This window comes from Cryptomeria japonica, chromosome 10, assembly GCF_030272615.1.
Source record: "Cryptomeria japonica chromosome 10, Sugi_1.0, whole genome shotgun sequence".
Taxonomy (NCBI): domain Eukaryota; kingdom Viridiplantae; phylum Streptophyta; class Pinopsida; order Cupressales; family Cupressaceae; genus Cryptomeria; species Cryptomeria japonica.
The window spans coordinates 183648452-183792630 of NC_081414.1; the positions used below are offsets into that span (position 1 = coordinate 183648452).

A 144179-nucleotide genomic window follows, 5' to 3' on the forward strand; every position below is an offset into this window, starting at 1 on the left:
ATCCCTCATGTCCATTTTCCCTTTCCACCTTTGATCTTGACAAGGCTGAGCATTATCATGAGCATCATGCATCTTGTTTGCAGCTTTTAGTCCATCATAGCTTTTGGTCTTTATCCATTTGCTTATTATAACCTTTCATCCATATTCCCTAGCTTATTGTAACTTTCTGCCACTATACCTTAGCCTACCCCGACCTTTAGTCCATGTACCTTATCCATTCTTGGTCTTGCTTATCCTATCCATATCTTATCACTATCCATACACTCTTTTTTTTGTTCCTTGATCTTGATCTGACATAAGGACGCAAAATTTAAACATAGTTTCAAAAACCTCTTGACATGTCCCTCGTGCCATGTCACTACTTTACATTGTCACATCCAGTCTCTTGTCCCATCACGCAATAGCCCTTGAAAATTGCATCTGCATTGTCTCCATAATAAAAGGCCTTTGTCTTCCCTCTATCCACCATTATTTCAGAAAGCCTATTTATTCACCTGTCATATTCCTTGCCTTGCTAGACACTGGGGGCAAAATCATAAAAATCAAATAATGTCTTCAAAAAATAAAAAAATAAAAAAAATGTCCTGAAAGAAATCCAAAAAAATTGAAAAAATGTCCTGAAATAACCATAAAAATTGAATAATGTCCTGAAAAAATCTTTAAAAATAAAAAAAATGTCCTGAAAAAATCCCTAAACATCAAATAAAGTCTTGAAAAAATGAACAAAAAAATTGTAAAAACTCAAAAAGCAAAACAAAAAAAAAAATCCCCTTTGTGCATCGACAGATCGCTAAGCATCCCTCCAACGACACACAATCACACATTGTGCTTTAATGAAACCATGTGTTAATAGATGAACTTTTTCAATCAAACCAGACATTCAAACTGATCACAATTGTCATATCAATCAACCTCAAAATCATTTGTCCTTGTCACATTATCATGGGTCTTATACGGGGTGTGGTATACTCGAAACCAGATTGTGTCCTGTCTTAGACGGGGTACCGCATGTCTTGAAACCAGATAGCATGATCGTCCTATCAACACTTTCAACTTTTGACAATGAAGATCAAGATGTTTGTTTGACTTGTTGGAATTAGTGATTCTTATCTTTTTATTGATTTATCTTTGGCTTCGATCATGTTCCTATGTTGCTCGATGATGTCACTGAGTGATTTAGAGTGACCGGGATGGTTCATGGTCCCTTTCTTTTTTGTTGTGATTGTTGTTTGTGGAATGTTTGTCACAAACTGGGGCAACTATATCATTGGGTGTCTGTGATAAGTACGTTCGCTTTGTGAACGCCGCACATACCTCGACCCTTGATGTATGCACCCTAGGATGCTTCACTCATTCCTTGTGTGCGATGTGTCTGTTTTTTGCAAAAAGGGTTGCGTTTCAGCTCTAGCCTTCAATGCCATGATGCTCTGCATCTGTTTTGCTACATTAAATAAAGGTTCTCACCTACAAAGTGCATTGGTGAAAGCAAGTTTTCCTTCATCTCTAACTGTCCTCTGTCTAATTTCTGCTTACTAACATTTCTTCCATCAGTCTTGGCGATCTGTTCGAACCTATCATCTTTTGTCATTCTTATCGATCAATTGGCCTCTTTTCTGGATTTTTCCGGCCAATTCCTCGAAGGCGCATGCATATGTCATTGTTAGTGTCTCAGGCATTTTCATTATTGTTCTTTGAAACAACGCTTAAAATCGCATTGTCTCAAAGAGGGGCAAAATGTAGACGTCTAAAAATGGTCAATGCTTGCAGAATCATACTTTAACATTTACGCATTGCCTTATTTTAGGTTTTTTGCATCACATTAACATTTCTCCTATGTTACGCACTTGGTCTTTATCATTTGCGAGCATCGAGTCCTTCTTCTGCATTCCTCATTTTTCTCGCTTTCGAATTAGGTCTTGTCGATAGCAATCTTCAGTCATGATTTTGGTCGATCTTGTCAATCTCTTATCAACTTGTCAATCTCATCGTTTTACGATTGATTTGTCATCGATCCTTGTCCTCTTTAATCATGTCAATTGGCGCCTATCAATTTGGTCTCTTTATCAATGTTGGTCAATTTGTCAATCAATCTCAATTGTTTATCAATCAAATCACTTATCAGCATTGGTCCTTTGTTAATCAGAATCATGATCAAATCGACATCAATTATCTATTGTCAAGACCTAATTGTCATCCTTGCATTTCTAATTCATCTTCTAGGGTTTCATGATTTATTCATTTAATCTTGTTTGTCGTTTCTCCCTCTAGGTTAAATAATTTATTTATTTATCCTAAGTCTTCTTGTCACAATTAAATATTTATTTAATTGGCTAACTAATTCCTCCCTCTCTGTGAATTAATTAATAAATGAAAAATTGTTAATTAATTCACTTAATTCCTAATTTCCTCATTTTCTAATTTCCTAATTTCTAATTCATCTAATTTCAATTCTCTCCTAATTTTCTCCTAATTTCATGGGAATGACATAGCAAATTTGTCATAATCTGTCATAATTGACAATCAATCAATTTTGACATAGAAATTTGTCATAATTTTGTCATAATTGACAATCAATCAATTTTGCATAGAAAGTGCAAATTTGTCATAATTTGTCATGTTTGTCATTCTTAATTTGCAATTTCCATTTGAATCTAATTCATGCTAATTTTGTCTTTTCTCCAATTTGTCTATAAATTGGATGAATTTCTTCAATCAAGGTCCCTGACCCCTGATCCCTACTTGGTCGAATCAATCACGCTTCGAGTATTCTTGCGCTACAATCTTGTCCACTTGCTTTCACATCATGCTTATGCACTAGTGGGTGAGATCCACAATAAAGCTATTTGAAGGAGAAAGAAGGACAATGGAGCCACATGAAGGAGACATTCAAGTTTGCAATGGTTTGCGTTTGAATTGATGTCTTGTTTTCATGTCTTTATTGAGTGTTAATTAGGATTGTTATCATTGCAATTGAGTTTTCATGATTGAACTAGGCTAATATTGATTTGTTTTGATGATTTCCACATTTCCTAGTTACACTCATAAATAGTGAAAATGCAGTGCACTCTTATTCCACTCAACATGCTCTCTCAAATGCTTGCTTGAATGTTTTGAATGGAATGTAGATTGATGTTCAAACCAACATAATGTTGGCATAGTTGAAGAATTTTTATAGTAAAATGACAACATGAACTTTCTCACATATGTAGTGTTGAGAATGGGGAGTGATGACTTCTATTTATAGATTATTGGTATGAAGAATGGAGGGCTAAGATGCAATTCAAGGATCAAGTGCTCACCATTGATGAGAGTTGTCAAACAAGAGGGATTGGACGAGTGTTAAGAGGAGGTTTATTGGGAAGAGTGCCTAATGATGGGGATTGGACAAAGAAGAGAGATATTTTGGTAGGATTTCTAAAAGAGGCAAGACTCAACATTTTGGATATTCCAAGAGAGGTGGACAATTTAAAATTGAGATTTATAGAAAGAGGAAGATTGAACCATATGCTTTGTCAACATTTAAAGCACCATTTGTTTCAAGTAACCATATGCTTGGTCAACATTTAAAGCACCATTTGTTTCAAGTGGATATAAGGTGGAGAGTAATTGGAGGATTATGCATGCCCTTGCATGCGAGGAGAGATGACACATGTCACATGATGACAAATTTGAGGGTTGAAAGAATATTAAATTGAGAAAAAAGCCAATGCAAAATTAAGGTGGATTATCATGATTAGAAGAATTATTAAGTGAGGACTATGATTGAATTTATTAAATTAATCAAACTTAAAAAAGGTGAAATAAAATAATATAATTTTATTATTTATGGGGATGAATATCTCTAGGAACAACAAAATAGCTTAGATAGATTGGCCTTTTGGACAAGCGTTGTTTGATTCTTATAGTTTTTAGTTTGTTAGACTCACCTTACGAGTTTCAGTCTCTCTTTCTCCCCTTGGTTCTTTCTAGGCCTTATTTCCCTTTCATGGGTTCCTTTATGCCTCTTTCTCTTTTCTTCGTACTCCCACCTTAGTAGGGTCGAAGCTTCTCTTATTTTGACATGATTTAATATAAGGGAGTGGATCCTCATCCCATAGCTTATCGATCAAAAAAATTTATGGGGATAAATAATAACTAATTATAATAAATTATTTAATTAATTAAATGAAATATAAAAAAGACACTGAATTGTGGATAATAATTAATTAAATATTTTTTTAATTAGTTATATAATGGCATGTCAATTTTGAAATTTACACAAATATATACTCAAATTAGTAGTTAAAGCTTGAAATATAAAAATAATCCTTAATTGGCTCATTTTCTTCTTACTTGCATTACACGATGAGCATAAGATGTCTTATGCTTGATATTGCAGTGAAAGTATTTAATGAAGGCATTAGTCAAATCCAGAAAAATATATGGCAATATATAAAATTATGTGGCTAGATGCATTACATTCAATATTATAGTACGATGTTGGATGCATTTACAAACTCTTTCGGGGAGCTTGTTAAGCAAGGGCCATTTTCTTCTTAGTCCAACCCTCACGTGAACAAAGATCAAGGACGATAAACAATCATGTAATATGCTCATCTATTGCTATTATAGGTGTTGATGTAATCCTCTTTTAACAATATAGTATGTAACGAAGTTTTCTAAATTTAATCCATGTCCATAAAATGTGTAAAAAATGAATTTAAAGAATTATCAAGTTAATGACAACAATCAATAGAAAAATAAACCTAATTTAAAAAATTAAAAATTAAAATTTTAAAAAATTCATTATACCTCACAATTTTCATGTAAGATTGAAAGAATTTCTAAAAAATTCCTTGAAATGTGATGAATTGCATTCAAAACCCATAGAATTAGTAACTTTTATGCAAATATGCGACACATACGGTAATCAATTTATAAAAACATAGAGCCGTTATCAGTATTTTATTATTAGAATTAGGGTACAACTAGTCCCCAAAAAGACGTCACAGGGTCAAATCCCCTAAACACGGTCAGCGACACTGGAAAAGCGGTAGAGCAGTAGCAGTCTTAAGTTATCAAGAATAGAGTTAAGTTGTTCTTTTGAACTTTTTCTGCGCTCTGCAATAAGCTGAAAATTAAAGATTAACACCAGTACGTAGGGTGTAGAATTTAGGGTTTAGGGTTTATACTAAAAATGGCAAAACAGAAGAGTAAAACACCGAGTAAATCACAGCCACAGTCGAAGGTCAAAGGTAAGGGCAAACCGAAGCACAGTTTGGATGATAACAGACGTGATGGAGACTCAAATATGCGAAGCGCAGCCACTGTTAGGCGTCTTAACATGTACGGTACCCGTCCCAAGCGTAACAGCAAAGGACATATTCTGCATCACGAACTACAGTCCAAAGACTTGCCTTCTACAAGGATTCAGCCCGACCGTCGCTGGTTTGGTAAGTCTCCACACTTATTTAGATTGTTTTGAAGTTGTCAATCTTATAGAATGGTAATTATGATAAGTCTTCAACATTATTTCTGTTTGTTTTAATTTTATCAATCTTTCATGAAGATGTATTGCGAGCGATTTATCAATTGACAGTATAATTGCCGTATCAATTGAGGTACTTGTCGTTCTCTCCCTTTTCCTTCTACTCCGTCAGGGGCATTAATGCCTCGAAAACAGCTTGACTTTGTAGAGGTCCTCTGCTCTTGGTCCGATTGTCATAATAATTTTGAATTGAGTGTATTAGTTTAAACGATTATGTTATAACTATAAAAGGTTATATACATTTCCAAATTTGTACAGTGCAATAAGGCTTGTACTTAGGAGGAATTGGAGCGTTGGATTTTTTTCCTATAATTTGAAATTTTGAAGGCAGTGAAGTACTGAAAAAGCATTGGTAAATGTAGATATTAAACTATGGGAAAGCGAAATTATGGAGTATTGAAAATGAGCTACATTTGATTTCAGCTGGCAATAACACTGACCCAGAAAATTAATGAAATTAGTGTTATTGATTTTTGGTGTCGTCTGGTGTCGTCTAAAAGTAGCCAATAAAGTATTACAAATTACTAAATAATATTATCTTGAAAAAATGGGTAGTAATTTTTAATTTCTGGGTTAGTACGCAGCAGTGATTGTGGAGTATTTACAACTCTCTCAATGCAGAGTACAATAGTTAGTATTTTCCTATGTTAGTTTATTTTTCAGCTTTAAGAGAATCCATAGCTGTAGGTAATTTTATATGCAACATTGCAGTCATGGTGTGGCAAACCAATGAATGAGAATATAAATAAGTTTCTGTCTTGAAAATAACCCTCAACTCTGCAGACATGGATTGGCAAATCAACGAAGGAGATTTTCCAGAGATATTTTTTGGTCAAGAAATTTTTGATAGTGACTATTGGACAAACATGGCAGTGAGTTTCTCTAGTAAGTTTTTGCAAAAGTGGCTTTCTGACTGTTCATTTGTGGCCTCACTAAAAACTTTTGGCACCTGGAGATCTGTTTGGACCGAATAAAAAGCTAGATGAGTACTTAGCCTTTAAACTTTATGATGTGCTATATTGACTTTATATCAAGCACTACAAATTGGTATCCTGCATTCCTGCACATCCACAAGAACATTCTGCTGAAGCCTAGTTGTGATGGGATGGGTCATCGGGTGATCCCTTTGAAGAAATCATGGATCTTACTATCTTTAAGAATATTTAACAGCTTATAGCCTTCAATTACTATTTTCAATTAGCTGTTGTTCTGAAAGCAGCTTGTAATAAAGGGAAACTTTAGCAAAATGTTGAGCTGGCACATCATTTTGAGAGATGGATTGATTTAGGGGTCTTAAGCTACTAAAATAGTCGAAGATGGCAACTGGTTATGGAGTGCCACAATTGGACAAAATTTGCTATAAGAAAATAGCACAATCTTCTACTTATTCCAGCCTGAACTTGATGGTGGAAGGGGGGAATATTTACCAATTGTTTGTGTGTATAGAGGAAAGCAGCATTTAAGGTTGAAACCACCATTTAACGTCTTTTTCTTCCCATTTTGAAGTCAATTTGTTTTCCTTGTGGGGTTTACTGAACAAGTATAGATTTTTTTTTATAGAAATTTTCTCTTCTTGTTTGTTTGCCTCCCAACATGGTTTTTCTGGGCATCAATCTTCAATCCTCAATTATCCCCAAGTCTGTATTACTAGCATTGAAGAGTTCAAACTGAATTCTTTCTTCTTTCTTCAGTCCTTAGGTTGGTAAACTTCTGCTGGTTGCCAAACACTTTGTCTTTGAGCATGTTGGTCATCCTACTTTTGATCTCTTTGATCTACTATTTAAAAAATGTCTCTTGCCTCTGTGCATTTATGATTTCTTTGATTTCAATCATAAGATGATGAATTTAACCTCTAACAAGCTGCAATAGTCTCTGATTAGCTGGTCAATATTGACCTTGGAACTGAGTTTAAAATTCAGAGAGCATGGATGATGATTGATTGGCAATATATACAGTGAAGGTTGTTGCATTCATAACTGTGAAATATTACGCTGCTTCAATTTCAATATCATAAAGTTCCTAATCTAAAAATTTATGCTATATGTCTAGAGTGCCTTGTACTGCCTTGAATTAGTGCTTCCAACCATTGTAATTGCTTTATCATAATTCATTTCTTTTCCCCTTCTTGCATACTATTTTTACTCTTGCTGTGGTCTACCTTGATGTTTCTTGTGAATCCTGGAGATGTGAGCCAGGGTCATTTGACATATGAGACTAGATCGTCAAGATGCTTACAAAATTGTTTAGATCCTTCTCATTCTTTCCCTTCCTGAAAATTTATATTTAACTCTGGATAGATAAACATTCAGAGGGATTTCCATGTATGAGATGATAGAAAGGTGTTTTTTTCTCTACATTTTATATTTCATCATGCTTAATTGTTTACTGGTATTCTGTTCTACCATCTTATAAATTCAGGGAATACAAGAGTTGTCAACCAAAAGGAGCTTGAAATTTTTCGAGAAGAGTTACAAAGTCGCCTATCCAATTCTTACAATGTGATTTTGAAGGAGAGAAAGCTTCCATTATCATTGTTAACTGATCACCAGAAGGTATTTATTTCAATTGGTCACCTATGGGAGTTTGGAAACAATTTGTTCAAGTAAGGGAATTTTTACTGTAATTTTATTTTAATATCTTATTTTAAAAATTTGTACATCTCCCCATATCCCTTAGTTCATTAGTCTGGGTCCAAATCTCAGATTTTTAAAATTTTGAACTTTGCACTAAGAATCTTGGTAATAATAGGTTGTTCATCTTCTTTTGCTTGGTAAGGTTGAAAAGATATTTAAGCTTTGTTTTTAACTATTGATGAATCAACATGTTCAATCATTTTACATTAGATATTTTTTCAATTACTGCATCTCAATTTCAAGCATTGGTATTAGTGTTAATCTCATCATTTGGATCAATAGTAGGGAGGCATACAGTATATTAGAATGTAATATGAATGTCTTGTATTATAAAGAGAATTATTGCATTACATTCAAAGGCTTTCACTGAAATATTCCCATTTCTGTTCTCCTATTTATGCACTATGATCTGGCAGTTACAAGGTAACCACATATTTGAGAGTAATAATTTTATTATCCAGACATCATATGCACATAGTTTTGACAAGTTACTTGTTGAAGGATACCCATCATCCATTGTTCTGATATGTACTAGAGGTGAGAGCCAAATTGTAAGCACAATAGTAGTTTTATAAAAGCCTATTAAAGCCACAAATGCTTCATTGAGAATACAGTGTGGTATTTCAAAACTGTGAACTCTTGTTGTACACAAGAGAATAACAGTCATTTATGTAGAGGAAGGACCTTCCCAAAATAATTAGTGCCTTACAAAGGAGTTATGAATTCTTTTGATGCTTAGTGTGGCATCATTTTTGGACACTTAACATAAATTCGCGTCATTCATGATATTCCAAGCAAATGTGTAATTCCTTTGTAAAAGAAATGCATCCATTTCAGCAGATTACCGTCATCTGTTAAAGGTTGAAATTTCTTTCAGAGTCAGTTCTACCTCCTGGTGAAACCTCATACCTATATAGAATTATTGGCAATGTGAATTACCTTATGCTGATAACCTTTTGCATTTGAATTGCTATTGATAGCAACTAGACAAACAAATTGCAGTGCATGTTATGGCCCATTCAGGTTCCATGAGCAGTCTGGGCTGAGTACTTGCTATATAATGTATATTTCCATTTATGTTGGACTGTTTGTTGTACTGCTGCTTGTTATCTATTCACCTGTTGGTAGCTTTGCCAGTAAAGTCCAGTTTTTCCTCAGTAGTCCCTTTATCATCAATTAAGCTACATACATCAATGGATCATGGTACATTAAAACTTTGCATGTTTTTTAGGTAAACTCAAATTTTCATGTTTTGTTTATATTTCTCTTAGGTGTTTCCTTGCAAATCAGTTGACTAATCTTTCTATTTATTTGGTTATACTGTATCTTTCTTTGTTGCTGGACTCACATGATGATGCAACCATACAGTTTGTGAAAATTACTCCTCTTCACTGGTATTTCTATTTTTGCTGAAAGTTTGTAACATGTATATATCTGTTATAAAAGTATTACAGTGCAACTAATGTGGTGTTTTATTAAAATTCCAAGCAGCCAAGTTTAAGGCACCTTCACAAACAGCAATTTTTTTGTGGCCCTCAATTCCAAGGGTTTAAAACAAGACATATATCTGTTATCTGATCAAATCTGTTTTACAAACAAATAAAAACCAGAGAAGTTACCTATCCAAAATGAAAAGCAGAGGACTGCAAAGAGCACATAGATTGGTTCTTTTGCGGAGACAAAGCCCTGGGAGAGGTTTCTGCAGAGGAACCCTTTGAGGTATAATGCTCCTTGATTAAGAAACAATGGACTAGGGCCAGATAATGCTGTCCAAAGTGCCCCTGCCATAGCTGAGAGCCAGAGGCTTGCAGCACTTATAGAAGGTTGTAATGAACTGTATATGCCAAACTGGTAGCTTGCTTGTCCATGACTTGAACAATAACATTTTCCTTTATTATTTTATCACCTCCTATATTCTTCTTTCAAATTGAGAGCCATAATAATGCATTTGTACGTTTCCGCACTACCTTCTTATATTTATTAATGTATTGTAATGTGCACCTTTTACTCAACCTGCTGTAATGTCCCCACCTTTTTAGCATCTCATTGGAGTTCTTAGCCTTTACATTCTCCGAACGCTAAGTGGAGAAATAAGGAGAAATTGATTAAATTAATTTCGTATTAAGTCATTAAATAAAATAAAATTAAAAAAGGTGACTTTATATTTAATTAATTTAATTAAAAGTGACTTAAGTGATTTATTTAAATATTTTAATGTTATTATAAAGTTATAAAGTAACTTTATAATAATAAAGTCACTTTAATATTATAATGTGTGAATATGTCTTTAATCCCACATTGGCCAAGAAAGTGTTCGAGCTCTCATAAGAAAGAATAAGAAGGGACTTAAGAGCTCATTTTATATTATCCATCCAGAGAATTGATATTTGTTTGTTATGAACTTGGGAGAAGAAGCCAAGGGTTTCTGATTCAGCCAGCCATTGGAGAGCGACAATTCTTCAGTGTTGCAACCATTTGAGGTGGTGAAATATCCACTAAATTTGGCATTTCAGGAGAGCTTCATTCTGGAGTTCTATTTGGGCTTTAAAAAGAAGGGAAGACATCTAGGGTATGCAGATTTTCGAATATATATTAATTGCAGACCTACAGTTTCATTTGGCAGCCATTAAAAATCAGAATTGAAGCAATCATTTCAAAATACAATTCTTCAGTGTTGCAACCATTTGAGGTGGTGAAATATCCACTAAATTTGGCATTTCAGGAGAGCTTCATTCTGGAGTTCTATTTGGGCTTTAAAAAGAAGGGAAGACATCTAGGGTATGCAGATTTTCAAATATATATTAATTGCAGACCTACAGTTTCATTTGGCAGCCATTAAAAATTAGAATTGAAGCAATCATTTCAAAATACAATTGCTGCTACAGTACCTGTGCTACAGTAAATGCTACAGTACCGCCGTACGGACTGCTACAGTGCCGCGTGAACAGTACTGCGTGAACAGTATTTTTTTCAAAAAAATTAAAATTTGCAGTTGGCAGATTTTTTTCAACTGCTGGGACAGCAAAAATCAGGTTTTTATCTTACATTGTAATGAATTTGTTTTCCAGGCATATTGGCCATAAAACAGAACAAACATTCCTTTGATAGTTTCGTAAATTAATTCCAGCAGTAATATTATTGTTCCAGTATTATTTTAAGCATAGGAGTTTATTCCAGTATTGTTTCATTGCTCATTATTACAAAAAAAAACACAAAAAAATCTATAAACATTCAAAAACCAAAACAAATTCAAATCTATTGCATTCAAAAGAAACAGTCAGCAGAGGAGAGCCAAGTTGGGTTCTTACATTGGTATCAGAGCTAAATCCTGCCATCCTGAGGGTTTAGCAATCACATGCAGCCGCCTGAGGTTGGCTCTCACAGTTATTACACTCGCAAGCGAGCTTTGTTTGACAGGGAACAAGAATTTGCAGGCAGCCAGGCACCATGGGTGACAGGCAAGGGGGTAGCCCACCCAGAGGCGATAGGAATGAGGAGCAAGAAACAAGGGAATTTTTCAGAGTAATGGCTACAGGACAGCAGCAGATGGCTCAGGCCTTGCAGGCACTCACCACCATGATTGAGCGCATGAACCCACAAGACAGACAGAGTCAGGAGCAAGGGGATAACAGGAGTGCAGTGGGGTCACCTAGAGCTCAGAGGACTCATTCCAGGACAGCAGACAGGCCTACACGTCCTACCTTCATTAGAGATGAGCCTGAGGTAGCACCTACAGGAGAACCAGGAGAGGAGATGTTCGCAGATATCCTCATGGCTGCGAATGACGAATGGGATTTATTAACTCCACAGGTGCGAGAGAGGATGACATTCGAGAGGTTTGTTAATCAGAGGAGAGAGCATTACAGGTCACTCAGACAGGATAGGAGGCCTAGAGGTCAAAATAGTGAGCTAAATAGGGTTACAGGCAAGCTTACTATGCCTACATTTGATGGGAGTGGTAAGATGACAGCTCAAGCTTGGATTCATAAGCTTGACACATTTTTGGCACTGAGGCCAATGACAGAGATTGAAGCTATCAAATACGCCACTTTGCATTTGGAGGGAGTAGCACATGACTGGTGGTACCATGGTATGGTAACACTTCAGCATAATCAGGTGACAGAGTACCAGGACTTCGTGGATAGGTTGGTTGAAAGATTTGACAAGAAAGATCCAGAGGTTTACTTCCGGGACTTAGCACAGCTAAAACAAACAGGCAACTTGGAGTATTTCATTGGTGAATTTCAGCGGTTGGCAGTCATGGTGCCAAACATTTCAGAGCGTAGATTGATAGTTCTTTTCATTGAGGGCCTATCCGAACCACTGAGAGGTTGGATAAAGGCATTTGATCCTATTTCTTTACAGGAAGCTATGAAAAAGGCAAGAAGTATGGAACATGCAGTCCCAACAAACAAATTTCAGTCCAAAGGAGCATCTTCTAGTAAGGATAACAAACCATTTTATAAAAAACCAGAGAGGACTGATTTTAAAAATGATTCTAAAGATAAAACTCCAGCACCTTTTGACAGGGAAACATTAAATGATTTGAGGAAGAAAAAATTATGTTTCTACTGTAAGGGACCCTATGATGCAAACCATGATTGTCCTCTTAGACCAAAGGGCAAAGCTAACAGAGTTATGTGGGCATACTATGAGGAATCAGAATCAGATAATTCAGATCAGCAGTCTGATATAGAGGAAATAGATGGTGAAAAAGAGGAAGACAAGGCTGAAAACTTGTCTAAAATGGAGTCCAAGGATGGGGAAGGAGATGGGCAACTTAGGGAAGCTCGTCTCACAAGTATTAGGCAAGAAGGGTCATTCCGGATGAGAGGAGTGCTTGCTGGACAGCGAGTCATAACTTTGGTTGATACAGGTGCCACTCATAATTTCATTGATGCTAGGATGGTGGAGAAGCATGGCATACAAACAGAGGAGTTTGGGGGAATTAGAGTGAGGGTAGCTGATGGCTATGTCCTCAAATGTGATTGTAAGATCACTGGACTCCCATTGAAAGTTAATAATTATGACTTTAAGGCAGATTTCTATGTTGTGCCTATGGGAGATACAGATATAGTCCTTGGGATGAGTTGGTTGCATGATATTGGGGAGTTCACTCTTAACCTCAAGGAGATGGAGATGAGGTTTAAAGTGAATGGGAAGACACATATTCTTAAGGCAATCAGGGACAGTGATCTCAGGATGGTTTCTTTCCGGAGGATGGCTAGATTGATTCGACATGATCAGGTAGAGTGGGCAGCAGAGTGCATGTTGATGCCATCACAGGAGGGACAGCAGAAGATTGAATATCCTCCTGATATTCGGGAGCTTAGAGTTAAACACTCTAAGGTGTTCAGTGACATTCCACCAGGTAGACCACCAGACGGGTATTGAGCACATCATTGAGTTAGAGGAGGGGGCTAAACCCATCATGATTACACCTTACAGGCATCCGAAGAGGTTGAAGGATGAAATTGAGAAAACCGTAAAGGAGTTACTTGCTATGGGCCACATTAGACCAAGTAAGTCTCCTTTCGCTTCTTCAGTGGTCTTAGTGAAGAAGAAGGATGGGACATTGAGGATGTGCATTGATTACAGGGTGCTTAATAGGAAGACAATTAAAAACAGGTACCCCATTCCTAGGATTGATGAGTTGATAGATGAGCTTCATGGAGCTTGCTTCTTCTCGAAGATAGATTTGAGATTAGGTTATCACCAGATCAGAGTTAGAGAGCAGGACATTGAGAAGACAGCCCTTAGATGTCATTGTGGCCATTTTGAGTTTGTAGTTATGCCATTTGGGCTAACTAATGCACCTGCTACTTTTCAGGCAACAACGAATCAGGTTTTCCATCCTCAGTTGAGGAAATTTGTACTTGTCTTCTTTGATGATATCTTGGTATACAGTAGATCTTGGGAGGAGCACTTGGTTCACCTTGACAAGGTGTTGGATATATTGAGCAGAGAGTCCTTGTATGCAAAGGAGTCGAAGTGTGATTTGGGCATGACAGAGTTGTTGTACTTGGGTCACATCATCAGTGCAGAGGGCGTACGCATGGATCCTGAAAAGATTTGTGCCATTGTGGAGTGGCCTTCACCGGTGAACCTTACACAGTTGAGGGGCTTTCTGGGATTATGTGGTTTCTACAGGAGGTTTGTGGATGGATATTCTAGGCATGCAGCACCCTTGACAGATTTGATGAGAAAGGGAGCTTTCTTGTGGACTCCTGAGGCACAGGAGTGTTTTGAGAAATTTAAGGAGTTGATGACTTCTTGTCCAGTGTTAGCATTACCAGATTTCAGCAAACCTTTTGAGCTACACTGTGATGCTTCCGGGGAGGGCATTGGAGCGGTGCTTATGCAGGAGAAGCACCCTATTGCTTATGAGAGCAGGAAATTGAGAGGGCCAGAGCGGAGCTTCAGCATTTATGATAAGGAGATGTTAGCCATTATGCATGCTTTGGCTAAATTCAGGCAATATTTGGTAGGTAGCAAATTTTGTATCAAAACCGACCATAATAGCCTAAAATACTTTTTGGGGCAGCGAGATCTCAATGATAGGCAGCAGAAGTGGGTGAGCAAGTTACAGTCCTATGACTTTGACATTACATATTTTAAGGGGACACAGAATGTAGTTGCTGATGCCTTATCACGTCGGCCCCATTTGAGCTTATTGACAGACATATCGGAGGATTGGAGACACTTGATCCTTGCAGAGTATGCAAAGGATACTTGGGCAGCTAGATTCATAGATGGGACTATTCAGGACAGCAGATACACCCTTGTGAATGAGCTCATCATTTACAAAGGGCGAATATTTTTGGTTCCAGGATCAGTAGTGAGGAGGATGGTTCTGAAATCTTTTCATGATTCACCTATGGCAGGACATCCTGGTTTCTACAAGACATATCGGCAGATTAGAGAGCTCTTCACATGGAAAGGGCTCAAAGCAGAGGTACTTTAGTATGTTAGGGAGTGTCCCACCTGCCAGCAGAATAAGCAAGAACACTCCTATCCAGCCGGTTTACTTCAGCCACTTCCGATTCCTGATAGGAAGTGGGAGTGTTTGTCTATGGACTTCATCACAGGACTGCCTAGAGCCCAAGGCAGGGACTGCATATATGTGGTTGTGGATCTCCTTACGAAGTTTGCACACTTCTTTCCAATCACTGCTACATACACTGCTACACAGGTGGCAGAGTTGTTCTTCAAGGAGATATTCAGATTACATGGCTTACCTCGGAGCATTGTGAGTGACAGGGACAGCAGGTTTATGAGTCACTTTTGGCAGGAGCTATTCAGGTTGTGTGCGATAGAGCTCACTCCGACTACTAGCTACCACCCTCAGACAGATGGTCAGACATAGATAGTGAACAAATGGGTGGAGGGATATCTCAGAAATTATATAGCAGGGCAACAGAAGGCATGGGTAAAGTGGATTTATCTCTGTGAGTATTGCTACAATACCACTTATCACATGTCTATTCAGATGTCACCCTTTATGGCCCTGTATGGGTATGAGGCACCCAATTTTATGGATCTGCTTTTGAGTGACAGTAGAGTGCCCAGTGCAGGTGATTTGTTACAGGAGAGTCAAGACATTGTTAAGACTCTCAAGGATAATATAACTAAGGCACAGAATCAGCAGAAGTAGTATGCAGATCAGAAGAGGACTGAGCGGACTTTTGAGGTTGGAGATATGGTGTATCTTATGTTGCAGCCTTACCGTCAATCCACTCTCAAGAAGAGTGGTGCCGAGAAACTTAAGCCACGATACTATGGTCCATTTAGGATTATCAGGAAAGTGGGAGAGGTGGCTTATGAGTTAGATTTACCGGCAGAGAGCAAGGTGCACAACGTTTTTCACGTGTCATGCCTCAAGAAGGCGCTAGGACATCATATTGTGCCTTCTACAGTACTACCACCCCTGGATGATGAGGGAAAACTTGTTTTGATACCGGAGGCTATCATTGATTTCAGAGAAAGGAACTTGAGGAGACGTAACATCCGGGAATATTTGGTGAAGTGGAAGGATTTGCCAGTAGAGGATGCTACTTGGGAGAATGAGGAGATTTTGCAGCATCCGGAGTTGAAGTTGCTTGAGGACAAGCAATTTCAGGAAGGGCGGACTGTAATGTCCCCACCTTTTTAGCATCTCATTGGAGTTCTTGGCCTTTACATTCTCCGAAGGCTAAGTGGAGAAATAAGGAGAAATTGATTAAATTAATTTCTTATTAAGTCATTAAATAAAATGAAATTAAAAAAGGTGACTTTATATTTAATTAATTTAATTAAAAGTGACTTAAGTGATTTATTTAAATATTTTAATGTTATTATAAAGTTATAAAGTAACTTTATAATAATAAAGTCACTTTAATATTATAATGTGTGAATATGTCTTTAATCCCACATTGGCCAAGAAAGTGTTCGAGCTCTCATAAGAAAGAATAAGAAGGGACTTAAGAGCTCATTTTATATTATCCATCCAGAGAATTGATATTTGTTTGTTATGAACTTGGGAGAAGAAGCCAAGGGTTTCTGATTCAGCCAGCCATTGGAGAGCGACAATTCTTCAGTGTTGCAACCATTTGAGGTGGTGAAATATCCACTAAATTTGGCATTTCAGGAGAGCTTCATTCTGGAGTTCTATTTGGGCTTTAAAAAGAAGGGAAGACATCTAGGGTATGCAGATTTTTGAATATATATTAATTGCAGACCTACAGTTTCATTTGGCAGCCATTAAAAATCAGAATTGAAGCAATCATTTCAAAATACAATTGCTGCTACAGTACCCGCGCTACAGTAAACACTACAGTACCGCTGTACGGACTGCTACAGTGCCGCGTGAACAGTACCGCGTGAATAGTGCTGCCGTACGGATTGATACAGTACCGCGTGAACAGTATTTTTTTCAAAAAAATTAAAATTTGCAGTTGGCAGATTTTTTTCAACTGCTGGGACAGCAAAAATCAGGTTTTTATCTTACATTGTAATGAATTTGTTTTCCAGGCATATTGGCCATAAAACAGAACAAACATTCCCTTGATAGTTTCGTAAATTAATTCCAGCAGTAATATTATTTTTCCAGTATTATTTTAAGCATAGGAGTTTATTCCAGTATTGTTTCATTGCTCATTATTACAAAAAAAAAACACAAAAAAATCTATAAACATTCATAAACCAAAACAAATTCAAATCTATTGCATTCAAAAGAAACAGTCAGCAGAGGAGAGCCAAGTTGGGTTCTTACACCTGCAATTTTATGGTTCTCTCTGCTCTTGTTTTCATGTCTTCACAATGCAACAATATCTGACTCTAATATGCTGTGTTATAATACCTGTCTTGGTTTTTTCATTTCTCTCTAATGTAGCTTTGCTTGGCATCATAAAATTGGGATGGACTTTACAAGTTGTTTTTATAGATCTGTTAGCAACCTTTTTTGATAGTTGTTTGTCATTTCTTCCTTTGGAATTTTATCAATGTAAGAAAGGGGCATACTTTTGTTGTTGATTTTCTACTAGTGAAAATGGGGGAAGTTAGTCCCAATGATAATTGTTATCCACCATGGTTATCTTTACATATTTTTCTTTCTGTACACTGTTTCACTATGATATGCCGGGGGATTTTTCCCTATATGCTGGAGAGTTCCATACTCAGGACATGGGGAAGAACTCCTGCATAGAAATTTGTTATTATTTCTAAGTGTGTACTGCTAACATTGTGTCATTTGCAGCAAACAAGGGTACATCTCCTGGACACAGAGGGTTTCCAGGATACATTTGGGCCAAAGCAGAAAAGGAAACGGCCAAAAATTTTGGTTGATGACTATGAAGCTTTGGTTCAAAGAGCTTCTGGATCACAAGGTGAGTTTAAAATTTTGAGTGCAAAGAAAATGGTCTGGGTATCTTATAAAGCTTATGTGAAAGAAATGCAAGATGAAGAATAATTCAGTTTCAGAAGTAACATATAGCTGCTCCTATATTTCGTTAAACATTATATTGCATGATGCCCCATTTGATGATGCGAAGATATCAATTTTTATTTGAATGCCAATTAATTAATAACATCTCAACTTTACCATAATGATCATGATGCCTCATGTTTGTTTTTGAGTTGGGTGCCCGTATGAAATCTTGTTAGTTTGAAATTTCATGTTTAGGATTTTCAAAATTTGTGAATTAAATTCACATGAAGGCATTGTAGAAGTGCATTATTTCAAGATCTTGATTCCCAGCTCGCTCCAAATGTGACAAAGTTGTAACCATTCCTATAGGTTTAGGTGATTTCTGATATTTTCAAGATCCCTTAACTACTATAGAAACACAGATGAATTTACTTAAAAAATCATTTAATATAGAAGATGATTGGAACTGTAGAAATTATTTTTGTTGGAAGCTCGTGAATAAGTAAATTTCTAATCTATGCAAATTTCTTAATGGGCAGATGACTTTGAAAACCAGGCAATTGATCAGACTAAGACAGAAGCAAGTGGTGAAGATGGTTTTAGGGATTTAGTTAGACATACTATGTTTGAAAAAGGACAGAGTAAACGTATTTGGGGTGAACTTTACAAAGTTGTGGACTCCTCAGATGTGGTTGTGCAGGTGAATATTTCCATAACAACTATTAAATCCCATTGCACGTCTCTTTTATCTTGCAGCTTGTTGGATAACATTCATTTCTCGTTAACTTTGTGAATGTCTTAGATGTGGAGTTCATGACATGTATTGATTGCAATGCATACTTTTATTTTGGAGCTAGAATCTTTAGAATTAATTACTTTTTCTTGCTTTTTATTGGAATGACAAAAAAAATTGCTTTCTTTGTTTATTGACTTAGGTATTTATATTGAACCATGAACTTATCCTGCTTCATGCATAACATAAAAATTTGAGGGGTGATCTCTGAAATATCAACTGCCCACAAGGCAAAGGAAAATTCTAGCATCACTGCTAGGTCACTTTTGTCTTAATAATCATATTATATATGATTATGCTGATTTTAAAAAAAGTTTTAGCATTTGTTTTTATGACTGACTGTAATTGAGAAGGTTCCTTTTCTGTATCCTGCTAGTCTGGATGATGAATCCCCATAAAATTCAGACCATGGTATCCTGATTCTGCACTCAAAGAATCGACCTAAACTGTCTAAGTGATTCTCCAATTAAAACTGCAACTCAAAGTACATTAATCTGCAGACACAAATCAGCCACAAGTGCAAAAAAATAAATAATACTGAAATCAGATAACTTGCAGTCTGACATTTTTTATTTTTATTTCTACAGTAAGTTACAAAATAATGAGTGCCTAGAGTCTCAAATAAACCTCCATCCTTAGCGATTCAAAAAACAAAGACAGTCTTATTTTTAGATGTCATTATTTTAAAGAAAACTCTTAAAGTATGTCTACTGTTCGCCCAGCAGAAAGCTAAAAATAGCTAAAAATAGCTAAAAATACTCTAGCGCTGCTCAGAATTAAACACTAAAAACCATAAATGAAGTGCCATCTAACACTAAATATTAAAGATATGTGCCTAGATTTAGGAATCCTCGCACTAAACATAAATGCCTGTTCTAGCAGCTTTAAACACTAAATAAAGGATTGAAATGTGCACCCAATTGAAGGAGATTTAATCCTCAAAATAAGACTCATTTATTTTTCTAATATTTACACCTAGCTGTAGGGGAACAACAGCTGAGCGACCAACAACAATGAAAGAAATTAAATCCTTCCAATCTCCAAGCAAGTGTTGGGTTTTGCTTTTTATGACTCTGCCTGTGATCATGAAGGCTCCTTTTTATATTTTCTATCTGGATGATAGATCCCACAAATCTCAGGGAGCCTTTGAGATTTACTAGTTAACAGTATTAGACAATTGATCAAATGTACATCATTCTCAAAGATAGAATTATGTTTGTAAGGCGCATCAAAACTGTATTTTGTAAATATTTGAAATTTGCCTCTAAATAACAGTGCTTAAAAAGTGCTAATACTTGATACTAAACTAATGATTTCTCATTTTAAACTCAAATACTTTAAATTTTAAGGCTGTCAAAATGATTTGTTCATAATTTCATTACGTTTAATGTGATTACTTAAGAAATCAGTGTCTCTCCATTGGGATGCAGGGATGGGTTTTGGGGATGGCAGGGAGACAGCTATTTGTTGGAATTTTTGTCATTGATGTCAAGGTTTATTTGAAATTTAATTGAGCTGCTTGCCTTCTTGGTTCAGCTGTCTAATTGTCTGCCTGGTTGAGCAGCTCACTGCTTGGTTACCTGCTTGAGGTGCTTTTTTGCCTGCCTGGGTGTTTGGTTGAGCAGGGTGTGTGTTTGCATCAGCTGTTTGTGTGCCTGTTTGTCTGATTCAGATGCTCGCTTGTCTTCTAATTGTGCCAAATCAGACTTTATGCCATGTCATGAGTTGAATATTCTTTGGGGCCCACTTTATATTTTGGTCAGACCACGTATTTTAGTTTGGGTCAGAGGAGTCCTATTTGAACACAAAGGAAGGCTTGTCAAATTAAATATTTCTTCTTCTTCTCTGACAGTTTGTGGACTGCGTAGTGTCTTAATTGGCATGACTGGAGGAAGACGTGCTTTAGTGGTTCAAATATATTTCTGCCGTTTCATGAAGAAATCTTTTTAAGGAATCGTTCTTCCTTATATTTGTGTGGTAAGCTGAAGACTCGGTTTTCAAAATTGTGGGATAAGTCAAGCTGGAGGTTCACTGTCGAAGCTGAGTGCATAATACCTTCTTTTGATTATTGTGGACACGTTCTGACTCAATTTAAAAAATTATTTAAGTGTGGCAGCTGTGTAATGTCCCCTAGTGAATTTGATTATGAATAGTGCAGTTTTAGATCAACAAGATTACCCAAAATTATATCCTGATTGTTAACACCTGAAATCAATTGAAAAACCAATAATTATTCTATGATTCTACGTATATTTAAACTTATTAAATTATGATAGATTATGTAGTATTGCAAAGACGGATGCATATCTCCTAGAGTAGGGTGCCCTATCCCTATGCAGCGCCACTCTAGGGTGCCCTGTAGCTGTTCTTCCTCACGCAATGTGTAATTGTAGGGTGCCCTTTACCACTGTTCTCCCTACTCAACGTATCTTGTGGGGTGCCCTATGGCTGTTATCCCTTTTGGACGTGTCTTATAGGTTACTTTTGGCTATTCTCCTTACTTAGAATATATGAATTCAGTTTAATCCAGTGTTATTCATTGAACTCATGGAGTATGCTTAGTTTGTGTAATTCATCTATTTGTATTGTACTTAAATCATTTAATCATTACTGGTAATTATCATTGTCAGATTACTGGTTTATTCATATCATAATTTGTAATGATTATTGCACAGGTTTGTATCAGTTATTATTTATTTCTGAAGATGTTCACATATATATATTCATTTAATAATTGGCTATTTGCTTATTACCATAGATTGAATTTACCAAATCAATTGTCAATTAATTACTAATTTTATACTATTCATCAGTTAAGCAATACCACTGTCCAGCGTACTACTTAATTTACCATTTCCTTCATAATTAATGTAATTCACCAGTTTTATCGAATGCCCATTGTAGTGGTATATTGCGCCTTATTTAGTTTATGGATTCTATCAAACACCTGAACCCGTGTAATTTATTATCATCATATCAGTAATTTAGAAAATCGCAAATATCATCGTTAGAACATAAAATCGATACCATGGTTTATAGCATATATTGTTGGCTGATCGAATTAACCTGATTATACGTGAAAACTCGTACCTGGAGGTTCGACAATTTGAGGGATGAACTTCTATAAAAATGGTGGTATATTTTTAATAACTGCCCATCTAGGGCTCAAAAGAGCCAAGATTTCTTCAGGATTAGCTTCAGGGGACCAACTTAGGGCACGAAAAGCTGTTTTACCCACATTCCAGTATAGTTTATCCACGCACCGGATTTCATCACTCTCCCGATCGCTTTGGTTTACATATATTGTCCCTTTCGATTTATGCAGTATGTAAGGTATAATTTCCCGCAAAAATGGTCTCCGTGTCCTCCTGTCCAAAGCGGAGTGCAGTCATATAAGTCTTTGTGTCCTTTTAAGGGGTCGTGCTCATGGAGCGCTCAGACGTAGTGGTGGCGACTCCTTGGAAAGTCGCCACCCCTCCCATTGTTTGACCGATAAAACATCACGCGATCAATTAATTATTGACCTGCGGGTAGTAATAGCGGTTTATAATATTAACATCCTTCAGCAACGGGTTGTAAACAGTGGTTGACAATATTAATTAACTCCATTCTACCACCTTGGAATTATTGGTTCCTATTAGGGGTAATCAGTGTTAAACCGACACTTATTTAGCTAACACACACTTAATTATTGACCTGCAGTTAGTAATAGCGGTTTATAATATTAACATCCTTCAGCAACAGGTTGTAAACAGTGGTTCACAATATTAATTAACTCCATTCTATCACCATGGAATTATCGGTTCCTATTAGGGGTAATCAGTGTTAAACCGACACTTAATTAGCTAACACAATTGAAAACCATAGAATACTGTTTTATGATTATCAATAAATATTATTTTACTGTGCAATAATACATTTACAGAATTTTGAGGGGACATGACAGTCCGCCCTTCCCAAATTTGCTTGTCCTCAAGCAACTCTTACTAATATGATCTCAATCAATCATAGTTAGTATACTTGCCTCAGTCAACTACTACTATAGTCTTTTTTTTAGGATCATGAGGTTGATCACATTTTCTATACGGTATGAGGACAATTTTATTTTGTTGTCTAATGTTCTTAACCACAAACTCAGATTTGGTAATGGGAAAGGCCTATGATTTAAGACAAGTTTTCTCCCATTGTATTTTGGATTGACCCATGTTTGTTCAGTAGCATGACTCACGTTTATGACTTCAAACATAATAAATCATATCCTTTTGATTTTCTCATATTAACTAGAAATATAGAGCCAAACACGGAGCATACACTTGAAAACACAGAACATACACATGGATATATGCAGGCACAAAACATACACTTAGATACTCATATTGTTAGATTCCTTCTTATTGACTGGAATGATTCATTGATTCATCTTTACCCTACAGGATGGCAGGATCATAGCTTTGATACCATTTGTAATGTTCCCTACTAGGTTTAGGCCTGTTTTAACCATAATTAACCTATTCCAATGTACTTATGTCTTAAACTAAATTGATTAGTAGACAATTCTATCTTAATATGAATCAAATCAGTGATATTTTATTAATTTATTAATAAGTAACTTGCTCATCTGTCATACAACCATAATTCTTAATGCAGGTGTCAAACTTTGTTACTACAGTTTTAAGGAAGAAGAAGATGTGAATGTTACCCAAGCGCTTAGATACCAAATACAATAGGTTCCCTCAAAGTTTACAGATCCAAGCCCCTGCCCTATCTTGGGACCCTGTCCCTCAAGGTTCTCGGGACGCTGATCCCCACCCTCTCTTGGGAATCACCCTATTGTCTGGATTTAGACTGCCCCTCTTGGAAACATCTCATTCACATCTTCTTAAATACTGACAGTAATAACTTGATTTAGACTATAAGTATGCTAACTTCTCGTGTATTATGAATATATGTAAAATTAAGTATGGCTTTCATACATACTGCAGTCTATATTAATATTACTATTAATTCTGCATAAGAACATTATCAGGCAGCATACTTATTAAGCACATCCTCATGCATACCACCAAGAGCAAGGATGTTACTGCCTGTAACTTATAAACAGTTGTGATCTGATTTGATCTGATCTAATCGATGGTGATCTCCTGGATCCTTTTGATTCCTTTCCTTTATATCTCTCAATGTGAGGGAGAGGTCACACCTCTTCATCATGTATGCCCTTTGGCAAGAGACACACCCTTTTACCATTAGCACCCTTTGAAAGACTGCAACTCTTCATTATTTCCGCCATTTGAAAAGGACACAACCTTTCATAATCAGATCTGCATTTCTTATTTAAATCAGATTTGCACTTCTGATTTTCAAATTGTCCCCCTCTCAAATGAGGTTCTCTTCTCCCTTCTATATCTTATTGTTGAAGGAGTCACCACTTTTCCTTCCATGTCTTTTGACCATTCATCAACCTAATTAAATTTAATTAATTTTATTCTTTTATATTTTAATTTAATTTTTTTATTTTTATTCTTTTGTATTTCAAGTTTATTATTATTAGGATTAAATTATATTTCAAAGTAGGGACATTACAGTCCACCCCTCCCAAATTTGCTTGTCCTCCAGCAATGCCAATTTTAATTTTCTCAAACTAAGTTATCTACCAATATGAATCAAAAACACGGAGCATACACATGAAAAACATGAAGCATACACATGGATATTTGCAAACACGAAGCATACACATGGATATTTGCAAACACGAAGCATACACATGTTGTCAAATTTCTTCTTATTGACTAGAATGATTCATTGATTCATCTTTACCCTGCAGGATGGCAGGATCATAGCTCTGATACCATTTGTAATGTCCCCTAGTGAATTTGATTATGAATAGTGCAGTTTTAGATTAACAAGATTGCCCAAAATTATATCTTGATTGTTAACACCTGAAATCAATTTAAAAACCAATAATTATTCTATGATTCTACGTATATTTAAACTTATTAAATTACGATAGTTTATGTAGTATTGCAAAGACAAATGCAGATCTCCTAGAGTAGGGTGCCCTATCCCTATGCAACACCACTCTAGGGTGCCTTGTAGCTGTTCTCCCTCATGCAACGTGTAATTGTAGGGTGCCCTATGGCTGTTATCCCTTTTGGACGTGTCTTACAGGTTACTTTTGGCTATTCTCCTTACTTAGAAGATATGAATTCAGTTTAATCCATTGTTATTCATTGAACTCATGGAGTATGCTTAGTTCGTGTAATTCATCTATTTGTATTGTACTTAAATCATTTAATCATTACTGGTAATTATCATTGTCAGATTACTGGTTCATTGATATCATAATTTGTAATGATTATTGCACAGGTTTGTATCAGTTATTATTTATTTCTGAAGATGTTCACATATATATATATATTCATTTAATAATTGGCTATTTGCTTATTACCATAGATTGAATTTACCAAATTAATTGTCAATTAATTACTAATTTGATACCATTCATCACTCAAACAATACCACTGTCCAGTGTACTACTTAATTTACCATTTCCTTCATAATTAACGTAATTCACCAGTTTTATCGAATACCCATTGTAGTGATATATTGTGCCTTATTTAGTTTATTATCCTTCTTTAGTTTATGAATTTATCAAACACCTGAACCCGTGTAATTTATTATCAGCATATCAGTAATTTGGAAAATTGCAAATATCAACTTAAGAACATAAAATTGATACCATGGTCTATAGCATATATTGTTGGCTGATCGAATTAACTTGATTATACGTGAAAACTCGTACCTGGAGGAATTTGCTCGTGCTCTTATCCACACCGGATTTCATCGCCCTCTCGATCGCTGTGTGTTTACATATATTGTCCCTTTCGATTTATTTAGTACGTAAGGTATAATTTCTGCAAAAATGGTCTTTGTGTCCTCCTGTCCAAAGCGGACTGCAGTAATATAAGTCTTTGTGTCCTTTTGAGGGGTTTCGCTCATGGAGCGCTCAGACGTGTTGTGACGTTTTCACACATCACCCCATTGCAAATGGAGACCCCCTACTTTTTAGGCCTTTCTAGTCTTTGGTTTTTTGTTGTTGGGTTTTGGTGGCAGTCTCGTCAATCTCCCTGCTTTGCAGATGTTCGAGGGTCATTTGGAGTTAATCTGCTTTTCGTTTTAGCGAGTTTTATGAAGTCTAGGGCCTGTTTTGTCCTTTTTAGGGTTTCTGCCTTTTGTCCTAGATTTTAGGGGTTTCTGTTAGGGTTTTGGAAAAACTAAACATACGACTGGAATCAGGACCCTTCAAGGAACCTCCCAGTAAAATTTGAGCCGAAATGGAGTAACTTTCTATTTTTAGAAAGTTCCTATTTTTTAGGGATTTTATTGAGTCCTGGAATGTCGTCATTTTGCCAAAAATCTAACTTACTATTTTTAGTAATTTCTATTTTTAGTAAGTCATTCATGTGTCCTGTCTAGGGATCTAATGCTGACATTTTAAAGGTTTCTATTTTTTGAAAGTTTATTCTGATAGGACCATTCGGGCAAGGTGACAAAGATCAGGCATTTGCAGCTACTTCTAATTTCGGAAAGTCAAAAAGCAGACAGGGAGGGCCAGAGAATGGTTAAGTGCTGGAAGCCCATTCCTAAAATGGAAAGCTCAAGAAATTTGTCTAAGTTTGGAAAAATCATCCCAAATTCTTACAGGTGCCAAAATCAAGAAGGCATGGAGGATTCACAAATTTCATTGAATCCTCCACCAGTGCAAAATTCCGCCCAAGATGAAGGACAAGCGCCAAAATCAAGAAGGCATGGAGGATTCACAAATTTCATTGAATCCCCCACCAGTGCAAAATTCCGCCCAAGATGAAGGACAAGTGCCAAAATCAAGAAGGCATGGAGGATTCACAAATTTCATTGAATCCTCCACCAGTACAAAATTCCTCCTCTACAGCAAAATTCGGCCCAAATCCTCAGTTGGGCGCCAAAATGGAAGAGGGCCATGGAGGATTCACAATTTGACAAAATTCCTCCTCCACAACAAAACTCCGCCCAACACGTAGGTAGGGCGCTAAAATGAATGATGCATGGAAAAGACTAAAAAATTATTCCTCCTTGAACAAGTGAGAATTCCGCCCTAGGCCAAAGGAAGGCTTTAAAATTAAGCTACCATGGAATTCACAAAAAACATCAAAATTCTTCTTTCCTTGGAAAGGCGCCAAAAAGAGATATCCATGGAAAAGGTTGAAAGACTCAAAATTCCTTCACAAGTGAAGAATTGTGCCTTGACCAAGGAAAGGATGTTGAAATGGCTAAGTCAGGAAAAAAAAATCAAGGATGAAATGATGAATTCCACCATGAAGAGTGAATTCCACGCCTAAGTTGGAAAACTAAAAATTTGTCCGAGGCACACAAAAATCCAGGGATCAAGGATGAATGCTTCAAGATGAAATTTCCTCCATCAAGGTCAAAATTCCATGCCTAGTCAGGAAGTTGAAGAGAAATTTTTTGAGGCATGGAAATAATGAAATTCCTTCACCAAGTTGGATTCCACGTTCAAGTCAAAGAATGAAGAGAAATTGTCTAAGGCATGAAAATCCAAGGGTCAAGGAAGAATGAAAAGCAGAAATCCCCTCAAGAAATTTTTTGAAATTTCCATTTTTAGACACCAAATCTTATCAGAATCCTAAAATTTTTGCAGATTTGGACTCGTGGGAGAGTTCTCTCTCTTTTGGGACCCGGATCCTAAATTTTAGGAAATTTCCTGAAAAATAGGAGATGTGAAAATTGGTTGAAAAGCTCCCTGCAAACATGATGAATTCAAAGAGCACAAAAATTCCTTCCTCAGGGAAGAATTGCACCCAATAAGAAGAAATTTTAGGAAAGGTGAAAATTTGGCCCTGTGTCGGAAATTCCTTCCTTCAGGAGAGAATTACAGGAAAGGTGAAAAATTGACTAAGTGTTTGAAATTTCTTTCTTCAGGACATAGTTCTTGGAAATCATGAAAATTGGCTAAGGCATGAAGAATTTCCTTCCTCAGGGTAAGGAACAAATTTCTTTCCAAAGGAGAATTCCTTCACAACATGAATTCCACGCTGGGATGAATTGAAGGTAAAAACAAAAAGACAATTTCTTTGCAAGGAATCAGGGATGAACTGAATAAGAAATTTCCCCCAGGAAAAGTTTTTAAAAATCCATTCTCGGGCATCAAATCACATCCAAATTTCAAAATTTTCATAGATTTGGATTCGTAGGAGAATTCTGTCCCTCCTGGACTTGAAACCCTAATTTGTGGAAAATTCCTAAAAAATAGGAAATGTGCAGAATATATGAAAAACCTTATTCAAGCAAGGAAAGTTGAAGAGACTTCAAGAAAATCCAGGAGCAGATATATGACGACGGGGTCCACTTGCATGGTGAGGATCTATTGAACACGTGGCAGTAGAGTGGCACATTCATTACCGGAATATTTGACCAAATGGCAACCCAGTCATTGCATGTTGAATTTATGTCAGATTCCTTTTGCATGCAGCTGCTGCATGTGGAAATGAGAGCATTTGTGGCATCATGGGCGATCTTTGCATGAGGGTACATTCATTGCATATTGGGCACTTTTTAAATGTAATGGTTAATTAATACTTTATGGGTGCCATTTTCCATAGGATTGTAATTAATTGTATATGGGCTTTATGGGGTATTTATTGCTGATTCCCACCTTGTTGCATCTTGAGTGGGGAATCTTCTAGGGTGAAACCCTAATTAGGGTTTTGCATGTAATCATGGTCTGAAGCCTATATAAAGGGGTGACCCCCCTCATTTGTAAGTGAGGATAGATTATTATCTGAGATTGTTGCATCAGGATTGTGAAGTAGCCAACTTAATACATTGTTCGATTTTGATGGTGTATTCTTGTTCTATTTTGGCAATCTGCATGGTCTTGCTCTCTTCAATTAGATTAGATTTGCTTATATGTTGTTAGGAGAACCGGATTTGATAGGAGTACTTGTTGTAGAATCTGAGCTCATACTTTTGGTGTGCAGCTGATTGTTGTATACCATGCAAAGTAGGCCTGAGCCTTTTGTTATGTGTGTACGCTTAACTTCGATCATCAGTGAAGATTGTTCAATCCGATGGTCCATATTGGTGATCTGAAAAACCTCTACACACCCTTTGAAGATTGCACTGCCTTCGTGTAGTTGTGCTCTGCTGGCGAAGCGTGGTTTGATTTTGCATGAGTGATCCCATCTCCTGTTCTTAAGATTAGATTAGCTTTAGCATGGTTCCCTCTGGCCTATTCTCATTTACTTTCTGCATAATTCGAAAATCAAAAAAACTAAAACTAGGGCTTTCATTGCAAATTATCCGTATAGAAATCCTCGAGCTTGCATGAGTTTTCTTCAATTGAACACACATAAGGCCCCTTGGGTTAACAACAAACCCATCAAACAACTGAGTCACATCCACGCACTGAAGGAACCTTGGAATTAGCCGTTTGAACTTTAAGCAATCTTAGCATACGGATTGATCTTGATCAAGAGAGGATAGGTGACCATTGGTGACTTTATTCTGTTTTCGACGCTGTCAAAAAAACACGTCAACAAGACGTAGTGGTGGCGACTCCTTGGAAAGTCGCTACCCCTCCCATTGTTTGACCGCTAAAACATCACACGATCAATTAATTATTGACCTGCGATTAGTAATAGCGGTTTATAATATTAACATCCTTCAGCAATGGGTTGTAAATAGTGGTTCACAATATTAATTAACTTTATTCTATCACCATGGAATTATCGGTTCCTATTAGGGGTAATCAGTGTTAAACCGACACTTAATTAGCTAACAAAATTGAAAACCATAGAATACTGTTTTATGATTATCAATAAATACTATTTTCTTGTGCAATAATATGTTCACAGAATTTTGAGGGGACATGACAAGCTGTTTGAAACAGGATATACTTTTCCCGTGTTTGTGCGACTCCATATTTATCTGCTATATGGGCTCATGTGAGATACCACTAATATTCATTCTTGCATTTTTTTGAAGTGCCTGATTTAAAAATGTATTCATACATTTTGTGAAGAGTGAGTGGCATATGTTTTTAATGAAAGCAGCAATTATGAACACGCCCTTCATTTTTCAGATACATGGCTGGGATTTTTTTTTTGGCGGACTGAGTTTGTATCTAGTTTTGACGTCTTTTGTTGTTGGAGCTGAGTTTTTTTAAAGGGTATGAATACGCAAGAACACAAAAGATAGATGTTGTGTGAAAAAAAAAAGTGTCTGTGTGAAATCGTTTTCTTCCAGGTCAACGACAAGTGTTATCGTGGTTTAAAAACGGAAAGTCATTATTGACATTTAAGGTGTGCCGTCGTGGGTATTGGAAAGGGGCTGAAGTCATTTTAAAAAAAAAACACAAACTGAAAAAACTTTTGGGTGTAACTGCTGGAGTTTATTATCGCATTCAACATTATAAGATGTTGTGTCGCGGTGTGAAACTTTTTTTCTGGAAGTGGATGAATCATCTGGTAAGGTGTACTACGTTCTGATCACTCTCTGGGGGATATACATGTCTTCTAAGTCTTTACGTGGTCCAAGTTTTCTTGAACAAGACAGATTTTATTTAAAAAGCATACGTTCTCATAAGAAAAGATACAGCTGATTGTTTAATATGCTCAGAAATGTGAAGGAGGATAATGCTCTTTTATCTTCAAGTTAATATTTAAAAGTTAATCCAGCAGATTGAAGATGTGAAGATTGATGTTTAAGAGTTGAGCCAGTGAACCTTTAGAAAAGTGAAAGAATATTAACGTCTGGATGCTGGAAGCTACAAAAAAAATAGATGTGATTTTCGGTTTGGGTTTGAAGTCCTGAGAAGTTTTTATTAAGCACTGAGTTTGAGGTTGGTGCCTCTTTCAAGTGGAGTGGGTGCTTCATCTTGCAGGGTGTGTTTTTTAGAGAGTTGATGCTCTCAGCAAACTGGCTGTTTTTGTAATCTGTGTTGGTGCCCATTTAAGGTAATGAGAGCTTATTGATGCCGTGGTTTTTTACCTGAAAGGGTTTTCCACGAGAAATCTCTGTGTTCATGTTTGCTGGTTGTTTCTTTTATGTTTCATTTGGTTTAATTCTGAAAATTGTATTTAAAAGTCTCAAATACTGATTCACCCCACTTCTCAGTATTTGCTGTGTTCTTCTCACTGTTGAAATATTATTTAAAGATTGATATTTTAAAAATTAATTACACAAAGTCATACACAGCGAAGAAACAATTTTATTTGAACATGGACTGCGGAAAATTAATACCAATTATTTAAAATTTATCAAAAATATGAGCAAAAAAAGCCTATATAACATTGTATTGTTGTATGGCATTTTGCAGGAGAGACAGAAACTCAAAATTTATCCACCCTTAACTTGTATATGATCATCTTCTGCATTGTCTGATGTCTCAATGTCAGTCATGTTGTAAATAATCTGAGCAAATTCTGGTACTAGTTCTGCAGTTGCTGTTTTTAAAGATGATAAAACCTGCTGCTATTCATCATTTTTCTAGGCTCTAGCATTATTCATCAAATGGATAAAATAGATACATCGATGGCAGCCAAATTTTGAATGGGCCATTTTATAATATCACTCAGGAGCTTCAGAATGTTCCCAAGTGAGGGATTCACCAAGAAGTCAGCAAGAAGTTGCGAAGCCAATGTGTGTCAGAAATCCAAGCATATTCACTAAATTTATTATGATTACTTTCTAAATTAAATGACTGTAACCATAGTAGCAATTCTCAGAATAAAGTATAAATGGAATTGAATCACTTGGGATTTAATCCCACACAACCCAAAACAATTTTTATTTTTTACTTTCTAAAATTAGAGTGGGGTCTAGGGTATTACAGAAAAAGTAATGACAGAGAATAATTACCAAGATATTTGCTATTAACAAAGGAGTGAAAGTCTCCTTAAATAAGAGTTACAAGATATCTATCTTATAAGGATAAGATTGACAACTAAGAAAGCAGATGATAACTAAAAGAATAAAGAATATTTGTAAAGTCTATTCTGATGACCTAATTGACCATTATAAACTAAATATTACAATATTACTTTAATATAGGGGTGGGAGCTTTCATTGGGTTTGAAGGTCAGCACCCTTCATGGGATCTAGGGGTACTGCCCTTGGTGCATTACCAAGCCTTCAAGTTCACAGTGATCTTCATGGCACTTGCACAGTTTTTTTGTTTCTTCAATGTTTAAATGACTTTTTTTCACAATCTGCAGGGGATTTCCATTTCTTCTCTATGTCTTTTGGTGTTTCAATAGAGTATCCACTAAGGTATCTATAATATTTTAAAATGGGGCCGGAGGGGGGCCAGGAGGCGTGGGGTGTCTTGGTAGCCCCACTTTTATTTAGGTTTTGTTTTAGGTTATTTTTTCTTTTTCCTTTTTTGAAATTTAAAATTTGTTTTTAGTTGTAAGTTTCTTTCTTTTGGACGTTGCCATCCCTGGATATTCCTGCAGAGGGGAACATGCCTAGGGATGGGCATCAATGGAAGTGGCACCCAAAGGGGATGATGGTAGGGATGTTTCGTCCCCTTCCTGCCACCCTTAGGATGTCTCTGTTCTGGGAAACAGGTTTAAAGCCCCAAGGATGTGTGGATGGGAAAGATAAACATATTTAAGTTTTCAGCAATGAATAAATGCACATATCTTTTCCACTTCCTGAGGATGCCAGGATAATCCCCCATAGGGAAACATCCCTTTGAATATTTTTGCATCTGCAGGGCTGTCTTGAGGATGGATCCCTATGGTGGTGCTGTCAAGAGAGATGGTAGGGGGATGCATACGGGCACCCTTGAGGTGCCCCTGTTTCAAGGAATAGGATAAAAGCCTGGGGATGCGGAAATATATTTATTTTCCTCTTTTTACTGTCATGCAATGAGTCAATCTCTTGGATTCCATACCGATCAGAGAAGATTATCAACAATTGAACATGGGAAAGGAGGATCTGATGCTAGAAAGACTGAAAGTGCATTATTTTCGCATTATCTATTGGAAATATCAAACATTGCTTGATCCAATGGTATGATGATTAAGATACATTGAAAACTAGAAGTTTTATATGAATCAGTTCGAAAGTATGTATGGATGGCATTCAGGAGAGGCTTTGGCTGTTTTGCGTAGAAATGCATTTGAAGTTACAAATCTTGATCCACAGTTTCAGAAGGGAAAGAAGAACGGTCTAAATGCCAAAACCAATATGATGGAAAGAAATGTGAATAAGAAAATAAATAGTTTTGGCTTTTGAGGTTTGAATCCGCCAGTTTTATGGCTTCATGAACAACTCTCTACAATGTTATATATTTACAATGGCCAATTTTTGTTGGTCATACAAGGACCATGATTGGAAGATGAAAATTGAGCTCTGTTAAAGGTTCCCACGTTCTTGATATATTAGTGACTATTGTAGAAAAAATGCTGTTGAAGTGGAACATTGGGTAGGGTACTGAGTTAAGATATGGTCATTTATTTGGATGTTGGAAGGTGCTCATCTGTTTGGCAGTTTTTAGATACAGATGGCAGAATATAGTAGTAGGCCTTAAGGGTACAATACATTGTAAGATAAACTGAGATCTGGACATCTGCTTTGTAATCAATCTAGTTTATTATTACAGCATTACAGTTTAGCAATTTTCATTTTAAATATGTTATTTAATGCCTTATAATTATATGTTTCATAGGGATGCATCCCCAGTCCTTGGTCTTTCATCCCTCTCTTCATGCTATATTTCTTCTCAAACATATTTCCTAGGATTTTGGGGGTACTCATAGGAGTTCCCTTCTTTTTTCCTGGATTTCACTGCTGGCCCTCACCAATTACTATTCTTCAGAGGAGGACCCAAGAGGAACATAGTGTTTATTTTGGATGCAAATAATTGCACGTGGTTTACTTTCTGAAGGAGGTTTCTGTGAAACTCATCCTACTTAAGATTGAAGCTAATTCTTGGTTCAATTCATTTTTGATATGGCTTCTATTTCTCTTAATTGTATTATTGGATGGTTTTATATATTTTTATTTATTTGGGTAAATGCTTTTGACCCAGAGATGAACTGGTGAGGTCACAAATGGGGGACCTCATTTCCAATTAGAATATTGAACAATAACACCTCAGCGGGGTTTGAACCTTGATGGCAAGAACAACAACACCACAACTTAACCATCACACCATGCCTATGTTGGCGGATGGTTTTAAATTTTAATCAACTTATCTGTTCCTGTACTTTTTGTGTAATGATAGCAGTCAATAATGAGGATGAAAAGGGAGACTAATGAACTTGACAATTGTTTATTTGATTTTAATGTGTGAGTAGTTACTTCATGCTTTTCTTTTGTATGTGGATTGAGTGTAGCATGTGTAAATTCATATCTGTCTGTAATTTCATATCATTTTACAGCTTGCATCTTTATACTCCAGTCTGTTAGTGATACTGCACATTGATATGATCTGATTTGAATTTTTTCTTGTACAGGTCTTGGATGCAAGGGACCCTCATGGCACACGGTGTCATCATCTTGAAAAACATTTAAAAGAAAATTGCAAGCATAAGCATCTTATTCTTTTGTTAAACAAGGTATATTTGAGATTATTTTTCCTTTGATTGCTAATGACATTGTAAAAATGCTTTCAGGAGCTCATTCACAAGGCATTTTTATGAATTTTTGGACCATTCTTATGTTGCTTTATTCCTTTTTTTTAGTGTGACCTTATCCCTGCATGGGCCACGAGAGGGTGGTTACGTGTACTCTCAAAGGAACACCCTACTCTTGCCTTCCATGCAAGCATCACGAACTCATTTGGCAAGGTATTTTCTTTCTGAAAGAGAAATTAGATGTACTGGAATGTACTGTTCAATAAGCTCATTATGATGATTGCAATAATTATCTTCATTTTGGTGTTTATCAGTTCTGGGCACTGCATTGGATTTCTTTGTTCATGTTGGATGGTTTACATTTTTATTCTTGGACAGGGTTCACTTCTTTCACTTCTTCGACAGTTTTCTCGGATGAAGACTGATAAGCAGGCAATATCTGTGGGCTTTATTGGGTATCCTAATGTTGGCAAATCATCTGTAATCAATACTCTTCGAACCAAAAATGTAATATTTTATTTCTTTAGCCTTTTTTTATTTACTACAGAACTCTTGTACTTGCAGAGCTCTATATTATCATTTGAATAGAATATTATCTTTGTTGGTCCATGTTCATTGATTTTATGATGGAGGTCCCTCTTAAAAAAATCAGTTTGGTTTTTTTGACGGAGGTTCTATTCATCTAAAGACAATTTAAATTTTTTAATTGATTATTGATTTTTTTTAAGTATGATTTATAAAACACCATAGAATCATCCATTATATATAGAAAATTGTGGCATCAATCCCACAAGGAGATGTCACTGTACTGGCGCATTTTCCTTTCTTTATGATTTTGCTAGGACTACAAATTAAGTGGTTTTGCCATTTCTAAAGATAAGAAAATGTTTATGTAAAGCATGCGATTTCTTTTGAGATGCATCTTATCCACTGACTAGTGTCATCAAAGTGGTGGATAGGTTTATGGGGTATGGCATAGTTAAAAAACTTGGACCCAGCACAAACTTGGCAGGACAGAAATTTTGTGTGTGTATAAGTAAATTGAAATTTAGAAAACATAAAAATTAGAACACAATGTAGCGTTAGATAGCAGTAATAGTAGAAACTTTGGCATGCTTTTATTTTTATTTTTAATTTATCCAAATTTTAATAGAATATGTTTATTCAAGCCAGAAGACTGCATGATTGATGTGGAACGAACTCTCCTGGTTTTGTTTCTTATATCTATCTGTGATACTGGAGATTCATCTCCTGGTTTCACTTGTTGAATGTTTTGGATGATATCCTATTTGAAAGCTCAGCTTATATGGTCAATAGTATTATAGTTCAAGATACCATTGTTCTAATTTTGAAATTTACTATTGTTAATCTGAACTCAATTTGACAGGTATGCAAAGTAGCACCTATACCAGGAGAGACAAAAGTATGGCAGTACATCACTCTTACAAAACGCATTTTCTTAATAGACTGTCCTGGGGTTGTCTACCATAACCATGATTCTGATACAGATATTGTGCTCAAGGGAGTGGTATAATATACACCCTAAATCCAGATATATTCTTTTATGCTTTACTAATATTCTTCTTTTCTCAGTTTCAAGGTTGTGTTGATCTCTTTGTATATTGCATCAATATCTATCATGAATTGAAAGCTTGTAAAACATGTATATGCAGTGGTTTTTCAGATTTTTTTATTATGTTATTAGTTAACATTCCCTTGGAGCTTAATTAATGACTGCATTTCTCTAGTTATTTACATTTCAGGAAATTTTTTTTGTTTGAACTATTGCAAAAATGTTTTCATGTTAAATTAAATATATAGTAATCCAGAATCCCTAATCAGGCCACCTACTTTGGAAGGGGCTTATTATTATTTTTGTCTTGAGATTGCAGGTCTGAAGAAACTTTTTTGATGATTCCTCTACCCTTAGGTTGTTAGCCTTGTTCATGGATAAAGTACTTAACTTTTTGAACTTAATGTGACTCAAAGAATTAATTACAGAATGAGACAAGTGTTGTGCACACAATTCTATAAAGTGAGTTCTAGTATTATTGCATATGAAGTCACTTTCTAATAAGCTTATCAGATAACAATGAATTTTATATAAACTCCTGGTATAGCCATTGTGTTATATACATTTACAACTTTCAATGCTATATTGTGCCTACCATTTTAATTATGATTTCATGGTCATCCAAGTGATCATCATATAGAAACTTTGGGATCATCACATTGTGAGCATTGACACCATCAGTTGGCTCCTACCCCATATGCTTCCATTATGTATTCTGTCTTAGTTGTGTTTGATGTTTTGCTCAACTCTTTCATTTTATTTCTTTGAGTATATGCCCAAAGTGTTTTTGCATCTTTATCCTGATTGTTGGTATTTGAGTTGTTTTAATTTTTAGCTTAACTGTGATGTCCTAGACTAGTTGCATACAGAATATAATCCAGAAAGACTCAAACAGAAGACATTCTTTCAACACATACAATCATTGGAAACTACATCATTAGTCTGATACGACTCATTGGGTGCTCCTAGCATACAGATTAATTTCCTATGAAGCTCCTGAACAGTCTACAGCATGCAAACTGAACTCACTGGTAGTCCTTAACATGCTACACCACCGTTCTGTCACCTTGATCTGCACAAATCTGCAGTTGCCTTGCTCCCCAGATTGTCACCTGATTCCCAGAGGGTTTTTGTCACCAAGATAATAGCTGAACTGCTGGAGGTTTTCATACGAAGTGCTAAGATGCTGTAGCAATCGCTTTTCAATCAGTTTGCAATCACTTCCTGAATTGGTGGCAGTTAACTGATAAGCAATTTCCTCATTCATGCGCAGCTAACTAGCAAATCAGTCTTGCAAATAATGGCAGTTAACTAGCAAATTAACTGGGCAGTCTACTGACATTTGTGAGACGAACTTAGTGCCTCATTCCACTTTTCAAGTTTTCTAACTAAGTCCTAACTAAATGTCCCAGCTTCTGCTCAACTGGAAGACATAAAGACACAGCCACCCCCCAACTGAAGACTCAGCTGCCTTATTTTAAAACATTCCTTGTTGAAAACTCAATTCGAACTGCCAACAGAACAATTTATTCAGTGCTGCAGATAAAAGGGGACATTACAACATTATTTTGCACTATTCCACCCTCTGTGTTCTCCTTGGCATCTACTATACATATAAGTCATATGTTGAGTTGGTGCTGCTTGTTGGTGATTTTGATCCTGCATATAATACTAAAGCCAAATTGGTAATTTTTTGTGAACTAGATTATCTTGGATTGTTGTATTGCTGTCCTCAACACTGACAACTTAAGGCTGTTATTAACTTTGTATTACTTGAGTTGAGGCTGTTATTAACCTTGGATTGCTTGAGTTGAGAATTCCTGTAAATTGTTGCCCAGTACATCTGTGAGATCTTATTGTTTTGAGGTTGGAATATTATATCGAGTTGAGTTGTGAAACCATGTGGTATGCTCAGAGTGTTTCTGGAACACTTGGTTCATTTACAATGAAACAATGAGTGTGAGGTGAAGAAATTATACAAGTCATGATTGGATTGACATGACGCATATGTGATGAACCCTTGCTGGTTCAATTCTTCAATATGCTGTAATTTATTATTCTTTTTGTGTTTTTGATTATTAGAGATGGTCTTTCAGAAATAGACAGAAGTTGTAGAAGGGGTTTCTTTATTTTTCAAAACATATTGAAAGAATACATGAAATTAATCAGCTGAACAATAAATTGGAGAATTAAGAAGCATACCCGTAGGTCCTTAGCCAATTTATTGAATTAAAAAGATTCAATCAGCAACATACAAAGTTCTGGTTTTTTATTTTGGAAAGTGGAAACAATTTAGAATTGCTCTTATTAAGAAACTAGACGCGCTAGACGCGCAAATAGCATGAAAGATGGCGCCAAGATGAGCAAATTGTGAGTCTTGGAAAGGAGACACCCAAACTCACAAGGAACAACAATAACAAAGAATTAAACCCTATCACTGATTTGCCTGCAATAATCACCAATTTGACTTCTGAATGAAGCCAACCACAATTGCAACAATTTAACTGATCTTTCACAGTCTCACCGTTACCATGCACTAAAGAATGGACGTTCTCCAATGAAGAATCCAGTCTGAAACCCTCAAGCTCCAAAACCCAGAGAGAAAAGAGATATCAAGTTTTCAACAATAATGAATTTGATTTCTCAAAAGGGGCGGCTTTTTGCAAAACCCATGATTTGCCATTTAGGGTTGCTTTTAGGGTTGTAAAAAATTAATAAGTTTTAAAACACTTTTCAATATGGGCGCCCAACTATAGAGCAAATTAAAAAGTCACTTAAATAAATTTAAGTAAAATATTTTATTAAAAAGTCAATGTGAATTTATAATAAACGTCATTAATTAAATATAACTTGTAATCCACTGAAAAATTAATATCTCTCTCAATATGACTCCAAGAAGCTGGAGATAAAGCTCACAAAACCCATGTGACTAGGGCCTGTCTAAAAATAGCCAACTTCCCATCTATAAATAGCCAAAATGCTATAAATAGCAAATCCCTCAATCAGAGTTAGAAACTGCTCAAATGAAGCCTGAATTGAACCCAACACTGAACTGAAGAACATCATCCTCCATCCAATGTCTCCGTGACCTTTTGTCCATACCCTGTTAGCCTACGAGAGTCCAAGAAATAAGCTAACCCATCAACTCTCAAGTCCTGACTAGGATGGGGACATCACAATCCGCCCTCCCTGAATTTACTTGGCCTCAAGCAAACTCAATGCTGGATGTTGTAAAATGTTATCACTCTCCCAAGTAGCATCCTCTATCAGCAAATCCTTCCATTTAATAAAAAATTCCCTGATGACACTTCTCCGCAAATGACACTCTCTGAACTCCAGAATGGCCTTAGGTACTAGCACTAACTTCCCCTCATCATCCAGAGGTGGTAAAATTGCAGAAGGAACTATATGTTTTCCCAATGCCTTCTCAAGGCGTGACACATGGAACACATTATGAACCTTACTATCTACCGGTAAATCTAACTCATAAGCCACTTGGCCAACTCGCCTGGTAATTGTGAAAGGACCATAATAACGTGGCTTGAGTTTCTCTGAGCCCTTCTTCCTAAGAGAGGACTATCTATAGGCCTGTAGCATCAGATACACCATATCCCCAATCTCAAAAGATCACTCAACCCTCCTTTGATGAGCATATTACTTTTGTTGATTCTGAGCCTTATGAATATTATCACGAAGTGCTCTCATAATATCCTGATTCTCCTGTAACAGATTCCCAACACTCAATACTCTGCAATTGCTCATCAATAAATCCAGAAAACTAGGAGCATCATATCCATACAAAGCTCTGAAAGGTGTCATTTGAATAGTCATATGGTGAGTGGAATTATAACAATACTCGTACAAATGTAACCACTTCACCCAAGCCTTCTGCTGCCTTGAAATGTAGTTCCGCAAGTATCCTTCCGCCAATTTGTTGACAATCTCTGTTTGTCCATTAGTCTGGGGGTGGTAACTGGTACTCGGAGTGAGCTTTGTCCCACAAAGTCTGAATAACTCCTGCCAGAAGTGACCCATGAACTTGCTGTCCCTATTACTGTCAATACATCGAGGTAAACCATGCAATCTGAATACCTCACGAAAGAAAAGATCAGCCACTTGTGCAGTTGAATAAGTAGTCGTGATCGGGAAGAAATGTGCATACTTAGTCAACCGATCAACTACCACATAAATGCTGTCTCTCCCTTGAGCTTTCGGCAAGCCCGTAATAAAGTCCATAGACACACATTCCCACTTCCTGTCAGGAATAGGAAGTGGCTGAAGTAACCCTGCAGGAAAGCTGTGCTCCTGCTTGTTCTTTTGACAGACAAAACACTCTCTGACATACTAAAGAACATCAGACTTGAGACCCTTCCAAGAGAATCTCTCCCGTACCTACCTATAGGTCTTAAAGTAACCGGGATGTCCAGCCATAGGTGAATCATGGAAAGTCCTCAATGCTACGCGCTTCACCTCAGAACCTGGGACTAGAAATATCCTCTCTTTGTAAATGATGAGGTCATTCACAAGAGACTACCTGCTGTCATGTACTGTCCCATCAATAATACTAGAGGTCCATGGATTCTTGCAATACTTTGCTATAATCAAGTGTTTCCAATCTTCAGAAACAGCTGCCATGGAGCTCAAATGGGGACGGTAAGATAAAGCATCAACAACAATGTTCCGAGTCCCTTTGACATAGGAGATGTCAAAATCATAAGAGTGTAACTTGCTGACCCACTTTTGTTGACGCTCATTTAGATCCCGCTGTCCAAGGAAATACTTCAAGCTATTATGATCAATTTTGACACACAACTTGCTGTCAACTAAATACTGCCTGAACTTAGCCATTGCACACATGATAGCCAACTTGTCCTTATCATAAATACTATAGCTCCTCTCAGGACCCCTAAGCTTCCTGCTCTCGAAAGCTATAGGATGACGATCCTGCATAATTACTGCACCAATACCCTCTCCACATGCATCACAATGAAGCTCAAAAGGTTTGGTAAAATCTGGTAAAGCAAGAACTGAGCATGTAGTCATCAATTGCTTGAACTTCTCAAAACACTCCTGTGCTAGAGGTCTCCAAACAAATGCACCCTTCTTTGTCAAATCAGTAAGTGGTGCGGCATGCCGTGAGAAACCACTAACAAACCGACGATAGAAGGCACATAAACCAACAAATCCCCTGAGCTGAGTCAAGGTCTCAGGCGTAGGCCAATCAACAGTGGCATGAACCTTATCCGGATCCATGCGAACTCCCTCTCTTCTGATTATGTGACCCAAATACAAAAGTTCTGCCATTCCTAATGCACACTTGGACTCTTTGGCGAAAAAGGACTCCCTATCAAGTATGCCTAAAACAGTATCCAAGTGAAGCAAGTGCTCCTCCCAAGTCCTACTATAAACCAAAATGTCATCAAAGAAAACCAGAACAAATTTCCTCAACTGAGGCTGGAAGACCTGTTGTGACCTTTTCACACATCGCCCCATTGCTAATGGGGACCCCCTCTTTTCCAGCTTCCTGCGTTGTTAGGTTAGGGTTTTGGCTGCTTAGTGGGCAATTTTGCGTTTCCCGTGCCTGAGTCTCGGAATTTTGATCATGCCTAGTGTCGTCTAGGGTTTTTGAAGTGCTAGGATCAAGTTGCAAAAAAATGATATTTTAATGATCCTAAGTTTTGCTAAGTGTTAGACCTATTGAACGTTAACGTGTTTTTAAACACGTGCATCAAGTGATTTTAAAGTGCCAAGGTATTCACAAACCTTTTGGAGTTGTTTTCTTGCTCCTAAGGTAATATTTAAGTTAGTTTCACACTTTATTCCAATATTTTCCTAACGTTTCACTCATATTTATGGAAAATTAGTATAAGTCCAGTCAAATTTAAAGTCTCTGAGTGATTTTGAGTGGTTAAAATGATAAAATCCTAAGGGAAATCCTTATTCCAAGGGTTAAAGGGTCAAAATCCATGCTAGAGGTGATTTTCCCCTCACATTCCAGACTACCCAACCCATTCCCCCACTCAAAATCCATACTACACATGGGTTTCCCCTGGAATCCATACTGGCCACTAATTTCCCCCACTGTTTATCCACACCTGGGTCGAATTTCCCCTGGAAGTGTTAAAATTTGGCTAAGTGTTAGGATTTATCTAGACTGCCATCGAATTTCCCCTTGGAGTGCGGACTGGAGTGCAAGGATAATTCCATGCCTGGGTCGATTTTCCACCAGGATTTTTGTGACAAGTGAGGATTTTTGTCCGGATTTTTATCCAAACAGAAATCGATTTTCCCTTGAGCATTTTTGTTCGGATTTTTATCTAGACACGGATTGATTTTCCACTGGGAACATTATGAAGAGTTTTGAGTCCGGATTTTCATCCAGACTGAGGTCGAATTTCCACCAGGGAGGTTTTTTTCCAAGTTAAGAGAGTTTTGAGTGTGGATTTTTGTCTAGACACCCATCGAATTTCCCCTAGGGGGGTGATTTTTGCAAAATGAGTGCATTTTTGTCTAGATTTTTGTCCAAACTCACATCGATTTTCCCCTGGGAGGGTTTTTATGTGCATTTTGATGAAATTGAGCATGGATTTTTGTCCAAGCATGGGTCGAATTTCCCCTATGTGGCAAATTTTGACACTTAAGTGATTTTTGAAGGGATTTCTCAAATTCCAACCTATATCGATTTTCCCTTGGAGGCTTTATTTTGGATTTAAATTGAAATATTTTAATAAAAAGCCCTATTTTGATTGCTTTTAAATAATTATTAAATGATTATTTAAAATTTGAAAGCAAATTTAATAACTTGCAATAATCATTAAATGTTTGAACCTTCTAGAAGCAAGTTAGGGTTTCACCAAGCAAGTATTTATACAAGTGTTTTTTTATCCCACATTGCTTGTGTGGTGAAAGTTGGAGGTGAAAGCAAGTATATGAGAGGAACTTAAGCATTATTTTATTATTATTTCTGCCAGGTGTCTCCATGAAAGCGATTTTTCTCCAAGTTGGGTGAATTTTTTAGCAAGGCGTTTTTGTGAAGTGTGGGATTGAGGATTTGTTTTCCTCCATTTTTTCCAGCTTGCTGATCTATTCCTCTTGGCTGCCATTAAAGACCAGTTTCAGATTTTCGATTTTGCTAAGTTTGGCGATTTTTTTCCAAATTTAGCAATTTTTGGTAAAAGTTGGCAAATTCATGATTGGAGACTTGGGCAATTTTTCCTCCACCATTTTTGCTGCTGTTCAGATCTTCATTGCTGTAGATTGCTACCATTAACAACAATTTTTAGAATTTTGAAAATTTTGATTTTTTACTAAGGAAGGCGATTTTTTGTGTTTGGGGTATCCAACCCCAACTTGGGCGATTTTTCCAGATTGCTGCCTACCTTTATTGTTGCAGATCAAGGCTGCCATTGACATCAATTTTCAGAATTACATTTTGGTGCTAGACTTGGGAAAATTTCGATTTTGCTTGGGAGGTGTTTTGGTGCCATATTTTGATGATTTTCATGCATGTTTGGTGGCTGTCATCACTTCCAGCCTGCTGATTCGCTTCAGATTTTGACCTCCATTAATGGCTGCCATTAATTTTCAGACTTAAGTTTTTATTGCCCAGCCAATTCCAACTTAAACATTTAGCATTCGGAGGTGTTTTATGGAGTTTTCTGTGCATTTTTTAGACCATTTTATCGCTGTTGCAGGTCTGAAACTCCATTATTAGGCGCTTGTCCTCAGCAATTTTCATTTCCAGCCACCTAACCAATTTTGGCGAATTTGCTTGGGCCTGTTTCCTTAGCAATTTTTCATTATTTTCAGGGATTTAAACCACTTTGCAAGGTGCTGGTAAGTCTGAAGTGTTCGATTTTCAGACTTGTCCTCAGAAAACTAAATTTTACCAGCCATACTTACATTCCAGAAAATGATTGTTTTCATCAATAAAGCTGATTTTTATCGATTTTATGCACATTTTGAAGATTACAACATGTTTTGAAAGTCTGAATTTTTAGGTTGTCTTCAGAATTTTGACCTCCATTGTTGATTGCGGAAGGTGTCTTCAGACATTCATTGTGTGAAAACACAACCTTTCACACCTTTTCCTTAGTCATCATCAATCCGGTATACTCCTTTGCATTCTTTGCTTGCATATTTTCTAAGCATAAGGAGGTATAAATGAATTTTATGGAAGACTTCCATGCCTTAATGTTGTCACACTCTGAACGTAATTGTTAAAATTTACCAAGTGTATGGATTATTTTCCTGACTCCATGCTCTAAATCAACTAAATCTTTAGAAAGTCAGGAATTTTATTTCAAGTATTTATTTTTATCCTAGGACTAACTTCCAGCTTTGTACAGGTGCGATGTCAAAATCAGGATAGAAGGAAAGGAAAGAGCTGCTGAAGATTGGATTTTATCCAGAGTTTAAGATTTCATCCAGATGGAAGGAGATCACTGATACCAACATGCATTTCTTGGACTTCGACCAGATGCAGAGTCGGATGTTCGGATCCAGAGATCAGGTTCCTTCTCCAGCATATGCGAATATTATGAAGAGTGACATTTTCCATGCCGCTGGGTTTCCACAATCCATACAGTGCAATGAGTTGATCCTGGAGTGTGCACGATGTTACGATCCGCTCACAAGAATAATTAAGAGTCCCAAGGGCGTTGTCATCGCCTACCTTGTTGAGGTGTTCGGAATTCCACACGAAACAGACATGAAGGATGTGACCAAGGAGGATTATGCAGATAGATACACGAAGATGGGTGTATGCAAGAGTTTAATTAATAAAGAGTGGATGATTTAACCTAGGAATCATCATTCCAAGGCTCCCAAGACACTTATGTGCATAGATTTTGAGGAATATAGTGATTTGATATTCCTACTCAACAGAGTGATAGGAATGCCGTAGGGAGCAATATTTCATGGATGGATGTTCTACTTCATCTAGGATTGTCTTAGAGGAACAGTAGTGAATTGGTCCAAGATCATAAGCGACAATCTGGATTTCCAGCTAAGGAATGTAGAGCGGTCCAAGTCATTCGCCATGACTTCCTACCTGGTGCACCTGCTTGCACGATTTGTTTCATACAGAGGATTAATATGCAAGGGTGAAGTCGGAAATGGGCAAGGACAATTTAAGAGTTATGAATGCTACCCCCAGCTAAGTATGCACAGAATTGAAGACTATAAGAGAGTGAATGATGCATTCACTATGTACATCACACGGATGTTGCAGGGCGGAATCCACAGAAGATTGTCCAAGGAGGCAACAGAGTTAATAGAAAAATATGGATCGTAGTATATACAGTTCCCCACTTTCACATACCCCAGGATTCATGGGTTTCAATCTGAACCCTACCGACAGAATGATATTGTTGGAAGTGGTAAGACAACTTTTAGAGTTTGATGTTATCCAGAGAGAGAAGCACAGGACAGGAATGACATTCCCTATTTCAGTTGGGAAGACGTCAGAGGTTTGCCAATCTGCCATTGCTGCCAGCATTGCAGGTGAGGAGATTGCATTCTACAGATTTGCTACCTACAAGAAAAGAGAAAGATTTGATCCAGACAAGAAGGTCGGAAGGATCAGAGGAGAGAAGTTCACTCATAAGATTGACATAGAAGATTATTGGGCTAACCTGATGGACGAGCAAGCAGTGAAGAGAAGAATGTGGTCCAGAATGTCAGTGGATTTCATGAGGAAGTGTGGACTTTTCCTCATCCCTGATCAGGTATTAGATGATAGAGATCACACACACCCACATTATGAGAATGAAATGAAGAAGGGAATCCTATTGCCAAATTGGTCAAAGTCGGAAGTGACTGACCTGAATATATTGATGAGAGAGGTCTTGAATTTCTCCCGCACATGGGTAGATATGCAAATGAACAGATTAGTTGACATGGGCGTTCCCTTCACTTATGAAAGGATGGAGCCAGAGGAGTCTACTTCCGAGGATGATCAGAGGACTGTCAGTGACGTCAGGATTCATGCAGACGAAGAGAGTCAAGCTCCTAAGAGAAGGAAGAACATGCCTGGAGAAGTCAAGGCCAGAGGGAAGAAGATTGAGGATGTGAAGAGAAACAGAAGATTATCATTCCTCCACTTATCATTCCTTAACCCCCTCCCAATGTCTCATCAATCGAAGTGATTGAAGTAACATTATAGAATAAGGAGACTCAGCAGTGTTCCAATACAGTGATACTACCAGAGAATATTCAGGAGTTCCATGCCACAGCAACATCTGCACCTCCTGATGAGAATAATGATCAGTCGGAATCCCCTACTGTCCTTTTAGAAGTTAGCTTGGGAAATGAAGTATATGATTGGACTAAGGATAATCCTGATGATAATGAGGATGTTATCTCGATATTGAAAGGACTGGATCGAGAAGTATGTCTTGATGATGTTATGGAAATGGCCGCTATCCCTGAATGGTTGAGGAGAAGCATGGAGAAAAGTAAACAAATGATAGAGGTACGGCATATTGACGATATTGATCACTACCTAGCTAGGAGTGCTAAGAAGAAGGAGCCCAAGAGAGTGGAGATTTTGTCGCACATTGCTAGAGATGAGACAGGAATGCGGATTGCGCAGATTGTTGTTCCTAGAACCGGCGTGACAGCGGACACTGCTACTCCCATGGATTTCCAGATCACTTCAGTTGCCCTTGGTCGTCCATCCCCAGGGCAAGAATTTCAGGAGATTGGTGACAACCTCCAAGCAATCAATGCAAAGTTAGACACAGCGATTGCGGAGAATGAAAGGTACAAAGAAGAAAATATTAGACTCAGAGAGTATATTGCAGGGAGAAGGCATGGAGACCCCACCCTTATTTCCCCTATTGCAGTTGACCATGGAATACATTCACACTGCGAGGTAGCAAGAGGTACACACTCAGAGGTGGAAAAGTGGATTGAAAGCACAAGGAAGTAGGCAGATGATTTCCTTACTCAGTTTGTCCAAGCATATGATAAGACAACAACGTTTGCATTCAGAATCCAGTATTTGGAGGGAGTTTGGGAAGAATTCTGGCCTATCCAAGACAAGACTATTCCATGCCTCCTAGCACTGAAGAAGGTTCCTAATTCCACCTTGGTCAGCGAGAACACTGTGCATAGTGGAGACATATACGATTTCCATGGCTGGTATTGTGCATTAGCCTTGAAGAAATCAGCTTATGAGAACGCCCAATCGAGTTGTATGGAGATGGAAGGATTAATTCAAGACATTCAGATGAAAATCCTTGCCTTGATTGAGGAATTATTGGGTGTTGATGTTAGTGATGCTAGTGGTTTACACTTAAGCCGAATTAAGAGACAAAATGAAATTTATGTATTTTTGCCAGTTGGACTCTTTGAAGAAGAGTCAGATAGATGACTTGGTCTCTTTGTTGATTCATGGTCATAATTCGCAGAAGCTCATGCCTGAATGGGAGAACACTTTGAATGCTTGCTCGGATTCATTGGATGTGATTGATTTACAGTAGGATACCTTGCCTAGCATTTCCATGGAGGAGTTAGATTCAGTATTGGCTAGATTCTTGGAGTATGCTAGGAGAGAGAGAGATGCAGGAAGGAATCTTCTAGAAGATTCCCTATATGATGACTAGGTATCTTTTCATTGGGCCATATGTTGGTGGCGCCATTTTTGATGTAACCCTAATTAGGGTAATTCTAGGGTTTTGTTGGCATGATCTCGGCCGTTGATCTTAGATCAATCTGGGCCATCCATTTTTGTAAGAGACTCTATATATGCCCCTTTGTCTCACATTTGTAAAGGAGAGTTTTTGTAGAATTGTTGGTATATGCTACAGCTATTTGAATCCTAATCATTGTTCAATTGTTGCTGGTTTTGCTCTTCAAATGTTGTATTTGCATTCATGGTTCTTAATGTTGATATTAATTAGGGAAGGGCGGATTCATATTGCCTTGGGCAACATTGGAATCCACCCAAATAAGGGCCGGCCCCTCTTCCCTCCAACGTGGCCCTATCCCCCACGCTATATCAAATAAACACTTAGCGTGCTATCCAATAGGGCCGACCCTATTAACAAGGCAGATACAAGGAAATAATTAAAAGTGAAAAGCCGACCTAGTTAAGGAGTTCGCTCCATATAAATAAAAGATCAAGATTCATTTGTTATCAACTCAAGTCAATTAGCTCCTTCATCTTATGCGAAAATCTTCATACTTGCCTGAGTGCGAACTTCAGTCATCTGCAACTACAACAACCTTCATCTACCATTAGGAGGTGCGAAATTCATCTTGAGATGTTGGCAAAATTCAGTGAATGCACAGTGAACTGATTGGAGGTCTGCCATTCATACATGTACAGCGAATTACTGGAAGGACTACCATTTATGTATACAAAGCGAACTGCTTGAAGGAATGCCATCTAGGCTATACACAACGAATTCCTTGAAGGCCTACAATCTAGGGTAAGGGAGCAGCAGCATCTATCCTTCATATGACAACAAGTGATTGTTGAAGGCAGTCACCTCATACCACTTGTGATAAGCAACATCTGAACCTGCAAATACATGAGATAAGTGTTGTAATGATTATATAACTTTAATCCATAATCAGATCTAAGGATATTTTTTGGCTGGGTTTTTCCTCCTAGGAGGTTTTCCCAGGGTAACTGTGTTTTGCTGTTAATTTGTTCATTTCTATGTTGTCATTTTCTTTCAGTTAAACAAACTAATTAGAAACTAAATCTAAATTCTAAGTTATGTCAATCTGAAAGTGTTAAAATAACATGGTATCAGAGCTATAGGCTATATCAACTTTCAGATTTTAGAATTCAGTACTCCTTTATTTCCAGATTGTTGTCTCATTTTGAGGTTAGGTCAATGGGGCTGAAAGTTGAAGATAGGCTTGATGGGAATCTAAACTTTACTGCCTGAAAATTTCTCATCAAGTCAGCTCTAGAGGAAGAAGATCTTCTCCAATTCATAGAAGCAAAAGAGCTAACTGAACCTACGAATGCAACCGAGCTAAAACAATTCAAAAAGGATGCTGTCAAGGCCAGGAAGATTCTCATTGATTCAGTCAAAGACCACCTAGTCACTTCTATTGCCTCATTTACCACTACAAGGGAAATGTTCAGCCATTTACAAGGTACATATGAAATTAACAATCTCAGTAGGGCAATTACTTTAAGACAACAACTACTTAATATCAAAATGGCAAAAGAAGATTCTGTTATTTCCTACTTTATGAGAATTTTAGAACTAAAGAATCAGCTAGGTTTAATTGGCCATAACATGGAAGATAAAGACCTTGTCATGATTGCCCTAAATGGTCTACCTCTCATGGGAGTCATTTATCCAAACCATAAGTGGTAGGACTGAGTTACCCACCCTTGATTGCCTTAAAAATGACTGTATCAAGAAGAGTCTCGCCTCATCACAAGAGGGCAAACCAAAAGTTCCCATATAGATGATCATCACATGCTTGCAGCTCAATGCAAGAAAGGGGGAAATTGGAAGAAACTTTATCCTAAAAGAAATAGGGAATTAAGACCATTTAGTTCCCAACACCCTTGGAAGAAACCAAGAGATACCTCGCGTGTTCGTTGCTTTAGATGTGACAAATTTGGTCACTATGCTAAAGAATGTCAGCATAACCCTAACTAAAGTGAAGCCAACCTAAATGAAGTATCAGAACAAAATGATGATTTTTTATTCATCTCCGCTTTGTCTAGCAGTGTTCCTTCAGATAACAATACTTGGTTGATTGACAGTGGTGCCTCTAGACACATCACAGGCTACTGTGATCACCTTTCAGACTTAGTAGAAAAGGATACCAGCCTTCATGTAGTAATTGGTGATGACGCTCGTTATTCGGTAAGAGGTTCTGGTTCTACTTCTCTAAATTTAGTTTCTAGTATTTCCTTGCACCTCAGTGATATCTTGTTTGTTCCTGGAATTAAAAGAAACCTAATTTCCATTTCTGCTCTAGAAGATAAAGGTTATCAAATTGCATTTTCTGATGGAAAAGTTCTTGCATGGCTTAAGAAATCTAGTTTTAAATCTGCTCGTATAATTGGTCATAGATATGATAGTCTTTATAAACTCTCGACTAACCCTATCCAAGCACTCATTAATGAGGTTCCTGAATCCTGTGAGTTATGGCATAGAAGGCTTGGACACCTGCATTATCAAGCTCTTCCATCCCTTGAAAAGTTAGTCAAAGGTATGCCTAAACTCAGTCAAATCCATGATAACACTTGTAAAGGTTGTGCTATAGGTAAAAATGTTAAAAGTCCATTTCATAAAAGTGAAAATAGAGCTAAAGACAAACTAGAACTTGTTCACTCTGATTTATGTGGTCCTATGTCTATAGCTTCTTCTAGTGGATTTCTTTATTATGTAATCTTCATAGATGATTTCTCTAGGAAAACTTGGATCTACTTCTTGAAATCTAAAGAATCCAATGAAGTCCTAAGTAAATTTAAAGAGTTCAAAGCATTAACTGAAAACTCCTCTGGTAAAAGAATTAAATGTTTAAGATTTAATAATGGAGGTGAGTACACCTCCGGTAGCTTTTATGATTTTTGTGTGACTTAGGAATTAAGAGGGAGTTTTGTGTTCCATACAATCCTCAACAAAATGGTGTTGCCGAAAGAAAGAATAGGACTATTGTGGAGGCTGCAAAGGCTATGATTCACGATCAAGACTTGCAGACCTCCCTATGGGCAGAGGCCTCCAGAACAATAGTATATATCCATAATAGATGCCCTCACCATGTTCTAAAGAACATGACCCCTGAAGAAGCCTCCACAGGATCCAAACCAGACATCAGTCACCTCAGAATCTTTGGAAGTCCTGTTTATGTTCATGTGCCCAAAGAAAAGCGAACCAAGCTGGAACCCTCCGGAAAGAAAGGCATTCTAGTTGGTTATAGTGAATCCTCCAAAGCATTCAAAATATTCATCCCAGGTCAAAGGTATGTTGAGGTAAGTAGGGATGTTACATTTGAAGAAGATATTGCTTTTAAGAAATCAAAAGGTTCTTGTGTTATTGATGGAGCTAATGACAATCAAGATATAAATGTTGATTCTAACCCTGAGATTCAGAGGGAGCAAGTGGAACCTCCACCTCAAGATGATCATGGTGATCCACTAGAGCCCATGAATCCCATTGATATTCCTAGTGACATTGTCGTTACCAAAAAGAGGCCTCTTTGGATAAGGAACACCATTCAAGAAGCTGAAAGATTTGCTGCTCCCAGTGGCACCTTCTGTCAAACTAAGAGATCTCAGGTATTCTCCAACTATGTTGATTTGATTTGCAATCTCATTGAAACTGAACCTTGCAATGTTAAAGAAGCCTTGATTCATCATGCCTGGAAGCTTGCTATGGATGAAGAATATCAGTCAATCATCAAGAATGATTTGTGGGACATTGTGCCCAGACCCAAAGGTAAATATGTTGTTTCCTCTAAATGGTTATTTAAAATTAAACATAATGCTGATGGTAGTATTGAAAAATCTAAGGCTAGATTTGTAGCTCGTGGTTTTTCTCAAAAGGAAGGCATAGACTATGAAGAAACATTTGCTCATGTTGCTAGATATACTTCTATTAGAACTATAATAGCCATTGTTGCTGCTAGGGGTTGGAAACTACATCAGATGGATGTTAAGACTGCCTCATTGAGGAAGAAGTCTATATTGAGCTACCTGAGGGTTATGAGATTTAGGATAGATTAACCCATGTGTGCAGGTTAAAGAAAGCTCTGTATGGCCTTAAACAAGCTCCTCGTGCTTGGTATGAAAGAATTGATAAATATTTGCTAAGTCTAGGCTTTTGTAAAAATGATGCTGACTCTAACATATACTTTAAAGTAGCCAATGATGAAATGCTAATTCTAGTTCTTTATGTGGATGACTTATTCCTTACTGGTAAAGATGAACTTATTATTAGATGCAAGAAAGGATTAGCTTCAGAATTTGAAATGAAAGACTTAGGTCTAATGCATTATTTTCTAGGTCTAGAAGTATGGCAAAGATCTAACGAAATTTTTCTAAGTCAAGGAAAGTATACTATTAACATTTTGAAAAGATTTAGAATGATGGATTGTAAACCCATGTCTACTCCTATGGAATCTAACTTAAAGAAGTTAAGTGTTTCTGTAGCTAACTCTGAATTTACAGATCCATCCGAGTACCGACAGTTGATTGGATCACTGATGTATCTAGTTAACACTAGACCAGACATATGTTTTGCTGTAAATGCTCTTAGCTAGTTCATGAGCATGCCCAAACACGTTCATCTTGTTGCAGCCAAGCATATCCTAAGATACTTGCGAGGCACAGTTGGTTTTGGGCTGAAGTATCCACTTAACACTCCAATAACCTTGGAAGGTTATTCAGATGCAGACTGGGCTGGAAGCGTCAAAGACAGGAAAAGCACCTCCGATATTTGTTTTAGCTTGAGATCCGCAGTAATCTCTTGGGCTTGCAGGAAACAATCCTCAGTGGCATTGAGTACTGCTGAAGCTGAGTATATTGCAGCAAGTGTAGCTTCTAGAGAAGCAGTGTGACTTTGCAAGCTTCTTGCAGGGCTGTTTGGTTAGGCTTGGGATCCTACAGTTATTCACTATGATAACCAGAGTTGTATTAAGATGTCCATCAACCCAGTGTTTCATGACAGGTCAAAACATGTGAAAACTCACTATCATTTCATTCGGGACATGGTGCAAAGAGGTGCTATTCAGCTGAAGTATGTCAGCACTGATGAGCAGGTTGCAGATATTCTTACCAAGCCTCTATCCAAAGTGAACTTTGCGTACTTCAGGGACAAACTTGGTATTATGGAAAATGAAACCCTAATTGAAAGGGAGTCTCAATTTCAGTAATATGATGTGTTGTATCAAACCACCCTCTGCGGGCAATGTAAGGTGGTATTGCAAAAACTTCTCAGGGAGAAGTATAATCATTAACCATCCTCTGCGGGCAATGTAAGATGGTATTGTAAATGTTAAACCACCCTCTGCGGGCAATGTAAGGTGGTATTGTAAACTTCTCAGGGAGAAGTGTAATTAGTAACCATCCTCTGCGGGCAATGTAAGATGGTATTGTAAAATGTTAAACCATCCTCTGCGGGCAATGTAAGGTGGTATTGTAAAAACTTCTCAGGGAGAAGTGTAATTGTTAAACCATCCTCTGCGGCCAATGTAAGATGGTATTAGTGTAATTGATTGACCATCCTCTGCGGGCAATGTAAGATGGTCGAAAAGATCCTCTCCACCCTCTGCGGGCAATGTAAGGTGGATCCAGTCTATGCTTGTGTGCAAGTTGGAAGATTGTATTATGTAATTCCATTCCTTGCTTGTGTATGCAAGATGGAAGATTATAGTTATGTTCTTCTCCCTAATTAAGAGGGAGTGTTGATATTAATTAGGGAAGGGTGGATTCATATTGCCTTGAGCAACATTGGAATTCGCCCAAATAAGGGCTGGCCCCTCTTCCCTCCAACGTGGCCCTATCCCCCACGCTATATCCCCCACGCTATATCAAATAAACACTCAGCGTGCTATCCAATAGGGCCGACCCTATTAAAAGGCAGTTAAAAGGAAATAATTAAAAGTTTAATTATTGAAAAGCTGACCTAGTTAAGGAGTTCGCTCCATATAAATAAAAGATCAAGATTCATTTGTTATCAACTCAAGTCAATTAGCTCCTTCATCTTATGCGAAAATCTTCATACTTGCCTAAGTGCGAACTTCAGTCATCTGCAACTACAACAACCTTCATCTACCATTAGGAGGTGCGAAATTCATCTTGAGATGTTGGCAAAATTCAGTGAATGCACAGTGAACTGATTGGAGGTCTGCCATTCATACATGTACAACGAATTACTGGAAGGACTACCATTTATGTATACAAAGCGAACTGTTTGAAGGACTGCCATCTAGGCTATACACAACGAATTCCTTGAAGGCCTACAATCTAGGGTAAGGGAGCAGCAGCATCTATCCTTCATATGACAACAAGTGATTGTTGAAGGCAGTCACCTCATACCACTTGTGATAAGCAACATCTGAACCTGCAAATACATGAGATAAGTGTTGTAATGATTACATAACTTTAATCCATAATCAGATCTAAGGATCTTTTTTGGCTGGGTTTTTCCTCCTAGGAGGTTTTCCCAGGGTAACTGTGTCTTGCTGTTAATTTGTTCATTTCTATGTTGTCATTTTCTTTCAGTTAAACAAACTAATTAGAAACTAAATCTAAATTCTAAGTTATGTCAATCTGAAAGTGTTAAAATAACACTCAATTCCTCCAAGTTAGATTAGAATTTAGATTAGAAGTTATTTTCATGTATGTTAGATTGAGTGAAAGATTTGTTGAATTCATTTGTGTGGAATCCTTAATCCATACCACTAGCCTCTTGCCACTGGTAAGTGCGTCTTGTGTGGTCAACTGGAGTTTGAGTAAGCATAACTTCAACTATTATGCGTCCGTTGACAAGCATCAACTTGGATGGTGTCTACGTTTGATGGTAATAGTCTGAAAATCATTAAGTATACCTTAGATGATTGCACTAAGCTTGTGTCAATACCTGATTGTGAGACCTTGCCTGGTTTGATTCCACTAAATCCATTCACCATTTCCTACATTCCTAGTTTTAGAATAGATTTCCTGAACCCTATTCTTTTTTCCCCTTTTTTTAGTAAGAAGTAAATCCAGAGCCTTATTGATAAATCTTAAGTTGTCAGCACACATATTCAGCATCATTCATGATAATCCAAACATTTGCGTAAGTCCCCAAGTGAAACACAACAATTCACATCAACCACTGAACTTACCCACTTGTCAAGACCTGACATGTAGAAACCTTGGAATCACATTAGTTGATCTTATTCTTAGCATCTGAGGTGATTTTGTTCAAGAGAGGGTAAATTACTTTGGTAATTTATTTTGTATTGTTATGTGCATAAAAAACACATCAACAAGACCCTGTTCATAGTGGATTGAAAAGTACCTGGTGTGTTCGTTAACCCAAAAGGCATAACCAAAAACTCAGTGTCCACAATGACATCTGAATGCAGTCTTCTCAATATCCTGCTCCGTGACACTGATCTGATGATAACCTGTCCTCGAGTCAATCTTAGAGAAATAACAAGCTCCGTGAAGCTCATCTAACAACTCATCGATGCGAGGAATGGAATACCTATTCTTTATTGTCCTTCTATTCAGCATACGGTAATCAATGCACATTTTAAGTGTGCCATCTTTCTTCTTCTCCAAAACAATTGATGAAGCGAAAGGAGACTTACTCGGCCTTATGTGTCCCATCGCTAGAAGTTTTTTGATGGTCTTCTCAATTTCATCTTTCAACCGCTTGGGGTGCCGGTAGGGTGTAATCATGATGGGCTTGGTGCCCTCTTCAAGCTCAATAATGTGTTCTATGCCTCTATTAGGAGGCCTACTAGGAGGTATGCCACTAAACACCTTTGTATGCTTGACCTAAGCTCCTAAATATCTGAATGGTAAGGTGTTTTATGCTGCTGCTCATAAGTAGGCATTAGTTTACACTCTGCTGCCCAATCCACCATGTCATGTCTGATAAGTCTCTCCATTCTTTTAAGAGTGTTTAATTTTAAGTTGCTGGCCTTGATAGCTTTAAGAACATGATTAGTCCCATCAACCTTGAATTTCATCTCCATATCTCTAAGGTTGAGTGTAAATTCACCTATTGCATGAAGCCATGTCATGCCAAGGACCACATCCATGTTTCCCATGTTAACCACATAAAAATCAGCTTTGAATTCATATATTGAGTTTCATGGGCAAGTCTGAAATCATTTTATCACAAGTCAACACATTACCATCAGCAACTTTCACCCTTATGCCTTCAAACTCTTGAGTTTGAATCCCACGCTTCTCCACCAACAGTGCATCTATGAAATAATGAGTTGCACCTGTATCAAGTAGAGAAATGACTTTTTGACCAGCCAAGAGTCCACGCAACTTAAAAGAACCTTTTCCTTGCATGCTAGACATATGAGCTTCCCGTAGATCAAATTCTCCTTCATTTTCAACTCCCTTCTCTGAATTTTTAGTCTTGAATTTTCAGTCTTTGAATCATCTTGATCAGCTTGCTGGTCTGTGTTATCAGTCGTGTTTTCTCCCTCATAAAACCACTCCATATTCCTATTTTGACCCTTAGGCTTGAGGGGACAATCATGGTTTTGATCATAAGGGCCCTTACAATGAAAACACAACCTCCTTCTACGCAAATCATTAAGTGTTTCCTTGTCCAAAGGTGCTGCAAACTTCTTCCCTTGATCCACATTTTCTGATTTCTTTGGATCAGACTTGCTGTCATTAAATGATGAGGACGGTTTGGAGTTGTTTGGAGTGAACTTACTACGAGGAGTGGTAAGTTCCATGCTACGTGCCTTCCTCATGGCTTCTTGCAAGGTAGGGGGATCAAAAGCCTTAATCCAACCCTTCTTAGGCTCATAAAGAGCTTCAACAAAAATAATGACCAGCCTTCTCTCTGAGATGTTAATTACCATATCTGAAAGCTTCTGAAATTCACTAATGTAAGATTCCAAGCTGCCCATTTGTTTCAGCTGAGCTAAATCTCTGAAATACAACTCTGGATCTCAAAACGCTCAACCAATCTGTCAGTGAATTCTTGGTATGTAGTAATAAGGTCATGATGCAAAGTCACCATCCCATGGGCTACCCCATCCAAATGCAAAGCTGCAAACTTAATAGCATCTTCTTCTGACATAGGACGTAGGGTCAAGAAAGTATCCAACTTGCTAATCCAAGCTCTGGCTGTAACTCTACTGGTGCCATCAAAAGTAGAAAGTATGAGCTTGTTGATTGCATATTTGAGATCATTAGCTTTGTTCCAAGGTTTCTGATTATTCCAATTCCTGTTATGATCTCTCTTCTGACTAATATACCTGTCAAAGTTAAGGTGATCCTTAACTCTCTGTGGTAACCTATCCCACTCATCATGCATTGCCATGATATTATCACCAAAAACCACGTCATCTCCAGCTTCGGAATCAACCTCATCTTCAGGGTCAGCTCTGACAAAAGTGGGGCGTGTGGGTTTGTCATATGTGCGTGTGTTAGTCACACATGCTTGAAAGTTGTTGTATGGCATTAGTCAGCTGTTGCAACACTGTTGCTACCTGTTGCTGTCCAGATGCTATACCTCTCATGACCTCCCTTGCCTCGTCGTCATCATTCTTTGTGGTGTTTCTGGTGGCTTCTTCATTCCTGTCACTCGTATTTTCAATTCGGTTCTGACCAAATTGAAATTGGTTTCCCTGTAAACCGAATCTCATGCGGGTATAAAACCTGTGATGCCCAAACTGTTGGTGATGCATATAAAATCCCCTAACCCTCCAGGATGGCAGGATCAAAGCTCTGATACCACTGTGATGAACCCTTGCTGGTTCAATTCTTCAATCTGCTGTAATTTATTATTCTTTTTGTGTTTTTGATTATTAGAGATGGTTTCTTTAATTTTCAACACATATTGAAAGAATACATGAAATTAATCAGTGGAACAATAAATTGGAGAATTAAGAAGCATACCTGTAGGTCCTTAGACAATTTATTGAATTAAAAAGATTCAATCAGCAACTTACAAAGTTCTGATTTTTTATTCTGGAAACAATTCAGAATTGCTCTTATTAAGAAACTAGATGCCCAAACAGCATGAAAGATGGGCGCCAAGATGAGCAAATTGTGAGTCTTGGAAAAGAGACGCCCAAACTCACAAGGAACAACAATAACAAAGAATTAAACCCTATCACCGATCTACCTGCAATAATCACCAATTTGACTTCTGAATGAAGCCAACCACAATTGCAACAATTTAACTGATCTTTCACAGTGTCACTGTTACCATGCACTGAAGAATGGACGTTCTCCAATGAAGAATCTAGTCTGAAACCCTCAAGCTCCAAAACCCAGAGAGAAATGAGATATCAAGTTTTCAACAATAATGAATTTGATTTCTCAAAAGGGGCGGCTTTATGCAAAACCCACGATTTGCCATTTAGGGTTTCTTTTAGGGTTGTAAAAAATTAATAAGTGTTAAAACACTTTTCAATATGGGCACCCAACTATAGAGAAAATTAAAAAGTCAAATAAATTTAAGTGAAATATTTTATTAAAAAGTCAATGTGACTTTATAATAAACGTCATTGATTAAATATAACTTGTAATCCACTGAAAAATTAATCTCTCTCACAATATGACTCCAAAAGATGAACTGTCAGAAGCTGGAGATAAAGCTCACAAAACCCATGTGACCAGGGGCCTGTCTAAAAATAGCCAACTTCCCATCTAAAAATAGCCAAAATGCTATAAATAGCAAATCCCTGAATTGGAGTCAGAAATTGCTCAAATGAAGCCTGAACTGAACCCAACACTAAACTGAAGAACATCATCCTCCATCCAATGTCTCCATGACCCTTTGTCCATACCCTGTTAGCCTACGAGGGTCCAAGAAATAATCTAACTCATCAACTCTAAAGTCCTGACTAGGATGGGGACATCACAGCATAGTTGGGACCAACTTTTTCATTGTAATCATATTGCTTGTATCACATTGGGGATTGCACAACAGTTCTTTCTTTATTACATCAAGACTTCCTTGCATGAGGAGATGATCAAATCTACATCATCACATAAAATTAATTTATTAATTTATTAACTACAAAAACTTAATGGTTAAGACATAAGCACAAAGTACAAAGATTTCATCACGATATGGTGGCTCAAGCACACAATCACAAGGGGAACATTTTATCAAAGATGATTGTTTTAACTTTTATCATATAATGTGAGGTAATAGGATTATATAAGGTGAATAAGCGCAGAGATTTCAGTTGAATGAATAATGTTAATGAGAGTTTATTGTCATAAACACTATGATTACATGGAACAATAGGGTTGCTCTCATGTTGGGTTCAATGTTATCACTGTGACAAGTCTCCTTTGGCAATCATTGAAAGGAATATGTAGTCAATTTTAAGTCAGGAACCCATTTTTGTATTTGTGAGATTGCAGCCAACAAATTCAATGGCTAGTAGTAACTGCTTGCCAACCATATGTTAATTTGTACCATCAACATATTTTTACATATATTAATGTATGTGTTCACTGAGAGTCCTGGTATGATTATGTAAAGCCTGAACTGCATAAAGCATGTGGTAAATTATTCTCTGTACAAATCTTTGCTATAAGTATATACCAGGAGTTCATTGAAAGTGGGGCTAATACATGCTAGCAAGTGAAAACCTAACAAAAAAACTCATTGGACTTGCAAATCCACCTTAGGATTCTATGACAGTTAATGGAAAAATGAAGAGCATCAGTTTTGTTCGACTTTTGTCTAGTTTGACAAAAAAAACTAGGATTTTTAAGAGTGGGAATTTTATCTCTTCTTGTATGAATCTATTAAAGAACTTTTTGAGATTTGTTTTTAATACATTTTTTTCTTTGCTATTGGTTGTGATTTTGATATTTTGAAATGAGAAAAATTGTTTATTTTTGTCTGCCCTGTATTCAACTTTTATATAATTAATGTCAACTAACTGCGTGAAAATTCTTTCAGTTGCAATCAAAGCCTATCTATAACATTGAGATTCTCTCTATCCACTATAATACACACACTAATGTTGAATATTCTTTGTCTTTACTAGGTTCGTGTTGCAAATTTACAAGATGCAACTGAACATATTGGTGAGGTTCTTCGTCGAGTGAAGAAGGATTACCTCAAAAGAGCATACAAATTAAAGGATTGGTAAGCCTTGACTGTCATATCTGAGTGTTCTCCTGCCTATTAGGTCTGGAAGATTTTGTTCAAACTCTTTTAGTAATCAATCTTGAAGTCAACCGTTCAGAAATTTCTAAGGAAATCATGTTTGAGAATTATAATCTTGGTTGATCATTTGACAAAATAATCTCATGCTTTTTTTCCTTCTCATTATGATCTTACTGTTTACATGATAAATTACTATTTATGATATAGATGGGTTTAGACTGCATCATGAATTAGATCATCAATTGCTTTTTATATATTGTTGGACACATATTGGCTGTCATATTTCACGTTCTTGTAGTTTGCAAAAAGAAGCATTCATAATTATGGACATCACATGTTAGGAAATTGTTGGCATGTAACATTGAACATGCTTTCCTAGTCAATGCAAATATTTGTTCAACTTTTGATCCCAAAGTCTTGAATATCTAACTGCATGGAGAAATGATTACAAGTAAAATCCTCAAATTTGTTTTGTATCACATGTGATGCTGATTTTCTGATGGTCAAAGTAAAGAGTTCTTTGATTTGGTTTCAACATGGTTGTCAAAGTTAACATGATGGAATCTCTTTGATATCTAGTGAATTTTGAAGCAATCAGCTTTAGCTTTTGTGCATGGTTCCATGGGCACTTTGTAAGAAAGCAACTCTTGAGATTGTCCAGATCTTGATTGATTTGGCTTGTTTTCAAGAGCTACTTTACTTGCCTTTTCCAAATCCCCCAAGCCTTACTTGTTTTTTTTTTCTTGTGTTTCTTTGAGTTCTGGGAATGGGGGCATGCAGAAACATGGTCCAGGAGATAGTAAAGATTTTTCTTGATTTTGGGGACGGCTATTAAAATTTAAAACCATTGGTTATAAGACCCGGGCTTGGCTATTGTTCAGTAGGTCCAAAAGTTTTAAAAACTCAAGACTCTTCAAAAACTCAGTAATAACTTGGTAAATTTATCGAACATGGTATAGCTGCAATATCCTCAAACAGTGGCTCATCCACACTAATAGGATTAAACTGTGTATGCGAGGAACTCACCCTTGATGGCTCACCAACCTTGCTTTCTACCACTATTTTTTGACCTCCTGAATCATCTCTATTTCTAATGCAGTCATGGCTAGAGGGTCAAGTTAGGGATTATACAACCATGTGGCCAAATACACAAACACTCACAATGAAACTCAATGATGTAATAGATAAACAAAAAAATATTTTATTGATTCATAGTCATATATACATTTACAATCTTGCCATAGGGGATTACAACGTGAAGCCTCAACCTTCAAAGAATCATAAGCACAATCCATGTGTGAATTATATCCCTTTGAGCTGATGTTTGATACAATGATTTTATTCTGCTATCAATTCTATGAACTTGAACTTGAATTATGATCTCACAATCTAATTCCTCAATGAGGTTTGATGAGATTTGTATAGAGAGTTCAAGCAAATAGGATGGAGTGTGTTGACCACCAAGATAGTACAATGCTCTATGCACATGAAACGTGTACAAGAGCTTGTTTGGAACGAGTGTGGTACACTGAGATATGTACAATGAAATTTGATATGGTTCTTATCATCAACCTTCCAGAGTTTAATGAGATTGAACATGTATTCAAATGTTCGCACAACACTTTTATGTTTTATGCAAAATTCAATTGGGTCCTTTGAAAGTATTTGACAAGTCACAACATTTGGCTGATGACTATTTTTGAGAAACCATGTTGAATCTGTGTAGAGTCAATGATCTTGGAGTTTTGATATCAATTTGGAAGCATTGCAATGAAATGTGATGATTTGTGGTATCACACAATGAGATATTAGTTTGGAATTTTGATGTGCTGAAAGGGTGACTGGAACCAAAATATGCCTTTGTAGTGAGAACAATCTTTAAATATGCCTTTGTAGTGAGAACAATCTTTTTGGTGAGAGTATTGTTGTGATGTTTTCACACATCACTCCATTGCAAATGAGGACCCCCTACTTTTTAGGTCCTCTTGGTCTTTTGGTTTTGGTTCTTTGGGTCTTTCCGTAGCAGTCTCTTGTATCTCTTCGGTTTGCAAGTGTTTTGGGTGAATTTGATCAAGTTTGCAAGTCGTTTGAGCAAACTTGTCTAAGTCTGGAACTTGTTTTGCCTATTTTAGGGTTTTGCTCTTTAGACTTAGATTTGAGGTCTTTTCCATAGGGTTCTGAAAAAATTGAACATTGCATTGGAATCAGGATCCTTCAAGGAAGCTACTAGTTAAATTTGAGCGAATTCTGAGCAACTTTCTATTTTTAGAACATTCCTATTTTTTTAGGTATTTCATGGCCTCCTAGAATTCATTCCAGAAGTGGGAAAACTTGGAAAATCTTCTAAGTTTGGTAGAGAAATCACTCCAATCCAAAAATGGCATCCCAATCTGGTAAGTGCAAAAATGGCTGTCTGGAGAAAAAGTCAAGCGAGATGTCCTTGCATAAAAAATACATCCCAAAGGAGATTTGGTGCCAAAGTGAGGTCATGGAGGAATTTTCCTTTATGACCAAACTTCTTGCACTACATGTTTTTGGCGCCCAAGCAAGGTATGAGGGTGCTAGATTGGGGTCATGGGAGAATTTTCCTCCATGACCAAAATTCCTGCACTACATGTTTTTGGCACCCAAGCAAGGTATGAGGGCGCTAGATTGGGGTCAAGGAGGAATTTTCCTCCATGACCAAAATTCCTGCACACAATGAGTTTGGCACCCAAGTGTGGGCGGAGAGCACTAGAAGGGAGTGGTGGAGGATTTTTCCTCCAAACATGAATTCCTCTACACCATCAAAACAACGCCCATGACTAAGGAGAGAGCACCAAATCTAGGTGATGAAGGATTCTTCCTTCCAAAGCAAATTCCTGCAGAGGGTGAATTCAACGCCCATGTCTAGGTAGAATGTGCCAAATGGAGGTCAAGAAGGGAAAACATGAATTATGAATATTCCTCCATAGGGTCAAATCAGCGCCCAGTTAGAGGTGTAGAGAACTAGCAAGGGGTTAAGGAGGAATTTCTTGATCCATTCAAAATTCCTCCACAACATGAAAATTCCGCCCAAGGATGAAGTTGAAAAGAGGGGCATGAAAATCAAGTAAAGGATAGAGAAGAAAGGAAACCTGTTGGTGTAAATAATTATTCATCTTGGATATTATTACATTATACTTAAGTTTCCTTAGGAAATGCATTACATAGTAGTTTGGGTATGAGACACTTGGGTGTTTGTGCCAACATTGGGATAGTGTGTGTAGGAGAATTTCCACCTTTTATGGTGTTGATCTTATCTTGTTACATTCCACCTCATGTGGACTATTATATTGTTTCTCCTACCTACCCACACCTATTTCCTACCTACCCTTGTTTCTTATTGAGCCACATGTCATGTTTGTGTGCTCACATATCCATATAGTCTTGCCCATATAAGCAAACTCATATTCATTGTATGTAATGGAACGATTGATGATCCAATTGATCATTATTTTCATCTTGATAGAATATAATTTCTTCCTATCATCTATTTTATTTGTGCTTTCCATTGCCTCTAGTTCTTGGCAAAATCTCACAGGGTATCAGAGCCATTAGAGTGTCATTGGTTTGCCAATTGAGAGAAATTTAATGCTATTTGAGGTTGTGTATTTTGGACCTTTCTATTGCAGGTTATTATTGAAGCTTGATGGATCAAATTTGAGGTTACCAATGGATTGAGGAGGTCCAAAAAACTCAGTTTTGCCTTTTATTTCATCCAAATCGGACTTCGGAGGCCAAATCTAGAGGCATCTGAAGTTCGAAGCTGCGGCGGAAATTTTTCAGAAATTATAATTTTGCAGACAATTTTCAAATAGTGATATGTCACTCATCCGGACTCCTTTTTTCGAGCAATTTTTTTTTTGTTTTGGGGTAGAATTTCGTGATCTGTACAATGGTGCAGGAGTTTTCTGTTTTTCGGATACATGTTTTTCGGAAATCATAAAATTTTGATTTTGACAACTTTGGAGGTTTCGTTTGGGCTCATATGGACTCCTTTTCAGGTGTCGTTTTATTTAAAAATGCATAATTTTTCATCTACTTTCATAATCAACCATTAGTTTGCAGTGATTTTGAGTAGAAATTGTACTTTCAGTATTTGGTCATTTTTAGCCTATTTAGTACTTGTATTTTGCTTGGATCTTAGTTTAGATCACTAGCAGTATTTGTTGAACTCTCTTATATCTCATTTTGAGAAGTTGTAATCATTGAAATTAGAAGTCCACTTTGTCATTATTTGCAAGTGTCAACATGATCTTTTTATGGGGGGTTAGTTGTTCATTTATATCTCTTGGTGAAATTCCATTCGGAGGCATCTTCATATGCAGTATTCTACAGGGCTTCTTTGTTGGTGGCATCATTTTCATGTTTCCACATTTGAATATTTTATCACGATGTATGCTCTTGCTTGAGCTATGTTGTACTCGCACTATCATAAAGTGCCACACCTTTTTGTATCTTGTCATTGTTGACTATTTGATGTAATCCTCTTGTACACTTAGATTAGGAATATCTTGTGAGACTTGGTGCATGGCTCCAGTTGAGACTTAGATTGTACACATTTGTGCAGGTCTCCCGTGAGACTTGGATTGTACCAGTATTTCTTCTATTTCTGAGTATCCAGATGATGCTCACAGCAGGTTGTCTCCATGTTTGATCTTCTTGTTGTTGCAGTGAGTGATTCATCGTCATCGACTTGGTACCTGGTTTTGTCACACTTTGACATTATTGGTGCAGCATTGGCTCTCTTTCTTCCTTATGGGGAGGAATTTTGGTCAATAGCATTGGACCATCTTTGCAGGAGATTCATCATTGAGAGCATTGTGTGCTTTCATCATCTCTCTTTTGGGGGAGGGTTTTTTCCCATTGGGTTTTTCTCTCTTTCCCTGCTTTGTGAGAGATTTCTTTGCATTGTTTTGCATGTATTTGCATTTGTACATGGGTACCTAACATGGCCTTGTAGCTAGGACCCATCTTGCATTGCTTAGTTGCATTCCCCTAAGTTGCACTTAAGGGGGGGTGTTGGTGTAAATAATTATTCATCTTGGATATTATTACACTATACTTAAGTTTACTTAGGAAATGCATTATATAGTAGTTTGGGTATGAGACACTTGGGTGTTTGTGCCAACATTGGGATAGTGTGTGTAGGAGAATTTCTACCTTTTATGGTGTTGATCTTATCTTGTTGTTACATTCCACCTCATGTGGACTATTATATTGTTTCTCCTACCTACCCACACCTATTTCCTACCTATATTTCCTACCTACCCTTGTTTCTTATTAGGCTACATGTCATGTTTGTGTGCTCACATATCCATATAGTCTTGCCTATATAAGTAGACTCATATTCATTGTATGTAATGGAACGATTGATGATCCAGTTGATCATTATTTTCATCTTTATAGAATACAATTTATTCCTATCATCTATTTTGTCTCTCTTATTTGTGCTTTTCATTGCCTCTAGATCTTGGCAAAATCTCACAAAATCCCTTCAGGGAAAAAATTCAAAACGTACCTCGAGCATGGAAATTCATCAAAAGTTGAAGAAATTTCGAGGCAAAGACAAAAGTGGTCAAGGGAGAGAGTTTTCTCTCTCGAGTTCCGGAGCTTGGAACAAAATAATTCCTTAAAAATAGGAAAAGTGATGGATTGATCAGAAATCTCCTTCAAAACGAGATAAGAATAAATACAATTCCTTCAAGATGAAAAAATTCTCTACAAGAATTTTCTCTCTTGACATTCCAGATGAACAGGGTTCCTTCAGAAGTGAAAAAAATTTGTTAAAATTCTTCCAAGGCAAGAGAATCTTCCTAAATGTGTTTTGTGAGCTCGGGATAGAAAGATTCTTGCAAAAGATGAGTTGGCAACACGCAAAAAGAATATTCTGTATTAATGAAGCACAACCCGGAAAATTATAAGTTCCTATGACGGCGGGGTCCCACTTGCATGTTGAGAATCTATTGAATGCATGGAGGCATGATGGAACATTTACTGCTGGCAGGTGTTTGACTAAGTGGCCACTAGTCAAATTGCACAAGAGAATAGTAGAATTGGCGAGTGAAAATTAATATTGGCCACAGATGTATAAGGATATGAAAAGTATGTTCAAAGTCATAGAACTTATCAAATTGCACAAGAGATAGTCAACCATAAGTTCTATGACTTTGAACATACCTTTCATATCCTTATACATCTGTGGCCAAAATTAATTTTCACTCACCAATTCTACTATTTTGTCTACCTCAAAATGTGCTGCTAATTGACTGCTATGCTACTCCGTTATCAAAGTCTCTCTCATTGAGCTTATGAGAATACAAAATTGACCATTTTTGAACATGTCATTTTGAATCAAGCAATCAAAGATGTACATCTGTGCATACTTGCAGGTTTTACGCATCTTCTATGTTTCAGCAATATCAACATCAGCTTCATACAAATGTTTCATCTCTTCAAATCCAATTGCTTCAACTCTCATCTCTACTAGCTATTTCTTTCTTCTACTCGATGCATCTGCAACTTTGTTTGATTTTCCATTCCTATGCTCAATATAAACTCAACCCATCTTACATTGCTTTGATTATATTTTAACCACATTTATTCAAATATTGCTACACTTGATGATCTGTTTACAACACAAATTCTTTAGGCAGCAAATATTGTTTCTATTTTTTCAATGCTTGAATTATGGCATCAAATTCTTGATCATATATCAAGTATTTTCACCTTGCATTGTTCAACTTCTCATCAAAATATTCTATTGGTCTACCTTGTTGACTTGAATTGCTCTATTGCACTCCCACTTGTATCACAATCAATTTGGAATACCTTATCAAAATTTGACAATGCTAATATTAGTTGTTCTGTAATATTTTTCCTCAATAGCTTAAAACTTTTGTTTGCTCTTGATGTCTACATAAATCCACTTTTGTCTTCTTTCATGGTCTTAAATTATTGATGCACAAATACCTCTAAAATTTCTAATAAACCTTTTGTAAAAACTGGCCAATTCATGGAAACTTCTTGCCTTTGCAACATTACTGGTGTAGGCCATTCAACAATTACTTTTACTTTTTTGTATCTACTTCAAACCATCTATCATGATTACCAATCCCAAGTACACTTAATGACATTGATCAACAGCTTTTCTTTTCATAGTCTCTGTAATACTAATCTAATGTGCTATAGATGTTCCTCTTTAGTTGTGAAATCAAAATATCATCCATGTAAACAATCACTAATATAACCTCAATGTCTTTTAGTTCATCCAAAAGGCATAACCAACCATTTATACAACTCCTCCTTTTGTCTTGAATGTAATCTTTTATTCATCTTTAATTTTTATTTGGTGGTAAGCGCTCTTCATATCTATCTTAGTGAAAGACTGTAACTTCAACAATCCATAAAATCATCCATCCTTTGCAATGGGAATCTATACTTAATTGTGATCTTATTCAAAGCTCTTGAATGTTTACACCTCTTCAACAATTTCTTCACTTCCTGCTCAACTCTTCATTCTTTGCTACTATCTTTTTATGCGTAGCTTTATTTGGCAAACTTTCTTCTGAGATTATGATATTTGATAATCATTGGTGGTAATCCATTTGGCATGCTATTTGATATGATTTCATTGTACTTTGTCAACAATTGTAAAAGTTTTGGCTGCAGCTCTCTTTTTCCACCTGCACTACCATATACTCTAGAAATCAATGCAAAACATAACTTCCAATGTTTCAGGTCATTTTAAAACTTCCTTCCATCCGTCAAACAAAACTTAGCATTATCACATACTTGATTTTCTCTCTCCTTTGACGGGGCCAAAGTATGTTTCTTACCATCCTTCATCACAATGTAAGTATTTTCTTATCCATTGTGTATATATTCCTATCATATTGAATGGTCTTTCCAACAATAAATGACATATATCTATTGGCATAACATCACACAATACTTTATCACGATATGCACTTATCTTCAACTTGACCAAACATTGTTTGTTAATCAACACCTTACATTCTTTTTTACAATCATAGATTTCTATATGGAGTAGGATGGTGTAACCATTTTAAATTCAGTGTATTAACCATCTCTTTTGACACTAGATTATCTGTGCGACCACTATCAATGACAACCTTACAGCACTTACCCTCAGTCCTGCCAATAGTTCTAAATAGGTTTCTACCCTACACTAGTTCATCTCTATCTATACCATCAAGCTTTAACAAAACTCTTTTCATTATTAATGACTCACCTTTTATGGTTCATCTATTAGGCTTTGTGATCCTCGACTTCTGATCAAAATATGCAACTCCTGTGCTACCTTATGTCCTTTTGCTAGTACTTCCTTGACTTTGGAAACACTCAAATGCTATGTCTTTCTTCACATTCATACAAAGTTCCTTTGAACATTGTTCCACTGCCTCTGCCATATCTTCCTTTGCTTCTTTGATATCCATTTGTTCTTTTGTTGAAGTATGAATTGCTACTTCTTCTTGCTTTGACATCTCTATTGTAAGGCCTTTTATTACTGCCACTGTATTTTTCTTTCTGTCTATCTTATCTCAAGTCCATTATTCAACTTTTAATTTGCCTTTAATGCAAAATGACATGCCTCTTCAACTATCTAGTCTTACCATATTAAACTCTGTAATGTCCCCACTTTGAAATAGAATTTAATAATAAATAATAAATAATAATAATAAAATTAAAATATTAAAAATTAAATTATAATATAAAGAATATAATTAAATATAATTAAGTTAATGAATGGTTAAAAGACATGGAAGGAAAAGTTGCGACTCTCTCAACAATAAGATATAAAAGGGAGAAGAGAACATCATTTGGGAGGGGGATAACTTGGAAATCAGAAGTGCAGGTCTGATTGTGAAAGGTTGTGTCCCTTTCAAAGGGCAGAAATAATGAAGAGTTGCACACATTCAAAGGGTGTTAATGGTGAAAGGGTGTGTCTCTTGCCAAAGGGCATACATGATGAAGAGGTATGACCTCTCCCTCACATTGAGAGATATAAAGAAAAAGGAATCAAAGCATCCAGTAACATCCTTTGTTCTTGGTGGTATGCATGGGATGTGTTTGATAAGTATGCTTAATATATGAAGCCCAATAATGTTCTTATGTGGAATTGATAGTAATATTAATATGGACTGCAATATGTACGACAGTCGTACGTAATTTCACATATATATTCATAATACATAAGAAATATTTATACTTAATAGTCTAAATCATGTTATTACTGTCCGTATTTAAGAAGATGGGAATGAGATGTTCCAAAGAGGGGTAGTGTAAATCCAAGCAATAGGTTAAGTCCCAAGATAGGGTGGGGATCAGCAACCCATAAGCCTTGAGGGTATAGACCCAAGATAGGTAAGGGCTTGGATCTGTAAACTTTGAGGGAACCTATTGTAGTTGGTCTCTAAGCGCTTTGGTAACAGACATAAACCCTTCTCCCTTAAAACTGAAGTAGTAGCAAGGTCTGATATCTATATTAAGAACTATGAATAATGAAATTAATCATCTAATGAGGAAAATAGATAAGCACTTGATAATAACTAATTGAAGAATATCAATCAATTTTAATATATTGAAATAGATCAGGTAGGGGACAGTACAAACTCTTCCTAAATAGCTCCTCTTAATACTTCACTATGATCTGCTTTATTATTCTCTTGTAAAACCTTTTTTGTTGTGTTAATTTTTTAAGCTTTTTTACAATTTTGTATAATAATCAACAGGTTTAAAGTTGTTTTTTAACTTTGAAATCATATTATCCCATATTTCTATCTTTACCTTACCTCTTCTAATTCTCTCCAATTGTTCCTTCCACCACATAGCAGTACACCCTTTTAATTTAGTCGTAGCAAATCTAACTGTCTGAGGATCTACAATTTCCTCACATTCATAATAATCTTCTAGATAATTTATTCATTCAATCAATTGTTTTAGATTCAAACTATTAGAATAACCAACAATATCTATTCTAGTTCTCCTACCAAATTTAGAAATAGCTTTCAACACCTTCATCTGATTTATATCTTCTTGATCTTCCACAATTTGTTCGATAATTGTTGCATTCTCTAGCACAATTCTTCTTCTCTCAATTCTTTCATCACTTTCATCATATCTAGGATTATCATCTCTTCTTCTACAACATTCAATCAGATCTGCATATTTCTCATCATCTTAAACATTTCTTCTAATCTTCTAGCAAGATTGACAAGACCTTGGCCTCTATCAACCCTTTGTGGAGGCATCATGACTTTTTGTTCTAATGCAAATTGCCTCTAGTTCGATGATATATTTTCAAAGTCCCTTGCAAATTGCCTTTGGTTCAATGATTTATATACAAATTCTATTTGCAAACTGCTTAAGAGTCAATGGTCTGTTTACAAGATTCCTTTGCAAATTGCCTCAATATAGCAATATGTTTATGAGTAGAACTCTCTTGATACCATATACCCAATATATGATATTGGAAGATATCACTCACAATCTGATGCCAATTGATGTTCTCTCTTAGAATTTAAAACCATGCTCATCTACTATTTGATGAAGTCATGGTTGGAGGATCCAGTTAAGGATTACCCAACCATGCAATCAAATACCCAAACACTCATGATAGAAGTCAATTATACAGTAGATAAACAAAAATATGATCTCTATTGATTCTCAGCCTCATATACATTTAGAATATTGCCAGAAGGGCTTACAACAAGAGGCCTTAACCTTCAATGGATCATAAGCACATTAAGTGTGCAAATTACAATGTTTTGAGCTAGTATGTGATACAACATGCTTATTCTGCCACTGAAGTCTATGAGCGTAATCTTGAGCTATGATCTCAAAATCTGATTCTTTGTTGACAGTTGGCTTTCAATGAGGTTGGATGTAGTTTATATAGAGAGTGCAAGGAAATAGGATGAAGTGTGTTGACCACCAAGGTAGTACAATGCTGTATGCCCATGAAATGTGCAGAAGGGCCTGTTTGGGATGAATGTGGTATGTGAAATGAAACTTGATGTGGTTCTAATCAGGAACATCCCTGGGACCAATAAGCTGGAATATGTTTTCAAATGTTGGTGCACAGTTTTTATGTTTGTTGCATACTTCATTTGGGTCCTCTATACATATTTGACAAGTCAGCATTTGGCCGATGACTACTTTTTAGGAATCATTTTGAATCTATGTAGAGTTAAATCATCCTAAAACTCTGACATCAATTTGGAAGCTTTGCAATGAAATATCGTGTTGCAGAGTGACATCTTAGTTGTGAATTTTGATATGCTCTAAAATGGTTTTTGGAACTATAATATGCCTTTGTGGTGAGAATTATACTTTTGAGGTAAGAGTATTCAGACTGGAACCTTAAAGAAACCTACATAACAAGGGAAAACGTGAAAGAAAATATTTTTGGGTGATTGCCATATTACTCATACACCCTGGATCCTCCTGCATTGGATTTTGAGATCATAATTCTAGGCTTATAGAGTTCTGTCACAGAATAAGAATATTGTATCATATATCCACTCAGAAGGTCGTAATTTCCACATTGGTTGTGCCTATGATTCAATGAAGGTTAAGGCCTCCTCATTTTATAAGCCCTTGTGGCAAGGTTCTGAATTTTATTTGTGATTAGAATCAATAAATATCGTATTTCTGTTTATCTACTGTGTCATTGAGTTCTGCTGTGAGTGTTTGTGTATTTGGTTGCATGGCTGGATAATCCTCGATTGGATCCTTTGGTGGGTGTGATTGCAACTGTTACCACATCGTCATGCATCTAGATCCCTTTTTGTAGCTTGGAGCAGAGAAGACAATAGAATTTTTAAGCTTTTAAAGCTAAAAAAGTGTTCACCCTTGGAAAATATACAACATTTTTCAAACAATTTATTCATGCACACAAATATTTCAGCAGAGTTAGAGGAAAGATTTATTTCATTTATTTGTTTGTTAAGACACCAGATTTGCTTGAAAGCAATACCCTAATTTAGGGGAAACCCTAGACTCATTCTCATGGTTTATGGTAATGTTGACTCATGCTTTTTCGTATGTCGTACTTCTGAACGCTCTCTCCTTAGGTATGTGGTAGCTCCAAGATCATCAATCTATCTGCATTAGGTGTGGCACACACATATTCGGTAGTGCAAGACAATTTAGGAAGATTGAACACCATCCAAGCACACAGTAAACCTTGTGCAGTTTTCATCATTGGCTTTGTTTGGGTTCCAAACACTTATAGAACAAACTGCTAAGATACATTTACAACCTGTGGTTCTGTTGAGTGTCAACATTGTTGTTGCTTTTGTCCTTGAATGGACAGATTCCCCTGTATGACTTGAGGGGTTACCCTTGCAGGTTTGAGAGAGCACTTTGTGAGCCATATTCTAACTTCATTTCGCTCAACTGTCAGAAACTGAAGAGTCATGTGGAAGCACAACCTTACTTTATTAGTTCTCTAGCCTTCACGACTTTCTAACTTAAAGTTTATTATATATATTATGAGACTTCATGACAAAGTTATAGCACAAACGTAACTAGTGGAAGATAGACAAGGGTACATCTTCCTTCTCAGTATGCTATGTACAAAATCCATAGAATAAAATTTTCCCAATCAGTTCAAATATTTTGTACTGTCTTTCTTTGATCAATGTTTAGCTTATTTATTTGTTGTTAATATTACTTTGTAGATTCACATAATTTAGAGTCTCTTCTCCCAGTATCTGGGATCTAGATCAATCATTCGTCCCCAGCTAGAATTTCCTTGGGACCCATTCCCCATGCATGAGGACTATGACATTGCAAGGATGAAGGGAAGCACACATTGATGAAATAACTATTTACAAGGATATCCATTACAAAAGTCTTGGTCTCCTCAGGAGGATTTTAAAATATCATTGAAGTACAGATGAATTTGGCATCCTAACCAACTTTTATATGTTCCTAAGTGGGTTGACCTTGTAACATGCAGGTATAGTTAACTCTAACTTGGGTGCAATTTTTCCACATATTTTTGTGACAATTAGCTAAAGGAATTGGTAAATATATATAATGGTTCCAAATCTAGATGAATTGGTCTATCATCTAGCTGTAATTACTGTGGGCTGTGTTTTGACGGCCATTCACATGTGTGTGTGTGTGTGTGTGTGAGAGAGAGAGAGAGAGAGAGAGAGAGAGAGAGAGAGCTCTGGAATATCTAAATTATATATTTAGATAATTCTATTTAAAAATTCTATATATTGCATAATATACTATATACTAGTTTATAATAATGTACATGGAAGTGTGGTGCAACAGTTAGGTTGTAGGTTGTTATGCAAGTGATCCCATGTTCAAGTCCCATGATGGATGTTTGTTGTGTTGGCTATTATGGACCTTCCTGGAAATTGTGATGTGTTGTACAGGGATCATGTCCCTGATTGTGGTCTCACCAGGGGCCGGGTTAGTGCCCAGACTAATTAATTACAAAACTAATAATTTAATTCTAACTCTTTATTACAATAGAAATTATATAAATAAAAATATTTCTCTAGCTGTTTATTATAATAGAAATTATATAAATAAAAAATGTCTTTTAAATGAGTGTATTTAAGATATCTTTAGTATACTAGTTACAAGATCTGTCTTCTCAACCTGAAATGTGATAAATCACTTGTTACCAAAAGAGCTATTGTGCAAAGGGAATCTATAGATGCAAACCTAAGAGGAATCGAACCATTCAGATGGTATGCTTACCAAGCTATCCCATTAAGTAAATAATCTCAACTATCACACACCTTCCTAGAAATCTCTCTACATTTGGTGTCATTTAAATTCATTTTCATTTCTTTGTTGACAATGATTACATAATGTTGTGTCTCTATGCTGCAATGCTATGGGCATATGAAGATTGGCTTTAGGGCCCCGGGGACACCCAAGAAAGACTCCTTACCAGAAGGTGAAGAGCTCAAACCTACCACTTCCAACTATAATTTATCACTACACATGAAAATCTTCTTATATCTCCATATGACATACAAAAACCATGCACATCTACTATATACCAACTAAAACTGTATATGTAAATGTATGTGCATACACCAGATTAAGTTTACTGTAATACTCATTGCTGTGTGTGGGCAGTGAGTATAACCAGCAGAGCTATGATCATATATGCCAAAAATGCATGTCACAGGAAAAATATTTTAATAGGGCCAACAAGAGCTAGAGGGTGTTCTTTAAGTTACAAGCACGTCATAAGTTTTAATGAATCTATGTTTCGTTTTTTATTTTGGTCTCTCTCTCACTTTTGATCCCTCTTGGCCTTGGATAATTAGGCACCTTTCTTTCATTCAAAGTCTGATTTAAGTCCTGAAAAAAATGGCATATGAAATAAGGATACAGGGATCCATAATATTTGTATCAAAATCAGTTTCATGGACAACATTAAATATAAGGTAAATTTTCAAATTTTTTGATTGTTTTATCATGTATGTATTTGTTTATTCCTTTAAACAATATGGGCCTGGATTTAGATTCTGCAACCACAACCACCCACCCACACACACACACACACACACACACACACACATATATTAGGGTTAGATAATAACACATAATCATCTTTAAATCAATACATACAATATCTATATTACTTCTTACTATTCAGGCACATTTGGGTTTGGGGGAAGAAGCATGATAGGTCCACTCAAAGCCATCCCACACCAAGCCCAAGAGTGGACATTGGGGTGCTTGTACCTGCTTTCCCTATCCTTGTCTCATCCCGTAAGGTCAATAGCCATCATTGTAGAGTTGGAGAGGAGATCGTAATGGGGGCTTCTTCATTGTCCTATCTAATCTACAATGTCCCCACTTATTTTTTATATAGCTTTTCTATTCAACTTGTTGTAAAACTCTTTTTTCACAATGTATATCAGTTATACTTGTAATAGGAAGGTTTTTCACTTATATGCATGTATTTCTTGGTCATTGGCAGAAATAGTCACCAAAAAATGTGGGATTTAGGGAATGGGACATTATTTTGAAATATGGGAGAGTCTCTGAGTAACGATGCTGCTATATTACATTGAAAAATAGTTACTCCAAGATGTGGCTATGGTTATAGAGGTCACCATTCCTTAACCCGAGTTTCCTGGTCACTGTAAATTATTACCCAAAAGCTTGCATTCTAATTCTATGGATTGTGGAAAACTAATTCCTACTATGATTTACATAGGCGATGAGATAGAAATGGCTGAAGTACTGTTGTACTGAGCTCTTGTGTCAGCTTTTTCGCTTTTGTTCTCATATTCTTAACCTGATTCTGAGCAGATGTGCTATCAAAGTATTTGTAACACTTGAATTAATGGTTCTGCATATGGTTTTGGAAAATTATTAGTTTTAAAGTAAAATGTTTCATGATTTATATAGGAGATGAGATTGGAATGGATTAAGGCACTGTTATAGTGAGCTTTGGTAACAACTTTCTACTTGCATTCTCATATTCTTAACCCGATTCTGAGCAGATGCGATAGCAGAGTATTTATTCTCTTGAATTAATGGTTCTGCATATGATTTTGAATGTTCCCAACAATGATGGACGTGTACATGTAACTTTGAATAAGCATTCAGAAAATACTAATTCACCTTTCTAGCTTCAAGTGGCTACTTAAGTTATGTGTGTGTAGCTCTGAGGTCACATCTGTGTTATTTATTGTGTTTAGCCAAAGGGATTCATTTTTTGTTTTGAATGTTCTTTGCAGGACTGATGAAGAAGATTTCCTCAGTCAATTGTGCAAAGTATCTGGCAAGCTTTTGAAGGTATATTCTACTTGGAAATACAGTTCTGGTGTGGCATTGAAACTTGAATGATTACTATTCTAAGTACTATAATGCAGTGTTCCACGAAAACACGTTACCCCCCTCCCAGGCCCAAGTCCCCCCATCCCCGAAACCCGTCCTTGAAATGTTTTCCCTTTGTCCCCCCGTCCCCAAAGCCCGTCCCCGCGTCCCCCCGTCTCCCCATCCCCAACATCCGTGGAACACTGCTATAATGTCTTAAACTAGATCTAATAGTGATATAAGTAGTGTTTGTTTGACTGATTAGATTAACTCATCTATTTTTTTTCTATTACAGGGTGGAGAACCGGATTTGATGACTGCTGCAAAGATGGTTCTTCATGATTGGCAGAGGGGCAGGATTCCTTTCTTTGTACCTCCTCCAGAAGTTCAAGATCACCAAGCTAATGAGCTTTCAGGTGAAATTCCTCCTGTTAGTGACAACACTGAAAAAATACCTAGGTCTAAAGAGGTAGATCAAGCCGCTACTGTAAAGGCTATTGCAAACATTGTTGCTAACCAGCAACTTAAAAAGGTTCCAGTGCAACAGAACTTCTTTACCCATGAAGATGAGAGAATTGGAGATGATAAAGATGGTGTATATGAGGAAAGTAATGATGTTACTAATTTGTCTGAATTTGTGAATTCAAATGATCAAACTCAAGATGCTAAAGCTGTTCAGGTAAGTCAAGAGGATACCTCAAACGTGAAAGATGATGATGATGAGGAGCCATCTCTTACATGGGAAGAAGTATTGGAAAGTGTTAAGGCGAGTATGGGTGCCAAGAGTTCAACATCAGCAAATGTGGCTGATGACAGTGGGTAAAGAAATTTTATTTTTGTTTGTAGACAAAGTTGAAACCATGCAGCTTTTTCTTGAAGTTTTTTTTAGTTCCTGACCTAGCAGGGTAACTCTTGTGATGGATAAGTGATAACTGGTTGTTATTCTTATTAATTTCCAACCAATCAAAATTTTGTATAATTTATTTATCAACAGGAACATTTGTTCGATTAATGCGAACATGTGAATTCGTTAACCAAAAAAATTATGAAAATCAATTATTTAAAATGCGTTTGGCTTTGTCATTTGATGTCTTATTACAACCTCAAATGGATTCAAGAAAAACAGTAACATTAATAAAGATTGCAATGAATCTGCACCTTACATGCACTTGAATCTCCATGGAGTGCAAAGCAAGTTTTTGCACCTTACACATTTGGAAATTTGTGCTACTCAAGGGAATGCTGTAATATATATTTGACAGAACCATGGATTGTTGTTCCTTGGATGATACGGTTTGAATATAAATTGTTAGATTGTTATTCAAGACTTTTTTTCAAACAACAGATGATCCTTGTTCTGGTGCATTTCCTTAAATGGTGTTTAGTGTTTGGCATTTTCTTTTTCCTTAACATAACTACAGTCTGCATTTCCTTCACACGATGAATGTATTGATGCTGCTGTTTTCTGAAGCTTCTTCATAAGACATTTCCTCCATTTGGGCATAATATGTTGGATATTTTGTCATTGATGTCAGAAGTTGTCAAGCTGCTGATTATTCATTAGATGATCATCAACTGTTTAGTTGAGCTACTTGCCTACTTGGTTTAGTTGTTTGCCTACTTGGTTGAGCTTTTTGCCTTGTTGGTTGATTTGTTTGTCTACTTGGTTGAACTGTTTTTTTGAGCTACCCGGTTGTCTAGTTGAGTCCTACTTGGCTGTTTGTTTAAGCTACTTGGGTGACAGCTTGAGCTGGTTGCTTGTTCAAGTCACATGCCCGCCTGTCTATTTCAGAGTGGAATGCCATCCTTAAATTTTTTAAATGTGTGATATTAGGAAGCCTATGCAATTTATAACTTCAGACTTGTGTAACGCCTCAGAAGAATATTAAAAGATCCAAATAAGGGTGTGTGCGTCGCAATAGTCTGCTGCATTTAACACATGGAAGGTGCCAAATAAAGGTTTTCTGCATGGCAATATGCTACACTCCAGCATGCCTTCGATCAGATTGTTATAAATATAACGCAAGGAGTATATAGAGTGTGGTGGAGCATGCAGATTGTAGTGCGTAGCAGCTTCTCATGTCTTGTAACCAATGGATGATCTATTATTGGAGGGTCAAGCAGTATGCGGTCTAATATATGCATATTCAATAAATGCACCCAGTCCTCCGTGGCAGAAGTTTTCAATTTTGGTATGCGAGTTGAGTAGTTAAAACTGTGAGCATATTGAAATATGGTGCGGAGCACTTAGATTGTTAAAAGAAAATTGAAACATGCAACCTGAAAAAATGCATTGAATGGTCTACAGTTGGAAACCGCTAAGGATTTTACATTGGATAACAAATGATATGCCAAAAATAGGGGGGGGATTGGGCTGGATGTTTTAAAATAAATAAATTATATATCGACTGCAAATGATTTGAAGGAATACATACATGAAGAACAACATACAAAAGATATAGAGGTGCATGTTGTATGTTTAAAATATTAGAGGCATACACATGAAATTTTTGTAGCAGATTCAAGAACTACATATGGTTATAGCAGGCTGAGAGGAGTTTGTAGCAGATTCTAAGAGGAACATGAAGTTCTAGTGTATGATGTAAAGTTCTTTTCTATATTTCAATGCATCTGAGTTGGTGCTCTCTGTGAGTTGGTACTCACTTTTGTAATTTGGGTTGGTGCCCATTTGTTAATGGAAGCTATTGTGTGCCATGGTTTTTCACCCCAAAGGGTTTTCCATGAGAAAATTGGTGTTTGCGTCTTGTTGTATGCTTTCTATGTTTTATGAGATTTCATGTTTTTAAAAAGTTTTAGAATACTGATTCACCTCCTCCCCTTTCAGTATTTCTGTGTGCTTTTCATAATATATCTGCAATCCTTCATACATAACTTTCTTCAACTGTGAGATAATGGAAAATAGTGGTGGTTGTGCTGTTTTGGCTTAGCAATCAGATTTTTTATTGCTGGGAGGTGAGGATTCAAAGGCTTCTGCGGCAAGATCAGAGGTCTTATAGTAGTTTGTGAATTGCAGAGAAAGTTATGGCTTTTCTGCTCCGGCCAATTCTCGTATCAATTTCAGCCAAATTTGCAGTTTTGCTGGACTAAATATATCTCTGCAAGGGTAATTGCGAATGTCTGCAGTATTTTTGGCTTTCTGTCCAGCATTCTTTTGTTTATTGTTAAGGACATTTAACATTTATTTTTCTTTGTTGATATTGCTTCATTTGATTGACTGTTAGCCAAGTTTAATTCGATGCACACAAATAGAGGAAAATATACACAACTATCTTGTTTCTTAAAGTGGAGACCTAGTTATGAATCATAGATTATGGAGGGCTTTTGGTCCAATCCTGCTCTGGCCATCATTGTTTGTCTAAAAGATATGGTAGGAGAAATGTTTTTTTGGGATGTCTGTTATTTTGGGCACCTTAATCACAACCTTTCAGCAAGCACATACTAGTATGTCTATTTCTTGAGCATTGACTGGTGGCTGTCAATCATTAGCATTGTAATGGCAGTCGTGGACAAGCAGATCGAAATTGGCTCAGTAATTGAAGCTATTTGGAAAACTGGTTTTAGAGATTTTTTTTTTTTTCTGGATAAATATGGAACAAACATTTCATAGGTGGTCAACCTTTAGGACCAACCCATAGATGTGTGTGTGTTCCAATGATGCCAAATATTTACAAATAGACACACATTAGATTGTGCTCTGATCTGCTTTTGACTTTACAGCTTGCCACATTGAAGGCATGCATGAGACATATTATTATTTTTCAGGCCATTGTTCAAAATTTGAATGCTAAAATTTGCGTATAGATGGGAGTTAATTGCAACAACCTTAATATGATTGCTAGGTGACTCAGGTACATCCCTTATTCAAGGCACATTTGACATTAGGACAATATTTTTGTTTATAATGGATTACAAATTTGACTAACGGAGTCACTGTGTTACAAATTTTATCTTGCACAAATTAAGTTTGACCTAACTGCTAACATCTAGACTGAGTGGAAAATCCGATTGAACTTTCTGTCTGTATTTCCGGAGAAAGGCCTACGAAGGGGAGGCTTTACAAGCATCGCTAGAACAAACATTTGAAGTAACAAAAGCTTTAACCGGTACCGGAGAAAGGAGTTAGCTACCCTCTGATCTGTCCTTCCTTCCAAAGTCTACTCGGATAGCCGGGGTCTTGGCTGACTGATTTTAAACGCTGCAAAATATGTCAAATCAACTAGGGTAGCAGTTTCAACCTCTTCATCTTTTGGCCCGAGTTGGACCAACTTAGATATTTTCTCTGTTTATAGTTTTCTGATTCTGATGTTGGTAAAGTCACGTATAAGAAACATTTCTCTGAATCGAATATCTGTTGCTTTTCCCATTGCAATGCGAGTGTCAGTATGCTCTTTAGGTGTCCCTGGGCTATGGTTATGAAACCTTTCTTGTGGTGTAATTCTCCATGCTCCATATTAACGTTGATCAGCAGAAAACAGATTTGAACGAGGATTTTTTTTAATGGTGGTTATTCTGTAATTACTATCCTTACATAACCTTTTAAGCACCAATATTTTCCGCTGCTTTAGGGCATGCATCGAATCTATTTTTGCAGGTGAATATGTGAAAAAAATTCAGGGTTTGGATTTTCCTGATTTATATATTAATTAAATATCAGGTTCACTTTTCCTGCTTAGTGAAGTATGACTGTCCAATTCAGTCCGGCTTGCCTGGCGGCCGTACCTGCTTGCTGTTTGCCGCGGAATTATGATGAAAGACACATTTTGATCATAACTGGGGGGACTGGTTTGTGAATAAGGATTTTACATGTTTTAGAGTATATGGATTTGAGGGGAGCCCCTACATGCTGCCAAAACTAGTATCGGACATAATAGCTTATCTAGAGATTGTGAGGCAATTGAGTGTGTCCAATGCTAAACATTTTGCAGATATGTGTAAGCAAGCCTTCCTGCCCAGGACACCGAGTGTTGGTGATTTCACCATAGTGTCAACCAAAGCTTATGAAATAATTGATAAGAAGCTGATAGAAGAATACAATTTGTTTGAGCATTATGCTAGGAAAAACTATGATCCTAAGGGATGCATAAACTATGATCCTAAAGGATGCATTCAGTCTTGCAAGAAGAGCCAGAACTTGGGAGGTTATCTGCATGGCCAGTATTGAGGTTGAAGATATCTCCAGGAACATGGAGGATGTAGAGGCCAAAGAGGTAATTGATCAATTGAATAATCAACTGGTAGAAAAGAGATGGAGACTTGAGGAAATTGAAACCGAGGAGGTGGTGACAAAAAGTGAATCTGATGAGAATGCAGTTGTCTCTAGATGGCAAGTGCTAGAGAAGGAAGAAGAGCCAGACATGCAGGGCCAAATAGAGACAACATTAGAAGTTCATGCTGACTCTTGGTTAGAGGAGTTTTCTGCTTTTGTTGCTGATGATGTTTTTATTCATTCCAAAGAATTTAAAACATTCTTCTACAATTTTAAAGGGAAGAAATTGAGGGACTCTATTCCCAACATAACGCCTGATAATGAGGCCGAATTGTTAAAGAAATTAAAAGAGGAAATTGATGCAGAGATAACCACAATGACCTCTCAAAAGAGGAGGCAACTGCTTACAGAGGCTGGGGTGATTTTGTTTCCCATATGGGACCTCATTGCTTCTTTTATCTTTGACAGTTTATTGCATTCAAAAAATAAGGAATTCAAATTGGATATACAAGGTGTAAATGATGTATTTATTGGTTCAAGATTTGATTGGGATGAGGAATCTTTGAGGTTATGGGCTCTGTACCCTCCCCACAAGAGACCAAAGATCATTGATGTTGACAAGGGGCCATATGATGAAACTAAAAGTTGGTGAAATTGATCCAATTGTTTCTGCTGATATCGGAGTGGATATTTCAAAATTCAATAAAGCACAGATGGTCAGAGTAGTGAGGGAGAGGAACCAATACAAGGCGTTCTATGAAGAAATGCTAAGGAGAAGTGGGCAACATGTGCCAATGGTTCTTACTTCGTATAGCTCTCAATGAAAGAAAAAATGCAAGGAGTTGCAACAAGAAAATAAAAGGATATTAAAATAGATGCAGAGTGTGAGGGCAGATACTGTTGATGTATTACTAACTAAAAGATTTGAAGTTTTACAAGGCTTTCTGAAAGAATTTTGGACAGTGTTTCAAAAGAACATGGACATTGCAGTTTCACAGAACAAAATTTCAAATAGATTGGGAACAAGGTTGCATGATAGAACAATGGCCAAAATGGAAACAAAAGAAATTGAAAAAATAAAAGAGGTGGTTGGCTAAACACAATAAATTTGATGAACAATTACAATTTGAATATGATGAATGCAAAGAAACTGTTCAACATGGTTTCCCACAGTTAACTGATCAGAAGGGTGAGATAAAGGATAAAAGATGTATGGATCTCATAATGCCGTAGTCTTCTCAATGTCGCCCTTGATATTGCCCAAGTTGATGGAATTGAATTGAAAGAGATTGTGAAATAGATAAAAAACTTTGTCACGCTGGAAGTCATTGTTAGGGATATCATCCACGATGCAGACACACAAGTCTAAGAAGTACTTGGAGCATATCCAAAACTACGGCAAGACGCTGGGAGACCAGACCTGATGTCTAAGTTGGAGCCTAGAGTCATGTTTTTCTATGTTTTTATAATATGTTTATTGTAAAGACAATTTTTAGGAAGTTAGTTTTTAGTTAGTTTTTGTTAGTTTTAGTTTTAATGAAAGGGTATGCCCTTTCACTTTCAAACTGAATCATCATCTATAAATGGAGGATCTTTTAAACAAGTGGGGGAGATACCTCAAGTTTTATGATCTTATCAAGACAAATTTATACAACACTTATGCAGTTTGTTTTATGGAAATATCAAAGTTGATGGATGATACATATTGAAATCAACTAGTTTGATTATCTATTTTCAATATAAATTTCAAGTGTTCTTCATTTTGAATGGTATATGCTTTTCAATTGATTGATTAGTTCCATGTGATATATTTATTTTATTAGATTGCGTCAATGTGCTATCTTATGTTATTGTGATTGAGACTAATTTCCAGTTTGAGCATCAATTTGAAAGGTTGGTTGGCAAGTTTCAAATTGTCTTATTGGTCTTTCAAAGCAGAGTTAAATTCAATAAGACTAACTACATTTTATATTTCAGTTACAATCCATATAGATGATTTTGATGTGATGGTCTGGTTTTGAAAACAAGTTATTAAAATTGTCTCCATGGTTATACCTAGGATCTTTCAATTTGAAATAGTATGAAATCAGTAAGGGATGAAGGCACTGGTCTGTTGTTGATCTGATATAATTAAATCAGGTATTTTCAAAAGCAATCTCCATCAAGGAATCATACTTTTAGTTTATACAGGCACAACTTCATAAACATTTATAAGTAAGCATTTCATAATTTTCAGCAAGCAATAAATATGACCAGACATAATTCAAGAATCATTTGCCTCCTCAAAAATTCGCTATAGAAAAGCCTTTAACCGGAATTCAAGAAGTTCATGTTTCTTAACCTAATTGAAATTGAAGATCATTAGAAAACTATTCAAATGTTAATTTACATCCCACTTTAACTTAAATGAAAGAACCAATAGAGAAGTTCCTCTCACCCTCTGAGCAAGCCCTATCTGATCAAAGTTATCGTGTATATCTATAGACTCTTGAAGCCTATCATAATCTTCCTCTTCTACATAAATTTCATTCAAAGCCTCATTAACAACAGCTACATTGTTGCTTTGTACTGCAACCATATACGTCTTCACAAGACAGATGTCCAACGTGGATACCAAATACAATAGAACAAAAGATAGTCATGAAATTTTTTTAAACCAAATAGTTGCTAAAGAGAACATCTAGAAAAACTTAGTACCCAAGTGAAAGACATCTTGGTAATCCTAAAAAACAGTAACATAAAAAAAAGAGTTTAGAGCCATACCTTACGCATGATGTCAACCACTCGTGTGTGGTCTACCCTAAGGGCAAGGACATTCAAGAGGTCATTAATAAGATTTGGGTGTTCTTGCAAATAAAAGTGTACAACTTTGTAGTACAATTCAACATTGGCCACTTTAACTACAACATCTTTGAATTGCATATGATCCCATGCCTCTGGAGAATGGTTCATGATAGTAGTGGCAGCATTATCATATTCATCATCTTGAATATATAAATATGTAAGTTCCTTCCAGTGTTGCTGCTCATCACAAACACAGATATGAGTTCATCAAAGCGACCCTTGTTTTGATAGTAATCACTGACCTCTTCCAAATCATCCACCTGGAACAAAAAATAAATGTCAGAATCACAAAAAATATAAATTGCTCACCTTCATAGTTACACATAACACTGCAGATGAACCTTCCCAGATTATCATGAAAAAAACAACTTAAAAAACAAACCACTTACTTGTGGTGGTGTTGTTCGTGTTGGCTCTGTTGGACCCTGCAATTAAGATTCAATATATATTATTCAATAAGATTAACTGTGCAACATAATGAAATATTGAAAAGTGTGTTATCTTATTGAGCTTCGCTTGGTTTTGAGAATAGTTTAATATTCTCTACTTAACAGGGCCAACCACGTGAAGGTGGAAGCTCATTTGGCCCCTCCCCCACCCCTAACATCACTCTAAATTCCCCGTTAACATCTAATATTCATTCATTATCACATAACGATCAATAACACATAACATTCATTAACACTCATTAACACGCAACATTCATCAATATTAATTAACACATATCATTCATGAACATTCATTAGCACATAATTACATTCATTAACACATAAACATGAGTCATTATCAAATAATGTAGATTACAATCATTTTTTTTTCTTTTTTTCTTGAAGCTATGAAAAGTCTAAGTGGACCATCGTTTTCTTCATCACTTCCCCCCTCTTCAGTTGTTTTGCCCTCTGCTCGTGATCTCGATGTATGCCTAGTCCTCTTCTGAGGACGAGGACACCGATTCAAAGGGGGGTCCTCTGCAATAACAAATAAATGGGTTAAATTCAAATCATTTTTTATTTTTGTTACAAGTATTTCATTAATTTAAAGAACATAATTGTGGCGCTCTTTAACTGATGGGGCCACATCATCTTCGAAATCATTTTGTCTAGCCTCAACCTCAACATGTTGAACACCCTCTAGATCCTCTGGAGTTGAAATACGAAAGGTTACATTAATCAATACACCAATTGCAACTAAATATGTTTAAATGAATAATAGTGGTCCTCTTTACCTGACTGGGGAATATCACGTTCCTGATGTTGTTTACTCGGATCATGCTCCACTTGGTCACCACCAACTACATGCTCTAAAATATTAACAAAAAAGGTTACATTAATTTCTACACCAATTACAATTTAATATGTTTATTTGTATAAATAATTACATAAAAATATTTGAATAGCAAATGAATACCTCCACTGCTGGGATGCACATCTAGACCTTCATGTGGAGGTTGTGTTTCATGATTATCAGGCTACATTCCAATGTCATGCACATTGTTATAATTGCTTGCTTAATTAAAATAAATAAATTCACTTTATGTTGGAACTTAACATCAAATAGATTATTGGTAAGGTATTCAATTTGAAATTATTTTCATATAGCTTATTTACCTGTGTGAAGGATGCACCAGAATCTCGTGTTTGCCCACTCAATTCTCGTAGCTATTCAGCCACAACTGTATAGCCTTGTTGGTAGGCAATTTTCTTGTCATCTTCTGTGGGCGCTTTATTGAATTTAGAGCCCTGCATTTTTGCTTAGTATCATGAATTTTGCTTGTATTGTTTGATAAAAAAAAATTGTTTGCAATTTATAAATATTTTGATCGATATTATATTTACTAGTTCTTACAATTCGTGCGGCAAGTTTCATATATCCACCAGAGACGAGTTTGTGTTGCCCGTGCTTTTCTTGTCTTGCCTTGGTTGCCTTTGACGTGTCACTCAGTCTATGGAAAGTTTGAAATATGTTAGATTATATAAATATAAAGAGTAATTAGTACATAATTACACTCTTAATAGTATCACATACTTTCTTCTGGCGTCTAGTGGTGGATTTCCTTTTTTCCTTTCAATTCTCTCATTTGCATCCAAAATTAGGTCCTTCCACTCCCTCTCTTGAATCATGGGGGGACGCTCGTACTTTACGTTCTTCTCTAAATGTGTCCTGTACTGGTCCCTCACATACTTTAGATATGTGTCAACTTTTTCAAGGAGCTTGGTTTTGTCGAATGTGTCATTTTTGAACAACTCAATCATACAGTTTGTGAGTTCATCTTTTAACCTGTTTTCTTGGTCATTCCACCTTTTAAGCAAAAACAAACCTATTAGATTAAGAAATGAACTGAAGCTACCTTTAATATAGTTCAAGAAATGGATCAAAGGAAAACTATTCTAGAAATGATTTGAAATAAAATAGTGGATTAGGGTTAGTTCACATATGATGTTCCACCTTATACGTATGGTGGGCCCAAACATCTGCAATGCAATGTCATTAAGATTTTTATAAAAAATATCATTTCCTGCAAAAAAAATATGGGATAATTAGTCCAAAATGATTGATCAGTAAGTAAATTACAATCACACTATATATAATAATAATTTTAAAGTACCTGGAACCTTCTGTATCTTCAAGGGAATCAATTCTTCATCGCTCACCACCAATGTGGTTTGCAACGTTCCCATACTAGCAATACGAGAAGATCCAGGAAATGATGGTATGGTATCACTAGTATTCGCCTTTGGCGCATCCTCATGTGCATCTCCTGCTGCAGAAAATGAATCCACTATGAAATGCCCCCAAAAAAGAACACTTCAAGGGAAATAAACACATAACAAAAGAGAGCAAAAGAGGGATCTACCAATAGTGGGCGGGTCAATATGATGAGCAGTAGAGGACGTCTGCATGCTGCCTTTTGCCGACATTGCAGTCGGCAATAACCTCAAATGAGGCGGCCTTTCCACAAGAACATTGGAAGCACCTGAAGAATAATACATTAAATATATGAAAACTGCAAGAATTGTAAACAAGGATGAACCTTTATTAAGAGTTGTAAAGAAATATGAACCTTTATTAAGTGTTTGATACTAATCTTAATGATAAAACAATATGAAGGAGAATAAGGAAGGTAGGTTTTGATGTAGGACAAAGGTATGTAAATTTGTGAAAAGAGGGTAGTGTAAGTGATAAACTAGTATAGTCCTTACAAAAGATAGTCCATGGAATCTATTTATTTAGATTGCTTCAATGTGCTATCTCATGTTGTCAAACTTCACGCTGTCTTATTGGTCTTTGCAGTGTCCCTACTTTGAAATATAATTTCATAATAGTAAATTAAAATACAAGTGATCAGATCAGATCAAATGAGAACTAATTGTGCAACTAAATACTTTATTAACAATTTAATAAACTATTATTACAATCATATACACACACAAAACTTATTATTATTCATTCTAAAGAGAGAGAAATAGTATAGACAGGGACAAGCCTATGTAAATAACACTAGCATTAAAAAAGCAAGTTCACAAGTCCAAAGGAGTAGTTTTAATGTATAGAACATGGTCATCACTTGCACTACCTGCAATACCCTGATCATGTCCACCAGGTTGATGATCACACATGAAATTTTGTAAAAACAACATGTACATATTTTAGTTAGTGATATAAAAGAGTATAAAATATAAACCATTATTGAACTTTTGTTATAATTAAAGCTTTCATTGCTTCTTACTCGCATGTTTTCTATTGCTTACATCAATTGATTCAACCTATCTTTTATCTCATCAGTCTGAGGGGTCTGGCATACCAAAGCAACAATCTCTTTATTAATTTTTGTGATAGACATTTTTATCACTTCTATAGGGTTTGTGGAAATTGCATAGTCCTCATCGCTTAATACTATCCTGAGGTGCTGATGTAAGGGAGGTTCCCTTCTCTTTCCCCGAACATCCATCTATGATAAGAATATTATTAACACTATCAAAATTACTCCAAAACACTCAAGAAAATAACATAACAATGTAATAGTTTGCTTCTATCTAATTTGTACAATTACAATGAGGTTTACCTGCTCGGTAGAAGTGTCGGGACCTACATCCCTGTCTGTGCTATGTGACAGATCCAGGTCGCTCTGTGACAAAGAAAAAATATACATGTTAGTGAAATGAAACCAATAGACTTAGCAAAAAAACTTAATAATAAGATGGTATATTGGAGTCATTAATTGGAGGTTGGTTTAAATGGTATATAGTACGTACCACCCCCATGTTAGTAACTTTGCTTGTATTTTTACGATTCAAATTGTAATCGATTAGCAACTCTTCCCCTGCACTTATTGATTTTATCGCACATACAAATACACGATTTCCCTCACGCACCTCAAATATGCAATTGGGTTGCTTATTAGTTGACCCAGGTCGCGTAGTATTTATAAACCCTGCAATATTCCTTGTTGCTTTTGGCCTTCCATCAATGTATACAACCACTCGTTTACTTTGATCATTATCTTTCTGTTGTATATAATTTGTTGACAATGCATACCTACACATACTTTTTTTATATCAAACAATCTGGATCCAATTTTTGTAATTGTAACAAGGTTCGACATACTCCATCAATTCAACAACTTTGTTGTAACAAACCTTTATGCCATCCATGGAAAATAGGCCCAAACCATGTAATGATGAAGGTGCTATGCGAGATATCCTCTCCTTAACACAAAAATCGGTGTTTATTGGAGGAAGTTCCTTGGGTACCCATTGTTTCTCTAGATGTTTGTACCTCAAGGGAACCTCGATGTCGCCTTTGGTCTCATCATCATAAGAACATGACCCCCCTCGAGCAAAGAAAAATTCCATGTGTTTACTGAATTTTCTTCTAATCTTTTGATCTCTAGTTGATTTGCCTATTTTAGACCTACTAAATGTCTCACTTTCGTCGACTATTCTTACATTTCCCTCACTCGAAAAAGACACATCTGACAAATACCTATTTGGTGGTACCTACACTCCATCAAATGAGAGAGTTAGTTGGTAATGAGAGATATTTTGCAAATGAGGGTAATGTTGATGAAGAAGTTGGCCCTGAAGTTGACGTTGAGATTAAAAATTGAACAAGTCCAATTGGGGCCTCAAGTGTTGATAACTGTATTAAATTTATTGCTAATGTCGAGGTTTGAAGAACTGAGGAAGTTTGTTTTCCTAGTATTTTTTTTAAAATAAACTATTTCTATAGGGTGTATTGACTTATACCCGTCGATCCATGAGGCTATACATGATCCTCATCAAAGGGGTTCAGGCTCCTGCATATGTAATTCAATTATCTCATGTTAGTTATAAATTACACGATACATATACTAAAAATTACATAGTACACAACATGAACAATATGCAATCATCATAATCATTGTATATTTTTTATTCCTTACCTTTACTTTATATAGACTATGTAGTATCCTCAACTAAAGAGTTGACGATGTCTATAGTCAATTACCTATTTACACCAAGGATGGCAACATCACACAAAATATATACATGAAATCAACACCAACAATTGAGCATCATAAACATTACATTTGTATTTTGATAAACAATAAAAACATATGTATCATGAGCATCATAAGCATCACATATGTATCATCTTATATGTAATTGAGTATCATAGGCATCACATATGTATCATCATAAACATTTGTAATCTATCACATATGTATCATAAATCACCATCCATCACATAGCTAATAAACAGTCCACATTCCATAAATAAACACAAAGTTGAAAAAATGTCAAATGTATCATCATAAACATGTAATCCATCACATATGTATTTTAAATCACCATCCATCACATAACTAATAAATAGTCCAAATTCCATAAATAAACACAAATTTCAAAAAATGTCATACATTTCATTCATGTCATTGATCTTCTTCTTCTTCTTCATCATCATCATCATCATCGTCATCGTCGTCGTTGTCATCGTCGTCGTCGTTGTCATCATCATCATCATCATCATCATCCTCATCGCCATCGTCATCATCATCGTCATTGTCACCATCACCGTCACCATCACCATCACCATCACCATCACCATCACCATCACCATCAGCAACAACAACAACACCATCAGCATCAGCATCAGCATCAGCATCAGCATCATCATCATCATCATCATCATCATCATCATCATCATCATCTTCTACTTCTTTAGTATCTTCTTCTTCTTCCATCTCATTATACTTTGTCGGCCTTCCTCTTGGATCCTGTCTAGCAACAAATGACCAACCCGGTTTATGTGGAACCTCTGAGTAAAATACCTACTCACATTGGCTTGGAAGAACATAGGGCTCATCCCCAACTAGCTCAAATGACCTTGTATTAACCATTGTAAATCCATTATCATGTTCAATAACAGTTCTATCAAGACCATTTTTATTCAATCATAGCCTATACCATTTGATGACGAGCAAAACTAATTTGAAGGAATTAAAGTCACACTCAAGTATATCATCCAAAATGCCATAGTATCGATTTTGAGACTCTTGAGGATGTATGTTGTTTCTAGATGAAATATTGGTCACCTCGAAGACTGTAGTTATCCCAGAATCACAAGTTTTCTTCGTGTCATCCAACTTTTTGATGTGAAATTTATGACCATTGCAGCACATAGCCTTGTGGTGTTTGACCTACAATATGTCTAACATGTTAAAATTATTGCATCGTGAGTTGATAAACATACGAGTGATTAATAAAATTACATGTCCCTGTTTATCTCTTAAACTATATGCTAAATCAATTTCCCTTTGCGTAACATTGGAATCTCCATTACGATGAGCTTCTTTAACCAATGAAGCCACACCTTCTCATGTTAATGTGCGACCAGAATGTTGACATCGTTCAATCCACATTGTCATCCAATCAAGATTGTTTGCAATATACAAATGTAGCGAATCCCACTCCCGACCAGCTGTACAAATAATTAATAGACGACTTAGAACCGATTTATTTAGAAGATTAAGAATTAATCAACTACAATAACATCTTATAATTACCTCTCACTTTCCTCAATCTACCTTTCCCCATCAAGTACTCCCCTTCAAATTTGTTAATGGGGTTGGGATCCCAAATGCGATCTACGCGGATGTCTCCTACAAACTTAAGAAGATATTCAACAATGTACACCATAGTTTGGTATACCATATATCCCTCTACCATAGAACCTTCAGGATGTGCTCTTTGTTGAACCAAAGCCTTCAAAAATTTCAAGTGCCTCTCAACCATCCACATTGACCTAGCATGTACAAGTCCACACAATTCAATGTCCTCAACTTGGTGTATGAGGTAGTGTTTTTGTGCATTGAAAAAAGTTGAAGTTTGACACTTTTTCATTTCACACATTAAATGAGGAATTTTTCTCTTCCAATATTTTATATCTTCTTTATGAATTTCTTTAGATGACAACCACCTAGAAGAGATTCAAGACACAAAAATATATAAACGAGACTTTACAAAATAATATACAATATATTACATAACAAGTAAAACAAATCACAAATATATTATCTATACAACAAATTGAACAAAGATCACTACTTACCTCATATATTTTCCAACATCATATATGACTTACTTGACATTATTGTCAAAGTTGTCTGGGAGAGATAGAGGTAGAACGCACTGCAACAATTATCAGATGATCTTTTCATTGTTTTCTAACATAATACAATGAAAAGTACATGCGTAGTATACAAATATTTAGTAAATACACAAGAACATGAATTACCTTAATGAAGGTATGCCAATCATGTGTTTTCATCCCTGGCCCAAATTCACTTTTCTTTGATATGAGATTGTTTATGTTCACAGCAAATCTTGTGGGAAATCAAATTTTTTGTATGACTTCTTTTATAGCATTGTTTTGCTGGTCCGTTAATAACTAAGGAAGGGCACTTATATTAATATGGTCTCCATTGCTATTTGATTGAATGTCATTTTTCATTGCATGATTGGATTCCAAAATGTCACCACAAATTTTGATAATTTTTTCTTTGTCACACCTTCCCTCCAATATTTTCCATAATGTCTCTGTTATATTCTTTCCAATATACATTGTATCAAACAAATGCACAATTTGTAGCTGCACGTAGTAGGGCAACCTACTAAATTGTCTCAGATAACTTTTTAGTCCATTTGGAAGGTGTTCATTAATGCCTTGACGACCTTCACGATCATCAATTATATCATCAGTAAACAAAACAAAATAGAAAAATACAAATTCCAAACAAAACCATTAGATGGAATGACATTACCTTGATGATTAATTCTATTATATTCCATAGGCAAGGTGTCTTTCTTTGTGGCTTTGATGTATTCTCTTCTTTCCCATTGAAAAGATGTTTTTCAGTATTTCGATACTTATGATTTATGTGGAGAAAGTGCCTATACTCATCAAACACCTTCTTTCCTAAACTTTTTGAATGACAAGATTTCATCTTTGGACCACAAATTGGACATGTAAAATTTCCCTTTGTTTGAAGACCTACAAGATAATGTAAAATTGAATTAAATATATTAATTTTTATAATTATAATTATCATGCACAACTTGAACACTATAACATACCACAAAAATGTGTTAGCCCTGGGGCATCGTGTATTGTCCATACAAGCATCACATGGAATTGAAATTGTCATTGTCCTATTGGTCTAGAGACGTCGGACATTGTGATACCATTCCATAACTCCAACAACTTGTCGATAAGAGGCTCAATATATACATTCATATATTTAACTTGGTACTTACCTAATCGAATGAACAAAAACATTACATAATTATTATGACCATTTTATTGCAATATTTATAATTAAATGTAGATGACTATTAAATGATATAATACTTGGAACAATCATTGCCAACATTATGTGCTCCCTCTTTATTGACATCCATGGAGAAATGTTATTGTTGATAACAAAAACATGCCACACTGAGTAAACAGATCTCAGATCTCCAAATGGATTGACATCGTCCGCAACCAATGAAAGCCTAAGATTACGAGGTTCTACTTTAAAGTGTGGTCACTTTTCCTCTATGTCCATAAATGTTGAACCATCCACAGGAATTCGATTAATGTCATCTTGACTTCTATTGCATGCATGGTAATCCATAAATTGTGCCAAGCTAGTGCACTTGAATAATCGTTGCATACGTGGAATAATGAGAATATAACAAAGAACCTTGCGAGACACCTTTTTTGTTATTTGATCTGTTTGCTATCTACTGATATGACATTTAGGACATTCAGTTCGAAATTCACGTTGTTTGTGATATATAATATGATCATTGGGACAAAAATCTATTGCTTGATACTCCACTCCAATATCTTTCATAATGGCATATAATTCTTGGTATGAGCGAGGTAGAATATTTGATGGTGGTAACAAAAACTCACCTATCAATCTACAAAATATTAATTTGTTAATATAAATAATATTAATGGTACATGATTCACCCTTTATTAACTATAATGACATATACGACATACCTTAACATACTTGAGGTTGTTATGTTGGATAAACCATTCATAACCTTGAAGTTCACCAACAACAATACAACGAAGAGAAGAGTTGTTTGGGAGCCTTCATAAAGGGGCTTGTATGCCTTCTCAAGTACAGGTAAATCATGAACAACATCAAAGTCATCTTGATCGTCATGATCGGTTGCGCCAATACTAAATGTGTCATGGATCAATGTATTTGCACCATCATCTTCAATTGTGTTTTCTGGCGCATGATCGTCATCTTCCATGGGATCATTATCTTCAGCTTCGATATTCACACCTCCATGTTCCTCCACTTTGAAAAACATATTCTCCTGGTTGTGTTGGTCCATATCATGTGCCTTGGGGAGCTCGACCTATATAAAATTATCAACATAAATAAACCATGATCATGATCTCATCATGAAGTGATTTCTTATGTATATAAATTGTTAAAACGATATAATGAACAACTTACCAATGGATGATAATCATGTACCCCTTCAATGTGACCATGCTGCCTACAATGTTTCTTAGCTGTTTTGATTAGAAGTCTTCTAGTCTTTAAGCCCTTACAAATTTTGCAGGGACAATAACATTTTCCATCACATTTTCTTTTCAAGTTAGACCACAATCTAGCAATTGTCTCCTTATTTTGTTCTTCGCCGATATTTTTTGACATGGTCTTTCTTCACACACAAAAAAGTCGGGCTATCAAAACTTCAGTGCGTAACCTTCACAAACTACACAAAAGGATATCACAAGTATGAAAGTCTTCTTAGAACTAGTTAAATAGAAGTTTAAATGTTACTTAAACTTAGACTCTCTTCAATTATGAAGACTATTTTATTTAGATAGTTTTCTTGGCTAAAAAAGAAGCTTGATTTTGACAAGATGATGAAAAATATTTGAGTTTAAAAAAAAGAGAAACCTTTTTATTGTGTCATCTAATAGAGTCAACTTAGGAATGATGAATTTATGAAGAAGTCAACATGAAACCAACTTCATATGAAATAGAATAGAATTGACTATTAGAATCCAAAATATGAAGAAACTTGAGCGGTTACATTAAGAGTTATAATCAATTCTTTTGTTGCAACCCTGTCAACAAGGGTTTTATGATAGTTTTGATAAAAACCATTAGAACTTTCTTTATAATCTATGGACAACCTTCAAACCTGTCTTGAATTAAAGATAACTCTTCATTCTACAACCTCAAATGATTTATTAAGGGCCGGACTCAATCCAAATCTTATTAGGAAAAACATCTAAAGCAACAAATAATCATGACTATCAAAAACAACAATTAAAAGTATTGAACAAAATATCAATTTTCTCATTGAATATTCATCAAAAACATTTTCCAATACATACTTTATAGCAATACACTTCCTTCCTATTTATCCAACAAACAGTTACATGGAAGTTTTACTTTCAAACTGATATACAACCCTGTAACTGTCACAACCCTGCAGAATTAAGTGACAGTCACAGGCTTTATTTGATCTAGCCTTACAAGACTTTCCTCCAACTCTGTCACACACACTTAATTCAAATAAATGATGGATTTTATAGCCTCTCATGGCTCTATAACTATTCCAACTGCTCCTAAGACCGAAATGTACAATTTGACAATATTTTATGCATTGTTGCATTACAACTTTTTAGTGACACCTTGACAACTTTTGCCTTTTGACATGAATGACCACTAAATATTACTTAGATACTTTGAACACCTTAGAATGGACTCAAAAAAACATATTAAACCTTTATTACCCTTCCAGGGGTACATTTACATTATTTGAACAATCAGGACTTGGATAGGACTATTTGACAACTTTTGACAAAATGGTACAGTTAGCCTTACACATTGATTTCAAGCTTGACAAGCTTGTTTATTTTTCATTACTCATGATGAGTATGTAGCTTATTAATCTTAGTACCATCTAGTTCTCCATTTTCTTTAAGAAATAAGAGAGTATGGATGTGTTTAAGTATGGATGTCTAGAAGTGGAAGAGAAATGGAAGAAGTCCATTAGAACTACACAAGTCAGCAAATCAAACCATCTGTGTAGCCTACCCCTAATAAAGCACCCTAGAAAAGCCAAAGGTCATTGGGAAGTGATTAACTATCGCTAAAAGGGGATAGGAGTTATCCCGATACCCATCGGGAGGATATACATTGATCGAGTCATTATTAAAGTATCATCGTCGTGATTTTCGCTATCGGAACATGCGAATTGTTGTCTTGCCGACCGACCTTTAATCTACAACACCTCCTTCCTTATGGCTCTATAATCTCTGATGATAGCTACTTCTGCGAGTCAGTAATATTTGATGGTAGCTACTTCTATTATGCACGATCCAGTTCTATCTGATGATAGCTCCCTCCATCCCAGCGCACCATGAAATAAGGGCCCCCATGTCATGTGCTGACCAGGTCTAACTACTAACGGTTCATGAGGCACAAGGGCCCACTATATCTATCTCATGATAGCTCCGAATGGTAGTGATGTAAGTGATACAGTGTAAGTGAGACAGTTGGTTCTCCTTCGCCTCGCAAAGAAAGGTAAAGAGATAGGGTAGGGCGGGACTCTGTGGAGCTATGTGCTGAGGTGGGCTTAGGTGCCAATTTGTTAAGCAACATACACCGATAGGGAGAGAAGCCTTATTCATCGGTACAACTTAAAGAGATCGGGGTGTAACATTTCAAGCTATCACGATGCCCGATGGAAACAATAGAGCAGGAGATTCATCGAGGAAAAAGTAACTATCGACAGAGGTTGTTCAAGGTTATGCCGATACCCGATGGAGGACTCGGGAAGACACACATTGATAAAAACCAAAGCGACTTAAGGAATGAAATATTGCCGATGACGCCAAGGGAATAATTGGTCGGAAAGCATATACGGATGAGCCGTTATAGATACAATTCAAAACTGAAACCAAAGAAGCCTGTATTTAATGCGTTGAATTGAGTAGATTGATGGATCACACGAGGCAAATTAAGAACCAAATGCAGGTTGCATCTTAGTAAAAAACAGACAAGGTGAGAATTATTGCTCACAATTCATCACGCATCATGGAGGCAACAAGTTCATCAGGAGAAAGAGGAGTGCTAAGGGCTCCGAATCCATGTCTAAAAAATCCAAAACAACAGAAGTCCCTCCTGCACGAAAATTGAATCAAGATATCATTTATCAATTACAGTCCCCAGGCCCAAAATCAAGGAGGTCGAAACAACATTTGCCTAGAAAAGACCAGCTTGAGGACAGGTTTAAAGGGGTTGGAGATGTGTGGACAAAGGTGAGAGGTTATGAACTCTTCCTGTTTCATTTCTGAGAAAGGAAAGAGAAGTGCCAATTTGTAACCTGTAGATAACCAACTTAGGTAAACTAGTTGTTCCAAATGTTTTCGTAAATATCAGATTGATGGAAGTCTTGGTCAAAAATTATAATTATGTGAAGAGATGCATTCAGTTTCCAAATGGCGAAGTGTTTATTATATTTATCCGTGGCACCATAGATGGAGTTTTTAGCTTAGACCTTAACCCGGATGTACACATGTATGAGCTAAGACCCTTTGATTATGCTACTTATGTTGTAGAAAAATTACATGAAGGTTTCTTAAACCTCAGAGATAATAGGGAACCTACTTTCAAGTTTTACTCGTTGTTAATGCATTTGATTTTATTTTATGGAAGATTTAGGGGTATGTGGCCAATGAATTTAAAATTGAACACAGTGGATAGAGCAGGTAAAGAACAACCAGTACATATGTGGACATCAGTTTGGGATTCATGATATGTGAAATCAAACTACATCAAGTTTGAAGAGCTAATAGTAAATCCATTATACCGGATGTATGGTGTCTCGTGTGAAGGATCTATTTCCATTGAAGTTAAAAGATTTCTTAGACCTGCTGTTTTTGATGAAAGAGGTATTCTCAATCACAACTGGGGCAATTGGTTTGTTCACAAGGATTTTACTTGCTTCAGGATTTATGGTTTCGAAGGAACCCCATATCTGTTACCAAAACTTGTACCATATAGAATTGCTTATCTGGAGATTGTGAGACAGTTAAGTGATTCAAATGCCAAACATTTTAGAGGTATGCATAAGTAGACTTTCCTGCCTGGGACTCTTAGTTTTTGGGATTTTACCATTGTATCAACAAAGGCTTAGGAAGCCATTGATAGGAAATTGATTGAAGAATACAATTTGTTCAAATATGCTGCTAGGGTTAATTATGACCCTGAGGGATATATTCACAATTGCAAGAAAAGTCAAAATCTGGGAGATTATATTCATGTTTACTATGAAGTAGAGGACATGTTTAGAAACATGGAGGAGGAAGAGGCCCAGGAGACCATTGATGAATTAAACAAGAAATTGGAAGAAAATAAAAAGAGATTGCAAGAAATGGAAACTGAAGAAGAAGAGAGTGAAGCCGAGTCCAAAGAAGTTGAGGTGGTATCTATGCATCAAGCACCAGACACAACATAAGAGACAAACTTGCAAGAGAAAATTGTTGCCAGGTTGAACATCCATAGTGATTCAAGATACGATGAGTATTTTGCCTTTGTGTTTGATGATGTTTTTATTAAGTCAAAATAATTTAAATTCTTTTTATATAATTTCAAAGGGAAAAAACTGAGAGACTCTATCCCAAATGTAACCCTTGAAAAAGAATCAGAATTGTTGGGGAAACTAAAGGAAGAAATCAGTTTAGAATTGACCACTATAACCCCTCAAAGGGAAAGACAATTTCTTAGTGAAGCATGCACCATCATCTTTCCAGGATGGGACATGAGTGCATCATTTATTTTTTATAGCATGTTACATTCTGAGAATAAGGATTTTAAATTGGATATTTATGGGGTAAATGATGTGTATGTCGGCTCTAGATTTGACTAGAATGAAGAGGCTTTTCTTTTATTGGCTCTTTACCCTCAAAATAAGAGGCCAAAAATCATTAATGTTGGTAAAGCCTTTGGTCACATGATGAAATTGAAAGTTGGTGAAGTAGATCCCATTGTTACTGCTGATATGGGTATTGATATTTCAAAATTTAATAAAGAACAATTGGTCAAAGTGATCAAAGAAAGAGCTCAGTACAAGGGATTATATGAAGAATTGATAAAAAGACAAGGACAACCTGTGCCACAAATCCATGATGGGTATCACTGGAAAATAAAAATTTGAAAAGGAAAATGCAGAGTGTGAGGGCTGACACAGCCTCTGTTTTATTGACTAAGAGATTTGAAAAATTGCAGGGTTTCCTTGAAGATTTCTTGGTTGTTTATCAAAAGAATATGGATAATGCAATATCTCACAACTGGATTTATAACAGACTAGGAACTTTGTTGCATGATAAGACAATGGCCAATATAGATGCTAAAGTCATTAAAGGAATACAAAAGCCGTTGAAAAAGCATGAAGACTTTGACACAAAATTGCAAAATGAATTTAATGAATGTAAGGAAATAGTACAACATGGTTTTCCAGAAATTGAAGATCAGAATGGACAGATTAAGGATAAGAATAAATGGATTGTGGAGTGTCAAAGTCTTCTCAGTGCTTCCCTTAACATTGCCCGGTCTGATGTACTTGACATGACAGACACAATCGAGCAGATGGAAAACTTCATTACTTTGGAGATTGTGGTCAGAGATATTATCTATGATGCATATACGTACAAATCAGAGGGATATTTGAAGCACATTTAGAAGTGTGATTAGATGCTTGGAGACCAGCCATAGATATCAAAATATGTTTAAAGATGTGACTTTGTATTTTATAGTTTTAGTTTGTTAGGCCAGTTTTTAGGTAGTTAGTTTCTAGTTAGTTTTTTGTTAATTTTAGTTTAATGAAAGGGTATGCCCTTTCATTTTTCAAAATGAATCCTCATCTATATGTGGAGGATCTTTTAGGAGAGACAAATATCACAAGTTTATAGTTTTTTTAATCAAGACAATCTCTATGCATTTTTTTATGAACTTGTTGTCTGGAAGTACCAAGTTGATGAAGGATATGCACAAAAATCAACTGGTTTAAGTATTTTATTTTCAATATAAAGATTCAAGTGTTTCTCATTCATGATGGTATCTATCTTTTCAACGGATTGATCAATTCCTTGGATAAATATATTTACATAGATTGTTTCATTGTGCAATCTTATTTTGTTGTAATTAAGATTCATTTTCAATTTGAATATTAGTTTGAAGGATTGGTTGGAAAACTTCGAATTGTCTTATTGGTCTTTCAAAGTAAAGTTAAATTCGGTAAGACTAACTGAATGTCACATTTTAATTGCAATTCATATGGAAGCCTTTGAGATGATGGTCTTGTTACATTAATAAGTTATTGAAATTGTCTCTAAGGTTAAATGTAGGATTTTCATTTGAAATGATATGAAACCAGTAAGGAATCAAGGCACTGGTCTTTTATTGATTTTATATATTTGAATCAAGTATTTCCAAAGCAAGTTTCGTTAAGGAATCATATTTCTAATTCATACAATCACTACTTTATAAATAGATTGATTCTGGTATAGTAAACAGGGTTTACTTATTTTTTAATTTTTATACAATACTTTTAGCCTTTATCTAACATAATCGATAATTAGAAGTGATGCTCTGCAAAAATAGATGGTTAGGATATTGTCAAGATAAACACAAAACAACAAGCAACAAACAAGTGTTAGTGTTAGAAATCACAAATCAAACACTATCCTAAGCAAGCATATCAAGAGAGACACAAAACATAAAATAGAAAGCTTGATAAATCTAAGAAATGCAATAAGGCATCTCAAATTTCCCTCCACCATGTTTGTAGCTTCTACTCCCTTGTTCCTCTCCTCTCCAAGTTCCCAAATGAGTGTAGCTCTCAGTAGTTTTTTGCACCATTCTGGATGTCTTATGGAGGTTCAAGATTGTAAAATGGATGATTATGAGAATGCAAATGTGAACAAGCTAAAACAAGATATTATCTAATTATCTAATTTTAATTTTATCCCAAAAAGACAAATGTGGATGATTATGCTAAATGCTCTCTAATTTTCACTATAAATTAGATGCATGCAAGATTTCAGGATTATAGATGTGCTTGAGGATTTGGAAATGAGGACTGTGAGCTCTATTTATAGGTAAAATGGAGCAATGGATGGTTGATATGGAGTAATCTCAACAAGGGTTAGGATTGATGGGTTTATGATCCATGTGAGGAATTTCAATCCAATCCCAAGATGACAAATGCCAATAAGAGATGGGTTGAGAGGGGAGGGAATAAGCATTAAATGCTTGACATGACTTGAGGGTTAACTTGGGAGGTACAGTTAATGTTGAGTTGAATGAATAAATCCATTATCCAATAAATAATGCCTTTATCCAATGGATAAACTCTTGTGCAAGAGTTAGTGAGGATAACCATGGTCAAAGCAATAAATGCTTGAAGAGACCCATGGGTCAAATTGAGGTTGAGTTAGAGGGAAAGTCTCTAACCATTTGGGTGAGTTGAGTTAACCATAAATGGTTATGTAAGAGCCATTAGTGGTTTGGAAGACTTTAGGGGTTAGCTTGTTGAACACATAAAGCATTAAATGCTTTTCAAAGACTTTGAAGGCTTTGAGAAGTGACTCCAAGTTGCTTAGGAATGCGACAATAATTAGGAAATGGGATTAAGCTAATTAGGAATGGTTTATAAGAGTCTAGAAGGGGATTTAAGATTGCAAGTGGGTTTGGTGGGTGAGGGAAAATAGGATTTTAATTAAAATAAAATTAATTTATTTCAATTGTGGTTGCAACTTGCATTTGTAGGAGAATGCAAGTGGGGGGGGGAGTTTAATGATTTAAATAAATTTTTTAATTATTTATTTAAAAGAGGAGGGGATTAAATTAAATAAATAGATTTATTCATTTAATTGATTGTGAATTTGGTTTAATGAATTAATTAAAATAAATTAAATAATTTATTTAATTAATAGGAGAAGGGGTTGAGGATGAATTAATTAAATGTTAATTTAATTAACTGATTACTGATGGTTAGATAATCAAATAAATAGTAAATATTCATTTAATTAAATGGACAAATTTATGTGACTACATTTCCCCTCTTTGAGATGGTGCGATTTATCGCGTCGTTTCAATGAAAGAAAAATAGGCATGAAGAAATATGCCCCATAAATGTTAATTTAATGGGTGGTATGCCCCCTCGAGAGATGGGCCGAAAAATTTCAAAAAATCGGGCGATCTCTCAAAAAAGGACTAGAAGTGGAGGGGAGGTAGAATAGAAGAAATGAGCAATAACGGTGAAAGAATGGAAGAAATCAGAGTGAATATGGAGAAACAACAAATCTAGAAAGTACACAGGGGTTACTGTGTGAATGTAGTGTTTGTGCTTTTGAGTGATACTGTACAATTGATCAAAATTGGTTGGACAATCTGGTGCAATCGGTTTAATTGTTCCGGTTGAGTCAAAGTGTGACAGTTGATGTCAGTTGTTCGCTTGGACAGGATAAAGTCTGAGTAAGTGAATCAAAGTGACTTGTTGGTGATTTAGACAATTGATGTAATTGTTTGATGAAGTCAAGGTATCTGACACAAAATACTCATTGAGACTTAGACAATTGATGTAATTGTCCATTATGATTGTGTTGGATTGATTGAGAAATTGATAGTGTATGCGTGTGATGGATGATTGTGGTGAATCATAGCAGCCTCGTTGAGACTAGGTCATTGTGATAAATACCTGTTGTAGTCTAGGTTTGCCATAATCGATTACCTGTTGAGACCCAAAGATACTTGATCAAATTATCTGTTGATAGTCTAGGTGTGCGTGAGTCGATGTACCTGTGTAGATAGAGTAACTTGCTTGGCTTAGAGGATGACCGAGGATGGGAAGCACAACCCCTCTTGTTAAAGATGGATGGCGATGAACGTAGCTTGAGTGAGTTGATGGGAAATGATGAAGGGATTATGATGATGTTGATGATCAAGATAGGGAGGGTGAGGGGGGGATTCAATGTTAGATAGAAGATATGGAGGACCTATTCCTATTGAAGAAGAGCGAAATAGAGTATGCACTGTCATTACTATATATGAATGATATGAAGCTATATGGATGTATGGAATGCAATATATATACAGATGAGATGAAATGACTATCCATAGTGCTTTATTTTTCATCATCGAGCATGGTAGTATCAATCTTGGACGAGGCAGTAAGAACCAAGTTTGGAGCACTGTACCTGTAAGCAAGCAATATAGATAAAAAATTATGGACCCTCCATTCTGGTTCATGTGCAGACGGTCGAGGTATACACTGTAGTCAGTAAGCCATATTAATCCATGACTAGATTTTTGCATATGATCACGTATCTTAGTGAAATTCCCACGTAGACACCATTAGTACATGCACTAGAACTTCATTGGAACAATTCATAGACAATAAACAAACGATACTTAGGAACCATCCCGACTAATCTAATCACTTGTGGATATCCCAGAGTAGCGTAGGAACCTGATATAAATGAATAAATAACTTATCAAATTGACCAAGTACTTGATAGCTTAAACATAATTTTCTTGTCAAAAAAAATGTTATCATGTCTTTGTTTTGGTAAGGAAGGATGCATCCTTGTTAAGATAGTTGTGTGTCGATGTTGATTGTTTGATTGATTTGATAAGTGGTCATTGTTGGAGGAGCTCAAAATATTTGTGTGCGATGTGTATGTACAATGGGTTTGATGCGTTGCTATGTTTTTGATCGATATTTGTTTGTTTTATGATGTTTTTGGATTTTGTGAGTGTTTTTGAATGTTTTTGGATTTTGTGAGATAGTTTTGAACAAAAAACTTAATGAATCCTAAGTAATGTAGAATTCACTTCCATCAATAGGGCAAGAGCAGTGCCCCTATTTTAGATATTACTATGAAAAAGTGGGATGCAAGACGCATGAAGTACTATCCCTGATTGCAGATCAATAACAAGCCATGGTTTGGCTGATGGATGAATGGATGCAATGAACGTGATCGCAATAAGTCTGAAAGACAATGGAGCCATAGCCTTTACGAGTGGTACCTATTTGCTAGGTTTTCACCATCGTACTTACCCAAGGTACCACCAGAGTGATTGTTCACCGTTTGGATGCATGATTTTTCTTTACTATTTTGATTTTTTTTATATTTAGAAAATTTATCTAAATGTTTTTGGTGTTTTTCTGGTATGCATTGGAGTTTGATGCTTTGTACTACTTATGTATGAAACCGTTTGAGGTAAATGCTATTGATCAGATCTACTAGTGATTCTCCTTCTGAAGTAGCCAACTGATATGCCCCAGACCCAAATACATCAATGATAACATATGGACCCACCCAGTTTGATTCAAACTTTCCTTGATGTTCTCTGTTTGGTTGATTACAAGGATTCTCTCTAAGAACAAGATCACCTACCTCAAATGTATGAGGTCTAACCTGGTGATTATAGCTTCCGCTCATGCACTGCTGATAGGTTTGAGGTGGTTGTATGAAGCTTGTCTCCTTTCATCAAGTAGTTCCAAGTCTTGAAGATGAGAGACTTGGTATGCTTCATCATCTATCAGATTATGTAAGGAAACCCGTAGAGATGGTATCTCGACCTCAATAGGAAGGATGGCTTCTGCGCCATAGACCAGTGAGTAGGGAGTTGCGCCTGTAGGGGTTCAAATGCTAGTTCGATATGCCTATAGTGCTGGATTTAATTGAACGTGTCAATCACGACTGACATCATTGAGTGTCTTCTTAAGGATTCTCAATATGTTCTTGTTTGATTCTTCGACCTGACCATTGCCTTGTGGGTAATAGGGAGTGGAAAAGCGGTGTTGGATGTGAAACTTTTCACAGAGCTCATGAACATCCTGATTTTTGAAAGGAAGCCCGTTATCTGTGATGATTGGTACGAGTACACAATACCGACAGATGATCTAATTAAGGATAAATGAGGCAATCTTCTTGCCGGTGACTTGGGTAAGTGGAATAACTTTGATCCACTTTGTGAAGTATTCGGTGGCAGTATTAATGAATTTGTGGCCGTTGGATGAATTTTACCCACATGGTCAAGTCCCCATTGACAAAAGGGCCATGGTGTTGTGATTGGTTGCAATTCCTGTGCTGGTGCATGTATCAAGTCTCTGTGAACTTGGCACTTCTTGCATTTTCTGACAAAATAGTAGGAGTCATTTTCCATGGATGGCCAATAGTATCCAACATGCATGATCTTCTTTGCTAAGGAAGGACCACTTGAGTGAGTCCCATAAATTCCTTCATGAACCTCTTCCAAGGTCTTTGTTGTCTCATCGTGTTCCAAACATCAAAGGAGAGTACCATCAAGACTGCGTTGGTATAGGGTTTCAGCAATGATGGTGTATTGAGCGGTTTGGAGAATGAGTTGGTTATTCGATTGGTTAGGAGGAAGTGTGTGATCGCGTAGGTAGGTGTAGAACTCAATGTACCATGGGGATTTAGAACTGACAAGGCAACATATCATCTCGGATTTGGGGATATCATAAGCAAGCACCCAAAGCTATTCTACCAAGAACTCACAACGTGTTGAATTCTGTGGAAGATCTAAGAGAGATGCAATGGTAGCCATGGCACCAGCAACTCGATTATGATATCTAGGTATCTGCTCAAAGGTGATAGTCATAAATGATGCTTTTAAACTGTCCACCATTTTCTTGTACAAAATACATTTATCATCCTTGGTCTGATATTCGTCTGTGACTTGCTGGATGACTACTTGGGAGTCGCCATATATTTGTAGCTCTTTTAGTTTCCATTTCATGGCTACTCTAAGTCTAGTGATCAGGGCCTCATATTCTACTATGTTGTTTGTACATGGAAAAGTTAGCCTGTAAGACTTCAAGATGTTGTTACCTTGAGGTGTTATAAACAAAATCCCTACCCCCGAGCCATGCCTAGTATATGAACCATCAAAGTAGAGCTTCCATGGTTGTGTTGCTGTGATCATGAATATCTCTTCATCTGGAAAATTGGAAACAAGAGGATGATCACTTGTGGGGGGTGCATCGGCCAACTGATCGATAATAACTTGGCCCTTGATAGCCTTATGGTCCACATACTCAATGTCAAATTCACTCAGAATCATCACCCATTTGGCCAAGCGGCCCGTCAATGCTGCTTTGCTGAGTAAGTACTTTAGTGGATCGATCTTAGCAATGAGTTGTAATTTATGTGTTAACATGTAGTGCCTCAGTTTAGTGGCTACCAATATTACTGCTAGGCAAGCTCGTTGAATAGGTGTGTAATTGAGTTCATAGCCGACTAGTGTGCGAGAGATGTAGTAAACAACACTCTTTGCCTTCTGCATTGTGTTGTGCCAGCAGTACTCCTAATGTCGTATTTTTTGCTAAAATATAGAGCAATAGAGGTCTACTTGGATCTGGTGGGATCAACAATGGTGTATTCATGAGATAGTCCTTAAGCATCTGGAATGCTTGCTGGCATCTGGCATCCCATTCAAAGCGGATGTTTTTGTGTAACAGGTGTGTAAAGGGATGACACTTATCTACTAGTTGTGCAATGAATCTTCGGATGGATTGTAGCCGCCCTTGTAATGTCCTTAGCTAACTAATGTTCCTTGGAGGTGGCATGTTGATGATTGCTTTGACCTTTGCCGAGTCGACCTCAATGCCTTTGCTTGAGACAATGTATACTAGAAGCTTCCCCGAGGTTACTCCAAAGACACATTTCTTTGGGTTGAGTCGAACATGATATTGTTCTAGTCTGTCAAAAATTTTATCTAATATTTCCAGATGACCTTCTCTTGTTAATGATTTTGCCAATAAGTCATCGACATAATTCTCCATTATGGTATGCATCATATCATGAAAGACGGTGGTCATTTCTCTTTGATAGGTCGCCCCTACATTCTTTAGATCAAAAGGAATCACATTCCAACAGTATGCTCCCCATGGGCATGTGAAAGAAGTTTTATGTTGATCTTCTAGTGTGATCTTTATCTAGTTGTACCTTGAAAAGCCATCCATAAGAGAAAGCATGGCATGTCCGGCTATTAGGTCCACAATCATGTCAATGTTTGTTAGGAGGAAGTCATCTTTAGGACATGCTTTGTTCAAATCTTTGAAGTCAGTACAGATACGGATGCCCCCATTTGGTTTGCCGACAGGTACATCATTGGAGATCCAATCTACATAATCGATTGGTCGGATGAAACCAACATCCAAGAGTTTCTTAAGTTCTTCTTTGACTAGTACTGCAATCTGGGGGTGCATCTTGTGAAGCTTCTATTTGACAGGTTTAGCTCCTTCTGCCACGGTGTGGTGATGCATGACCAAATCAAGATCTAGACCAGGCATGTTTGCATATGACCATGTGAAGTTGATCTGATGCTTCAGGAAGAATTCTACAAACTTAGGTTGTTCCTCTGGAGTTAGAAGAGATGCCAGATGTATTTGGTGAGGAGTCTCAAGGGTTCCCACATTGAATTATTTTGTTTCCTCAATGAGGATCATTGATCGTTCCTGATTTGCATTGGATGGGAGGATGTAATCCCTTTCATCCATAGGTGCCTCAGAAAGTCTTTCACCATTGGATACACTCTTTATTTTTACTTTTTGGGGATCAAACAGTGCCATAGTGTGGTTTTCACTGGAAGATCCATGTTTTATTGTGACATTTTTGCAGCTGAAAGGTTTGGCATCCGCCCCAAAGTATGCTACACTATTAAGTTTGATGGTGAATCCAGCTTCGTGATCCCCGCTTGATATGTTATCCCATAGGTCCAGAAAGTCAATGATCACCTCATTGTTTTGGAATTGGTCAAGGCATGGGGGATTTGGTTGGTTCCATTTGATGAGTTTAGGATGGATAATGGGCATTACCTCATTGATCAGGTTAAGTTCATAAGATGTGTCAGTGAGGTTTAAGACATTGTGGTGAAGGTCATTGATGGTACTCTCCGTATCAGAATCAAGCATAGGATGTGACGTGGGGTCAGTGGAAGGTGTTTCCAGTTCATGAACCCAAGAGGTTTTAATCTGTGCTTCTCCGTAAACAGGGATTTATTTGTGAGGTAGAGGTGGTGATGTGTCTTCCTCATCTGAAGTATTGAGATGTATGGAATCAAATTCCCAGTCATGTGATTTGGTCTCTGAGTCGCTTTCCAGTATCCGATTACTATACCAAACTGGGCTATCTTTTGAGTTGAACATTGTAGGTGTAATCGACTGATGTACCTTTGGAGATGGATTGGTTGGTGCTATGGGGAGGATTATTGGTATCATTGAATCTGATACTGGGAGTATCGATGTTGTTGTATCTATTGTTTTTGATGGAATTATCAGTGTTGTCGATACTCCTGGGGGTTTTGATACTGCTAATGGTGTTGTTGATGTGGTTGTTGCTGCTGATGGGATTGTTGGTTTGATTGGTGGTATGATTGGTGCTATGGATGGTATTGATGGGATTCTTAGCCTCATTGGGGAAATTGGTGTAGTTCTTGGTGCTGTTGATATAATCAAGGGTGGCCTCTTTAGTGTATTAGGCTGATATAGAGGTTTGTTGGGTTTCCCTTTGAATCTAAGCTAAGGAAGAGCCTCCTTTTGAAAACCTAATCCAGTGTTATCTTTAGGCTTTAATTCAAGCTACAACGACTCATGTTGTCATTGCTTGCAAGGTCCCAAAGCACTCTGACCATCATAGCCCATTCTTTGCATAATGGTAAGGCCTTTGCCATATTGATCTGTGGGAAGCTTAGCTTGTGGGTTTTCTGTGGTGATAGGGTCTTTATAGATCCATTTTGCTAATTCCTCATCTATGGTCTCCTCTTCCTAACTCTTTCTAAGGATAAAAGGTGCCAAAGTGCATGTTGGATTGACCAGTGGTGTTTGAAGTAACCTTTGAGGCTTACCATGAGTTCTAGGGGAAGTGGGTAGTTGCCCCAACACAAAAGAGTTGGCTTAGATTGTATTCCCCAGGACCTTCCTCTGCCATTTTCATTTTTAGCTTCCCTTGCTTTGGTATAGTAGTTTTTGAACTGGAAAGAGAGGCTGGACTAACACATGATGTGGATGGGATAGCTTCTTTGTTTTTGGGAATGGTAATCTCTGGCTGATGTTTGATATTGTTACAATATGCAAATGGATTTTCATCGCCCATGATTGTAATTTCTAGACCGTTATGAGGAAACTTGATACACTGGTGATAGGTGGATGGAATGACTTGCAAGGTGTGTATCCAAGGTAGTCCTAACAACAAATTATAAGGTAGAGGAAGGTCTGGAACTTGACATATGATGTGTTTCACCACTAGGCCCACTCAGATTGGCAACACAAATGCTCCTTTGGAAGAACGCTCCGCATCATCATAGGCTTTTATGGTTTATCTTTTTGCAGGGGTCCACTGATTCAATTGCATATCCCAATGTTGTGACCAACTGTAATGTACATATATTCATGCTTGCTTCATTGTCAATCAAGACTCTCTTGATCTGGTGTTGGTCGATAAATCCTTCAATATGGAGTGAGGCGTTATGAGGTTGTTGGAAGGATGTATTGTCACTTTCAGAGAAAGTGAGACATGGTGATGACCTCAGATTACCAACCATAGCTTGAAATTGATCTATATTAAGATTGGCAGGCACCGACGCCTCTTGGAGAGCTTTATCCAAGATTGTTTTATGAGATAGGGATATGCACAAAAGCTCTAAGATGGATATAAGTGCGGGCATCTTATCTGACTGTTTCACAAGGTTATACTTCTTTGGGATGGATGTTGCGCCTCGTGGAGCTGATTTAATGGTGATCTTGCTACGACGCGTAACAACATTGTAGGTAGGGTTTGGAACTTTTATGGTCATGGTTGCAATTTGTTCATTGGCATCATATAGGTGATTCATAGTGTAATTATAGGTGGCTCACGTATAATCAGTTGTATCTATGTTTCACCCTGAAGTGGAAGGACCCCTTTGATCTTGTGATGGAAGTGGATTCTTAAACATGAGATGATCATTATTTGAGGTTTTTGGGTCATGTCCTTCAATTTCAATCTCTCCTTGGTCAATAAGATCTTGAACAAGATCTTTCAATCTATGGTAGTTACTTGTTTTATGCCCTTTCCCTTGGTGGAATTCACAATGTTCATAATCTCTCCACCATGGAGGTTTGACCTGAGGTTCGTAGTTAGATGTCTTTGGTAAGGTCACCAGATTTGAAGAGATGAATTGACACAACACTGTTTTGATAGGTTCCCCTAAGGGAGTTTATGTACGTTTTGGTTTATAATTTTGCTATCGTTGTCTCGGTTCCTATTGCAGTGCATTGCAACCTTGATTTTGTGGAGGAGCAACTGTGTTGTTTTTAGGAGGGGGATTTTGCCCCGCAAATCGGACCATAGGTTGTGCACTCTTTATTGTTCTTGCATCTACAACCCTGTCATTGACGATGTTTTTGTTTTTATTCCAGAAGTTGGGTTTATCACTGTTAAAAAGCAGGCGAGGGCCATCTTTTGGTTCATTGTATGTCTTGATAAGCTCCTTTTTGATAAGGGCTCATTCACATTTTAATCCTTGGGTGATCATGTCATTAAAGGACTCAGTGCCCTTCATGTCTAGGTGGAATTCCATTTCATCGTTCAAGTTGGAAATAAATATTTCCACTAGCTCTCATTCAGGTAGATGAAGAGAATGTCTACTAGATAGTTGTCTCCATCGTTGCAGGAAAGATGAAAATAGCTCCCCTGGTTTTTGCTTGGTATTACACAAATCGGCCATGGTAACATCGCGTTCTATGTTGTATGAATAATGCACAATGAAATTTTGGATAAGTTTCTCTAATGTTCTAATGCCATCTATTAATTGGGAAAACCATTGTGTGGTTGTCCCTCCCAAACTCTTAGTAAAGAGGCGCATTAGATATGTGTCTTCATATGCCACTTCTAGGCAAGCTGAGTGAAATTTCTCGACATGATCTCTAGGGTCTCCTTTTCCCCTATATTCTTTGAACTTAGATGTTTTAAACCCTCATGGAAAAGGTGGCATATGTAGATTCCTATCAAAGGGATAGGGACAAATATAATTAAGTGAAAACTGGGTAGTTTTCACACCACTATGGAGTTGTTGGGCTAGATTCTCGACTTGTTGCCTCAACATGTCAATGTCATTAGGAGGAGGAGGAGGTGGGGGATTTCCTTGATTAAGGTCACATCTGAATTTATGTCAACCTCTTCCACCCTCATTATGGCTATGGTGTTATGATGTTTTCCATAATTGTGCAGTATCAAAATCAGAGGGTAGTTTGGCTCCCTCTTGAGCAAGTCTAAAAAAAATGAGCATCAACGTTGTTTTTGAGGATTTCATCAAAAAATCGATTGAAGAGGGGGTTGTGTTGTGCCCTTTCTATTGCTTCAGGAGTGGGAGTACTAGGATTTTCATCATTTGCATTTCCTCCAATGGCTTCTTGAAATTCATTGAAATTTTCATCCTCCTCTTCGACCTCTAGTTGTCTAGTCCTTGATCTGGTTTGAGCCATTTTTGTTTGAAAGTTGTTTTTGAAGTTTGGTGAAAGTGATTATGAGAGTGATTATGAGTTGGTGATGGAATGAAAGATGAATGTTTTGTGAAGTGTTTAGAATACGGATCTCTAACACTAAAGGTTTTGATGTTACCAAAGTCCTTTTATGAATTGCTTGTTGTGTTTGTTAACAAGGTTGATATGATAAGGTATAGCAAGGTCTGAGATGTGTTACAAACCAAGCTACCTAGTAATGAGAGGATGCACTCATAGACTAGTTTTAACCTACGTAGAAATGCCTCTTAGGATGAGTTTATCCTAGATGTAGAGAGACTCTAAAAAGTGCTGTGTTGTTTTGATTCAAGCAATATCTAAAAAGAACTTAGGACAAAACCTTTTTATATTTTGAGAGTTGAAATGGATTAATGATGTATGAATGTGAGAGAGGATGGGAACTTCAATAAAAAATTTGTGTTACATATGGGACAAATTCTTCCTCTTCTCTCTTGGGGGTTGGTGGTTCTTCCTGAGCTATGTTATATGTAATGCAAATGTCTGGAAAGAAGGCAGGGTTGATTTTGCCTCCTTTGTTTTTATGATAACTCAAAGCTCTATATTTAGTAAAAGCTCTGCTATTCAAAGGCTCTTTATTGAACTCGTTAGATTTTCCTTGAAGATATAGATGCATATGACACAAGAAGGCTCTGTGTGAAACAAAAATTTGTCTATTAAGAGAAAACATTCCTTCTTTTGATGAAAGCCTTTGAACTCAATGGTCTTTTCTTCAAATTGATATGTTGATGAAGATTCTTCTTTCTCAAAATGTGAAGGATGGTCATATAATTTGATATCTGATTTTCACTTTGTTTTGATTTTTTGCGAAATGTTGGTTTTGAAAATTTGTGTTAGATGAATACTTGCTTTTGAATTGGTTTTGATTTTCTTTGACAAGAAAACAGAGCAAGCACACAAACACAATAATGTTGCCTCAAAAGGCGCAAATAAGTGTGGGTCTAAATCAACCCAATCTTTGAACTTTTGACCCTTTTTCAAATGTTTTTGTATGTTTTTCCAAAAGCCTGAAGTGAACTCAATTTATCATTGGTCTGACACAAAAGGAAGACACTTCAAACACACTTTATCCCTAAGGTCAAATGGTCAGTTGCGATAATTTTAGCCCACATCTTGATATTTCTTCAACTTTGGTACTACATACCTTATGAATCCTGCCATAGCAGGTAAGGATGTGATATACTAAGTCTTGTGCAAGCATAACAGATAGATGATCCCTATGATGGGGGAGTCACCACTTTTATCAAGCTACAAGTATCCTTTCAAAAAGCCATGTTTCTACTAAAGGAAATATGTATGGTGAGTATCTTGGGAGAAAAACCATCTATGCTCTTGCACTGAATTTATCACAAATATCCTCAATCAATAGAACATGTGGGTTTCTATATAAAAAGGTGTCTAGTAATGTTCGATGTTTTTGGACATAAGTTCATTCTGTAGTGACTCACTTAAGAGTGTTGTAACTTGTGGTGGGGCCCATATGTCCGTTTGGCAAGTTACACTGTAGAATTCATCTTATCAAAATATCAATAAGAAATCAAATGTATGCATGTAGAATTCATCTTATCAAATATCAATTAGAAATCAAAAGGGAAATCACAAATCCCTATCTAATCAAAGAATCTAACAAACAAGACAATGAAATAATGAAATATCAAGAAATAGGAATTATAAATCAAATCAATCAAAAACTCTCTATTCCAAGATTGCATATTGCTTCCATTGCTCTTCTCTTCTCTATAGTATGATGGCTCTCAGATATTGCGCTGGTAACCTACAAGTGACACAAAGATTCAAAGTTTGTGATTATTGAAAATGGAGATTGGATGCCCAATTTATAGATTTTTGGATGAGATTGATTGAAAGGTGGAACACATTGATCAAGAGGTGGAACTTGGGTGAGCTCACATGAAAACTGATAGTTGAACTGGTGATTGTAGGAGTGAAACAAAATAGATTGAATAGATTAATTGAGTCAACTGATTGAGAAAAAACTAACTGAAAGAAGAAAAAGAATGATTGGAGGAAATACAGAAGATGACAAAGAGAACTTTATTTAGAAAAAGCTAACTGAAAGATGGAAATAGAGATTGGAGAGATAATGATTTAATTAATTAATTTAGCATGTGCTTGCATTTAGACTTAGATTTTCAATTTAATCTTTGCATGAGATTTATTCAAATAATTGAATTTATTAATTCAATTTAGCATTTGAATATATTTAGAACTTGACTTTGATTTTCAATTTGATTTTTGAAATCATGCACATGTATTTGAATTTAGAAAAAATTAGAAGAATATGAAATTAAATGAAATTAGAATTTGGGGATTTGGAATTGAAGAATTGATTAGTTAATTAAATAATTTAAAGAAACTATTTAATTATTTAGAAATGGAATTTAATTAAATAATAAAGATTATTTAATTTAAAGGATTAAATCATAATTAATTAAATAATTAATATTTAATTAATATTTAGAAGAGAGTTGAATGATTAGTTGATCAGAGAGATAGAAATTGAGAATTAATTTATTTAAATAATAAAGATTATTTAAATTGGGGAATTAATCAGAATTAATTAAATAATAAATATTTAATTAGTATTTAAAAAATGATTAAAATGATTAAATGATGATAGAATAGGAAATAGAATAATTATTGAAATTATTAGGAAATATGAAATTAGAAGAATATAATTAATTAACTTAATTAAATAATTAAAGAACTATTTAATCAATTAGAGGAATAATTAGTACATGATCAATGAGACATTTTTAGGTGTCTACATTTGCCCCTCTTTGAGACAATGTCAGAATGACTTTGTTTCAAAGAAAACGAAAAATTATACCCCAGTATGCCTTGGTACTGCTGTATAGTGCAAATATGCCCCCTCGGAAAAGGTGGTCGGAAAATTCCAAAATTGAGACCATGTTTTTGATATCAGTTTAACGAGAAAGCATGTAAAATTTCGTGTGATTTCAAGATCGTTTGAGTAGGCTACAAGGTGTTTGAAGCTAGTGGGGACCACGGGTGTTGAAGTGTCAAAAAACCCTAGTTTTGAGTTATAAATAGAGATTTTTTGGTTTTCATTTGCTCATTTGCAATTTGGTAATTCCTTGGTTTTCTCTGCAATTTGTGTGTTTTTTTCTCAGTATTTGATCATCATGGCTGGTTATAGAGCTTGATTACACCTGTCTGATCGAGTACGTTCATATCAGAGACCTCCTGGGACTGGCGGCATGGTATTTTTCCAAATTTTTTGCCTGTTTTATGCTATTTTCCAAAAAAAATTACATGATCAATTTTTGCACTGTGTCATGCAATCGCTTGTCAATGTTTACACATTCGTTGTTAATGTATCACAAATGCTCTAAATGCTATGCATTCACCTTAAGTGTTACGCTTTCATGTTAAACATGTCGCATTCGCTCATTTCTTTATGCAATAGTGTGTATTGTAACACATGTGCTCATTTCATTACACATTAGCTTTAAACATCACACAAGAGTCATAATTTTACCGCATTAGTCATAACTATCATGAATTCATTGTACATGTAATTTTTGTCATGTGTTTTGAAAATATTTTTGTTTTTCGGCATCCGATATCTGATATTTTCAACATTTTCTCGTTGCAGGAGAACATTGGAGTGTTATACTGCCGACAGAGTAGACCTAGTGGACTTGATCTTCGAGCTGATTTACTTGATGAGGAGATTGAGCATATTCGATAGCTTGGTCTATATCATGTTTTACACTTGCCAGAGGTTACGACCAACATGGCCATGATTACAGCTTTGATAGAGCGGTGGCACTCAGAGACTTGTTCATTCCATCTTCTGACTGGTGAGGCATCCATTACCTTAGAGGATGTATGGCATATACTATGTATTCCTATTCATGGTGAGAGAGTTGTATATGACCATGATGATGGCATTGCTGGACTATGTGCACTTTTCGAGTGTGAGATACAGGACTTGCAGATCAGTGGCCATTATGACATCCCTTGGGCTCGATTAGACTATGATGACATGGCTATTGTATTATGCGGTGTTGTCGGTGGTTTACTGATACCTGATAGATGAGGTCATGGGTTTCCAGTTGGATGGGGTAGAGTGCTCCATGATATGATTCTTCATTGACGAGTATATGCGTGGGGTCCATGTTGTACTATCAGTTGCATGGTATTGTGTATCTAGGATACCGATCTATTAGTTGTGGTGTGACTCTACTCCAGACTTGGGCATGGGAGCATATTTCTATTTCTAGGCCTGTTATTCATGTAGATTTGCAGCCTGGTGAGCCTTATGCTTTCAGGTACACAACAGGTATTAGACACAGGGGTTTAGGTAATACCTTGTATTGGAGACATCAGTTTGACATATTGCAGCATTTTATTTGGAGACCATACTTAGATTGCCCCGGTTGGGAGGCTGATGCAATACACTTTCCTTTCTGCCGACAACAAAGATATCTTATTGGTAGGACCTTTGAGACCTAGTGGATTATTGAGATGTATCTTCCAAGGCGGGTTCTGAGACAGTTCGGTGAGGTACAGGTGACACCAGTGGTTACTGTAGACACCCAAAAATGGTCAACGCTTGCGAAGTCATACTTTAACATTGCGCATTGCCTCATTTTAGGTTTTTGCGTCGCATTAACATTTCTCCTATGTCACGCACTTGATTTTTATCATTTGCGAACATCGAGTCATTCTTCTACATTCTTCAATCATCTCACCTTCAAATTTGGTCTTGTTGACAACACTATCTAGTCATGATTTTGATCGATCTTATCTTGTTGCATCAATGTGCGTGCTAATTTGTCATCATTTTGGACATCGTCAATCCTAATTAGGGTTTTGTCCTCCTGTCAATCTTGCGATCGATTTGTCATCAATCGTTGTTCTCTTATCAATCTTATCATCAATCTTATCATTTTGGACATCGTCAATCCTAATTAGGGTTTTGTCCTCTTTTCAATCTTATCATCTGGCGATCGGTTTATCAATCTTGTCATCATACGATCAATTTGTCATCGATCATTGTTATTGTTCGATCGTTGTCATGTTTAATTTTGTCATTTGGTGATTGATTTGTCATCGATCGTGGTCATTTCCAATCTTGTCGTTTTGCAATCTATTTGTCATCGATTCTTGTCCTTTTGTCAATCTTGTCATTTTGCGACCGATTTGTCATCGATCGTTGTCTGTCTCAATTATGTCAATTTGGATCAATTTGTCATTGCTCCTCATCAATTGGCGCATTTATCAATCAAATCATTTTGTCGCATTGGTCATTTATCAAATCAAAATCATGACATTAATTATCTTCAATCATGACCTAATTGTCATTTTCGCATTTCTAACTCATCTTCTAGGGTTTCATGATTTAATCATTTAACCTAATGTGTCATTTCTTCCTCTAGGATTAATAATTATTTATTTATCCTAAGTCTTCTCATTACAATTAAATATTCATTTAATTGGCTAATTATTCCTCTTTGGTGAATTAATTAATAAATGACAAATTATTAATTAATTTACCTAATTTCCTATTTTCCATCAATTTCTAATTCCTAATTTTCATCAATTTTAATTTTCTTAATTTCTAATTCCTTTTCTCTCCTATTTCATCTCCTAATTCTATGGGAATGACATTTCAATTTGTTGTAAATTGTCATAATTGATAATCAATCAATTTTGACATAGAAGTTGTCATAATTTGTCATCAGTTATCAATCAATCAAATTGTGCATGGAAAGTGCATAATTTGTCATAATTTGTCATATTGATTTGCAATTTCCATTTGAATTGCATCATGCTAATCTTGTCATTTATCCAATTCTTCTATAAATTGGATGATTTTCAATCAAAGCTGATCCCGAATTCCTAATCAAACTATTGAATCTCTACTTCTAGTACTCTTGATCAACAAACCAATATCCATCTTGCTTTCAATTGTGTGTGTGCACTTGTAGGTGAGATCCACAAATCCATTTGAAGAGGAAAGAAGAACAATGGAGCCGCATGGAAGAAGCATCCAAATCGTCATCTGGTTTGCATAGTATTTACTTTTGAATGCTTTGTTTTTATGTCTCTATTGAGTGTGCTTAGGATTAGATCATTGCAATGTGTGATTGAGCTAATAATGAACAATATGTCCTTTTATAATTGCTTTGATGATTCCTAATTCCGATGCTACATTAATTGGTGAACCCGACGTGAATACTAACCTTCTAACCCCTTTATTGTGTTTTGGAGTGCTTCTAAGTTGATTTTGCAGGTCAAAAACCCAAAAACAGGGCCGTGCAGGGTATTCTGGACACTTCTGCGCTTGTGTCATGCATCTTGCACCTGTGTCATGCATCTTGCGCTTGTGTAGGTGACATCTTGCGCTTGTGTCAAACATCTTGTGCCTGTGTCATGAGTTCTGTGCTTGTGTAAAGTCCAGAACAGAGGTGAAAAATGCAGTTTTTACTTGAAATTTTTGGTGTTTTTGCATTCTGTTTTCTGTGCTTTGGATTTTGGTACTAATTATTTGTGCAGAATCTTGGCATATGCATGGCAAAGACTACAAATCAAACTACTAACATGTGTTATGAATCGATGGTCAAAGACTACAAATCAAACCTCTAACTTGGGTTTTTGCAGGTTGCCTTGGAGAAACAACCAAACTGTGTGTTTGAGTTTTTTTAATTAGGCACTTAGTGATTTTTAAATAGGTTGGAATAAACATTTGTTTGCTTTGATTGTTAAGTGTGACATTGGAGTAGGAGAGTATGCTCTCATCCTTCATAGGGTGATCAGAAATCCAGATCTTCGATACCATGCTTGTGTTGTTGATTGAGTGTCTCCTTTAGAGGGCCTGCCTTCCCGACCACTTTGCTTTTGCAAGAAAGTGATAATCGTGAGAAGGGAATGACCCAAAGTGAGTACGGCTAGAATTCCTTGGCATTCTAACTCACTATAAAAAAATACCTGATGGGCGAAAGCTTTGAAGGAAGTGTTACGTGGGAATTGCAGTTACTTGGGAAGTGATGACCCTTGAACTCTTTCTCATATCAACATCTAAGTAGGGCCTCTTGGTCTAAATCGTGCTTGCACGACTACATTTGTTTGGTATCTTGATGGGCTTAATGTCTCAATCATGCTTGCATGACATCAAGGAGTAACGCTTAACAGAAATCCTTACTACATACCTTGTTTTTAGAGGCCAAAAACCCTTCTAGTTTCTTGAGAAGGACAAATTCAGATACTTGGAAGAGATACTAAGTTCGCCATGGGGAGATTTCCATGGGGACTGATGCTTGGATGCCCTGAGAAGTGAGTGCCATGGAGGGGATCCCGTGGGGTCAAGCATCTATGTATTCTCCTTGAATCTCATAATGAGTCTACCTCTCAAGTACCTAATGTCTTTGCCTACCATAAGAAATGTGGAAATGAGCATGATTGTCTTGAGTCTAAGTGGCAATATCTTGTATTCTTTGATTGTCAAAAGTTGAATTTTATCTCATTTCAAGAAGCAAAACAAATTGATCTAACATAAGATTAAACACAAGAGACATTCATCCAACAAACATTCAACAAGATTCAAAGATCATCTTCCTAAACCATGGTTATCCAACATTGTTCAAAAACTTGTCTCAACACTCATGTCACTTACATTTAGGTTCATCCTAGGTTGCATTTTCCAAAGTCATTGTCAAGTATCAAGCTTAGGTTCCACCTAAGTCATACTCCCTTGCATATCAATAAGAGTCATCCATTTGCATGTGTCCTCTTGCATTAAAGTCATCCTATTGTCATACATTCATATTTGCATACCCTAAGTCTCTTCATTAAGCTTAAGTCATTGTCATATCATATTAAGATCATTTGCATATTAATTGTCCTTTTGCATATAGTGCCAAAGCTAGGTCTTGTCATACTTGAGTAATCCAAATCTTTGATAAACCCTAAGTCATTGTTAAGAAGTCTAGACCTTATCAAATCTTTTGTCCTTTTGTCATCAGTATCATTTTGTTAAACCTAGCTTAGTATCCAAGCATATAGGGGAGACATTGTCATCTTATCCTTTGTCAATTAAGTCCTTTTGTCCTTTGAGGTCTAGACATCATTTCAATTTCCTAAAGGTCTCTTTTACATTTGCGTTCATAAGTTTGTCACAATCTTCAAAAATAACCAAAAACATAGATTGCATTTTCATCTATTTAGTTTGCATTTAGTTGCATATCATATATTGTTTTTGAAAAATTCCAAAAAACATTGCATTCGCATAAGTGACATGCCTGTTGAGACAAGATCAAGATCTAAGAAGATGAGTGAACCAATGTATCAACCCATGGACAACATAGCAAATTCGCAGTTTCAAACTAGTCAAACAGTGCAAGTTGAAGGTTCATCAAACACATCTCTACCACCATATGGAACGGTTCAACTTAGACCACCACCATTATATGAACCAGTGTTTGTACCTATGAAACCAGGACAAGGGAGTGTCCCACCAACTCCAAGAGGAAATGCACCTTTCAATTGGAATCAGTCCAGCTTGCAATAGGAAATACAAACATTGTATGAAGAACCAACTCTCTCACAAGGATTTGGATTAATTCAAGGCATTCACCAAGAAACAAATCCCAATATCCAACAAGACTCTTCATCCGATTCCGATGATTCAGATGATATTGACATGTTCCTTCAGAATCCAAAGATAACAAAAAAGATGGATAAGTTTTTGAGTAAAGTCTTTAAGATGTTTCCACAAAAATATCTTAACATGATGAGTAATGTGACCTCTTCAAATGAACAAGTCAATGTGCAAAAACAACAAAGTGGTGAGTTGTTAAGTTTCTCTCCACATCCAACTGAAGAAATTGTGCAACCTGAAACTCAGCCTACCTTAATGAGTAAACGTGCTTCCAAGGCATTGACAGTGACTATTCCTCAAAAGTCACCATTTGATACAATAAATAATCCACTATTCAATGTAACACCTGCAACACAAGATCAAACAAGGACTACACAAACATTGATAAATATCTCTCAACAAGAAATAGCTCCTAATATGCATAAAATTGGATCAACATCTAAGATACAAGAAAGCTTCACAACTGGAATGCCTAATGTCAATAATGTCCAAAGCAATTCCACGATGCAAAAAAGTTCTTATGTCGCGTTAAATTCAATATATTTGCTGAATACTATTGCAACAGATCCTTCTATAATGGCGACACAAAGAGCTACGGATAGTGGTGTGTACCAACAACAATTGTTGCAATGATTGAATAATATACAAAAGGTACAATCAAATGTGCAAACAAATGATGTGCAACAACAACAATATCGTATTCGACAAGAAATTGCAGCGCCTTCGGCACCATTACAAGTTAACACAAACTTGCAACCATCACAATGGATTGGACAAACAAAACAGCAAGTTAATGCAAGTGCTATACCCCATCCTAAGGAGAAGCAACGGAAACCATCTAAACAAAGTTTTTTACAATTGATGGGATATACACCACGACAACAATTGGCACAAAGTCAACAAATTCCTATTTGTCAGCCTCAACACCAACATGTGCCTCAATATGTGCCAAGGCAAGCAAGCTATTCTACTTCACAAGTGCAAGTGGTGCCTATGCAATATCAACAACCTACTCAATTGCAATATCAACCTAGGCTCCAAGAAGCACAACAACAAGGTCAGTATCAAGGCATAGCACAACCGCAACAATAAGAGATGTACCAAGAACTTTATGTGCCGGAAACATCAAAAATGCCTATTGCAGAGTATCAACAACCGATCAGAAATGCGATATATCAACAAAGAATACCAACTGGGATTAATGATGGACCTCTAAAATCTGATACAATTGCGCAACAACTTGAGAAGTTGCAATGAAAAGTTGATGCATTAGAAACTAAAGGAACAAAGAAGTTGTATACAGATCAAGATTTATGTCCTAATCCATTTGACAAGAGTGTATACATGCCTCCATTCCCTAATCATTTTGAGGCACCCAACTTTGAGAAATATAGAGGGAATGGCAATCCAAAAGATCACATTCGAGCATTTTTTGCGGCATGTACGGAAGTGAGCTATGAAGAGACATATTTAATGTGATTATTTGCACGAAGTCTCACAGGACAAGCCATGGATTGGTATTCACATTTGCCAGGAAATATAAAGACTTGGTCAAAACTGGCGCAAAAGTTTTTATCTCATTTCGCGTTCAACATCGACAGTGATGTAACTATGTCAGATTTATGCAATACCAAGCAAAAGAAAGGTGAACCATTAGTGACTTTCTTGCAATGCTGGCGAAGCTTGTATAGTCGTTCTTCTCTCGATATACCTGAAGATCAGCAAGTGAATCTGTTTATCCAGAATTTGGTTCTAGAAATGATGTATGAGCTAAAATTAAAAAGTCCTAGTACTATAAAGAAACTCATTAAGAAAGGAATGAGCATTGAAACAACTCTTGTAGCTAAAGGTATTATCAAGCTCAATAAAGATAATGACAACACAAATTATTCAGGGGACAGAAACAGATTTTGGTATAAGAACAAGAATGTCACTAATGATGGTGTTGTTGATGCGAGAGCGGTGAATGCAAATCAACCCCCATTCACAATCAAGAAAGTGAGTGTTCCTAACATGTCAACTATAGAACAAAATCAAGCACCAAGGAACAATGTTACACAATAGCTGCAATATCAACATCATGCTCAACAGTCGCAATATCAACAACATGCTCAACAGCAGCAATATCAACAACATGCTCAACAACAGCATGCTCAACAATATAATCAACAACAAGGCCAACAAAAAAATCAACAACGCAAACCCTTCCGATCGCGGGATGGGCCTCCTTGACAATTTACGCCATTGGGAGAGCCTATCGAATCAGTAATGAAGCAATTAATACAAGTGAAATTTATCAAGCTACCAGATATTAAGGCAGAACCAGCGGTAAAGCCGCATTGGTGGAATGATAATGCATACTGTGAGTATCATCGGTCCAAAGGACATAAGACTGCTTCATGTTTTCAATTAAAACACATGATTCAAGATTTATTAGAACAAGGAGTAATTGAGGTAGATCCACCCCATCCGACCTCCAACACTGATCATACCATTTTTAAAACTCCTTTGCTGGATCATGACAAGGGTAAGGCGTCTTCTTCCAACTCAGCTCAAACGGCTCATTATGCAAATACTGGCTATCACAATGTTATTAATTGTTTTCATGCATCAAATGAGTATGTTTCCACCTTGAGAATAAAAGGACAAGATCCTTCTTGCGCAGTCACCACTCGTCGATCCAAAATAATCTTGAAAGGAGCTCCTGCGGCTCCTCCCAAACCAATTCCTGCTAGTCAGTATAATCTTTTGGATCATCTAGGAAAAACACCTGCACAAATATCCATTCTAGAGTTGTTGAAAATGTCTCCTATGCATCGTGCAGTCCTAGATAAAGCTTTGACTGAGTCCCCTGTCCCAACAGATATTGATGTTGACCAATTTCAAGCGCGGATTGGACATTTAGCTATTTCCCAAAGTGTCGCATTTTTCGATAGTGATATCTCACCTGACAAGCTTCCCCATAATGACCCTTTGCACCTAGAAGTCTTTGTCCACAATTGCAAAATCCGGCGAGTCTTGATAGATGGCGGAGCGGGTCTTAATATCTACACCTTGAGAGTGGTCATTGGCCTCGGATATACAGAAAATGACATTGATGCTTCCAAAAGGATAACAATTAAAGCATATGATGATGCTGAACACCCATCCAAAGGGATAATTGTATTGCCTATCAGAGTTGGTCCAGTGACGGAAAACACTTTCCTACAAGTCCTAGACCTTGATCTCCCTTATAATATGATTCTTGGCCGTCCATGGATCCATGCCATGAAAGCAGTTCCATCCACTTATCATCAATGTCTAAAATATCCTTACAATGGAACTGAGATAACCATTCCAGGAGATCCTAATCTGTTCCAGTTCTGTGCTACCCTAAAGGATACTTCTCAGCAGCAAGTCCCAGTCAATAGAGAGGCCAAATCAGATGGTTATGCGGATCCCAATGCATTGTTAGATGCTGTCAAAGGAAAACTAAAGATACAGGACCAAGGGTGTGGAGAATATTCAATGGACCAAACATTCCTCATTGGGAATTTGCCGATGTCTCCAAAATCATATGGAAAAATGCATTTATTGCAAAAGGAACCCAAGGTCATTATTCAATATCAGCCTCCCACTACATTTGCAAGATGGGGAGAACTTGACAAAGAAACTATAGATGATGATGTCATAGATTGGCTCTATAAAGATCCAACTGAAACCCCACCTGCCAAGTTGCCAGTGGAATTATATGGCAAAGGATTTACTATGTTGCAGAAGAAAGGATATGATGGCTGTAGTGGCTTAGGCCTGAACAACAATGGAAGGCTAGAACCTGTCATACCCACGAGGTGACCCCCAACTTTAGGGTTAGGTTTTGTACCATTACGAATTGGATCCACATCTACCAAAAGGTCCATGTGTCAAAAAGGGCATGATTCTGACGATGAAATAACACCTAAGGATACCCAACCCGAGACTGATTCTAATGAATGGGAGTGGAATTCCTTTTCTTCTAGCTCCTATGACCTTGATAATATCTTCATTGAACCTAATAATTTGCCCATGGAAGACAAATATGAAATAACTCCTCTTCCTAAAACATGTCCTCATGCTTGGATCGAGTCATTTTGGGATCCAAGCTCCGAATCCGATACAAGCAGTTCGGATAGTGACACCACAGACGTTCACATTTTCACCATATCAACCCTCTCTATCCTTACAACTGATGATGACATGCCCCTCATATATCCCCAACTTATCTAATATGACCAACAAGAACCGCTTACATTGGACTGTTTTCAAAATGATGAGGCAATTGTAGAATTCCTGGGACTACGGGAAGGCATACCACAGGGCGATCATAAGGCAGGATTTGCTATTGACCTGGATTCAACGACATATTTTGGAGAGTCAACTCCCTCTTCCAGTCATGAAAAAGAAAAAGAAAAAGAAAAAAATCAAAAGAATAGATCTTTGAGTGAAAACCGTAAGGCGCTCTCTGATCATACAAAAGTAAAAATAAAAGACGTACCTGCGGGTGAAAACCTTTCTGAGGCGCCCAAAGGTGGAAGAGTGGATGTACCCCTATCAATTCAAGACAAATCAACATTGCTAGTGGAGATGACCGAGGAAATCAATTTGGGTACACCTGATAACCCTAAGGTCATTCACTTTGCTGCCTCCTTGTCAAAACAAGAGAAGATTGATTTTATTAATTTCTTTCTGGAGAAGAAGATCAGTTTTGCGTGGTCTTATGCAGATATGCCTAGCCTCGATCCAGAGTTAGTCCTTCATCATTTGCCACTGAAAGCAGGTGCTAAGCCCGTCAAACAAAAAATTAGAAAGATGCATCCTCAAGTGGCTCTTTTGGTTAAAGTGGAGCTAAAAAAATTGCTAGATGTGGGCTTCATTAGACCCATTGATTATGCAGATTGGATTTCAAATCTAGTACCAGTTAGCAAAGTAACTGGGGGCATCAGAATCTGCACAGATTTTAGGGACCTCAATAAAGCATGCCCTAAGGATGATTTTCCATTGCCAAACATAGACATCATAGTGGACATGACGGCTGGTTATGAGATGCTTTCACTAATGGATGGTTTCTCCGGCTACAACCAAATCCGCATTGCACCCGAAGATCAACATAAGACCGCATTCACCTGTGCTTGGGGCACCTATTGCTGGAATGTGATACCGTTCGGTCTCAAAAATGCCGGTGCAACATATCAAAGGGCAATGACGACAATTTTTCATGATTTCATGCATACTTTGATGGAGGATTATGTTGATGACTTGTTATGCAAATCTGTTACCAGAGATAGTCATCTAGCCATCTTGGGCTCAATATTTGATAGAATGGAGACCTATAAACTCAGGCTCAATCCAAAAAAGTGTGTCTTTGGTGTTACAACTGGTAAATTACTTGGATACATTGTGTCTCACCGAGGCATTGAGGTCGACCCCGCCAAGGTCAAAGCAATAATGGATATGCCTCCACCTTCAAACCTCTGGCAATTAAGAAGTCTACAAGGAAAGCTCCAGTCAATTCGCCGCTTCATAGCTTAGTTGGCCGACAAATGTCATCCATTCCAACATCTACTGCACAAAGGTGTTGCTTTTAAATGGACTGAGCAATGCCAATCAGCCTTTCAAGCTCTCAAAGAATATTTGCTGTCACCACCTATCCTAATGCCTCCTATCGACGACAAGCCATTTTTATTGTATATTTCTGCAACTGAAACGGCATTAGGTGTTCTCTTGGCCCAACAAGATGAGAACGACAAAGAGCGAGCTATTTACTATATCAGTCGGACACTGGTTGGTTATGAATTAAATTATTCAACTATTGAGAGGGCATGCTTAGCAGTGGTATTTGCAACACAAAAGCTCCGACATTATATGCTAAGCCACCAAACATTGTTGGTTGCAAAAATTGATCCCTTAAAGTATTTGCTTAGTCGAGCAGCTTTGACAGGTCGCCTTGCAAAATGGGTCATGATCCTCAGTGAATTTGATATTGTGTATACGGAGCGAAAGGCGATCAAAGGACAAGCCATAGCGGATCAACTTGCAGACGCTCCTATTTCTGATGATCATCCCATGTTGACCGATTTTCCAGATGAATCCATCTTTGCTCTCACACCATCTAATGAATGGAAGTTATACTTTGATGGGTCCCATACTAAGTTTGGGTTCGCCGCAGGTATCCTGTTTGTCACCCCTCAAGGTGACGCTATTCCAAAGTCTTACAGAATAACTTTCCACTGTACCAATAACATTGTAGAGTATGAAGCACTGGTCACAGGACTTCGAGTAGAAGTTCACTGGAACATCAAGCATTTGCAAGTCTATGGAGATTCTCAACTAGTCATCCGACAAGTCAATGATGACTACGAAACAAAGGATGAAAAGCTTATTCCTTATAATAATATGGTAGATTTCTTCAAGACAAAATTCACAGCTATCCATTTCAGTCAAGTGCCAAGAATGCAAAACAAGTCGGCAGATGCGATGGCTACAATTGCTTCCATGTTGAATATGCCTCATAATATGGACAAGTGTGAATTCTTGGTTGAACAATTGTTGGTCCCATCTTTTGACATTCCGACAACTGATGTGATGTGCATTCTTGTTGGTCCCAATTCCCCCTGGTACAATGACGTATATCAATATTTGAAATCCCAAACCTTACCACCTAACCTTTCCGCTAACCAACGCCGAGCCTTTATCCGACAGACGGCCAAATATGTCATCATCGCCGACACGCTTTACTGCCGTTCCTTTGACCATACCCTCCTCAGGTGTTTGGATTTTGACGAAGCACAAACGACTTTACACGAGGTGCATGATGGTATATGTGGGGGCCATTTCAATGGTCTTAGCTTAGACAAAAAGTTGATTCGTGCTGGGTATTATTGGCCCACTTTGGAAAAAGATGTTCATGATTTTGTTAAAAAGTGCTACAAGTGCCAGATCCATGGAAATTATATTCATGCACCAGCTCAAGAGCTTCATTCTATTATATCTCCATGGCCCTTTTCTCAGTGGGGATTGGATCTTATCAGCAAGATTCAGCCAACATCTGCAAACGGACACAAGTTCATTCTTACAGCTACAGAATATTTTACAAAATGGATCGAAGCTATCCCCATGACTTATATCACTGGTGTCCAAATTTCAAAATTCTTGTTGAACTATATCATATGCAGATATGGGGTACCCCTTGCCATAGTCACAGATAATGGTTGACCTTTTAAGAATAAAGATGTTAAAGAGCTCTGTGACAAGTTTCATATTCAACATCATTTTTCCAGTCCATACTATCCACAAGGTAATGGTCAAGTTGAAGCATCAAATAAAACCATTATCAAGATCCTGAAGAAAGTTGTCAATGATGCTGGTCGAGATTGGCACATACAGTTAAATCCAGCATTGTGGGCCTATCGCACTTCTATCCGCACCCCTACTAGTGCAACACCTTATTCCTTGGTGTATGGTGCGGAAGCCATTTTACCTTTGGAAGTTGAGATTCCTTCCTTGAGAGTTTCCTTGCACCCCCTGATTGATGATGAGACACACAGAGTCTCTCGGCTGCATCAGCTTGAGATGTTAGAGGAAAAACGTCAGACAACTCTGACACATTTGCAAGCATATCAAAACCGTCTCTGTCGCTCTTATAATAAGAAGGTCAAAGGGCGACACTTTGAAGTGGGAGACCTAGTTTTAAAGGCAAATCCTAAGAATGCACAGTCTACTGACATCATCAAGGGCAAGTTTGAACCTAATTGGGTTGGGCCTTTCATAGTAACTGCAGCCTATGGCTCGGGGGCATATCAGCTTGCGACTCTAGAAGGTGAACCTCTGTCTGATCCTATTAATAGCATGCATCTTTGCAAGTACTGGGCATGGTTTTCTGTCAGATATTTCTTCAAATATGATCTTGAAAAAATACAAAAAAAATGAAAAAAGCAAAAAAATACGAAAAAAATGAAAAAAGCAAAAAAATACAAGAAAAAGCAAAAAGCAAAAAAGCAAAAAAAAAAAGTAAAGAGCAAAAAAATAAATAAAAATGATTCACCCTCTAGTGAAAACCTGGCAAACAGGCGCTTTGGGCAAGTACCATGGTGAAAACCTGGCAATCAGGCGCCATGAGTAATGAGATTATTGCTCCGTCATCTATCATGACTTCTGGATATGCTTTCTCTCAGCCGGTTTCTCATGCCTATCTTGGTCTTGACCCAATGTTCTATTCCAGGCCTGTTATTGGTCAACATCACTATCTTGCCTACTCCAATTTCTTGTACATATGTTTTGGTCCCGGTCTATGTGTCTTTCAAGTGCGCATTGGGTGCCTTCCCCTTGTCATGATCAATCACTGGAGTTTTTGAATCCATAAATGTCTTGAAATAATCCAAATAAAAATTGAAAAAAGTCATGAAAAAAGTCATAAAAATTGAAAAAAGTCCTGAAAAAGTCATAAAAATTGAAAAATGTCCTGAAAAAGTCATAAAAATTGAAAAATGTCTTGAAAAAATTTATAAAAATTGAAAAATGTCCTGAAAAAGATCATAAAAAATTGAAAAATGTCCTGAAAAAGATCATAAAAAATTGAAAAATGTCCTGAAAAAAGATAATAAAAAAATTGAAAAATGTCCTAAAAAAATCCATAAAAAATCATATAAAGTCCTGAAAAAATGAACAAAAAATTGTAAAAACTCGAAAAGCAAAACAAAAAAATAAATAACTCCTTTGTGCATAAGACAAATCACTGAGTATACATCCAATGACTCGCAATCAAACATTGTGCTTTCATGCAATCATGCTTTAACCAGATGAACTCTTTCAATCAACTCAAACATTCAAACTGATCCAAATTGTCATATCAATCGAACACCAGCATCACTATCATTTGTCCCTGTCTCTACTATCATGGGTCTTATACAGGGTGTGGTATACTCGAAACCAGACTGTGTCCTATCTTAGACGGGGTGCCACATGTCCTGAAACCAAACAGCATGATCGTCCTATCAGCACTTTCAACTTTTGACAATGAAGATCAAGATGTTTGTTTGATTTTGCTTGAATTTGTGCATCTTATCTCTTTATTGATTTGGCTTCGATCATGTTCCTATGTTTCTTGATGATGTCACTAAGTGATTTAGAGTGACCGGGATGGTTCATGATCCTTTTTTTGAGTGTGATTGTCGTTTGTCTATGATGTGTCTGTCTTTTGCAAAAAGGGTTGCATTTCAGCTCTGGCCTTCAATGCCATGATGCTACACATCCATTTTGCTACATAAAAATAAAGGTTCTCACCTACAAAGTGCATTACTAAAAGCAAGTTTTTCGTCATCTCTAACTATCCTCTATCTCATTTCTTACTAACATTTCTTCCGTCAGTCCAGATAGTCAGTTCGGTCTAGTGCTCCGATCTCCACACACATGCTGCATCCTGCATCCATTTGGTTAGTACATTTGCATTCCATCACATATTACATCAAGCATTTTATCCATTTCATTTCATAAATGCATCAAAAATACATAAAAATGCATCCATACATGTTCATAAACAAGTACATAAGTCATCCATACATGGCAAAATAACTACAAATCATAACATATAGCATCCAATCATATCGATGCATATCATATCACATATCATAATAATATCGGAGTACAAAATCGGACTGTCTGTCCTAAGTATGGCCCGCAGGCTGACTACAACATGTCAAGCTACATAATGTCCACTGTCTGTCATAAGGAGCATGTGCCTCTGTCACTGGGTGCTCCCTCTGTCCTCCTCATCCCTGCCATGTCTCGCAGATGATGTCCCTCCTAGTCCTGGTTGTGGTGGTCTCATCGGTCCACTCACTCCCATGCTGCTCAATGACCTCCGAGAGCGTGACCTACTCTCTGTCCTCGATCATGTCCGATATGAAGGTGCTCTCCGCTCTGGTGGAACTGCACTCTCATATAGTGTCCTCCAATACAGTCTCTCCTCGCCGGTCTCTACCAGCATCTGTGCCATCTCCCGTGCACTGGCATCCCTAATTGACCCAATGAACTCAGTGACTCTCTGTCCCTCTCGCTATGCCTGAGCTATGGCTATATCTTGAGCCTCTGTGAGTCTGGCTATCTCCGCTCTGAACTGCTCATGTTGTCTCTCCAATGCTGCAATATAATCCTGCTGACTCGCTATGGTAGCCCTGCACATGTCCATCTCCTCTATCCTAGCTGTCTCTGGCTCTATGGGAATATCCTGCAATGTCTCATGATCAGCTGAGTCTGGCTCATCATCATCCTCCCCACCATCATCTCCGTCATCGTCCTCCCCACCATCATCCCCATCTCCCTCATCCTCATCTCCATCATCATCCTCCCCACCATCATCCCCATCTCCCTCATCCTCGTCTCCGTCATCATCATCACCCTCGTCATCCTCCTCGTCCTTATCATCTCCCTCCTCTCCTATGAGTGGGAAGTCCTCCTGTCTCCTCGGAATTGGAATATCAGGATCAGTCAAAGGCACTGGCCGTCGTGGTGCAAACCATGTCTCATACTCCTCTGTCATCCCAACATCTACCACATCTGACCACGAATCCCATTGTCTCTGCTGTAGCTGTGCAAAGTCGGCATATGCTATGTGTGGCTGAATCATACTGCCCCACTGACTCGTCTCTCTGTGAGATCGGGCAAAGCATGCAGTCCTCCTAGGTACATCCTGCGTCTCTCCAAACTGTCGTTTGACCCTCTCTGGTATGTACATCTCAATCACTCTCTGGCGATTTACTGGTCGCCCAATCAAGTACCTCTCCTATCTGCAATATGGTAACTCCTCATGATCATCTGACCATCCGGGGCAATCTCGATATGGCCTCCATATGAACTCTCCCAGTCTGTCTAGCTCATGTCGCCAATATAATATGTATCCAAACGAACCCTGTCTCAGTGCTCCCCCATAGCTATACACATATGGTCGGTGTGGTACAACATGTCTATCTGTAATCGGTCGACATATGGCTATGTGCTAGAATGCCCATACCTGAAGCAATGTAACTCCATAGCTCAATGTCTGCACTCCCTGATATGCTATCTAATGCAGCTGGAAATAGAGCATAGCCAGTACACATGGTCCCCATGCATACACTGTACCCTTTGTCACCATCCGCTCTAGCACTCTTCCCCAGCCAATAGGGAATCCATGCCCTCATCTATCACCTGCTAGAAGACATGCTATCACAACTGCTATCACCACATATCGTTGGTCATACTCGGAAGCCATGCTCTCCCAACCGATCTCCCTCTTGACAATGTCCAGATCATCTGCGTCGCACTCAAATAGCCTGCATAACGCGTCTCTACCTGTCACTGGGTCATACTCTATCATCTCCCCATGTATCAGAATGCGGAGGATGCGCCATACATCCTCTAGAGTCACCGTCGCCTCGCCAGTCGCCAAATGGAATGAGGAGGTCTCCGAGTGCCATCGCTCTGCTAATGCGGTAAGCAATCCTATGTTTGCCCTAATCTCGAGCATGTATGTGATGTAATATATCCCCAGTCCTGCTAATGTGTCTCTCTCTGTGCTCCTGAGTCTATGTCGTAGCATGAAGCAGTCTGGTCGATTCTCCCGCGTGATCAACAGATACTATCGACTCTGCATCACAATCGAGGCATCATTTTGTCAATTTTAGGGTTTGCTCCTACGGGTTGCATTTCCTCCTTTTCATGTCCAATCAGGGTGTTTTTCATCTACATTGACCTATCCTACCGTTATCCCCCCTTTTCCGATCATTTGCATGTCATTTTGGCCAAAACTAAGGTTTTCATGAACTCTTGCGCTTGTGTCAGAGAACCTGTGCCTGTGTCAGGTAAATTGCGCTTGTGTCTTCCTACACAAGCGCAGAAGACATGACACAAGCGCAGATTTAGACTACACAAGCGCAGAAGTCATCTTTTGCATCCCCTGTGGGCCCCACAATGTCTCGCAAACGAGTCAAATTCATCAAGTTAAAAACATGGGTTTTCGAAATACCTACCGCTGCTCCTACATCCTCCGATCATCTAAATGTGCGTACACGTTCCCCAAGGTGATCTGCCATTGGAATGTTCACCATCTCTCTGCACGTGTCCTTGTCCAGAGCAACAAATCCTCCTCTTTAGCTAGTGCAAATGAACAATTTTCACTCTCTTGGTCCCATTTATAGCTCTTTGTCATTGCATAGATGGACGTGCATCCTCTCCATCTTATGTTGGTCGCAGTCTTGTGCACCTTAAATTGCTTGTCCTTCATGCATCCGATCTTCGATTGTCAGTCCGTTCGATCCTATCATTTTTATCGATCAATTGGCCTCTTTCTTGTATCTTTTCGGCCAATTCCTCGAGGGGGCATGCATATGTCATTATTATTGTTTGGGGCATTTTCATTATTGTTCTTTGAAACAACGCTTAAAATCGCATTGTCTCAAAGAGGGGCAAAATGTAGACACCCAAAAATGGTCAACGCTTGCGAAGTCATACTTTAACATTGCGCATTGCCTCATTTTAGGTTTTTGTGTCGCATTAACATTTCTCCTATGTCACGCGCTTGATTTTTATCATTTGCGAACATCGAGTCATTCTTCTACATTCTTCAATCATCTCGCCTTCGAATTTGGTCTTGTTGACAACACTATCTAGTCATGATTTTGATCAATCTTATCTTGTTGCATCAATGTGTGTGCTAATTTGTCATCATTTTGGACATCGTCAATCCTAATTAGGGTTTTGTCCTCCTGTCAATCTTGCGATCGATTTGTCATCAATCGTTGTTCTCTTATCAATCTTATCATCAATCTTATCATTTTGGACATCGTCAATCCTAATTAGGGTTTTGTCCTCTTTTCAATCTTATCATCTGGCGATCGGTTTATCAATCTTGTCATCATACGATCAATTTGTCATCGATCATTGTTATTGTTCGATCATTGTCATGTTTAATTTTGTCATTTGGTGATCGATTTGTCATCGATCGTGGTCATTTCCAATCTTGTCGTTTTGCAATCTATTTGTCATCGATTCTTGTCCTTTTGTCAATCTTGTCATTTTGCGACCGATTTGTCATCGATCGTTGTCTGTCTCAATTATGTCAATTTGGATCAATTTGTCATTGCTCCTCGTCAATTGGCGCATTTATCAATCAAATCATTTTGTCGCATTGGTCATTTATCAAATCAAAATCATGACATTAATTATCTTCAATCACGACCTAATTGTCATTTTCGCATTTCTAACTCATCTTCTAGGGTTTCATGATTTAATCATTTAACCTAATGTGTCATTTCTTCCTCTAGGATTAATAATTATTTATTTATCCTAAGTCTTCTCATTACAATTAAATATTCATTTAATTGGCTAATTATTCCTCTTTGGTGAATTAATTAATAAATGACAAATTATTAATTAATTTACCTAATTTCCTATTTTCCATCAATTTCTAATTCCTAATTTTCATCAATTTTAATTTTCTTAATTTCTAATTCCTTTTCTCTCCTATTTCATCTCCTAATTTTATGGGAATGACATTTCAATTTGTCATAAATTGTCATAATTGATAATCAATCAATTTTGACATAGAAGTTGTCATAATTTGTCATCAATTATCAATCAATCAAATTGTGCATGGAAAGTGCATAATTTGTCATAATTTGTCATATTGATTTGCAATTTCCATTTGAATTGCATCATGCTAATCTTGTCATTTATCCAATTCTTCTATAAATTGGATGATTTTCAATCAAAGCTGATCCCGAATTCCTAATCAAACTATTGAATCTCTACTTCTAGTACTCTTGATCAACAAACCAATATCCATCTTGCTTTCAATTGTGTGTGTGCACTTGTAGGTGAGATCCACAAATCCATTTGAAGAGGAAAGAAGAACAATGGAGCCGCATGGAAGAAGCATCCAAATCGTCATCTAGTTTGCATAGTATTTACTTTTGAATGCTTTGTTTTTATGTCTCTATTGAGTGTGCTTAGGATTAGATCATTGCAATGTGTGATTGAGCTAATAATGAACAATATGTCCTTTTATACTTGCTTTGATGATTCCTAATTCCGATGCTATAGTTACTACTTATTTTGCTCATGTATCGCGGGAGGTATCTGATCGGGGTGTTTGCATACAACCACATGTTGTTTTTGCTGAGTTTGATTCTCTGCAGCCATTACTCTGGGGTTGGGGTAGAGGTGCAGCGGATCCAGGGACAACGACAGAGTATGATCTGTGGTTTGCTAGGCATAGGCCAGTGCCTTTTACTGATTCTGTTGTTCTGATTACAGCACAACAGATTCTCCATCCTAGACAACGGTTGAGGATAGACGCAAGGGAGAGAGGCGAAGGAGGAGGAGAGGGTGGAGCTGAGAGAGGAGGTGAGGATGATGAGGGAGGAGGTGAGGAAGATGAGGGAGATGAGGATGTAGACATTGGTGGAGACACCGAGTCTATTAGTAGTGAGGATAGCGATGATTCTTTTGAGTCATCGAGTAGCAAGGATGGAGGTGATGATGAGGATATGCCAGAGCTGGAGGATGTGCCTATTGCCGAGGGTGGGAGAGAACGAGTTGGTGAGGAGGATGAGCTTCAGATTCTTAGAGCGCGGGTCCGAAGTTTAGAGGATGAGGTTGCTAGATGAGATGTCGAGCGGGAGACCTATCATGCAGACTATGGTGCCCTTGATGCTGAGAGAGACCGTCTCTAGAGGCAGAGAGATGAGGCAGTGCGAAGATGCCAGATTACCATGGATGCCTTTGATCATCGTTTTAGAGTAGGTATGGATGCATGTGACTAGGAAGAGAGATACTTCATTACTGTGTAGGAGGCTATTTATTATAGACAGGCATATGGGAGAGCCATCCCTGAGGGTCAGAGAGAGTCTAGCTTCAGTGCGTTTATGGGGAGGAGATTGAGTGGATCTACTTCATGATGAACTAGCAGTGGTGGCATTATGGGACCACCTCGACATCCTAGGGCAGGATCTAGTGGACGAGATCCACCTTCTGACAGAGGCAGTGTTGGTTGATCATGTTATTTGAGACTTCAGGCTTATTTATTGTATTCACACACATTATCATTTTTGAGTTATATATATGATATATGGGTTTTAATAGTGATCTATTTATGTCTTGTTTTCCATGTATTCTTATATGATGCTATGAGTTTTATGATGCATATCTATTTGATTTTTATGCAATGGTAGTACATGTATGTATTAATGGTGCAAATGAAATCTAAATGAATGCAATGAAATCTCTTATGAATGCTTAATAGAATCTATAATGAATGCAATGAAATCTATAATGAATGCCAATGAATATATAATGAATGTTTTTTTGTATGATAGTGGTTGAACCAATTTTAACTCAGATACACCTTGAAGAAATGTTAGTTAGATGATAGAGAGAAAAATTGATGATAGAAAGAATGTTAGAAAGAATGCAATTTAGACAGAACATGAGAAATCAACAAACTATCAATAAGCAAATGAGATGAGAATGAAATTGAAAGAATCATGAACCTGTGTCACATATTTTATTGCGTCAATATATATTCATCACTGAGCCTTATTATTGAACAATGAAGCTTAGCACATCAGGGTATAAGGAACCAAGATGCAAAGATATCTCATTATAGAAACAAACACGTAGCAGACAAGGAGTGAACCCTCCATTCTGGGAATTACGCTAGTGGTCGAGGTATGTGTGGCATCCAATAGATGGAAGCTCCTATCATAGACATCCACTAGAGCAATTTACCTAGATTTTCATTGGTTCACACCACAAACAACAAACAAAGAAAAAGATAATGCCCATCATAGCTCCTCTAGTCACTTGTGGACATCCTTGAATAGCATAGGAACAATATCTGTTGCCAAATGATAAAAGATTAAGACTGACCCAGACAAAATTCAACAGCTATACTGACTTTGTGCCTTCGTTCTTAGTTGCTTGATGTGATGGTTGATAATGTCTGATCTCAGAAAGTTGCGGACCCCGTTTAAGACTGACCTATCTGACTTCAAGTGTATCCTCTTCTATTTAAGACAAGATAATGATCACTTGATATGAATAAAATACGATTGATAAGACAGTTTGATCAATTGATTGCAAATGTTTGACTGGATAGTCGTATCCTTTGTTAACTTTGTGCGAAGCATTTGTTGGATATCCGCTAGGGTATATGTTTCTCACAAGACATTTTATTGCAAGTTTTCCAGATTGATTGATTTTCAATTTTTAGTTCTTTTCCAAGAGCTTTTTCGATGTTTTTGGATTATGTAGATCGATATTTGAATGATTTTTTCAAGACATTTTCCAAATGTTTTTGGTTGATTTTTTCAAGACTTTATATGGATGTTTTTGGTATTTTATGATTTTTCTCTTTTTTTTGATTTTAAGTTTTTCATTGTTTTTTGATTTTGTGTTTTTTGATTTTCTTGAAGGACATTATATGATTTTTTGGATTTTTTCAGGACTTCAAATGATTTTTTTTTTGGATTTTTTCAGTTATGCCCCTAGTGTGCAGACTTGTATGACATGATGATCTGCAGAATGTATGTGGAGACAAATGAATTTTTAAAATGACCTATGCTAATGCAATATGCATGATGAAGATGCCTTTCCTATTCGAACAAGGTTGATTGTGTTTGTTTTAGCATTTGTAATACACCAATTGAAATGGAGGTGCAAAACATTTCATAGATAAGAGGTCAATCGATCTTTAAGGTCCCTAAGAACATTCAAATCAACACACTTAGTGACTAGGATTTACAAATGGAGATGTGGAAAACTTCCCCACTGGTTCTTGAAACTTTGATCTTCTTTTGCCCATGTGTGTGCAGATGAGTTAATTCCTTCTCTTGTGTTCACTAAAGATCCTTAGCATCCTATATGACTAGCTACATGGATTATTCTAACTTCAAAAGCATCCCGAATAGATCCTTGCTGCCAGCAAGCCTTGAGAGCTCTGACGAGGTTATAGACTATAATTTCTCAAATATTGCTCCATTGCCAATAGGCATTCATAGCACCGATGGAGTTACTTGCATGTTCCCATAGTCAAGCTTTTTATCACATTAGCATGCATGATATTTCAGTTATATATCATTTCTCTTTTGCCTTAAGATGGATATTTGGCATAACTCTTTTTCTTTTTATTTTCTTGCCTTGACTTGTAAGTAATGAAACCTACTTGGGCGTGACAATTAGCTGAAGTAGAATTTTAGATTTTTCACTAGTCATATGATCAATTAGGTGTCTCGAATGAATTAGAGATTTATTGTGTTTGAGATATAGAAATTGATAGATTTTGAGTTAACAAGTCTCAAATAGTGAAATCACTACCCAACCATGAGTAAAGCTTCGTCACAGGGTAATGTTGAAAATGAATGACCTTAGGACCTCAAAGACTTCATGTCCAAATATCTAAGAAAGGAGATGACCTTTTCTTCTCTTAAATGCAAACAGATGACAAACTTGAACAACTGCCTTGTTTTATTGATGCTGCCATATGTAATTACAGACATTTTTGAGAATGAGATGCATTTAAAAAAAGAAACTATATGTAATGCAGTGTTTTGAATAATATGATATGCAATGCAGAAAGTAAAACCTAAACTACACATCCCTTAGGTATAATATCGCTTAAGGTGCATGCTGTTTATAGGGTCAGACAATGGATCTCCCTCCATGGTAGCCAAATTATATGCTCCAATGCCTATGACCCTTGTTATGATGAAAGGACCTAGCCAGTTAGGTTCGAATTTCCCTGGCCTTTCTCATTCCGCTAGGTTCCTTTGATTCTCTTTAAGTACTAGATCTCCCACTTGAAAAGTTTGTGGGCAAACTCTTTTATTATAACTCCGTCTCAGTCTGTTTTGATATCCTTGTAGATGGTTGAACGCTATTTGTCTTTTTTCATCAAGGGTTTCAAGTTCTTGTAACCTTGCTACTATGTAGTCTTCCTCTGATATGATGTTCTGTAAGGAGACTCTTAGACACATTATTTCTATTTCAATGGGGGTATCGCTTCTATCCCATAGACCAAGGAATATGGTGTTGCTCCTGTAGGTGTGCGTAATCCTATTTTGTAAGCCCAAAGAGTGGGATTTAACTGGAGATGCCAGTCCTATCCTATGTCAGTGACTACTTTCTTAAGAATTTTCAATATTGTTTTATTTGTATCCTCTTCTTGTCCATTGCTTTGTGGATAATATGGCATGGCAAATCTCTATTGTATGTGAAATTTGTCACACAACTCTTTCACTTCCTGGGTTTTAAATGGACGTCCATTATCTATAACAAAGCACATTGGAATTTTGTATCTACATATAATGTAGTTGAGTATGAATTTTGATATCTACTTTCCAGTGGTGTATGTACGAGGAATTGCCTCAACCCATTTGGTAAAGTACTCAGTGGCTGTCAAAATGAACTTGTGCCCATTGGAAGAAGTAGGGTTGATTTTACCCACTAGATATAATCCCCATTGTGAAAATGGCCATGGTGATGTAATAGGTTGAAGATCTTGTGTTGGTGCATGATTGAGGTCTCCATGCATTTGGCATTGTTTACACTTCTGTACATACTTGTAAGCGTCCTTTTCCATAGTTGGCCAGTAATAACCCGTTCTCAACAATTTCTTTGACAATGGCATACCGCTTTGGTGAGCCCCACAGATTCCATCATGGACTTCCTTTAAAGCAAGGTGTGCTTCACTCTCATCTTGACATCAGAGAAGAGTTCCATCGAAACCCTTTCTATACAAAGTATCAACTATAATGGTGTATCTAGATGCCTGACGAATAGAGGTCTTCTTTTGATTTCTAGACATACCCGGTGACATGTATTGAGTATGTAAATATGTATATATTTCATTGTACCAAGGTGATTCTGGACCCACAATTGAACATACATAATTTGATATGGGAGTCTCATATGCAGGTAACATCAACTATTCTATGATGAACTCAAACTGAGTTTCATTAGCAGGCATATTAAGAAGAGATCCTATGGTTGCCATTGCATCTGTTGCCTTGTTTTGTATCCTTGGGATCTATTCGAAGGTAAGTTTGTTGAAGTGCTCCTTGTAATCTTTGACCAGTTTCTTATAAGGCATGATTTTTTCATCCTTCATGTTGTAATCATCATTGACTTGGTTTACAATCAACTGTGAATCACTATAGACCTGTAACTCTTGTATTCTCCATTGTACAGTTGTACAAAGCCCTATGAGAAGAGCTTCATATTCAGCTATATTGTTCATGCATTGGAAATTGATCCTAAATGACTTAGGTATAACATCCCCTTGAGGGGTGAAGAAAATAATCCTTGCTCCAAATCCATGACTTGTATATGACCCATCAAAATATAATTTCCACATTACAAAGGCAGTTAATGTAAACACAGATTTGTCTGGAAAGTTTATCAGCAACGGGTGACTGTCCTGTATAGGAGCCTCTGCTAATTGATCTGCTATAATTTATCCTTTGATGGCTTTTCTGTCTATGTATTCTATATCAAACTCACTCAGGATCATAACCCACTTAGCCAATCGCCCGGTCAATGTTGCTCTGCTCAATAGGTACTTGAGTGGGTCAAAGCATGCAATGAGTTGTACCTTATGACTCAGCATGTAATGTCTGAGATTTTGGATGCAAAGATTACTGCTAAGCATGCTCACTCTATAGGGGTATAATTAAGCTCATAATCGATCAGAGTCCTACTTATATAATAAATGGCTCTTTCTTTTCCTTTTTTGTCATGTTGTGCCAATAGAGATCCTAGAGCTGATTTTGTTGCTGATATGTATAACAATATAGGTTTTCCTGGAGTAGGAGACATTAACACTGGTGTGTTCAAAAGATAATCTTTCAGAGCTTGGAAAGCTTCCTAACATTGTTCTATCCATTTAAAAGTAACTCCTTTCTTGAGTAAATGCTGGAATGGGTGACACTTATCTGCCAACTGTGCTATGAATCTCCTTATGGATTGCAGTCTTCTTTGTAACCCTCTAAGTTATTTAAGTGTTGATAGAGGTTGCATATCAATGATTTCCTTGACCTTGGTAGAGTCTATTTCAATTCCTCTGTTTGACACTGTAAACCCTAATAGTTTACCTGCTGTTATGCCAAACACACTTCTTCAGGTTTAATGTGACATTATACTGTTCCAACTGATCAAATATCTATGTAAGAATTGCAAGGTGACTTTCTCTTGTTTGTGATTTAGCCAATATGTCATCCACACAATCTTCTATTATGTTGTGGACCATGTCATGAAACAATGTTGTCATGGCTCTTTGTTATGTTGGTCTGATGTTTTTGAGACCAAATGGCATCACATTCTAGCAGTATGTTTCCCATGGGCATGTAAAGGTCATTTGATGTTGATCTTCTGGTGCAATTTTAATCTGGTTGTATCCCAAAAAACCATCCATTAAGCATAGCATCTCATTTCCAGCTATCAGGTCAACTATCATATTGATATTTGGTAGCGGGAAGTCATCCTTAGGACAAGCTTTATTTAGATCCTGGAAATCCATGCAAATTCTTATGCCTCCTGTGGGCTTAGTCACAGGTACTAGGTTGGATATCCATTCCACATAGTTAATAGGTCTAATAAAACCTACATCCAACAACTTTTGTAGTTCTATGTTAACCAGGAATGCGATACTTGGATGCATTTTTCTCAATTTTTGCTTGTAAGGTTTAACTCCCAGTATCAAAGGTAAGTGATGCAACATTAATTTAGAGTCTAAACCTGACATGTCTAAATAGGACCAAGCAAATTTGATAGGTCATTGCTTGAAAAAATGAATGACTTTGTCTTTTTCTTCTTTGCTTAGTGATTTTGCCAGATGGATGCTATGTACAACCTCCCCTTCTGCTATGTTTACTTCTTCTGTTTCCTCTGTAAGTAATGTTGAACTTTCTCTTTCCCTAGGAAGATTACCCAAGTCACTCTTGCCATGGGTAGTTTGATCCTTATCTTCTATTGCAAAAGAACTCTCTTCTCCAAAGTATGTTGTTCTATTTAGGTCTACAACAAACCCCACTTTGTGATCACCTTGTGGAAATCCCTCTCCGACTCCTAGAAATTCTAAAATTTCTTCGTTGTTTTCAAACCAATGCAGCGTTGGTTTTCCTTCTTGCTCCCAATCAATCAAGTGTAAATGAACTAGGGGTAAATCATTACTCCCTTCTTTAGTAGACTCTGATAACATGAAGACTTAATTGTTTGAATGACTTTGTGTATTTTCATCATGTATAAGCTTTATTTGATACCTTGATAGTACACTTTCTGATGGGCTAGAATCATTGAGTGGTAAGAATTTGTAATCATGAGAGTCTGTCTCACTTTCAATATATGTTTCATCATATGAGCTATCATCACTTATTTCTTCTTGTTCCTGCCTATGATTCTGTTGTAGATTGACTGGTCTTCTTTGGACATTAGTTACCCTTCTTAAGCCTGGTATAAGCCTTTGCAATCTTTCTTCATCTATTTCATTAGGTTGAGCCTGAGTTGTTTCTCATCGTAGAAGTAGTGACAATAACCACGGATGGGATTCAGGTGGTGGTGGTAAACCTGCATCTGTTACGACATTAGCCTGTACTGTTGTGTCAACAACTGCATCATTTTGTAACTCAGTGGTAGGTTCTTGCAGGAGTTGTCTCATGTCTTCTCCATTTGATTCTGCACTAGGTGATGTGGGTACCTGATTACTTGTTTGAGATGAAGATGGAAATGCTTGTGTGGTCAAATCCCTTTGTGGTATGTAGTCTGATAGTTTGCTTGGTTGATTTAGTATATCAAGGGTACGTTGTCTTGCTTCAGTGATATGTTGTACATGCTTATATCCCAATCCTTGATTCCTTGGATTATCATTAGAAACAATAGGTTCTAGCCTTCCTTGTTTCTATAACCCTAGGCCTATTGTACCATCATATCCATGTCTTTGGAGTATTTTGAATCCATTGTCATACTGATCTGTGTGTATTCTATGTATTGTCATATGATCTTCTTCTCTATATATCCAATGGTTAACATCTTCGTTCAAGGATTCTTCTTGTAAGTCACCCCATCTAATGAAAGAGCATGAGTCTGTATATCTGACAATTTCTTTTCCTTTGTCTTGGTTTTTGTACTGTATTGTGAGGTTTCCCAAAGGAATTAGGAGAAAGAGACAACTGTTTCCCACTTAAAGTATTTGCAATAGAATACTCTCCACAACCCATATCTTTTATCCGTAAGGAGGATGTTGTAGGCATATCCTTTTTTGTTTCTATGTTTTTTAATGCCTCTAGTTGTGCAGTGAGAAGTGCCGCCTGATTGATAGGTACCTGATTATCCACACTGTCTTTCTAGTAATTGCAATTTTGGAATGGGTTTGGATCACCCTTTATGGCAATTTCAATACCATTGTATGGGAATTTGACACACTAATGAAATGTGGATGGTACCGCTTGCATGGTGTGGATCCATGGGCGACCCAATAACATGTTATATCCTAGTTCTCTACCCAAGACTTGAAAAGTGATCTTTGTTGTTATAGGTCCTACTTGTAGGAGTTATGTTACAATGCCTTTTGATGGACGTTCTTCATCATCGTAAGCCTTGATATTTATCCTCTTGGAAGAATCAATGTGAAGTTCAGAATATCCTAGTGCTTTGACCAGCTTTAAAGTACAAATGTTGAGACCGGCTCCCCCATCTATGAGTACTCTTCTGATTCTTCTCTTATGAATGTAAGCTTCCAGATGTAGTGGGCCATTATGAAGCAGTCTATCACTAGGAATATCTTGTTCTATGAATGCAATACATGTGCCTTGTGTCAGATTTCCCACCATAGACTGAAAGATATTTTCATCTATATCATTGTCCACTACTGAATCTTGAAGTGATTTGTCCAGTATAGCTCTATGAGTGGGTGAAATACACAATAGTTCAAATAATGATATCTGTGTTGGAGTTTTATTAAGTTGCCCAACAACATTGTAAGTCCCTACCAGTGGTGGATGATTTGGTGGTATCCCTTATAAAGTTACCTTTGATCTACGAGTAACTACTGCACAGTCTTTGTCTCTGGGAGTTATGGTGATCATAGCTACTGTATCATTTAACTTACAAGATTTGTTTGTATCATAGGCTGTTTTATCAAGATTTAGGTTAAATCCCTCTTCATAGTCTTTATGTGTATGTTTGACATCCATGATGTGTTCTATGAGTTCATCTTCAAACCAACCTGAGTGAGATGGTTGATCATGCCCCCAGTCTTTGAGACAAAGATTTCTATCATCATCGTACTTTGGTGCCTCTGATATCATGCAAATTTGGTTATCATGTCTATGAGTGTCTTGATATTGGTCATCTTGATCAAGTGTTTCTTGTGAATCATTGTTTGCTATATCTCCTGAGCTAATGGAATGAATAGTGTAGTCGTATGAGACCTTTGTGTAGTCAATCGTATTGTCTTGGGTACCGGATGTGGTAGCTTTCCCTTTGTCATGCTTAACAAAAGGATCCTTAAAAATTCTATGATTTGTGTTTGCTGAGGTTTTATCGGTATCAATTGTGCTGTCCCCTTGGTCTATCATATCTTGGACCAAGTTTTTCAATTTGTAGCAACTTGCTATTTTGTGACCTTTAGTCCGATGATAATCGCAGAAATCATTATCATTCCACCATGTGGGTTTGAAAGGACCTAGTTCATACACTCTTATTTCAGGTAAAGTGATCATGTTTGTTTGTATTAACTTTTTGAGCGCTAACTCAATAGGCTCTCCTAGAGGTGTGTAATTTCTTCTTGGAGCATTTACCCTGGGGTATCTTGTGTTCATGTTTTGTGTAGAATTTACATTTGCTGAGGTTGTGTTATTCCCTATATGTGGATTAGATGACTGAATTGTTCCCAAAGATAAAACGGGTTGAGTTCTGTTTATCGTTCTGGTGTCTATAATACCATCATTGGTCACATTTTTGTTTTTCGACCAAAATTTAGATTTGTCATTGTTGTTGGTGTTGCCATGCTTAATAAGACCTTGTTCTAATAGTCCCTTCTCACATTTGAGAGCCTTTTTTGTGATTTGTTTGAATGTGGTTAAACATTTCATTTGTATTAGATATTTAATCTTAGGAATCAAGTTTTCTATGAACATATCCACTTGCTCTGTTTTTGGGATAACTGTCTTGCATCTCCTATAGAGAGCCCTCCATTGTTGTATGAAGGATGCAAATGTTTCATTCTCATATTGTTTAGTGGCACATAAGTCCATCAAAGTAACTAGGGTGTCAATATTATGTGAGAAGTTTGCAATAAATTGTTCAACTAATTCTCCCCATGATGTGATGGTTGGTGGTAAATGTGAAAACCATTCTAAATTCAGACCTCCTAGACTTTTAGGAAATAGTCTCATTAAATAAGTATCTTCTGAGGCAACTTCTATACATGCCATAAAAAATTCTCTGATATGATCTCTAGGATCACCCTTCCCTTGATATCATCAAATTTGGGCATTTCAAAATGTTGTTGGAAAGGCAGCATGTATAATGTGTGATCAAATGGATAATGAC

General features: G+C 36.9%; 1 protein-coding gene across 1 annotated transcript; it reads left to right on the forward strand.

The window, feature by feature from the left end:
- The first annotated feature begins 4956 nt into the window (after nucleotides 1-4956).
- On the forward strand, nucleotides 4957-76810 carry LOC131073560 (nuclear/nucleolar GTPase 2). The gene is made up of 11 exons (XM_058010016.2): nucleotides 4957-5432; nucleotides 7946-8079; nucleotides 17894-18023; nucleotides 18604-18764; nucleotides 34379-34480; nucleotides 34607-34711; nucleotides 34877-35005; nucleotides 35886-36026; nucleotides 59763-59863; nucleotides 75664-75721; nucleotides 76038-76810. The coding sequence occupies exons 1-11, from the start codon at nucleotides 5177-5179 to the stop codon at nucleotides 76563-76565; spliced, it is 1845 nt and encodes a 614-aa protein (XP_057865999.1). The 5' UTR covers nucleotides 4957-5176; the 3' UTR covers nucleotides 76566-76810.
- The last annotated feature ends 67369 nt before the right edge of the window (nucleotides 76811-144179 follow it).

Excerpts from the sequence above, each read along its gene's own strand:
- LOC131073560 (XM_058010016.2), top strand. The coding sequence starts at position 5,177 with ATGGCAAAACAGAAGAGTAAAACACCGAGTAAATCACAGCCACAGTCG. Across the intron at positions 8,080-17,893 it reads TGTTAACTGATCACCAGAAG|CAAACAAGGGTACATCTCCT; the intron begins GTATTTATTTCA and ends TGTCATTTGCAG. Across the intron at positions 18,024-18,603 it reads AAGAGCTTCTGGATCACAAG|ATGACTTTGAAAACCAGGCA; the intron begins GTGAGTTTAAAA and ends CTTAATGGGCAG.